Source organism: Podarcis erhardii (genome assembly GCF_964252035.2).
Source record: "Podarcis erhardii genome assembly, chromosome: 3".
Taxonomy (NCBI): domain Eukaryota; kingdom Metazoa; phylum Chordata; class Lepidosauria; order Squamata; family Lacertidae; genus Podarcis; species Podarcis erhardii.
Window position 1 is genome coordinate 59,573,938 of NC_138507.1, and position 118,993 is coordinate 59,692,930.

The window sequence follows — 118,993 nt, forward strand, 5'->3', positions numbered from 1 at the left end:
GGTACTCACAGGACATCAGAGAATGTTGCAGGAGAAGAGAAGAGAAGTTCAGGGCAGCTAGGAAAGGGTGACACATCACCAGAAGCAGAGGTGTCTCCATGGACATGCCAGGCTCTGAGGTGTCGGAAACAGCAGGAAGAGCACCCCAGGAGAATAAGGCAGGCAAGGGAAAACAGCCCAGCTCAGTAGTGGACCAGGTGGAGATCATGAGGCTCATTTGGTCAGAGAAGAATTTTGTGGTCACTCAGCTGGATGAGGCTCAGGGCAGGGGAAGATCACATGCTTCGTCAAGTGGAGAGACACAGCTGCTCAGCTGGAGCAAACTCAGGTGCAGCAATCAAGACTGGGAAGGGTAAAAAGGAAGCAAGTCAGAAGCTCTGTGTCTGCTTAGCTTTCTCTGGTGATGGGCCACAGTTTGGTTGCCTTGGGATGATCACTAGACTGGGACTTTGAGACTGACCCCCAGGTGTTCCAGCTCTAAATCATCTGCCAAGGCAGGAACCTGACCTTCAGGACTGACTTCAGACCTTGCTTGTTTTGGACCTGGACTGGCATTTGACCATTTGGATAGTCTGACTACTCTCTAGTGTTGTCCTTGGGACTGTGGACTATCAGGACTTACTTCCAGGTACACCAGAAGGATGGTGAACTATACTTCATATCTCCTACAAAGGCTGATGAAACAGATAAAAAGCAAACTCAGGTTTAGCATTAGCTATTTCTTTGGAGCATTTTTTTTTTTACCTCTGGTGTTCTGTCAGAAAAAAAGACTCCTGGTAATGAGACACTGCTTACTATCTGAAAGGCATGACACCAAAGGAAAAGGAGCAGGGAGGGAAGAGGAGTGAAGCAAACTCAAGCACTACTTCTTAGTTACAGGGTTCTTAAAACCATCAGCTGGAATGAAAAGTGTTCAAAAAAGAGAGGAACCAACAGTTGCTGGTCTCTGAGCTGGGCCATTAGAGAGTCTCCTGTAGTCCCCTTTCTCCCGCTAGCGTGGGGTGGATAACCTCTGGTCCAGAGGCCAAATGCGGGCCTCCTAAGGCTACACCCCACCCCCAGGCACCTCTAGCCCTGCTTCACATGCTGGAGCATCTTTGCCTCCTTGGAATGTGTCCTTGGATTCTGATGATTACGCTTGCTTGCCTGGAGGGTAATGAGGTTATGTGTTTAAGAATTTGCTGTGCAAAGGTGAACTGTATATTCACCGTTCACCCATTTTTGCTCCTGGCCCCACCCACCAGGGGCATATGCCCCAGAAGGTTGCTCAGAAGGGAATGCAAACCTCAGGCTGAACCAGGTGTTGTTTTGTACGGCATCCACAGGTCAGAACATATAGCTCAGATCCTTTGGCAGTTCTGTTTCCTTCCATTCCCAATTCAAAGTGCTGATTTTGGCCTTTAAAGCCTGAAATTACCAAAGGCTAGTTTACTTTAATGATTACCTACTGCCATATAAGTATGCCTGCTTTATTTACTATGTAATTTTAGAACTAGCCACTGACCCGTCTCACTGTGCTAATGTATTGTTTGTTTGTAGTGTTAAATTGCTTGTTGGTACTGAATTATTTTTCTGGTGCTGCTGTGTGCATTTACTACTGTATGCTAAGATAACAAACTGGCAGCGGGGAAGCTCCCATATGGACACAACCCTAGATAACAACAACAGACAACACTTGTCCTAAAAGTTATCAAAGCCCTAAACACAGCATGCTTTCTTAATGATTCTTTGAAAGTGAAGGGCAGTCATTTTTAGTTTCGACCAATTCGGAGTTGTTTATCGGATTTGGGGTGGATAAAATACTACACTATCCAAAAATAAAATCAATGTTATTGCCAAATCAGAAGGCCAAAGTAAACAGGAGAAATCTGTTTCATAGCACAGACTATCTGCACCAAGCAATGGAAGAATATCAGATCATCTGTTATATGGCTGACTCAAACACACCAGCTTTTCACACTAATGGGGTGCTGTATTTTGTTGATGACCCACATTCCTTTCCTGCCAACTGGTATCACTCTCTTGTTTACTCTGGCTCAGTCTCAGGAAGCCAATAATTGATTACCCCACACAGTTGTGGATTGAAATGTGGGGAGGTTTCATGCCTTACCCAAACTCCACTGCAAAATCTAAAATTATTCTGAGCCCTGCAAACACCATCATTTCTGCAAACACCTGCTTTTATCACACACATCTTAGAGAGGCCACTGAGGAAATGGTTGGATGCCCAGTTTTTCTTCCTTTCTTTTCTTTTTTTTTAAGCCTGAAATTTCCGAGTTGGCTAACAATGCACTCTGAACATGTGTAGAGGCACTCTGTATACGATTGTTCCACATCCATAGTTGAACCCTGGCTTTTGAGAGTGCTGAGTGCTGACTGAACATTATGCAGTGCCAGATCTAGGGGGGGGGTGTTTCCCCTGTACAGGGCACAGAGCTAAATGGGGCTTGTAGTAATGTCGGCCCCCAACCGCTTGCCCCTCCCTCGCCTGTATCTGCTCTCCGGCCAAAGTAGGTCTCCTAGGACAGGGTTGGCAGGCACATTACTTTTTACAAAACAGAACGAAATCGACCCGGTAGGGCTGCCACCACTCCCTCTATTCCAGGGGACCCAGAACCACAACCCAGGGAGAAGGCTGTGACCCATTATCACTGGCTATCCCCCACTCTACAAGTTGTTTCCACAGACTTGCAGACAGAAATTCTACGGTAGAGCGTAACCAAGCGTAAGGCTAAGACTTAGCTATTCCCCCGGGAAGGCACACAAACTAAAACAGTTTCTTTCTTAAAAGTTTATTTTAAAAATAGCATTGGTAAACATGCTAAAAGAAGCAGGCACATCTTTTGAAGTTTACAGATAAGGAAAATAAAGACGTTGTATAGTCTAACTAACTTACATACTCACAAAGTCAAACACAAATAGGATAGTTAGAGTCCTTTTCAAGAGTCCGCAAATTGAAGGCTTTCGTAGATCTCCATTTCAAAAGACGAAACGACGGCTATTAGATGGACCGTCAACAGCCTATTAGATGGACCGTCAACAGCCGGGCATCTTTGCGGATTGCAGTGAGCAAAGGCAGAGAGCAACTTCTCAGACAATCCCCTGATCTTTTATTCACAATTCGCACTTGGCGTTGTAACTCTCAAGCCAATCATAAGTCTTAATTAATTTTTTGAACTCACCAATGACCGGCTTGCTAGTCAATCAATCTACCCTTTGGCAGCTGGGTCAATTTAGAATCCAGAGCTCAAATCAAAGAGCTTCCTCCCTTCCGTGGAAACTTTGCAGATATACATTCCCAAGCAATTCAAGGACAGATAACATCATTGGGGGGGGGGGGGAATGTTCACACCCTTAGACCCAGGAGTCAACCCTTTCATTAAATCAAGGCTTCCTTTATCCCAATAAACCTTTCACACCAAGGAGCCTGCTAGTCTGGAGTTTAAAGAAACACAACCTCTTTCCCAGGGTCCTTGTGGCCGATGAGATTCCCACAAGGCTTCACTCCTTTCACTTGACCAAAGAATAATTTCTAAACAGTACCAACTTTACTACAGGGCTCATAATTATAATATTTATATGTGTGCCTGCTGAGAAGATTCATAAAAGCAACTGTATTAAAAGGAATTATTGTGAAAATAAGAATTTATGAGGGGAGGGGAGGGAATTTTGTCCTTGCTCAGGGAGCCATATTACCTAAGTCCACCGGTGCTTTATGTTCATGCAACTGAAATTCAGAGGGTTGCATCCAATGCTCTGTGTGTGTTCAGCTCCCCTGGCGCAATAGCACTTCTGTTTCCTCTTCTTCCCCTGCCCATCCCCTCATACTGCTCCAAAGGGTCCCTAATCCTCCAGAGTTGATTTTGGAAGCATTCACGGGGCTGGAAGGGGAGAAGCAGTTCTGTTGTGGGTGCAGAAGTCCATTGTGACAGCCAAGCTGCAGTGTTGGATACCACCCACAATATCCCAACTTTCTTATTAAAATCTCATAAAAAGGAAGGACAAATGCTTCCCCGCAGTTTGTTAATCTTTCCTGTTCACTGTTAGTATTGTTCCTTGCGCCCATGTTGTCATTTGATGACACTCATTTATTTTCTGGCCTTGTCTCCTCTGCCACCACCAACACCTTTGCTACATACTTCTGAGCATTGTTCACTCAGTCAAGGATGCAACAACAATGTTGTTGTTGTTGTTTAGTTGTTTAGTTGTGTCCGACTCTTCATGACCCCATGGAACAGAGCACGCCAGGCACTCCTGTCTTCCACTGTCTCCTGCAGTTTGGTCAGACTCATGTTTGTAGCTTCGAGGACACTGTCCAACCATCTCGTCCTCTGTCGTCCCCTTCTCCTTGTGCCCTCAATCTTTCCCAACATCAGGGTCTTTTCCAGGGAGTCTTCTCTTCTCATGAGGTGGCCAAAGTATTGGAGTCTCAGCTTCAGGATCTGTCCTTCCAGTGAGCACTCAGGGCTGATTTCCTTAAGAATGGATAGGTTTGATCTTCTTGCAGTCCATGGGACTCTCAAGAGTCTCCTCCAGCACCATAATTCAAAAACATCAATTCTTCGGCGATCAGCCTTCTTTATGGTCCAGCTCTCACTTCCATACATCACTACTGGAAAAACCATAGCTTTAACTATACGGACCGTTGTTGGCAAGGTGATGTCTCTGCTTTTTAAGATGCTGTCTAGGTTTGTCACTGCTTTTCTCCCAAGAAGCAGGTGTCTTTTAACCTCGTGGCTGCTGTCACCATCTGCAGTGATCATGGAGCCCAAGAAACAACAATAGAAGAAGCCAAATAGACTATTATCCACAGAGTACTTTACAGAGTAATTTAAGAAAGCAGGGTGCTGCTCACTCAGAAAGTGTAAGTTATACGTAGATCACTGTATATATATGTGCATATGTTTGTTCAGTCCTAGCCCTCTTTATTAATATTCCCTCTGCAGCTTCCAGTGCCACCTTCTGTGTTGTTCCAGGGCTTCCCCAACCTGCCAGAGATTTTTCTTTTTTGGGTGGGTGTGGGTTATTGCTTCTGTCTGCAGGTTTTCACAGCTGGATCAGAGCCATCTGCAGATGGAAGGAGCCCTTCTGTTAGCCAGAGGCAAAGTCTAGACAGAGTTGAGTGCGAGGGTAGGAAGAAAGAGACAAATGCAGCAGCAGCAGCAGCAGAGAGAGGGATAACAAGATGAACATGAGTAAATACAGTGGTGCATCCTCAGGCTTCATTTAGGTTGCAGGTGAGGCTTGAGTATCACAGAAAGCAGGTTTTGAGAAATGCTTTGAATAAAGGAGGATTCAGGAGTGTTCAGGAAAGGGGATTTTGTGTATAGAGGAGAAGCTTGCCAGCAACATTCATACACATGAGAATTCAGGTCCAGTGCATCAAATCTATCACTTCTAAGTCTTCTATACATTCATTTGTGTCATCAGGAAGGGCATTATTCCTGACATGGCCAGATTGTTTTGTATTCTACAGTTTGAGAATTGGCAAAGAATTGATCTCAGATTAGTAAGCAGGAGCAGGATTGATGTGATGATTTTTAATAGTTGCTCAGTGGAGAAAATGCACTTTACAAAATACAGACACCAGCTTGCATCATTTCTCATTGGCAAAGAGCCTTCAAGAAGGAGACTAGAGGAATTTAGTGGATGGGACACAAGAGATTTTATCCTGTTGTTGCTGGACTCCAACTCCCTAACCATTGGCTGGAGACCAGCACCAAACCTTAAACTCACATCCTTGATAATATTCTAGGGCTGCAAGATCCCCACACTTCTGGAACCATGGGAGAGACAGACATCAGTACTCTCCCCACTTTCCTGTGCATCATGCAAAGCAAATTTAACACAACGCAAGTGCGGAAGAATAAAACAGAAATGCCTGAAATGCTTTATATATCATCTCTTAGCCTCCTGGCATGCAGGTATTTCAAATAAACAGTTGACTAGAGAAATTATAAAAGGCCCTTTTATTCTCAGTTTAGCTGCAGTCAAGGCCGTTATGTGCCATTTCAATCTGCCCTTCTAAACTTTGCAGCCGAGTTAGCTCTGCTAACGTGGTGGCCCTCACATTAGAAATCACAGGTTTGTGCAAACAAAGCAAAGTCCACAAGGAAAAGAAGTTAATATGGGCCGAGCAAAGGCCATGCAGCAGGAGCAACAAAATACAGAGAACAAGGTACACAGCTACACAAAGCCTACTTGCGATGGGTCAGGCTGCGGTGTACACCCTGACAGCTTTTGTCAGGGAGCTGCCTGGATGGCTTCTCTTCATGGGAATTTTCCTGCCAGTGATTCTGCTCCTGCTCCTGCTCATTGCCTACCTGAGGGTTATGCTACGACAGGGTGAGTCAGCCACTACAGGGCTCTGAAAGGTGGGCAGGTAGGCAGAACTAATAATAAAGCAGAACGCTCTGAATAACCTATACAGTAATTAGAACTAGTTGTTCCTTCAAAACAACACCTAATCTCCTGCTGTACTGTACGAAACTGATATTATCCTCAGCGCACTTCCCCAGGCAAAGGCCAGTAAATATATTTGATTTCCTACTGATAATGTATGGCGTAGATTGCCAGTATTGAAAGGGTACTGGTGGGTGGGATACAGCACTGCTTCAGAACCAGTCCCCCCCCCCAAAAAAAAACCCCAAATAGAGGTTCTCTCAGCGCAAGATGGTCCTTCAGAGGGCCTTGGGGGTGGCAGTTGGGGGAGGGCCATTCTGGGAGCTGGATAGTGACAGTTTCTCCTTAGAGCACAGTGATCAAGGTCTTTGTCCTAGGCAGTGAATCCTGCGAGTTTGCAAAGTTGGGATTTATTTATGCCCTGATTTCTTATCACTTGACGCTTGCTTAGATTGAATTTCATTTGCCGTTTTAGTATCTAGTCGCCCAGCATGGAAAGTTCTCTTACAGGAGCTCCTTACCATTCATTCCCTTTTGTTTCTGCCATTCTGATAAATTGTGTGTCATCAGCAAGCTTGGTTACTTCACTGCTCACCCTTAACTCCAGGCCACTGATGAAGTTAAAAAGCAGCTTCTGTTGGTTGAAATGGCATCACTGCCGTTGGCTTACTGCAACACATTATACATGGGGTTGCCTCTGAAGACAGTTCAGAAACTTCAGCTGGTGTAGAATTTGGCAGCCTGGTTGCTCACCAGCCAAGACTGGGGGGCTCAAACCTACCATGGGGGTAGGCAGAATTGGGGGGGGGGGCAGAACCAATGTGACTGGTCAGTTGGTTAAGTATTTCTATTGTTTTACTGCCCCCCCCGGCTACATCCATGCATATAACACCAATCCTGGCCAAAGTGCACTGGCTGCCAATTAGTTTCCGGGCCCAATTCAAAGTGCTGGTGCTCAGGACCACAGTACATCAAGAACTAGCGTATTAACTGACCGAGACCCCTGCGGTTATTATCTCAGGCCCTTCTTTGTGTGCCTCCTCCATGAGAACGCCAGAGGGCGGGGTATAAATAAATCTATAATAGTATGAAATTTATTTTTCATTTGTGTATAAAAAAATGAACACAAGCATGAAGCTCTACTGCCGAGAGGAAAATTTTATCTTGCTGGTTGCCTTTCAGCAGCTGCTGCAAACTAACACAGTGTGCTTATCCTTTTCAGTGGACCAGGAGCTCTACATAATGCATAATCCCCCTGATGCTGCTGCCCTTGAAACCTATGCCAAATACTACAAATGGGGAAACGGTAAAAGGAAACCAAGATCATCCTAAGAAATTGGTAACTTCCAGATACATAGTTTAACATTGGCTATTTACTCCAGAAGTTTAATAGCTGTTTAATGTTATGCAAAAACTGGGGGTAGATGTGCGAGGGAAGTTGAAACAATTTGTTCTTTTAAAAAGGTATAAATTAATGGGCTTGTTATCTAAAAATTGGATTTTAACTTTATATTAGGAATCAAAATAATTAACAGCAGAAAATGTTTTCATGCAAAAATAATTGTGCACAAAATGGAAACTGGACTTTTCTTCCATTTCTCTACCACTTAAAAAAATCTCTCTGCAGTCACAAATGTTGGAAATACAGTGAAATGTTGTTCTTGTACAAGAGAGTATAATACTGCTTGTACCTGATGACATTATTTAGACCTAATGCATTTCTTAGGGCTTGTATAGGGTTTTGTGTTTGTTTTGGAAATTGCAGATTTGCAACACTTTCAACTAAAGCAAAGAGGTTTGGTAGGAACCTTGTACTCGAAATGAATTGAAATTTGCTGGCGAAAGACAGTTCTTCTTGCTACTGAGATTTTGTCTATGATGTGATTATGGCATTGCTGCATTGAAGAACACTTGCTAATGGCATTACAGTAGCAAGATTGTTCTACGATTCTCTGTTGGGGACGCTGTAGTAGTGGAGTTTCAGGGAGCAGTTGGGGAGTTGGGCAACTTGACCTCTAGGAGGACATTCAGTTAACAGCATGACTCTTCCCCACTGGGCTGGATAGGCAGGGGGAACAAAACCAGGGTGCCTCTTGCTATAGGAATGTTATTAGGTTACATAAAATCAAGTTTTGTTTTAACGACATCCCACCCTCCTGAAATGCTTTCAACCATGTTGAGAAAGAGGCTCAAAACTGATTTATTTATTTTTTGAGGTGTCAAAATACAAATGTGCGGAAACATTTAGAGAATAAACAAACTTTATTTTATAACAGTATTACAGAAAGCAAAATATCACTTAATACAACTTCAAGCTGCTATAAATTTAATATGGCATCTTAACTATACACAAGGTGAACAGTGAAGTATGTGGGAAAGAGACAGTTAGCAGGTTTTCATATAGACCTCCTCAGTGACTAGCAGCCTCACGCAGCAGTTGGTTCCCATACTACTTACAATGGGTCCTTGGCTGCCCCCCAGTCCCTCAATGTCCTGAAAACCTGTACAAGTACATCAGGCGAACTACTTAAAGACAACTGCTCAACAGACGTGTCAGTTATAACAGGTAGACAATGAGTTATGTAATGCAAGCATCCTGCACATGTATTCATATAATCAAAGTGTTTGACATTTAACATGTTAAGAGAAAAGCACTAAGGTTTTAAGCTGCCTGGATTATCTTTGCCAGAAGGGAAGAGAGCAAAGTCCTTCCTATCCTGTCTGGAATGTTGCAGACCAAAGTGTCCACGAAGAAATTGAACAATGGCACTGAAGTGCAGAGAAGTTACTAAAACAGTGCTCAGTCAGTAGAAACATCCTTATAACTATCTCTTCTATAGTATACCAGCACCAGTTCCCTTCAGAAAGTGGGAGATCCTCAGAACAGACTATAAGGAGTTTGTACAACATCCATACAAATCTTAATTTATTTTCCCCACCAGGTCATAGGAAAGCTTTGTGTTTTCTTTTAATACAAGATAATGTATTTCTTATATTATTTGATGTTTTATTTACCTGAATAATCTGAAAAAAGCTGTTATCCCATTAAGAGGCTTTATTTGGAAACATTTTGAAAAGATTTAGTGAAAGATTCTTTCCTTCCTGCACTTGCTAAAGTGAAAAGTGCTTACTAAATTATTTTTGTTCACTTTCATGCAATCAAGAAATCAGTTATATAAAATGTCAGGGAAACGTGGAAAAAATAATAAATCTCTAAACCTCATAAAAAGCCAAGAATGTTAAGAAGTGGTTATAAAAATAAAAGACATATATGGTAAAGGACCAGAGAAGATAAGTTTTGGTGTCGGCAGTTTGTTCTGGAAATGTCTGGTCATTGTCACCAGGCTTGGTGAAGTCAGTGAAGTAGCAGTGGGGACACCGACTTGAATGATCAAAGTTCTTCGGTCACAAATCAGTCTTCAGAATTCTAAAGAAAGGCAAGCAGTTTAATGTCATTCTTTACATTTAGTCACAGATTTTGAATACTATTAAAAACACTCTCAACCATATTACAGCTTTCTTTGAGTAATGTTCCTTTTTCAAGTCAGTCACATGCTACATTTTTCTTATTTTAAGTGGCATCAGACCTCCCTCTTCAGAAGAGCAGTTTTCCTTCATTTTTCAAGGAGGTAGCTAAGGAACACACACTCTCTCTCTCTCTCATAATGCAAATAGCTCCTAATGCATCACCATTAGCATTCAAAAGGCCTACAGTCTCAGCCATGCCTTTCTGCTTTCCCTTTGTGCTCTTCTTCCGAACAAAACTCCAAACTGGAAGGTCCAAAACATTATACCCTAGATCCGATTCCAGACAGAATCACAAAAGATGCATTTATTTGTGGTAAAGAACATTCAAATAGGGGTTCCAGGTGCTTGGTAGCAGCAGCCAGGGCAGTCTTACAATGGCTGTGCTCTTTCCTTTCAGGTCGGGGACAGAGGGTGGAGCTAGGGGAGGAATTGTCATCGCGGAACCCCTTGGGTCTGTGGAGTGCAACAGGGTACAATCCTCTCCCCGAAGCTTTTTAATATCTCTCTGTGCCCGCTTGCCCAACTTGTTCAGAGCTTCGGGCTGGGCTGTCATCAATACGCTGACGACACCCAACTTTATCTGCTGATGGATGGCCATTCTGACTCAGCCCCAGACACACTGACCAGATGTTTGGATGCAGTGGCTGGATGGCTGCGTTGGAGCCAGCTGAAGTTAAATCCTTCGAAGACAGAGGTCCTCTGGTTGGGTTGGGACGACATGGGGTTGGAGCGCCAACTCCCATCCCTTGCAGGGGCACAATTAGTACCAGTACCTTCAATCAAGAGTCTGGGCGTAATCTTCTCCATGGAGGCACAGGTCACAGCTACAGCAAAAGCGGCATTTTTCCATCTCCGCCGTGCCAAGCAGTTGGTCCCTTACCTTTCCTGCCCTGATCTTGCCACTGTGAGCCATGTGATGATTACCTCCAGGCTCAATTATTGTAATTCACTTTATGCAGGCTGGCCCAGAAACTCCAGCGGGTGCAGAATGCCACGGCGAGGCTCCTTACGGGGTCCTCGCCATGGGATCACATTCATCCAGTGCTACACCAGCTGTACTGGCTCCCGGTGGACTATAGGGCCAAGTTTAAGGTGCTGGTTTTAACCTTTAAAGCCCTATACGGCCTAGGACCCTCGTACCTACAGGACCGCCTCTCCTGGTATGTCCTGTGGAGGACCTTACGGTCCACAAATAACACCTTGGCAGTCCCAGGCCTCAAGGAGGTTAGGCTGGCCTCGACCAGGGCAAGGGCGTTTTCGGCCCTGCCCCAGTCTGGTGGAACGCTTTGCTGCAAGGTACCAGGGACCTGCGGGATTTGACATCTTTCTGCAGGGCCTGAAAGATGGAGCTGTTTCACGAGGTCGATACGATACGATATCTTTATTGTCATTGTCCCTTGCGGAACAATGAAATTGAAAGGTCTTTGGCCCAGATCCAGTCTGGGACCTTTTTTACAAGACCTTGCATGTAAAGGGCCCCTCTAACCCTTCTCACTGGCTCATATGATCAGCACAAATAGCTGGGCCTGGTGAACACTTAATGTTCCCAACCCCATAGTTATAGTTTTAATTTGTGGGTTGCCATCTGATTTTATTCAGATTGTAATCTGATTTTAAGCTGTATTTCAACCGATTGTTTGATCTTATGTTTTAATGTATTATATATTTGATGTTAGCCTCCCTGAGCCCAGTCTTGGCCGGGGAGGGTGGGATATAAATAAAATTTATTATTATTATTATTAACCTGGGAGGATAATAGTTTTGTATCAGGTCTTGTCTCAGGCTCTTACCTTTATTCTCCTCCTTCCGGAAGATCTGTTTCCTTATGCACCACAACCCTTGTTACAGACATGTCAGGATGCTGTTCTTTGGCTTCTTTAATGGCTTGTGCCAATGCCTACGTAAGCATTAAAAAGGACCCATTAAATAAAAATTATGAGGTAGTTTGGCCAGTAATGACTACACTTCCTGGACTGATTTTGTTCAGAAGTGACAACTGAACAGAGGAAGAATGCTGCTCCTCCATTACTGAGACAGCCAAATAAAAAGCCTAGAGAGGCTACTGGGTATTTTAAGTTATGAGCTGTAAACTATGTTTTGGTATCTTACATATTTATCTAAAGCATTTAGAGCCTCCTTTTCTGGCAAACCTCACAAAGCAGTTTTTCACCAAAACATTAAGAAAGCACTAATAAAAAAAAACTCCAGAAAAGGTAAGAAACAGAAAAACTTTTTAAAGCACACCACATCTTTATATTGATCCACATAGTGAGCTATTTGGATCAATATAATATCTAGACAGGAATGTTTTATTGCTGCAACGACATACAAGCATTAGGACGTAAGAGGAGTCCGTCTAGATCAGACCAAAAGACCATCTATTTCAGTATCCTGTTCTCACAGTAGCTAATCAGATGTCTATGGGAAGCCCATAAGCAGGACATTAGCGCAACAACGTTCTCCACCACAACAACTGGAATACTGCTTCCAATACTAGAGGAGGTATTCAACACCCATCTCACTTAGCTATGTCTTAACTTCGTTAGGTTCATTAATTTCAATGGATCTGTTATGAGTAAAACTTAGCTGAATACAACCCTGGAGAAGGTTCATAATCATCATGGCTAGTAGCCACTGACAAGTCTTCTCTAACCCTCTTTCAAAGCCATCCAAGTTGGTGGCCATTACTACATCCTGTGGTACTAACTGTGACAATTTAACAATGTGTCGTGTGTAGCACTTCCTTCTGTTCATCCCAAATCTCCCAACATTCAGCTTCATTAAATAACCCCAAGTTCTAATATTATGAGAAAGGAACAGGAACTTATCTCTATTCATCTTTTCTGCCCTATACATAATTTTATCCCCCTCTATCATGTTTTATTTTCAAACCCTTTCCTAATTCCCCTCCACATGGAATCTGACTTTTCTTCACAGCTGCCACACACTAGGCTGACATTTTCATCAAGCTGTCCACCACAACGCCAAGACCTCTTTCCTGGTGGGCTGCCACTGGTGCAGTCACAATCAGCGTAAGCGTGGAATTAGGTTTTGTGTGTGTGTGCAACACTTTACACATGCTTTTATTTTAGCCTTGTGTTGATGCAGTGACAGGAGGCTCATTTGTGGGCATAGGTCCTTTGATATTTGGCATATATCTTACACACTTAATGTTGGAAGATACCAACCAGCTGCAAGACACTGACCAGTATCAAACCTAATTGCCAAGAACAGTAGTTTATGTATTCACCGGTGACTCAGTACATAAGACCACAGCAACACTAATGTAGGGTGGAGAGGGTGAAATTTGCTGAGGGGAATCAGTGGGCAAAGAGGATGGTGCTTAATGTTTCCCTCATTCATCAATTCTGCTTTCAAATGCCCTAACTGGCTTTTAAAATCCCCTCCTTCCCACAGAAAACCAGCTGGACCCAGAAAAGAAACCCAAACCAAGCGAAAATGACCAAGGATGGAGAAAACAATCAGTGGGCACCAGATTTCCCATCAAGTCTCCTTGACAACTGATTCTCACCCCCACCACTACCACAGTTGCTATAGCAATTGTAGGATTGGGAATATATGTTTCGCAAGGTAATGGATAGTTCTGCTAGGAGGCACCTGTCAGCTTCCTTCCACACCTTGTTGATGTGGGATGTGGAAAGTGTAAGCACTGGGCAATTAACAACTTTTCCCTAAAGATCTTTTCAAAACACAGTTCAGAGGTAAACAAAATGAGTGGCGATTTTGCCTTGACAGATGCACACTGGAAACTCAAGACATAAACCAAAATAAATAGCGATCAGTTTTTAAATATATAACCTTCAGGGCTTAACAATAAATGGCTTAGTAAATGCATACACTATTTTGCTTTGCCTATACTTTATTTAGTACTTGAGCATGGAAGAGTTATTCTTCAGAATACAGAGAAATAAAATTGAAAACAAGACTGGATAGGCAAGAAAAAAATGGTTTTAAGGAATAATGCTTTCAAGGTTCCTAGATACGGTTTCAGCTTTGACAAATACTTTATTTCTAAGCTGTATTGAACATCATTTGGATTATATAATGAAGAATGACATATCAGGGTTGTTAAAATTGAAGAATTCAGGGGTTCAAATATGAAAAATAAAAGTATTTTATTCTTATCAAGTGTATTTTCCATTTTAAAGGGTTACTACAAATCCTAATTTTACTGAAATAATGCTGGAATTTACATCTGAATACAAGCACATGTTTTACATAAATTAAAAACTCAGACATTTACAAAGCTGAACAAGATCTTGTGTTACAAACAGAAGCATACAATCTATCTCTAAAAAGTTTACTTTAAGGCTTTATAATATTTATCCTAAGTGGAGTATAATGAGATATGAATTTTATTAAAGCAATTCTGTTGTCTGACCTTTCCAGATTCCCCAGCTGTATGTTTTTGTTTTTTGTGTGTGTGTGTTTTGTTTTAGCATGTGCTGGGACAGACATCCCTCATGCCTAATGCTAAACAGCTCTGTCATTTAATTTCAGGCTTCAAGGAGAGATTGAACTTGTCACAAGCCACTTGCTACAGGCACATCAAAATCTGAAATTAAATTTACTCAGAGTCCTTGGTACATTACAATTAAGAAATGAAAATTAAATCCCTGTTCTGTTAAATTGTGAACTTACCATCAATTAAGAATCAGTGCAGCACCACATAGTAAAAACGGCAGATTAGAAGTACAGTAATTCAGTGATGGTTAGCGATTTACATCATGAGGTGGTTGAGTTTTAAAAATATTGTTCATGTTCTTAAAATAGAACATTTTTGACAGGGGAAAAACCTCAACTGCCTCATGAGGGGCAAAATATTGGAAAGCAGAATATGATGTGTTCTGTCTCTCACCTGGTCGTGGTCAAGGTCCGCATCGCCAGTGATAACAATCCGCTTTTCAATTCTGGTTTCTGACACACCACCTTTTACTGTCTAAAGATTTCAAGAACAAGAAATGTTTTACTTAATCCTCCAATGTAAGTAGCAGCTTGTAACTGAACACAGGAAAGGCAGAAAACCTTTTTCTAGTTCTTCTAATGTTTACAGTTTAGTAACAATTCTTAAGATAAAAAAACACAGCACATTCAGGCCTTAAGACTTATTTCTATACTTTCATTATTCATATGTGTAACAGGAAAACCACACCTGCAGCACAAAACTCAACATTCTTCTTCACTATCTGGAAATTCCAGTACCACTCAATCAAATGTGGGTCACAATTTAAACTCAGTAAAATACAAATACGATCAACAATACTAAAAGAATATATGAAAGCCCCACCAGCACAAAATAATCAGCAGCATAAATCCATTATGCACTGCAACCTAGAGTAGTATCGAAAGACAAGGGGGGAGAGGGTTGAACAGATGGTACTAAATGGTAACGGTGTCCATGCCTTCATTTAGGATAGTCATAACTGCTCTAAACGTACTTAAAATAAATCATCCTAGGTTAAATATAATGAAAGTTTAAGGTTCCAGAAAATAAGAGAGTCACAAAATCTTGAATTCTGAATGTTTCATTAGTACATATATAATGTGCCCAGAAACTTGGAATAATATAACATTTCACAGCCGATTTTGATTAAGAGCAGTCTACTTCTGTCCTGTTTTGTTAAAACAGATGAGAACAGCAAACCTCACTGTTTTTCTTTTTACCTTTGTGATGTGTGTGGTTGTGGTTGTAGAAAGAGATTCTGAAGTGATCGTCTGTGCACTCAACAGCACACCAGCATCACCACTGCCATCAAACTGCACCATCAAGAAGAAAGAGCAATAGTCAATTTTGACAAAACAGGGAAGCCAAACTAGCAGCCTTCTTTTAAACAAAAGTTGCCTGTTTTAGAAATGAAGACATCAAGTGCAGTAGACAATTCTGGAACACACAATGTACTAAATGTCATTTAACATGATTCAGTCATTATTAACCCCTTCTCAGGCAGGTGAGGTCAAGATGGCATCTCAATGATGTTCTCAGATAAAGAAGTCCATTAGTTCATTGTCCTAGTATAAGCAGTGTATGTATATAGATATTATTTCCACAAGGAGATACGGCAAATTTTCCTCTCCCAACAAGCTTACAATATTGTATCCCAAAAAGGCATTCTAAATTATACAACACCTGTACCTGGGGAGATTCATATGTGATCGTTTTAGTTTCTGTCTGAACAATTGGTACTTCCTTGGTGGATATTTCAGTTCTCTGTGAAGCATCTGAAATGGTCACCATCTCAGTTTTAACCACTGGAGGCTAGTGTTTAGAAAGACACAGAAGAGTATGAATTTTGAAGTACATGGTATACAGCAGTCTATGAACTGGTTTCAGGCAACAAGATCCCAGATTCACTTTTTTTTAACATTCCTTAGTAGAACTTCTAAACCCAAGTCTGAAAATCATGAACACACAAGAAATGTTAAGTGTTCTGTCTACTAAATATAAGAAAGCACTTGAAAATCACCATAGTATATTTCCTATGCTAGATAGGAATATAAATTTAAATCAGTAGCATATATAAAAATGGTTAATAAATTAACATACAATCAGATTGGTAAGATTTAAAGCTTTTAAAATATCAGGGTATACAAGCGATCTATACAGTGGTGAGCCCATGGCCAATCACAGCTTTCCATTGTTTGAACCCATAGCTTACATCTGATTTAAAAGCTGGCTTTTTAAAACTTCATGCACATAATATATACTCACTGTAGGTGAGCCACAAATGGCCACAGCATTTATGTGTTTCTGTCTTGTACACCATGTTAACAAGATATGTAACTACTTCAAACTTTATGGTTTGAGCAAGTACATCATAAAATTCTTCTGAAACAGCCCTTACGAACAGTTTGAATCATTATTTATTAAGCTTGTCAATATATCTTCAATGATCTCGTTGGTATGACCTACCCTTATAGAGCCAATAGATGTCACCCCAAAACCAACTCCATACACTACTTCCTGAGTGTCACAAACTTGCTACAACTCCTTATATGGCAATGTTTAATAAAATGCATAAATGCATTTTGAGACAGTTTAAAACTTGACAAATCCTGCCAATGGGGACAGGATTGACCTAGATGGCCCTGACCATCATTACAAATCTTCTGTTTCCATATTTAATAACCTTGGGGGTGGAAATGCCCTCAGCCACTCCAGTATAACTATGGTGCTCCACACACATTTCTCTAGCTGGATGAGGAATTGCACATGCAAGTGGCTCTGGGAATCCTCCTCCAGTCCAGCTGCTATGTGCACCATTCTGGTCTTTTTGAAACACACACAACGGCGACAACAGCAGCAGCAGCACAGATCAGCTTTGGGGGGGATGGATGGATGGAGGCGGAATGGGTTTAGTCTTTCCCTCCAGAAATATCAGCTGATTAACACAGTTGCTGTGCTCCCAAGTTGCTGTTTGCCAGGACCACACACACACACACACACACACACACACACACTTGGATTGGAACCTTTAACCTGTGCTTCATTTACCATCTCTCAGGCTCTTCATTATGCTGCATGTTCTTAGAGAAAATAAATTTGATTTAGCATCTACTGAGTAAGTTCATGCCTCTCAAGGACTCCAAGTGGCTAGCATAAAATAATAACTGTATCTGCAAAGGACTTTGGTTAAGAGTAGTAAATATGGTATGTGTGTCTCATGGTGATTTATAGAATGCACCAACTGTGCGTTCCTACAAATTCTGGCTATTTGTGTTTTAGTATTTAGATAGGAGGTTTCATAAAATAGGTAGGGTTTTTCAATTAAAACAATACTTGGGTTTTAAGACTATTACATCAAATGCATAAAATGCGTTTTCATCTCATGCCCAAGAAAGGTAACATCACAATTCCAATTAAAACTTATTGAAGGATAATAAAAATCAAACTAGACAGGACAAGACTCAAACAAATTAACACATGCAAAACAAACAGAACATGAGAAAGTAAAAGATGGCATAATCCCAGGCAAGTTCGCTCTTCTGGGTAACCAAACTAGTAAAAAATTCAGAAGCCTTAACCAAAGGCAGAATTTGACTGCACATCCATTTTCCACTTTCCAGATCTGAATCTTTATGAAAACCTGAAGAGGACAGAGAAGAAGAAAGGCAGAGATATTGAACCCTAGGACGATGTGCCTGATAAAGGATCCCTTACTCTTCTACCATTTACCTCGGAGCAACAAATTATTTGCTGTGAAACATCAATGTCACTATGCGATGCCTCTCCATTTACTTTGAGCTGCTCTTCCACCCTCTCTTCTTTCAGGGCTTGCTTATCCAGTTTTGCCGGGTGTCCCTCTCCGGGTGTCTTGGTGGATACTTCATTCGCCTGGACCAATGTTTCTGTCACTGGTATGTGCGTAACTGTTACTTGAACTGGACTGGCTTCTTGTGAAATTTCTGCACACACTGTTGCCTGTGCATTGTGTTCTCCCTCCTCTATGATAACTTCATTTTCTTCCATTTCTTCTTTTATGGCACCCTGAGTCATCCGTTGGTGTGGCTGATATTCTCCTACTTCATCTTCACTCTCACTACTGCTGCTACTTGATGACAGTGATGAAGAATCCTTCTTTGATAGGTGCTCCATCTTCTGAGTTTGCCCACCACCAGAGACAAGTTGTGTTTTGCCTCTGTTGGTATCGGCAGTGACTACTGTCTCTTCTATCCCAACCTCTGCCTGCTTCTTCTCCACTACGTTCAGAGTCTCATGCGAACTCTGCACAAAACAAATGGATGAGGAAAAACAAAAAGTAGAAAACATGAATAAATAAAATAGTGAACATAAAACTATGTGATGGGTGCTTCAGGTCACATGAAGAACAAAGATGACTGTAATGGTTAAATGAAAAAAGGAAGGAAGGAAGAATGAAGATTCTGAAATGTCAAAGCTCAATGGACTATGGCAAAATAGTAGAACCTTAATCGTCCTGCTGGCTCCAATGGAAGGCTCTTCTGTTTGGGGAGTAAATTTCTGTGAAACAAGAAGCAACCAGAAGACAAACATAAATACAAGTTTCAACATCTCTTGACACAAACATCTGATTTTATCATTTCACAAACAGCACAGAGGGACTGATTGCACGCTCACACATGTACAGCACAATTTGTTAAATTAGCACAGATCAAGTGCACAGCAATAAGCACACTGAAAATATGCAATATTTTTTAGTCCAGAGTGCTGTAAAACTTTCTACTTATGAAAGCTCCAAAGTTGGCATTTGGTAAATCTGGATTCTTTAGGGGTTTTATTTCACTTGATTTATCTGAACAGGATACATCTCTATTTGAAACTTGCACTCTTTTGGCTTGGGACAGGTTAAACTCTGAAATAAATATTCTACTTTAATAACTATCATCATCATCATCATTATATTTGTAAAACAATGTTATGAAGTACCAAACAAGGCTAACATTAACTGGCCAGCTATGTACATGTACATGCAGATTTTTCTAACAAACCTAATGTATATCAGTGAATATTGACACCCTTGAAAGGGCTGCTTCAAGTTCTGCCAGATGTTCCTATTTCACAGATATTAAATATCTGAACTCACATACATTTCCTTGTTTTAGACCCTTGATTAGCTGGGCACCTTTGAGGATATATGAAATTTGCCTGTACATATGTAATATCTCAAATGGAGAAGTGTGTTTGGAATATAAGCATGTAAGGAACAGCATTTTAAAAGCCCATACTGTCATATGATCCTCAAGGAAATAGTACTGTGCCACTTGTTATGACATAGAGTCAGGACAAACTGAAGTATGTAGATCTTAAAAGCTAAGAGATGACACACATACACATACACACAAGGGACAGTACAAAAAAGTGAAAGGAAAAATGTAACAGTACCATTACTGTAATAATTAATCCTATGACAGCAGCTGTGATTTAATTTTGGTTTCAAATTAAAGTTTAAGACTAGATTTATCTATGGCTGCCAGATAATTTCAAATATAAATGGAACAGAAAAACAATATATAGTACTATTTATTTTGAAGATCTATGTCTACAAAACATTTAGAATGGGCAAGATAAGCTTTTAGCTTGCGATTGCCTTTCATTTTTTCATTCAAAATAATTTTACTTCTAACTTTTAAGCTTTTAGCTTGCGCTTGCCTTTCATTTTTTCATTCAAAATAATTTTACTTCTAACTTTTAAAAAAAGCGCAATGGTGCAATATGTAACTGTCCGTTCCCACTTCCTGCATGGAGTTGGCACTTCTACATGCAAGTCACTGGTAAAACCAATTCATGCAGGCGTTTTGCATACACACCAGCCATTTCAAATAGCTTTATTTTAGGCTCTGCATTTTTCTCTATCCTAATTTCATCTTACAATCTTTTAATCACTGGGACACAATTTCATCTGACATGAAACCCCACTGTCTTCATATATAGTTTTATGGTGGAAAAAGTAAATGTGGAAAAGCACCTCAGGCAGCTGAGAGAAGGGCGAGGCAGAAAGCTTTGCAGAAGGTACATTATCTTTCACAACAGTGCCCTCTGCTGTCCACAAGGTAGCTGAAGTGAAGGCAGATTTCATGCTAGTGGAAAAACCCTCTTTACTAAATAAAATTGATGCTATCTCCTCTTCTAGGCTCTAGACAAGTTAGAAAATGGAAAGTAACGAATTAAACAGCAGAAGACAAAACAGCAGTGACCTACAAAATAAAGGAAAGCATCAGGCAAGAAAAGAAAAAGGACAGGAAAGGAAAAAAAGCACACAAACACAAGAAAGAGTACATTCAAATGTGTTTCCCTACAAGGTACAGCTCCATCTATTTTCATAATATTCTTTTTTTAACCCATTACGGGTAGGATTTGAAGATGATCAAGGGGTTTCCCTGGCTTCCCACGCCCCCCCCCCCCCCGATACTGCAGATCATGGCATCTTCCTAAATCCATTCCTGACCCTCTCAAAATGTGTGTGATGAAGCAGGTGGGGTGGCTAGAGTAGGATAAGAAATTCGAGGATTTCAGCAGAGCTGCCTTGGATAATTGGAAGGGCTTTCTGGCTCACGCAAGACATCTCTGGATCTAACCCATCCATCGAGAAAATTGTGCAACTCTGTTCTCACAATCTTGCTCCTTCCTGAAACGTCCATTATTAAGTTGAAACCTACATGTACCCTCATGTGCAAACCTATTATGTATCATGGCCATTAAAACTAGCTTATATTTCAAACTTTTATTTTCAGGCTTTTGTGCAATCCATTTTTTTCTTCATTAATATTCCATTTTCCCTAGGACATTAATTATGAAAGGAAGGTTAGGCAAGATAGCACATTTAAAGCTGAACTATAAAATGTGTGCAATAAACCCAAATTATAACCCAAATGTGGGCTAAATGATTTTGTGAGCTTACTTGGAGGAATTGTTGATTGTCAAAGCACATGGCTGTGAAGGCAAACACTCATTTTATAATATAAATTTATGCTGAAGTGCAATTTGGCGCACAGGAATGTTGAAAAGAGGAGAAGTGCCCCCCACTTTTCAGTATCAACTGCTGCCTATAAAGCTACTTTTGTAGAAAACTCCCACCCACCCCAATCTATGTACATGAAGAGTTTCATACAGTCCAAAAGTCAGTAACATTTGATCCCACAAGGCACCATGATTTTCTTTTCTGGCTGTTAAAATCCAGCACCTTCCACTGAGTAATATTCACAATAGTTACTGATAATGGCTTGTATTTAAAGCAGTGCTAGTGAAGTCCTGCTGGTGCCATGGCACCTCTGTTTCCTTCCCTCGCACGCTCACAAAATCTTCTCTATAGGGTCCCTCTGCCCTCCAGAGCTGATTCTGAGGACACATGGGGGGCTGCAGGGGTGAGAATGGGAAAGTTCCATTCCACTAGTGCAAGTCTCTTGGATAGCGGCCAATATTTCCCCAGCCTAAATGTTTCATTTGTGTCCTACTACTCTGCCCCTGCAGCAGTGAAGAACTTAAGGAAACAATTTATTGTTACTACTATTATGCCAAAACATAGCACTATTCTTAAATAGGCTGCTAGCTCTAACATATTCAGAATGCGTACAAAAAATTGATGGGGAAAAGAAGGAAAAACGCAAGACAGTGATGCATACTTAAACCTGTAGCATAGTCCTGAATCTGAAGGAACTAATACAACCTTTCAAGAAATGACTAATTTCACTGATAAAATTTAAACTCTCTAGTACACAGGTATTATATAAATTGGCAAGGGCACTGCAACTATAATAACACTACTGTTATTCTCACTAATTTGAAGTGGATTATCAATTTCTTGCTCAGCTTGGCAAGTATTTTGCTTATACAGTTTCCAACTATTGGAAACTTAAAACTGTGGCGTATTTCTTATTCTATTAACTAGTTATTATTGACAAGATGTCCTTGGACAAAGACATGCAACACATTTAAAAATATGAAATTGGCTCCCTATGCTGTGCTAGGGAACAGTGGTATGAAAACTTAACTGAAGGTAACACCAAAGGAAGCACATCCCTCTTTGAGGCTGAATTTGGAGAAAAGTCAAGCTCCATTCAAAAAGCACAAATCTGCCACTGCATAGGGTATATGACAGATACACCTTGAACTGGCACCCGAGCTTATAATACTCGATATGCGTATCAGGCAGCATCATTTAAAGCCTCATTTCTTAATACACAAAAAAGAATACAGCCTTATCAACAGCTTAATACCCTTTGGAACAAGAGAAGGCTCTATTTAGGAGGATCCCATTCTTTGACATTACTGATCTGCAGAACAGTTTTAATTGATGTCAATATACATTCAGAGAAATATAGTTGAGTCTTCATTTTCAAATAGCTTGAGTGTGGCACATTCGCTAGCTAATCCATTTTGTATTTCACTTTATATTTTACTGGTGTTGGCTATGCTGAGCACATTTGATGAAAAGGCAGAATACAAATTTAATAAACTGCAGAAGAGATAACAGCCACAGTAAACAGCGAACACGACAGGCAGAATGCTAAAAGAAACAAATACATCCACGCAGTGCTTTTTATGCTAGGACAACTGGCATAAAAACAGGCAGAGAATTCCTGTGTCACTGGCATAATCAACAATGCTTTCTGCACAGACATCTGGTATACACTATCATGCATGGAGTACTCTCTGAATTATCTCTCCCCAAGTACACAGGATGGGAAATGCTACAGGTTCAGCTCTTCAGTTGGCCCATGTCTATGTACTGGGTATTATTTGTGCTAAACAGAGATTAAAAACCACACATATGGTTGGGTCATTAAATACTGAAAAGCCCAAAAGTTGTTTTATTTTTAAGGCAAAAGCATTTTATGATGGAGTCTAGTCATGTCAGTGAGGTACTCTGGAGACACTGATTTCAGAATCTGCCTCAATACAGATAAAAACCACAAATAAATGTTCTGAAGTAAATACCTGGCCTACTGGCTCATTCTGGATTACCGTAATTAATTTGTGTTGTTTGTATGGAAATGGTTCACAAAGCAACCTAAGAGGTAAACTTCAAAAGTGCTGAACAAAAAGTGCATTTCATTCCTGAAAGCATGCCATACATTGGCACATCTATGGCATTTGGTTTTCTTTTTTTAAAGGACACACACATTGAAAACTGTAAATAGAAGACTGGAGCTTACTGATACTGGAATTTAAATCCTATTAGCATTCTCAATACTATATAAATACATTTGAATGTCATTTTAGCATTATACATTTTATGATAATGGCCAAGTTGAATTTTCTCAATCTGCTTTTTAGTTGCCTGATAGAGGTTCACTCAAAATGCATTAGGCATAACACCACTAAATTGGAGTGCATTCAAGAATAACTTTTTCTGTAGTACCTTTTTTGGAGGGAGGGTTGTGAATTGTTTTTCCCTTACCCCTTTTCCTCCTGTTGAAGTACTTCCGCCTCCAAATTACTGTAAATGGTGAGGCAATGAAACGACTTAGGGACTTGGAGTGAATATACTTGGAGCTGCACTGTAAACTGACATTCCACACTCTTTATCTAAAACTCTTAAATTATATTATTAATAACTACTTCATTCTTGCTTTATCAACCTAAAAAGTAATGTAGTTACTTTGAAATTTTTGCAAACAGAAAGCAACAGATGCACACAATGTTAATGTGTTAGCAGCAAACAAATATCACATTAGCAACAAAAAAATACCCCATATCTTCCTTGTTAATACTGAAACACAATGTATAGTTTAACTATTTTCTTAATTTTGTGGCTATGCATGCTGACAAGGGTCTTCAGTGACATACCCCTTGTGTCTGTAGAGACAGAGGTGTGATACGCCGCTTTTCCCATTCATTAGGGCGTGGCTCAGGAGTGGATTCCATAAAATTGCGCTTGAGTTCACTAATGCTAGCCTGATGCTTCAGTAATTCATCCTGGGTCTTATCCAGGTCCTAAGCAATGTGTAATGTAAAAAAGGTAGGACAACATGTGACAAACATAAACCATTTTTTTAAAAAACACACCATGAAAAGTGCCTGGGATATCCAGATTGAGTAATTTACTTATTTAAAGTATTCTCTTTTCTTACTATGATATTATGTGCTTTTTCTTTTCTTAATCTTTACAGTATTATCAAATTGAGCTACAAGGCAGTTTCTGAGATGTAGAACACTTAGTCACAGAGCAAATGTTTATTTTTGTCACTATAAGGGCAAAATACCCATAATTATGACGCACTCCCTAAAAGTGAAGACCAGGCCACCCAGTCTCTAGATGAAAAGCAGGGTTTGCCTTCACCCCAATAATATCCAGGATAAACACGCCATCTTTTGCCCACAAAAGTACATGGCACTATTTACTGTGAGAGGATGGGGTTCAAGCATTCTATTAATGTACACTTAGCTTTGAGAGCATAGTTTGCCCCCTCCTCGCCACCATGGACACCAGTGACTCTCACGTGAGAAGATGGTAGGTAAAGAATTGTGTCTTCAGCTGTTTCTGTGTTGCAAAGTACAGCAACCATGAGCTTACCCACTCTGTAGGGGAAAGCAGTACAGCACACAGGAAATGCTGCGTGACCAGAAATAATTTAGGCATCTTGCTTTATAATTTATTTAAACAAACATTGTGAAAGCTTGCACTTCCCAATTCTCCAGCTACAATTCTCTGAAGTTCCTTTGAAGCAGTACGTCATTCTTAAGAGATGGGTGTGGATCTCCCCCCCCCTCTCTCTCTCTGTGTGTGTGTGTGTGTGTGTGTGTATGCTGGGGCTAGAATCCACGCTGCAACTAATTTTCAAACCACATCTGAGGGCACCATAAAATAATATGCCATTATGCCCAATGACATAATTCAATCATGCTGAAAGCTGGCTTTCAGATATAACCTTGTACTAGAGGGGCAATAAGATAGCATGCATATCAAGAAGAGGGAAGGAAGGAAAAGAGTGTCTGGAATATTGGGTTGGGAAGCAGGCACTGGCAGGGGGAGAGAGATAAGTGACAAGGTCAGCATGGAGGAAGGACATTTTTCCATAGTCTGTTGGGGGAGGAGGACAACTGGAGGATTTTCGTGTTGGCATTTAATTAGCCAAAATATTGCCCTCCAGACTTCCATGTGTATGGCACTATGAGCTCTGAAAGTGTAAAAGCAGCAAAAACTTCCAAGGGGTACAACTAGTACCTTTAGTAACAATCTAAGTAACAAACAAACAAAAAAAAAAAAACAACCAATTGGTAGAGATTTATCACAGTTTGAGTCAATAGAGTATTTTCAAAAAGAATGTTGGGTTGAGACCAGGCACATTTCTTGGATTTGTTCAATGCAACGTTATGCAGTACACTTTACAGTGTTTTAGTAAAATTATACAAAGTATGTATTTAGTTATCGGAAGCTGCCAAAAAGCAACATAACATATTAGTAAGGTTACTGTAAATCTGAAGATTTTAATGTAATGTTTTTGCATGTATACAAATAATTGACATCTAAATCTAACAGTGCAAATAGCCCAATTTGGATGACAAAGCTTGCACTTCTGGATCCAGAGTTTTGTTACTTTGAATGACTATTTGGATGTAATAGATAAACAATATTTACTCAATATGGCTGCCAAAAGAATCTACCATTCATAATTTCATTCCAAAGGCAATATAGTGCCTCCTGGTATCACAACAAATAAAGCACGAATTACTTCACGGTGTAAGTATTATTTTACTATAGAATTAGATTCTCTAGGATTCCAGGAAGAGAACAAACAACTTCCTGGTTCTAATTTTACTGTATTTTTTAATGGCATTCATTGCCTCACATTTCCAGTTATGCATAGGAAATGTAAAAGGAAACATGCATTTGAATTCTAGATGGTGCATCCTCAACCATTTTGGCAAGTCTTTAAAAAACGAATTTCCTCCAAATATTAACATCTAAACAGGGCTATAAGTTCTACTTGCCATTCCAATATGTATTAACAGCTGCATACTTAAATTCATTCATTTGCAATGACTAAGACTGGTTTTCAACATGCATGTCCAAGTCGAACACCCCCATGCATTTCATGCACTGTGCCTAGAACAGCCTGCAAGTGACCTCCAATCTCATGCAGCCTGGCAGCCCATGAGGACAGAAAAGTACTCCTTAGATTATACAAACCTCCAACATTAAATTGCTATGTCTGACATAAATATTTTCCCCATCTATTCTCAAGGAAAAGGTCTGTAAAATTAAAGCACACACAAAAGAAGACACGGAAAAACAACAACCCATGATCATCAACACAACAAAAAAGTGTTTAAAAGTTCAATAAACGGGGCTTTTAAAATAAAACAGGGGTAGCCACTATGCAAACATAATCGACAGCAGCCTCAAGCACTGATAACAGCAGGCAACAACCAGGTGTAATTGAAAATATCCACCTCCTTGCGAATTTCCTCCTCTTCTATCTCTGCCTATGTAGAGGAACCACCCAGAGGTCAGCAAAAGAAAACACTCATTAGTGCAGACACTGAAGTAGCACATGGTCTTTTGTTTAGAAATACTACAAACAATGTGCTCTATTTACAAACCTTTATTGTTTTTGCCTCGGATGCTGCTCAAGTTATTAAACCACTGCAGTCTTCCACCTACAACACTGTAGAAATGGCTGAAGTAATTTTTGGTATAGGTGAAATGGAAAATGGAAGATTTGTCTGTCTCTCTACAACCATCATGTTCGCTTATTTTTCTCCACAGTTAGAAATAATTTTTTAAAATCTGAAGGTGAAGAGATCAGCTTGAATTCTGAACACTGAAGAAGAGTGATTGCAATACCAACACAGAATATATCTGTAGTACATTCTTACTGTTAAAAACTATACAGGGGAAATTACATTTGTATTGTTAAATGCTGAAAGATACCAAGAGCTTTATTTGAATGGTTTGTTTTATGCTTTCGGGATATCACATAAAAATATATATTGCAGACTTCAGGTATAACATTAAACCATCGTTTTGGGCTCTGTGAATGAGCCAAATGCTTGTGCACTCCCTTCTCCTCCCCACACACTCCAGTTTAATAACTTGCTCTTTAGTTCAAACTAAAGTTTACTGTTACTTACAAACCATCAGGATTATAAATCACAGTTTGTAGCTGAATGCTAGTTCTTGTTTGGAGGGAAAGCACAAACCACAGTTCAGTGCTCTGGATGCAACAGAAAATTATGGTTTGCACTAAAGAGGAAGTAGCAAACCCAAGTGAAGCATAAGATGAGAAGAGGAAATGCAGTACATGAGCAGAAGCTTTGTTCATGTAGTATCGAATTATGGCTTGGTGTTATAGGTTAGCTAACTAAGAGTGACTTGCAAGAGGCATCTGAAATACAATTTTAATCAAAGTATTTATGTCCCCACAAAATAAAAATGAATCAATATATGAATTGCCAGATATTAAACCAACCTCTATTGGTTTAAGGTCATTGTTTTAATAACTATTTTACTTTTATCACACACATCTCTTACTAGTAACTATATGAAAGGGAAAGTATAGTGTGTACCAAATACATTATCAGGATATATTTATCCCAGTCACACCTTTATCTGAGGTTTGTGGAATTCTTGCTGCAATGTAGTATCAAAAGTGTTTAATCGATTAAATGAGCAAATAGTCACCATAATAAACCAATTGGCATATTAGATTACACTGAAATTAGGGATACAAGTATTGCACTGAACACAGCTGTATATAGCTGTCCTATGTAGAGTTGGACCACTGGTTTAACTGGCCCAGTCCTGTCTGTGTCTGGTTGGCAACAGGTCTCCAGGTTCTCAGTGCAGTTATGCACGCTATTTTGGGGTTTCAATAAATGTTTCCCATCTTGCTGTCTGACTTTCTTCAGAAACTATACAATCATTTCTGTCTGATATATATTTACAATTCTGGTATTATCAACCACAGGCAGCTAGCTCACCGCAAGGATTTCCCTGCTTGAGAGGCTACAATTTTCTGCTTTAAATCTTCATAGTATGCTTTTTTAAAATACTGCAATTGCATTTGCCCTATGGAATGCAGACAGTGTTACCCAGTCAAAGCATATGGACATAGTCAAGAGGTTTAACTTATCAACATTAACATTAAAGTATAGCTTTTTAAAAATCCATGCATATATAAATTGCATTCAAAGTAATCCTGACAATTTTAGCCAAGTAGGAGTATGCTAGACTAAGGTAGATTAAGATAATTTTGTACCTGACAATGTTAAAATTGTACTGGTTAAAATTCAACACCCTCGTTAAAAACTAAAACAAAAAAACTTCTCTCTCCACCCTCTCTACCTACTACCCAAAAAGCTAAACTGAATTTCAGAACTGACACATGGTCAAGTTCAGATGTGATGAGAAACAATGATTTTATTGAACGTATATAAGCCTTTGGTCTCCTATTCTCTCAATTAACCACAATTTATCATTATGCCCAAACCCTAAACTATTATTAACCCTAACTCAGACCTTGGAGCCGAAATTGCATGCCTGATGCTCTTTTCTATTGCAGATTTTATGCAGAACTGAACACACTAGTAAGCAACAGCCCCAAATTTCAATCAGTTAATTTTTTTCCAACTATATCATTTACAGGTTTCTTTCAGTACATGCATGCACTGAAAAGGTACCACAAAGAGTTTATTGATTGAGCTATGTACTTTTTTCACCCACAAATCTTAAAATATTGGGGCACTTTCCTCCCTTCCCATTAAAATCTGATCCGGTGATGCAGATAAAAGTACCCCCAAAGTTTCATTTTTAAAAAATAATCATTGGGGCAAAAAATGCTTTTTTTTGTTCCAGCTTATGTTAATACATTGGGGGGGGGGAATTAAATCTCATTTAAAGAGAAAAAAACTGACCCAGGGAAAGACATTTTTTTACATCAGAACTTTTGGCCATGGAATATTTTACTTCATTGGAATGTAGGCTGGAGTAGAAAAGGCACCACTGAAAACATTTTGTTAAGTTTTATTATACATCTGGGTTACTAGTTCATGGAAATAAGCCAGCAAACCATGGTTTTGAAGTTCATTTGCTTCTTTTCTACTATAGTTTACTAACTTGGTTTGGATGTACCACCACTTAATCGTAGCTACCAAAAAATGGAAATGAATGCTTCCAATATCTCTGTGGGTGTAGCAAATGACAAGCACACAAGTTCAAGGCTCACATACTTATTCTCAAAATGATAAACAGTTGCTGAACTTGTTCCTTGAACAAGGAATTTCAAGTACTTGTCAGTGCTAGAGAAGAACTAAAAAGTAGGAGAAGAATATGGATTATGGGAAGGCAATTAAGAAATCATTTTCTTCCCCTCAATAAATGCTAAGCTGTGCTGCAAAGTACTGTGTCTAACAGTTAGCTAATATTTTTGGCAGATCCCATGTGAGCGTACCTATCCAGGAGTGTACCTAAGGGTTAATGTTGGCCCATGCCAACCGTGTAGGCTGAGGCTTAGAATCTGCCTGCCCATCTGCATGCTCCCTGGGCCATTCCTCCACTGCTCTGGGCGGCCAAGCAAACACACAGGCTCCTCTGACAAGGGCACAAGGTACAGCAAGGTTGGGGTATACTTCTCCTTGCCATGGGGGGGAAAGGAGCCTGAGATTGCCTCTGATCATATCCAGAAATGTGTGGACTCAGTGGGTTCTGACAGACATTTTGTAAGGAACAGCACCTCCATATGAGGGATGTACACAGGGCTGTTGTGAGATCGCTGTATCCCTTTTTCAGAATAGCTGCAGTGAAACTGTACACAGCTCTTCGCAAAGATAGTACACTGGAACCTTGGTTCCCGAATGGCTTAGTTGCGGAACAAATCTGCTCCCAAATGCCACAAACCCAGAAATAACTGTTCTGGTTTGCGAACGTTTTTTGGAAGCCGAACATCCGATGCTGCTTCCGCTTGAGTGCAGGATTTTTGAACGGTTTCGGGAGTCAAATGGACTCCTGGAACAGATTAAGTTCAAGAACCTAGGTACCGCTATATACAGCGCCTAACTATGGTCTCTCAATACCACTGGGATATAAGCAGTATATGTATGAGAAGGTCCTTAAAAGGACCGTATGAAGTGAAAAAATTATGAATGCTTTTTAAAAACACTAGATTTTATGAAGATAGATGCGTAAATATCTGCAGAAGGAATTCTTTTTTTTAAAAAAAAATAGGGAGTCTGCAGCCTCATGCTGAAAGGATGAAGGTTGAACTTCTCTCTTAGTACACCCAAACAAATCTACAGGCATGTGGCAATTTAGACAACAAAGTTACACACCTCCTCTTCCTCAGCTTTGTCTTTTAGAGCAGTGTCATTAGAGGTGGTCAGAGAAATTGCCTTAGGCTCCAGGTAGCAGAGGGACAGAGCAACAGGAAGGGACAATGTGAGTGAGAAAGGAATAGAGTGGATGGTACAGAGAAGCAGCACAAAGATGAGGAAGAAGGAGGGAATGAATGAGGGAGAAGTAATGGGAATATAATGCTGAATATAAGGTGGGAGGAAGGAGATGCAAACTTCTGGAAGGCTAGGAAAGCTAATGTAACCATTCTCATCAAGCAGAGAAGGGAAATTGAAAGGAAAAGGTTTGTTTGCACTAACTGGAAAATGAGACACAGAATCTTCATGATCAGTATTCTTATGAGCAGCTCTCTCTATAGCAAGAGGGAGACAATGGTCAGCCACCAAAAGATCCGTAAGTTCCAAGTGATTAATTGGGAACTTCTGTTCATTTATACCATGAACTGGTGTTTCTTTCACAGGGCTGCAGACTATGGTATCTGAGGGTGTATACATGGGTTTACCAAGATGATCATCCTCTGAAATGTCTGAAAATATGTCCATTTCAGGGATAGCAGGTAGGTTTTGGGAAGAAAATGAATAAGAATGATTGGAAAATGAAAGCTGATGCATATATGTTGACTGGAGGAGGGGGAGAGTCCAGTCCCAGATGCAGATGAGAGACCATGATATAAATGCACATTTAAGGGGCAGAAGGAATGCACAAAAGAGGGAGGAGGGAAGAAACTTGTTAGTGAGAACATTTATTCAGAAGTAGGGACAGCACTACCATTACAATATGGATGCCACAAACATTCATTAGCCCCAATTGTATTCAAATACAACAACATATAATCCAAATACCTGGATTATATCAGCTCAAAAAGATTTTTATTTTTATTTTTGCCACCTTGTAAGGCTGTGAAGAATTCTGTAGTTTGGGACTGTAGTAGTGCAGTCACAATAGATGAAAGCAGACAGACATTCAAAGCTTCTACAGAAGGTGGGCAGGGGAGAGACATCAGCATGAGGACAATGTTTCCAACTACAGGTTTTCCTTTGAAAGTGCTAAATTTAAAAGTGTAACCGTCAAAATACAAATATTCCACAGATAATTCAGTGGATTACAGCCCCCCCCAAAAAAGATTGAATCAAATCCCAAAGTATTCTTAGTAAAGTGATTCCACACTGTGTGCGCGCCAGAAAAAGCTCAAATTAATGTATGTTTCTAACCTGTCAATATGGAAATGAAAATAAAGTTTAAATGTCCATATCTCACATTGATTCCCCTCACATTATAAAATAAATTTCCTAGTATTGTGCTTCAAGCACACAAATGATAAAAGCTAGTATAAAACATGTGTGTTACACTTAATTATGTTTTCTTCTGCAGAGTTATTCATAGAAGATGGCAGCTGTGGTTGCATAATGTAACTATAGGTAGCACAAGTATGAATAAATCATAAAATGAATTATATATGCAAATTGATTTCACTTTCACACAACTGAATGGAGTTAGTTGCAGGGAGTTCTGAAGCAAATATATTAGCTCTGCTCCAGAGCAGCTTATTACCAAATAAGATGCCCTTGGGCAAGATTGCAGGACTTTACCTGCTCTTTCCCCAACTAGGAAGTGATGAACACAGTCCCTCTCTTTTTGGTGCCAGGTACACTAATCTAGGGAAGAGTAACTGCCTTCTAGAAAAACTGTTCTTTAGCAACTTTCACCAGTTTATATGGGTGCCTTAAGACCTGCCCCTATATAGGTGGGTCATCCTGTGCAAAAAACCCAGCCACAAAATTATTAGCTGAAGTGTAGCTCCACTAGTGCAGCAGTTGGTTTTAATCCATTTCCAAAATCAATTATTTCCACAAAGCTGAAAAACATCAGCAATCTTACCTTTCCATCTCCTAATTGTGGCATTTTACTTATGCCTCCATCCTCATCTCTACCTTCCCCATCTTTTGATTTGAACTGTCCAGAAGCGTCAAAGATCCTATCACCAGCAGGCCCCACAGCTGTAGCAGAAAAGTCCTTAAGCAGGCTCTGGTCTGCAATACCCACTGGAGCTACAAAAAAATAGGTTTAGTTAATTCAACTATGTTTGAGAGAAATATTCCACAGTACCTTGCTCTTTATGAGGCAAGTATTGTCTATTTTTTAAGATTCCAGTGTATTCTGGTTTTAGTCAGAAAATCAACGGAAAAAGAAACTGGGTACATGATATGCCAGTAAATAGTTTGGGTGAAAAAACCTTTGGAACATTTAAAAATATAGTGACTAAATGTTGAAGAAAGTGATTTGTTTGTTTGTTTGTTTGTTTGTTTGTTTGTTATAGAAAGTTGTGAGGTGCTAAAGGTCAGCTATAAAGGTATACTGGCAAATGATAACATCAAACCAATATCACTGGACAATTTTCATACATTCAGGAATGAGAAGATAAATCAAAAGATCACGCATAATGTTAATGCTATATTGACAATATTTAGTGTCCACCAGGAGGAGGGGCTCTAAGACAAAGCAACTGTAGTATTGTAAAAATGAGACACATTCTAATAACTCAGGTCTATGAATGTATTTCGAAACAAAAATGTTTCAATATATTAAATTCCATCCTGGTACATAAACATAATGGTTTTATACCCTCTGTAAGTGCTGGCCCTAAATGCCTTACTAACCATTATACACCAAGTTCAAACAAGAAGTTTATCTGAATATTCAGTTTTAATTTCTCTGAAGAACCTATGAGTTTACTAGTTTTGGTTAGACTCTTACCACCATCAAGACTCCTGGAAACACGTTTGCTTGAGGTCCGTTCAAAGTACGGAGCAGGTCTGTCTATGAGAGTGCTAGCCTGCCGTGTCTGTGCTTGAGTACGCCCACTGTAACGGAACTTGGAACCTAGTGTCAGGAACTTGGCCTTGGCAGGCTGCTCTGGAGATACAAGTCTATAACCCCCAAAAGAAAAAGGAAACAAGTCACCATATTCAAAGGTATTTCAAAACTATAAAAAGATCCATATTCCAAAAGCATGTCAGATACCTGCTCAGGCATTGTTGCTCTTAGAGCATTGTGGGAGCAGGGCCAAATAAGCAGCCTTGCACCTTATATTGCATATGCAAAGTAGTCCTTTACTCAGTGTCCACACATGGGCTCATGAGCCAAACTGGACTGCCTGGCAGGCCAAGAATGGCTAGTGGGCCAGAGTTCCTCCACCCCTGTTTAATAAACATGGGGTTAAAACATGGAGGTGGCCTTCAAGAAGTGGTACCTACAGCCATGCACTCCTCTGAGGTTAACCTTCTTGCAGGCCCACATAGGGCTAGTGGGAATAGCCAATCCCAGTATATATAAAAAGGAGCAAAGTTGACCATGATTTTTGACTTTTGATCCTATTGAAGAGATTAATTAAGAACACTTTTCTGTTTTAAAAAAAATGGGTTGAAGAGCATTTTTAAAAATGTTTCTTTTAGTACTGCATGGCTACATGCCACATGCACAGTGGAAAAATGTGAATCATTTTTCATTTACAGATATAGCTGTCCTCTTGCTATAGAAATATTTTCTGTTTTTAATTCTCTACCCTGCTGAGATAAACTTTTAATCTCTTAATAAGAGAAAAACCTAATTACTTCCTTATTTGGGATATTTTCAAGGATGCTTTAATTTACCAATCTTGGTTATACAAAGAACTGAAAAGTATGGGTACAAACCTCCAAAATATTCTCCAAATTGCACAGAATATTAGGTATCTCAGACATTAAAAACAATCACCAAGAAGCACTATATAAAAGTAAATTAAAACTTTCATAAAAATCTTATAGTACAACCCTTACAGACCAGTAGTTTTAGAATACAAATGAAAGACTGCATGTTTCCCAAGTCACACTACTTCCTGCAAAGGGAGATAACATATAAGAAAGAACATTTGAACCTAGTCTTCTCTTCCTAACAAGCTCACTGAAAATCTGAAATGCAAGTTTTGCATTAGATCTATGTTACTGACACCCTGTCTTCAGATGGCAAGCAAAAGGAAATGGATATGTAATATATATTTAATCATCTCTATTTACCCTAAAAATAGTGTATGCATACAAGCATCCAGCACATTCCCCAAAACAAGAACAAAAAAGTTGGGTGCATACATACTAACCTCAAAATTCTGTGCTCCAACATCTGAAGCCAAACACAAGTACTAACCACAGGCCCAGCTTAAGCAGAAAAATGTAGCATCCGTCAGCTTTCCCCATCAACATGCTCTGTTAGACCCCATGCCTATTTTCTTCAGGTAAAGGAGGAAAACCACAGGGTTCTGTAGATTCCATGAAACAGTTCCACCCAAGATTTCCCAGGCTAGGCAATCTTAACTGACCCCATGAAGGTTAGTTAACTGCTACTACTAATAAGCTACTCCACTATGGGAACCTTCTGGTCTGAATCTCCTCCTACAATGGTAACAATGGCAGCTAAAACTGCTGCATTCTTTTGCCAATCAACTCCTTAGAGTCAGCTGGCAAAGCCATTAACTAGATGACTATGGGGAGATGACTAACGAAAAGCAATGGGAAGATAAGCCCCTGACAGTGATGCTACCGAGCATCCATTTATTCAAAAGGGATCTGCATGGAATCCCTGCACAGTATTTCCAGTGAACTGAATGGCAGTGATAGAACAGTGTTTGTCCTATCCCCATACCTCATCTAAGGGCGGGGGGGGGGGGGGGGGTTGTGTACGGGTGTAATAAATACGACCTTTCTAAAAAAACAGCTTTAACTATTAGAATTACACTTGCTGCAACAGTTATATTGCTCGTGTTTATGTGAATAGTCTTTCAAAGTCTTGCTGGCATAGCTTTTTTCTTGGAACACACAGAAGCCAGATTATTTTTAAATCAGGATGATTTAAATCTGCGGATTTTCTGCATGGTGACCATCAGTAGGAACAGGATTTGATACATGCAGTACATTCTCCCTCCTTACCCAAACAGCTATTTCTGATTGGAATAGAATCCAATTAAATTGTATTCTATGAAAATGTCACAGAATAAATCTGTAATTTGAAATGGTCTAAAAAGAGGCTGACCGGTCAGCAAATATTATTTTTTTCCTGTTTAGAGAGTGTTTTAAAAGTCAGATCATACTGTATTCATTTATTTAGAAGTAAAATGGAAATATATTCCTGAATAAATCTGTTTAGGATTACAGCAAAATCCATCGAAAGAATACAAAATCATCCTTCCCACTGCCAGCTATGAAAGGAGAACCACCACCTTGAAGGACTGCAGAGCCTCTTCTGCTACAGTCAGTAGCTGGAGGCTTTTGATTCATGACCAAAACATTAATCTAGCCTTTGGAAACCCAAAGAGCATTTCACCAACTTTGGTTGATGCACTAGCGGGACCCCTTCCTGAATAACAAGTAAGTCCTATTCTGAGCATATTCACTGAGATTACTAAAATGTGCTGCATGTGGGGCTGCCTTTTAAAAGCATCAGATACGTCAGTTCAAAATACTGCAGTGAGATTACCGAGTTGTTGCAAAACCAGAATCATACACATGTTTAAACTACAGTGGCTTCCAGTCTGTTTCTGGACAGCATTCATACTGCTGGCATAACCTAAAAAATCCTAAATGGCTTCTGATCAGGGCATCTGAAGAATAGTTTTCACCTGGATTAACCTGGCAGTTTATGGAGAACATAAGCCCAATAAGTCTGACTATTGGTGGTTGAGTGGATGACTACTGGAGACAGAGCTTCTTGTTGTGACATTTTAATATAGAATACTTTTCAAAGATGTGGGTTGGCAACTGTGTTGCTTTCCTTCATGGACCAGGTAAAAACCTGATCTATGTGTTTTCTATTCAGTTTGAGTTTTAATATACTGTTACTTTTATTGCTTCTACTGTATGAGCTTTAAATTATGTTAAAGTTTGCTGTTTTAATTACTCTTTTTAAATGAAGATAAGCAAATCAAGCAAATGAACAACCAAATTGCCATTATCAGTACAAAATGGCCTTTATCATCTATGCATTGCTCCTGGTCCACTCAACTTCCTGGACCTGCATTAAATGCATTATTTGTTTATTAATGAAGATACTTTCATCTTATTATGATATACATCCATAATCTGAGTGATGACCCTGCTGCAGAATCATTTTTATTTAAAACGTATATCCTGCCTTTAGTTCACAAAACACTTTCTTATGACTTCTTTCCCAACATCCCAATTTCCCCCCCTTAAGTATCACACTCGGAGGAAATCCATTACTCTTGTTTGCAGGTGAAGAGTTATGCACAACACTGATGATGACATGTACAAACTACATATAAAGATGTCATAGGTACATACAATTAATCTGAAATACTGTAGTTTCATATATGCCAGTTTGAGCTCTCTGAAAATACTACAGCAGTAACATGGTTCATGGTTAAAGAGATCATATAATCTCAACACTGTTGCAAGAAAACAAATATTCTAAGACAGAAGTGAGAAAAAAATACTCTAAAAGTTGTTGTGTTTTTTAGTAATAGTGGAAAATTTGCAGAGTTGATTTTACTCAGCAAAGATAGTTAGAAATTTGATGGTTCATGTATTAGGATGCAGGATATTACCAAGGCAAAATAAAACAGAATGTGGGACTTCCTAACATTTGTTTGCTTTTAACAGATTGCATATTTCATTGAAACAGTGGCAGGGGAAGGGTGTCCTCAACCCACAGGCCATTTTCAATCAAAACTGCCCTCTCAAAGCTGCTATTCTCCCCAGAGGATATGGTGACCCCATAACTAAGGAACATTTTAAAAATTACCTATAAAATGTATGATGCTCCACACAAACCTTCCATAATTTCTTCGCAGCCCGATGGTTTGGCAGCTTAAACCCAATAGTACTCTCAAACTGTTCCAACTATAAAGATTACAAACACCAAAATTAGCACAAATTCTAGAAATAACTGTTGTCTAGTCTTACAATTTAAGAGTGCAGTTATTTCAACTACAGCATATCTCCCTTCTCAAGATTAGAAACACTCCGGAGTTTTCATATTTCTAACATAACAGCACTGCTTGAATTGCATACAGTAATAACTACACTTTTCCCCCAAAAAGAGAATGAATACATTCACAAGCAACTCTATAGGTAGTAGCCATATTTTTCCAAGATCCAAAAAAGGCAAGCTCTTTCTAAACTAAAGCTTGCTTGCTGTACAGCAGAAATTGTTGCATGTGTGCTTTGGCTATGTCTCCGTACATATATAACATGCTAGCATCATGGTCTATTATAGTAAATTTCCATCAAAAACATGCGAATTGTTTTACTTGCAATATGAAATGCTGCTTACATAGGAATTAATGAAAAGCATGGCACTAGTACAAAGATTTAATTAAAAACCAGAGTAAATGAATGAACAGCAAGACTAGTTAAATATCAGACTAGATAGTAGGATTGTAATTTCCTTCAAGTATTGTCCAGAGTTTCTCAGTTTTGTACATAGTTCAAGCAGGCTCGAAATTACCATGCTATTTTTAAAACTAAATGTGTACACATTTCTCAATGTTAGTTCCAAAGGGAACTGACATTTGTTTTTGAAATCAGTAGCAGTTAACTCTCAGAAGCTGAACTGCATGTTATGGGAAAAACCTAGTCAAATGGTAGAGTGTTCTTAAACCACATCATGAGCTTCCCTAAATATAATTCAAACCACTCCAGTGAGACCAAGTCACATAAACTAAGAGCTGCATAATGGCATATGTGAGAACATGGCAACCTTCCATTACAGTAAGGAAATTTACAGGGCAGGAGTGTGTCCAATCATCAGAAAGCACACTGCGGACATACTGAAGCCTTAATTATCTATGCTACCAGGGATGAAACTATATTTGCTAAAACACTATACCAAATGGACATATTCCTACATTATTCAAAATGCAAATCGCTGTAAGATTGGACCTATTTTCAAAGAACTTCTGAGCTGAAAGTTATAACAACAGAGTGGCAAATTATGCCAGTCAAATGCTTACCTCAGTTGGTCGGACTTTAATATAGAAGTTACTGCGTTTGTAAGAAATCTTCAGTATTTTGGGCCAGGCAAAACGATTGATTCGGAGTCTGTCCTTGTAAATAAGAAGCCCATTGGCGCATACCCCTAACATGATGTCAACGCCTTCAGAATCCTATCAAGACAATTGCAAAAGTAATTTCTATTGGAATATTGAAGGAACATGGAAAGAAGAAGACAAAAGAGCAGGAAGGTATGCTAAGCTCATCCAAATAACACTTGGAAAATCAAGGAGCACTAAAAAAGACGATGTTGGTGATAAAGTGGATGTCTTTTCTTTTTATAATTTTATATTGGAAAATCAATTATATATATATGGAAAACCAAGGAGCACTGTATCATAGGCAGAAAAAAGTCTTAAATAAAGGCTTAAGAAAAAGAAGTTTAAAAACCAGAAAAGTATAATATTGAACTAATACATTTTGAGGTTATGAGCTGAAAAATAACTTATTTCTGGAAATATAGAGATAAATAACAATATTTTATGAGATACAAGAAAGTAATAAAAGCAGGTTTATCAAAGACTATTGTTGTTGTTGTTATATTTAAATACTGCCTTTAATCCAAAGATCACAGGGCAGTGATCTTTGACAGAGCCCTTAAGACTAATGGAGTAGCAAAGACAAAATGTAACCTTTTAAAGAGTCAGCAGGAAGTGATGAGAGATTGAAGCTAAGAAAAAAACAGTGAAAGAAAAATCTAAACTTTCTAAAGAATAAATCAGTGGTTTTCAACCAGTATGCCATGACACCATGGTGTGCCTTGAATGATGATAAGGGGTGCAGTGAGCAATACTGGCCTCTGTCCCTCTTTCCTTCCCTCCCTCCTCTGATGCCCTCTTGTGTGTCTGCCTCCCCAAGGCTTGCATGGCTGTTTGTTGCAGCCGCCCTGGCTACAAGCTTCTCAGGCAAATGGTGCCTCTGGGGCTGGCCAGGGGGTGCTTCCAGGCGCCTGTAGGGCAGTGTGAGAAGGAATCTTTCTTTGGGGCAGGAGGGGCAGCTCAAAGGCCAGGGTAGCAGCAGTGGCTGCCTAGAGGACTCCCAAGAAGAAGGGAGAAGAGGCTGAGGGAACACTACAAAAGCGAGGGTGTTCGAAAAGGGATAAAGGGCTGCCGGTTCTGCAGGCAAGGGGTGACATAATTGGGCCCCTGAGCCCCACAGGGGTGCCGCAGAAAAAATGTTGTTGCTCCAGGAAGCCGTGGACTCAGAAAGGTTGTAAAACTCTAGAATAAACAGAGGCTAGATGGATACTATCAGTATTAAATGCAAAAGAGAACAGAAACCTTAATAGTTCAACAGAAATCCCATTAAGGCATTGAGTTGTAGCACAACCCTATGTATATTTAATCAGAAGTTCTTGAGTGTCATGTTTTCCCTCCTGTGGCGTAGCCTGCCTTTAACACATTCTAGAATCAGTTCTGGTTCTGGCTTCACGCAAGTGCATCATTCTGGGCACTGTATGATTCACAGAAGGAAAGAGAGGAGATGTAGAGATTAGGTTTGTATGCAGACAACACAGAAATGACCAGGAGAAAGAAGGAGGCAAAAGTAAACTGTGCACATGCATGGCAGAAAAGAAGAGAGGATGCACAGAGACCAGGGGAGGGAAAAGAGTGATTGAGATGGGGATAGAAAAAGTAAAGAGATATAAACCGGCAGGAGTTTAAGCCCTATTTTCTAAAATACAAGCTGGGGAAAAGTCTGTATGGAGCATCTGTTTACTTAAGAGGATTTTTAAAAAGAAAAATTGAAAAGGGAAAGGCTTATTTTTAAAATGCAATTCAATTGGTTCAATGCAAATGATGATTTTGTGTGAGGCATGTGCAACAGAAAGAAAATGAATGGTTGAATATGGTACATGCTTGCATGTAGATGTATGAAAGGGCGTGAATAGGTGGAGTACGTGTGGATAGCTTGGTATAAATGGGATGTGTATGCTGCTTTGGTCCTGCACAATTTTGGCTTTGGTCCCATCAACTGATGGCATGTGACCTCAGAAAGTTATTCAGCCTGAATGCCACATTCCCTTGTGGATAAGGTTCCACACCCCTCTGTTCTAAATGAAATGTCATCTATAGAAATGCTGGCCAATACCTTAGCATGATGTAAATCCACTCCGTACATGGAAAGTCTCTTGGCATTTTCTAAGAACTGGGAATCTGCCTGTGCTGGAGTCAAGCCTCTGGAATGATTGATAGAAGAAAATTCACAGCAAAAATGAGTATCAAGAACAACATAAGCCTTCCTGCATCAGATCCATGTACCCACAACAGCCTGTTTCTAGCAGTAGCCTTTTGAGGGTTTAACTGTGATTGGTTATTCCATTTATCCCAAGCATCTGGCCCTCAACAGCATCTTGTTTCAGCTACACATTCAATCCTAGCAGTCACTGACCCTCGCATCTATAGAAAAGCACTGAAACTAAATGACAGGATACTAGTTAAATGGCATGGCAGATATTATTTAAACACCAACACCGCACCAAATCTCTCATAAACATTTTGGTTAAAAAATCAATGGCAGAAGCTCAAACTATGCAAGCCAAGGTCTTAGCGAGTCTGCCAAGTCTCCAAGTAAGTTAAGGAAGCAACAGAATCTGAATCTTCAAACAGTACTCTACCATATTTGGGTAAGTAATCAGGGAGTTATCCTCACCTGGCATCCATAAATCCGACATCAGGAACCACAAGACAGAAAAACCAGTAGGAGAACACTTCAATCTCCCAGGACATTCTATACAAGATCTCAAAGTAGCTGTTCTATTACAAAGGAATTTCAGAAATAGACTGGAAAGAGAAGCTGCTGAATTGCAACTTATCACCAAACTTAAAACTATGGAGAGACCTGGTTTGAACAAAGACATTGGATTCTTATCTCATTATACATGACAAAGCCATTTTTCACCTTCTCACCCCTTGCTTTTTCCTGTTAGACCTATTGCAGTCGTTAAGAGTCGTCAACAGGCTCATCGCAGCTATCTGCCAATCACCCATTCCCACCACCCTTCTGAGTAATACCCCTCCCCACCTTCTCACTATATAGAAAGGTCCGGTGACTTCTGTTTCAGTGTATCTGAAGAAGTGTGCATGCACACGAAAGCTCATACCTAGAACTAACTCAGTTGGTCTTTAAGGTGCTACTGGAAGGAATTTTTTTATATTATTATTTTTTTATTATTTTTTATTATTTTTTATTTTTTTATTTTTTTATTTTTTTATTTTGTTTTGACCATGGCAGACCAACACGGCTACCTATCTGTAACTGGCATCTATCTCCTATGGGAAAGGCTGCAAAGGTGTAACATGTTATAGCAAAAGAGATTTGCTTTGTTGGAGATTGCTTTTAGAACCATTTTTAGCGGGGGGAAACCAGGGATTTTCTTAACACAGGTGTCCTGTTCTGGAGAGAAGGGGGGCGGCATTTGGGAATCTTTGGGTTTCCCCCTCCCACCAGTATGTGACAGCAGCTCCATACTCTTTGGCCACAACCATCTCTAAAATTTACTAGCTGCTGTTGAACTACCTGAAAGGTACTGGTGGAGTGGTTGGGGCCAACATAATTTAGACCAGCATTTATCAACCTTAATCCCTAGACAACAACTCTCATCATTCCTATCCAGCATAGCTAGTAGTCAGAGATGATGGGAATTGTTGTTCAAGAATATCTGGGACCCAAGGTTGGAAAAGGCTGGTCTGGGCCAATGCAGTTCCTTCAACATATACTTCAAGCCCGACCACTATTCACCCCACAACGCTCCTGCCCACACTTCAGCAGAGACTTTCACAGACCCCACCTTCTACTAATGGAAGGCGTACACCTGAACGCTCACCCTCTTTACCAGGGAACGCCCTAAATGTGGGAAGAGATTTTTATTTTTTTAATTTGGCTTAGAATGAACCTTCTTGAAAGATTTGTCAAGCCTCCTTTCCAACATGAACCTTACAGAACAAAAGGGGCAACTTCTGTACACATGCGTATCTCAACTGCTTGCAGGAGCATTACACAATAAAGAAGAAAACAAATAAGAAATTCTTTGAAGAACAGAGTATCGGGAAATTTGATCTAAACTTGTTGCTATTGCAGTGATATCGTTGCCTCTGTCAACAAAGAAATCTAGGTCATAAGCATTTGCTTGTGACATTCTTAAATGTTAAGCCGACAGTAGGAAACTCTTGCCCCAACTGTCACAAATTAGCTGTTACTCTCCTTCTTTTAGAACAAAGGTATATTACCCATAAGCGCTAAGGCTGGAATACATCTAAGATCTGATATTTTTTATATTGCAATTTTAATGTTGTGAACCACCCTGAGATTTACAGGCATAGGACAGTATAATAATTTTGGCTACAACTGTTACACAGTAGTTCACTGTTGCCTAAAACAGTAGCATTTTGCCCAATCATGGCTTTTTCTATCTAGCAGTGCAAATGGCCAACTGGAGAGATTTAAATTTCCTTGCTGAGATTATAGATCGTATTGAAACGTATCTGTTTATGTTCTAATCACCATGGGTTTGTGGGTGGGGAGAGGAGCAAAACAACTTGAATGCAAATAAATCACAGAGCGGGGAAGTCTTTTTAAAACACATATACACAAGGTTCCAATTACTTGCAAAATGTATGAGTCTGACTAATTATATTTTGTAGATTCCTTCTGTGAAACCTTCCTCTTCCCTCACGTGATACAAAATGTCCAGTTCCTCACAAAGCTAACTACGTGAAGTACCCAATGAGTTCAGCAAAACACACACTTCGCTGGGGGCACAGTCAAGTTAAAACTGTGTGCTTTAGTCCTACTAATTTCAATGACAAGTGAAGCGTATGCTACCCATCACTAGTCAGAACATAAATTGCTTGGTTTTGGCTGGATGATGCCCGGTGTTCAACAACACAACCTTAAAATATGGATCACAAGAGTAAGCCTGTGCTGTTGCCACTGAGTGCAGTGGCGGGAGAGGATAAAGAAATTATCCCCTGTCACAACAGTATTATACCACATACTAGCAGTAATAAAAAGGAGAGATAACTGCAGAAGTTGCCTGCTCATGAATGGGGCCACACACCTGAGTGGCGCAGCTCTAGCATTATATAATCTCACAAAACATTTTTTCCTGGATTAGAAAAGTAATAAAAGTAATTTATGAGTGAAAAAATCTGATGATGTTTTTCTCTAGATGATTAAGCCTACACTGAAAACAATCTACCTCTCCCCACTACATCATTCTTGTACACAATCTCTGGGGAATATTGTGGATTTTTTAGTTCAAAAAATGTTACTATACTATTCAAATATACTTGGATATTAACTCCAGAACAAGGGAAAAACAAAAACAGAAGTAGCTCAGATATGAAGCGCTGTAGTCATAACTGCAAAAGTTCATGATGAGGACAGATGATCATCAACTGTGGTTTCAATTTACAAATGTAATTTCAATCTGATTTTTTCCATCAGAAGAGTTTGTTACTGTTTTTACTGGCTAAGTCAATGGACACACCTTTGGCTGATTTTCCAAATCTTTAAGAACAAAAAACTCTTAAGCTTGAGCTTGCTTGTGATATTCCACATTAAGGTTATAAAGAAATACAAAGGCATTCTAGGTATTAGGATTCTGCATGAAATCCAATACTACCCACTACTAGGAAAGGGAACAGAACTCAAAGGTTCAGAAATGACCCACCTGTGTGTTTTGTGCAACTCTACTACTTTCTCCTCCATTTCTTTTGTCTGGTTAGGTGCAAACTGAAATTCCCCTATGTAATCACTGTTGTGTTCCTCTGGATCATAGTCACCTAGTTCTGCTTGTAGAGTATATGAACCAAGGAGAGCATGGGTCACAAAAGAACATGGTAGGCGGCCAGAAGCAATATCCTGACGAAGCTGCAAACATAGGAAGTACCTGAACAGAGAAAATGTCATCAGACAAATATTTCTTATTCATTTTGACATGTTAAGAAAACTAAAAAGATAAATATCTTTATTAAAGCAAAGTTTTTGTTTTTGTTCTAAAAAAAAAAATGCCACAAAAATACCTTTTAAAGGACATAGGATTCCAAGTGCAACCTGTTCTTCATATTTATCCACCAATAAATGTATGTGTGTAAATTGATATCCATTAACAGATACACACTTGTGAAATCCTAGCACCAATATTCTGATTTCTAGTACAAATGGATTATAGTTAAAATTCACTGCAAAGATACTTTAGTTCACAATCAAAACATCCTTACTGAAACTTTATTTCGTATAAGAATTGGTTTACACCCAATTACTCGGGTGTTTGAATATTTCTTATTGATTCACTGCTAATTTTGTCCTGTCTCCTTGTCCCATATACCCTATAGCCCTCTCTCTACAACAGAAAGCTTCAGGTTATGTCAGTCCCTGCTCCCCAAAATTCATCTAAAGGAATCTATAAGCCATATACATTTTCACTTGTTATCTTAAATTTTACACTATCAGAGAAATATTTCAGAATCCGGATTCAGGATAAGTTGCTAGCAGCAAGCAGGTGCAAGGTGTCTCCAGACATTACCAAGCTCTGAGCCAGAAACTATTTGTTGTCTTTTCTATCTTGGTCATGTTCTCCTAAGCTTACACTTAAACTTTGCATAGCATTCCAAGGAAATATGAAAAACACAGGATTCAAAGTCAGATAGTAATGCTTCATGGCATACCTGGTGATGTCTTCTGTTAACTGTGAGGGATCCGGGGGATAAAACTTCACATTAAATGTAAATAGCCAGGGCAAATCTAAATCGGGAAATTCCAAAAGGCCAGGAAATGTATTGGTGGGAGGATAAGAAGACAAAAGCACATACACTGAAGTCTACTACATATACATTTGGGGAATAGTGTACGCTAAAAACTAGACCATGATACTTTCAAAGCACTTTTAAAAGTTGAACATATTTTACATCTTCTTCAGTTCTCTTGCACAGCTACTACTGTACAGTAGTACCTCGGGTTACATGCGCTTCAGGTTACATACGCTTCAGGTTACAGACTCCGCTAACCCAGAAATAGTGCTTCAGGTTTAGAATTTTGCTTCAAGATGAGAACAGAAATCGTGCTCCAGCAGCATGGCAGCAGCAGGAGGCCCCATTAGCTAAAGTGGTGCTTCACGTTAAGAACAGTTTCAGGTTAAGTACGGACCTCCGGAACGAATAAAATACTTAACCTGAGGTACCACTGTAACTCCTTCGGATCTTAACCATTTCTATTTTGTCCCTCGTGCTATTTAACATCTACATGAAACCACTGTGCAAAGTCAAGTCATCCAAAGATTTGAGGTGAGATGCCATCAACATATACATGAGGAACTGGTTGACCCTCCAGAAGATGTTGCACTACACTTCTGATATATGCATTCATGCAAACTTTTTTTATTGGAGAATGGCATCGCAGAACTCAGATAAGAGTGAATTTCAAAGGGTAACTGCATTTTGGAAGTGAGAATTAGGTAGGCTCACATCAAAATGTGAACCAAATTGAATTACTCTCCCATCCCGAAGCACAACTAAACCACTGCATTCAGCACAAAAGGGCAAGGCGGCAGGCAGTTGATATTAGGAACAGAACTCAGCGTCCTGGGAAATCTCAGCTCATTCTCTTCATCTCCTTTTTTATAAAGCTTACTTTTAGTCCCCTAGCTGTGAATATTGTCTTTAGCTTGTATGGACAATGAAATTAATAAAATATCAGAAGCCAAGGGTGGTGCGGCCAAGTAATATTCCTATTGGCCTATCTGCCCCTTTCATGATAAACAAGAATATATACACAACAAGTATATGCAAATTTGTACAACTATAGAATTTGGCTATTATGCTGACATAGAAGCCTGATTTAAAAAGAAAAAGAAATGCAAAACATGTTTATAAGTTACATGCATCTATTTTAAGAAATATGAGATTTAATCAACGTGCATAGAACCTTACCATTATAATTAGTGTTATTTAATTAAGCTTACTGTCTACATTTTAAAATTGAAACTATAAGTCCTACTTTTGTTTTTTTTTAATTATCAATTGAAACCATAAATAAGGTTGACTATTTCTTCATTTAATTCTATATTGCAGTGCAATCCCAGACATGTTAACTCCAAGTAAATTTCAGATTTCTTGTAAAAGAGAGATAATGTGTAAGTAACCCTGAACGTACAAATAGTTGAAACATTTGATGAGCTCTTGCAAAGTGTACTATTGTCAAGTAGGTAGAAAATAATCAACTAGATTTCTTGTATGACTGCAAAAATAAGTTTAGTTTTAGTTATGATCTGGAATCCAGCATTGTAGGCTGCACAGTAGCTTTTATAGGCATTCTTCATTCTATTCATGAATCAGTGTATGTATAGGCTGCAAATCTGACCTTTTACGACTGTAGGTTGCATGTCAAATGAATAATTGTTTAGTGTAAAGTGCAAATCTCTGCAATGTTGCACTTCAGACTCAAACGTTACTGTTCTTTGAAGGAATATTCTGGCTATCATGAACACAAGCCACCAATACATTTTCAGAAGCTAACATAATGCTACTGAATAAAATTCATAGAATCATAAAATTGTATGGTACTGATATTTGTGGTACCATACTGAAGCAAAGGACTTCACAAAATTTAGAATGTAGCCTGAGAATTTCCTCGTGTATCAAATTACTAAGAAGCTACTTCCCAATTTTAGTGAGCATGTCTCATCAGAAATACTTCATTGTCTCTCATCCACTGATCCTCCTCCCGCCCCACTTCCGTTTTTCTCTGTAAAAATGAAAAGGTGACACCCTATGAACACAATGAGGAAGTACTTGGTAGAACTCTTTTCCAGCTTCTATTTAAGCTAACTCACCAAGGCCCTTAACCATGTGTAGGGTAGAAAGAAAGAAAGAAAGAAAGAAAGAAAGAAAGAAAGAAAGAAAGAAGCATTTAATAGAGTATAGAGAAGAGGATTACCTATCTATCAAGGGTGTTATACAAAAACATGCCCTTTAAGGGCCATGAAAACTGTAATGATCCTTTCTGTAATGATTATATACTGTTTGGCCATACAAATGTACGAAGAGATGTGTTTTACCATACCTGACACTGTTCAAAATCTCTTGCTACTGATACTAAAGTCAAACAAAAAGAACAAGCATATGCCAAAGAAGGGAAGCAAAGCTACTTGATCTGCTATGCTCAAAAAACTAGCTGTCTTTGGTTCCCCATCTCTCTGAACTGTTTCCATCCCAGTTGGTTGTTATAATAACTTAGAAACTTTAAAACTACTGTCCAGGTTTCTCATTTTCCTCCTCTCATCCTATCCTTTTCCTTTTTGTATTGGGTATTTTAAATTGCAAGTTTTGTGAGGGCAGAAATCTAAGTGCATTTTGGGAAGCCTTTCCAGTAGAAAAATGGGATGGTGGTGCTTAAAATGAATAAAAGTTGACCACTGCTTGGTGGCAAAGGTTACTCTTAAAAACAGCAGTGTGTGAGAAAATTTCTGAAGTGGAAATACATAGTCTTAGACACTAAAGAGATAGTGCTGCCTGCAGTTGACAGGTATCCAACCTTCTTGGGTTTCAGTCTGATGCAGACAAATGCATTGCAATTAGTTTCTGAAAGACTAACTAAATGAAACTCAAGAACCAACAGAATGTGCTCAGTTGTGAAATAATTTTAAAACCTGCTTAATACTTACTGCGAATTTGCCTCTTTATTTCCTTTGAAGGATCAAGCCAATTCTAAAAAAGAGAAGAAAAAAGGAATAATAAGGAATTGCACAAGATTGATGCAGTTGGAAGAAAAACATGGAATACGTAAAGACACATTTTATATACAGCTCTGTGAAACTGTAAGTTATTGCTATTCTTTCAAAATCGGCCTGCAGTTTCTTTGACAGCAAGTCTACTTCAGAGATCAAGCTATAGTGATTTTCTTCCTTCTCTTTGCATATATTTGCACCTGACAGGAAGATGACAACTTTAGTAAAAATAGATAATAATAATAACAATAATATAATAAATGCTTTTGAAAAACTATCCCGGGCCATCTATCTCATTCACCTGCATTTAAAGAAGGCAAAGATCAGCATGGATTGCAATATCTCTCACTATATATTTACCTACCACTCAAGAAAAGGCTACTGGATATGCAAAATACCTTTGTCTTATTCCACACAAGAGACAGACTGTCTCTTCATTATATAGCAGTTGTAAATGATACCCCCCCCCAAAAAAAGGAATCTAATCACAAAGCTGAACATATTCTACATCATTCTACATCTTATCCTCAGTGTGATTTTGTTCACAAAATCTATGGACTGATGTTTCAAAACAGAGAGGACTAAACTGTCTACAAGGATATGTAAGGTGCTTCCCCACAAATATTTAGATGCTTTAATGTTGGAATCAGAGAAGCACTACTTGCCACAACTCATAATGCAATCAGAGTAGAATGGTGCAAATAAATCACTTGTGCATTTATGATAGCATGTAAACTTTTCAACAAAATATTTTTGTGCTGTCTGTAAATATCATTAAGTTGTCAAAAATCGTGTAGACTTATGCCACAGTTAACTACCTAGATTTCCTTTCCAAAGTACCTTGGAGCTTCATTAGGGACCACATCTAAATCTCTGCTGAGAAGAAAGAGCCTGGCATTCAGATTCTACATTCTGCAGCTGCAGTCTAGTACAACAGCTGGCTCATAAATGGGTGGCTATGATGAGTGTACAAGAATAAAAAAACACACATCATTCAGCATTTAGCATTTACTGGGCTGTAGGTCAGAAATTTTTGTGGCATTTTAATCTGAGGAGGCAATGGCCACAGTAGGAAAAAATGAATTAGGTTACGTGGGTGCCAAGATGAGAACTATTCCATCTTAAGCTTTTTAAATCTGAGGGACGGCAGAGGTAATAGTAGCAAAACTCAGTTGATAAAATCTGTGAGAGGCTTCAGTAATGTGTATTCCTTATTATAAGATTCAAAAAACAACATGGCAAGGTAAAGAGAAACAATATAAACAAATATGATTTCTGTGTCCACTTGTGTCACCATTACAAGCTGTCATTTTATATATTTATCATTTTCTTTGGTGAAATAGCTTTTTAAAACTGTTGTTGAATGTCTTGAGCATAATGTCAAAATTAAGTTCAATTATTGACATTTTGCCTCAGAGCCTAGCTGCTGATAAACAGCTACATAAAATATCCAGGAGTTCTCATGCCAACACCCTGGTTAGCAGAATTTTTCTTGATTTGATGTCATATTCCATGAGCTTGGTATGGCTTTGCTCTTTCCTATCTCTTTGTTTTTGTCTTTCATGTAAATGCAGACAAGACCCTCCTCAGAAAAAGAGAAAGACTGTGTCTTGTCAACAGATGATCCTTATCAGTGCCCAATGCAAAAATTATTCCTCTGTTTCTCTCCTTAGTAAACAGGAAAACAATAAAAGCGGGGTGATGAATGTTTGAGCTGAAACGCCAAATGCAGGAGAGGTCCTCACAGCTTTAAATCAAGTCTTGCTGCAGTGTTGTAGGCTATCATGGGGAAAACACCAATGGGTGTTGTATTTTTGGGTTATCATGACGGAGCCATCCCCTTGCTGTTGATGTTTTACCTGGCATTGTTGTAATTTTTCCTAGGTTTTGTAACTTTTTTTTTTTTTTGTAAATAATATTTATTGAGAGTTTAAAGATTACAAAAAGAAAGAAAAAGAATTAAACAGAACAATATAATACAATACAAAAACAAAAACACTACATAAAACATTGAATTAACAAAACAAAACAAGAACAATTAAAAACACATCCAATATTTTCAATCTTATCTTTCATTCACTTGTTTCGTCGACTTCCTCACGCCACCCTTTTTATATTCCGCTTCAATTAACTGTTTCAGCAATTCCTTTCCATCTTCCTCTGTTTTCTGTCCTGTAATTTATCTTAACATATTCTAACCTTGATTTTTCCCTTTAATACATTAACAATCTATCTGTACCTACAGTAGTGCCCCGCAAGACGAATGCCTCGCAAGACAAAAAACTCGCTAGACGAAAGGTTTTTTCGTCCGCGATTTGCCTCGCAAGACGAATTCCCCTATGGGCTTGCTTCGCAAAACGAAAACGTCTCGCGACTTTGTTTCCTTTGTGTAAAAGCCGTTAAAACCAAGGGTGCTTAGCTTGAGCAGCTGCAGTTGCGACTTGACTTCGAGGAGCAACTGTTAGCGCGTGGTTTGGTAGCCTTTTCTCAGACTTTGCTCACTTTTGAAGATTTTCCAAAACTTTTCCAGAACTTTTCCAGAACTTCTCTTTCATCCATTTGGTAAGTTAAACTTTTAAAACTTTTTTGGGGGGTTTTGGATTTTGGGTTGGGGTGTTTGGGATTCAAGGACTTGGTGTTGGGAAGGGGTTTGCGATAATCTGGGGGCTTGTGGGCCTTTTTTGGGAATTTTTATGATTTTCTGTGACCACTGGGCCAGGTTGGTTTTTTTTTGAAAATTTTTCTGAGTTTGGATTTCTGAGTGCTGGCTGGCTAGGGGAACAGTTGGGGAGGTTTCTGCAGAAATCTGGGACCATGTGGGGTTTTTTGGGGAATTTTTATGATTTTCTGTGACCACTAGGCATGGTTGTTTATTTTCATTTTTTTTTCTGAGTTTGAATTTCTGAGTGCTGGCTGGCTAGGGGAACAGTTGAGGAGGTTTCTGCAGAAATCTGGGACCATATGGGGTTTTTTGGGGAATTTTTATGATTTTCTGTGACCACTGGGCCAGGTTGGTTTTTTTTTGAAAATTTTTCTGAGTTTGAATTTCTGAGTGCTGGCTGGCTAGGGGAACAGTTGGGGAGGTTTCTGCAGAAATCTGGGACCATGTGGGGTTTTTGGGGGAATTTTTATGATTTTCTGTGACCACGAGGCATGGTTGTTTATTTTCAATTTTTTTTTCTGAGTTTGAATTTCTGAGTGCTGGCTGGCTAGGGGAACAGTTGGGGAGGTTTCTGCAGAAATCTGGGACCATGTGGGGTTTTTTGGGGAATTTTTATGATTTTCTGTGACCACGAGGCATGGTTGTTGTTTTTTGAAAAATTTTCTGAGTTTGAATTTCTGAGTGCTGGCCATGTTGTTATTTTTTGAAATTTTTTTTTGTCTGGGTGGGGAAGCAGTTGGGGAGGGGTTTGCAGCAGTTGGGGAGGGGCTGGGGGAGCAGTTGGGGAGGGGTTTGCAATTTCTGTGTTGTGGGTGGGTTGGTGCGTGTCTGTGGGAGCAGTTGAGGTTTTTGAAGACATTGGTGATTTTTGAAGCTTTTCCTAAACTTATTTTGCAGCCATTTGAGGTTTCTGAGGACTTCGGTGGTTGATTGTTGAAGCTTTTCCAGAACTTCTCTTTCATCCATTTGGTAAGCTAAACTTTTAAAACTTTTTTGGGGGTTTTTGGATTTTGGATTTGGGGTTGGGGTGCTTGGGATTCAAGGCCTTGGTTCTGGGTTTTAATTTCTGTGTGGTGGCTGGCTGGCTGCTTTTGTATTTTTTGGGTTTGAAGCACATCACTGATTTTTTTTTTTTTTCTGAGTTTACGAAGGTAGGAGCTGTGCTGCCATGGGACCCAAGAAGACTGCTGCTGCGGTGGCCGGCGAGAGGAAGAAGGAGAAGGTGACGCTGGAAATGAAGAAGGAGATCATCTGGAAGCACGACGGCGGAATGTGTGTGACGGACATCGCCAGGGAGTACGGCAGGAACCCATCGACCATCGGGACCATCCTGAAGATGAGGGAGAAGATCCTGGCGACTGATGCAGCCAAGGGAGTCACCAGGATCGTGAAGAACCGCCCAGCTGTCCTGGAGGAGGTCGAGAAGTTGCTGCTCATCTGGATAGAAGAGAAGCAGCGTGCAGGGGACACAGTGTCTGAGGCCGTCATTTGTGAGAAGGCCAAGGCCTTGCACGCTGACCTCATCCGGGAACAGCCAGGAACCTCAGCCGAGCCAGAAGTCTTCAAGGCTAGCAGAGGTTGGTTTGACCGGTTCAAGACAAGATCTGGCATCCACAGCGTGGTCAGGCATGGAGAGGCTGCCAGTTCTGATGTTCCTGCGGCTGAAGACTTTGCAGCGGAGTTCCTGGAGGTTGTGACGACGGAGGGCTACGTTCTGCAGCAGGTCTTCAACTGCGACGAGACCGGGCTGTTTTGGAAGAGGATGCCCAAAAGGACTTTCATCACTCAGGAGGAGTCCAGGCTGCCTGGCCACAAGCCCATGAAGGACCGCCTGACCCTGCTCTTCTGTGCCAACGCAAGCGGCGACCTGAAGATCAAGCCCCTGCTGGTGTACCACTCGGAGAACCCACGGGCCTTCAAGAGACACAAGATCGACAAGGAGCGGCTGAGTGTCATGTGGCGATCCAACAGCAAGGCTTGGGTCACACGTGTGCTGTTTGTGGACTGGGTCAATCTTGCTTTTGGCCCTGCTGTCAAGCAGTACCTGCTGGACAACGACCTGCCGCTGAAGGCTTTGCTTCTGATGGACAATGCTCCTGCCCATCCTAAAGGCCTTGAGGTGGACTTGTTGGAGGAGTTCAGCTTCATCAACATCATGTTCCTGCCGCCTAACACCACGCCACTGCTCCAGCCGATGGATCAGCAGGTCATCGCCAATTTCAAAAAACTCTACACCAAGGAGCTTTTCAGGCGATGCTTCGAGGTGACTGACTGCACCACCATCACCCTGCGGGAATTCTGGAAGGACCACTTCGACATCGTCACCTGCTTGAAGATGGTCAACACGGCCTGGAAAGGGATCAGCCAGAGAAATTTGAATTGCGCTTGGCGCAGCCTGTGGCCGGACTGTGTGGCACCAAGTGACTCTGATGCACCAGAGTCAACAGTGGTGCAGGACATTGTTGCCTTGGGGAGGACCATGGGCCTGGAGGTCACGGAGGAGGACGTCTGCGAGCTGGTGGAGGCGCACGACGACGAGCTGACCACCGTGGAGCTGGTCGAACTGCAGGCAGAGGCTGCGCAGGAGCAGGCCTCACTGGAAGAGGAGGAAGCAACTGAGGAACGGCTGTCCTCCGAAAGACTGAGGGACATTTGCCAGAAGTGGAAGGAGGTGCAGACTTTTGCAGATCTACACCACCATGAGAAGCACGTGGCACATGACGCTGGGAACTTTTATGATACGAGGGTCATGTCGTCTTTCAGGGAGCTACTGAAAAGGCGGATAAAGCAGCAGACTATGGACAGGTTCTTGACCAAGAAGCAAAGAGTGGAAGAGGAGCCTTCTTCGAGTGGTCCCCCAGAGTCTTAGAAAATGTACTGTACACTTTGTTGATTTTTAAATGTTTTTCTGTCATGTTTATAAAGTTAATTTATTTTCCCTTCAATTTTTGAACTGCTCTTTACAGTATGTGTGACTTTAAAGAGCAGTTAATAAACTGTTGTTGTACCAAATTTGGCTTTGTTTGGACTTTTTTTGACCATAGGAACGCATTAATTGATTTTCAATGCATTCCTATGGGATTTCGTGCTTCGCAAGACGAAAAATTCGCTAGACGACAAAAATTGCGGAACGAATTAATTTCATCTTGCGGGGCACCACTGTAGTTCCTTATAACATTTCTGCCAAAGCCATATAACTTCATTCCACCATTTTTCTAAAGCTCATTAATTTTGCAATATTTCTGTAAATAATCTTTAAATTTTTTCCAATCTTCTTCCACTGACTCTTCTCCCTGGTCTCGGATTCTGCCAGTCATTTCCGCCAATTCCATATAGTCCATCAACTTCATCTGCCATTCTTCCCGGGTGGGTAAATCTTGTGTCTTCCAATACTTCGTGATGAGTATTCTTGCTGCTGTTGTTGCATACATAAAGTTCTGTCCTTCTTTGGCACCAATTGGCCGACCATACCCAGGAGAAAGGCCTCTGGTTTCTTCAGAAAGGTATATTTAAATACCTTTTTCATTTCATTATAAATCATCTCCCAGGATGTCTTAATGCTTGGGCATGCCCACCAATGGTGAAAGAATGTGCCTTCAGTCTCATTACATTTCCAACATTTATTTTCGGGCAAATGGTAAATTTTTGCAAGCTTGACTGGTGTCATGTACCACCTGTAAATCATTTTCATTAAATTCTCTCTTAGGGCATTACATGCCGTAAATTTCATACCTGTGGTCCATAACTGTTCCCAGTCAGCCATCATAATGTTATGTCCAACATCTTGTGCCCATTTAATCATAGCAGATTTCACCGTTTCATCCTGGGTGTTCCATTTCAACAGCAAATTATACATTCTTGACAAATTCTTAATTTTGGGATCTAACAGTTCTGTTTCCAATTTTGATTTTTCCACCTGGAAGCCAACTTTTTTATCCAAGTTATATGCCTCCATTATTTGGTAACAATGGAGCCAATCTCGCACTTTGTTTTTTAATTTTTCAAAGCTCTGCAGTTTTACTCTGTCTCCATCTTGTTCCAAAATTTCCCAATATTTCGGCCATTTGGCCTCCATATTGAGTTTTTTCTGTGCCTTTGCTTCCATTGGTGACAACCATCTTGGGGTTTTATTTTCTAACAAATCCTTATATCTTATCCAAACATTAAACAGTGCTTCTCTAACAATATGGTTTTTAAATGCTTTATGTGCTTTTACCTCATCATACCACAAATATGCATGCCAACCAAATACATTGTTGAAAGGTTTTGTAACTTTTAAGCATTGTTGAGAAAATTGTTTTACATGCATATTTGTCCACTAGGAACAGAAGAGCAGGAAGGCCAAGAGTGAGCATGGCTTGTGTGCTGAATCTCACGACAGTGAGATTGGCCATAGAGAATCACCCTAACCATGACAGCAAGCCTCAGGCATGTGTGTTCCATCATACCTTTCTCACCTCCTTCACATTCAAGGGGAGATTATGATTTGCTGCTAAGTAACTTCTAATCTTCTCCCCTCACATGGAAGGACAATGAAGAAGAGAAGGACTGCACATGAATCTGAGGTTCCCCACTGCTCATTTCAAATCCTTCAGGAGAATTATCTGAATGAACCTAGGGAATGGAGCCAATGCTACTGGCACTGATATTCTTCCTTAATTTGAAATATGTTACTTGTTAAAAGTTTACCACCAAACTAGGACCAAACATGCTAGTCATAAGAGCTCTCTGAAGTTTGAGGCTCTGAAGTAGGATGGAAAAGATTGAAAACATTAAATAAATGTTATTAATGCAAAATTTAGTACTTGCCTTCTGATCAGCATGGTCTTGAAACAGTAAACCAAAGTAGTCCTTTTCCAATAAGTTAAGCTGTCCACACACCTTATCAAATAGCACATGGCCTTTAGCCTTTTTCTAAGGAGAAAGAACACTACTGTCAAGTAACAGGATAGACTATTAAAACATTTATTTCAAACTATAAAAATGTTAAAACTTTTTAAGGCATCTCACTTCAACATACTAACAAAGAAAAAATGTTCAATATTAGTTCCTCCTTATTTTCCTTTATTTATTAGAAGAAAGAACCCAACAGCTGTACTTGAGCCTGCAATTGGTAAATAGGAAACCCCTGTTAAGAAATGAGCCCCCCCCCCCCGGTATTTAAGTAATTGAAATATATTCTTAAACAGAACAAAAAGTTACATAAAATTCCTAATAGTAAGCTTGAAGTCTTTCAATAATAGCATTGTGTCACACAAAAACATCAAAGAGTAAGCAATGTAATTTAAGATTTGCATCCTTTAATTCAAGAACATATAGGTTTTAAAAGAGGAATCTGTTTGAATTTAGTAAGATGGTTCCACAACAGAAATGTCAATCTGGAACATAGATTCATTGGGTTGTGTCCATTACTAGTCCTACTCAGAGGAGACCCATTGAAATAAATTAACATGACAAATTTAATTCCATTAATTTTAGTGGGTCTACCCTGATTAGGACTAGCACTGAATGCAACCAGTCTTTGCAAGACAGTCACATGATACTTGGAATCACTGTTAGTCTTTTACCAAAATGCCAGGCCCAGGGGATGGGGACAAGTGACTCCAGCACTAACACATAGTAATGTTAAGGTCCAAAAAGTGTTTTATGAGTTCCACTTCACCAGAACCTAGGGAAGTTCCACTCCAGGTTTACAAAAGAAGTTGCAAGGCACACAACAACCATTACTGGCCCAAAGGAAATACATGGTCCACCATGTCAAAAAAGAAAATGAAAGAAATAATGCCTTTTCTCTTCCTTCTCTTCTCCTCCCCTTCCCTCAACCCTTAGCATAATTATGCTATTTTCTTAATTCTATTAGCTTTTAATGAGGGTGAACTGTTACAGGAAATGTGCTCCCCATTTTTTTGCCATCCCTATCTTCCCCATCAATTTAAAAACTAGTATAAGTAAAATAAATAAACAACACCCCCCTTTTTTATACAAACAAGAGACTCACAATGTGTCCAATGTAGCTCTCTCACATAAATAGTGGGTGGGGAGGGGATTAGAATTAAACAACAAAGCTGATCAGGGACGTTGGGCCCTAAGCTTTGCTTCTGCGTAGGTGTGGCCTTAAAGCAAACAGCTCTGAGCATGCTCAGAACAGATGTACTGGCTTCTGTGTCATTCAGAACTGCAGACCTGCAAATGTGGCTGGATTGCCAACATGCCAACAGAAAAGAGGGGCAAACTTACAACCAGGGCTAAAAGTACTGGAAGTTCCATTAATATACAAATTTACTATCACAATGTTTTTCGGTATGGAGACAGATGGGTAGGACCTCCTGGCCATAGCAATACTTTGGGACTGAGATTGGCTGTGTGGTGCAGAGAGCTGGTCAGAGAATGGAAGATTGACAGATCAGTCTCCCCAAGTTTCTCAAATGGATTGGGACTGTGGAAGGATGTATGGCTTTGAGATTTTAGGGAAATTTTTGCATTTTACTTGGTAGGGATAAGCACTGGATGGTCTAAAGGACCAGCCTCCGCTGACTTTAATCAGGAAGTAGGAGGAATGAAAAGCAGAAACAGCAACAGCTAATCACCATCATCAACAACAACATCAGCAATGGCAATCCATTGTTTGTAGTCGTTTCAAAAGCATCTTCTCAGATAACAATATATGCTAATAATTTGCGGGGCCCTCTGTCACATAGGGCCCTAATTCTGTGCATACTGTGCAGACCTATCAATTTGCCACTGACTACACTTGGTTCAGCTGAGGCCATTCTGCTGTGCTCCTCTCTCCCATCATGCAGATGAATTAATGCTCCATCCTGTTCCTTCTAGCACAGGTGGAGCCTCAAGGTAAATGCCCACACATGGTCTCCTCAGGAGTCACTGCCTGGCGGTAGAGACTGGAGCTCTTAAACTGCAAGGTGTTAGCAAAGGACCCAAAAGCCCCTGAGGCTCATCACACTGATATTTGGAAATTCTTTCAGAAACTGCAATTTCTCTTTGGCACAATTGGAGAGGATCAGCATGCTGCCTTATACTTCAAGCAAGTCCCACATCCTTACTCTGCTATTTATGGCATTTGGTAAAGCAGCCATAATATGACATTTTTGAGACCTGGCAGTTGAAAGGCATTTTTGCAATTGCTTATCCTGCAGATTTCACTAGACGCCACTGCAATTCCAAAGGAACTCCATCAACTGCCTATGTGTAGGCTCTTGCGACACTGAAGTTATTGTGCCTAGCAGCCAGAGATAGAAAGCTCAAAGCTGAACAAGCCTGCTATGCTCTGTGAGCTATGCACTACACAGTAGTTGTGAGCTATACTGTACAAATACAAAGGACAAGGGGGAAAAGGTATGCAGTGCAACTACCAAGCACAATAAATACATTGTTTGTTTGTTTCAAAAGGAATCAAAGCACATTCATACAGGACTGAACTGCTCAATTTAGATCCCAGTATTTACAGTTTTAGCTAGATCCTTCAATGCAGCATCTCATCCGTTGAAACACAAGGAACAATATGTAGTTAACGTATATCAACAAATACATCAGAGAATAAGCAAGATTATGGGAAAATATATATTCAGGTACAACACACACACACGCGCGCGCACACACACACACACACTTCCTAACTTGTGGCTGATATTATGGGAGGCCTTTACTAACTGCCTCCTGCCCAAGGTAGCTTAAAAAACAACTTTAAAAAACTTTTAACCAAAGAATAAAAAAATGCAGTTATAATAAGTCCCTTTTACAAACAGCCTGATTTAAAATGAAATTGAAATAAAATACAAACAATTTTCCATTTTATATAGTTAACATTTCTTTAGAATGAGTCATGACCATCTATCAAACAGACTGAGTTGAAGGAAGGTTATGTAAAAGAAAAGGACACATGAGGATAGGAATAGCTCATTTCAGTAGTTAAGTACTATAAAAGGACACAAATTGTGTATTGTACTTATTGTTGTGCTTTACTACTGGGCTTAAGGAGTAGTAAATTCTCAAAAGGAGTATAAACCCAGATGTTATTGAGCATTCTATCAGGTTCATCCATGACGTGACGTCCATGAATGAACCTCTATCTTCAGTGCTCAGATTATGAATAAGCAAGACTTTATTGATCAGATCTGATTGTTTACTAGTTTGCACAGTGATGTCTAATAAAACATTCCTGTCCAATCCTATTAATATTTACTCAGAAGTGCTAGTAGACTCTTGGTATAGTGGAGGGGGTCTGGGGAAGTTTTTAGGCTGTGATTTTATTTTATTATAAAACTAATGAAATAAAAATATTTACTCAAAAGTAAATCCCACTCTGTTCAGACTAACTCCCAAGTAAGCATGAACAGTATTCTAACCTTATTTCATTTATAAATTGCTTCCTATGGAGCACCTCTAAGCAATTCCACAATACAATAAAAACATATGTAAAAGAACTGCACATATAAAAATAATTTAAAATCCAATTCAGATAACAACTGCAGCCTTACTTTCAAGTAAGTAATCTCATTTAGCATGTTGGTCACAAAATCTGCCTCTTGTCTCTAAGCAGTCATTCTGTAGTATACATGGGCTACATGACCATTACTCCCATGCTGTATAAAAGCTTATACCAACTGATTATTTGTATTAGTATAATTTCTATACCAGTCTTCATTCAAAAATTACATAGTTTACAATATAAAAAGACAAAAGTACATACATACACATACAATGCATCCCCCAACACAGTACTATTGGTTGGCATGCACACCTGTATGGGAAGTATCAATCTTTGTTTTTAGTAATTTATATTATCTACTATATATCTTAGAAAGTTGTTTGTCTATTCACTATGCATTTGGACTTAAAATACTGTAACCTAATTTTGTGTGGCAATTCCTGAGATTAAGGAGCAGGTTTTTGTATATGTTTGGATTCAATCTGATGCCATTTTGAATCAAGATGATGAACTGAAACTTTCAAAAATTGCATTGATTTTAACTATTTCGAAAACAAACTGATTTTTTCGTTTCTAAGGTAACAGCCTGCTAATGATTTATAATCAAATATATCCCTCTACATCCATCCAGCATCATGGCCCAGATATAGTCATCCATATCTTTCCCTGTGGGGTGGGAAGGTGATTTTTAATTAAGAAATTGAAGGAAAGAATTATCAGCTTCGATAACATGCATGCCTTTTACTCACACCAAATCTCCAGAGCTACATTTTGTTAAAAAAGTAAAAGTGGGGGAAACTACAAGCAACTGGATGTCACATGTAGCTTGTGTCTTTATTTTGTTTTCTGCCCTTCTTTGGGAAAGGGTCCAGGGGCCCTCAGTCTAAACTAGACTAGTATAATAAGTTTTGCTTCTAAATCTAAGTGTCTGATCAGAAATCAATAGAATAAACATGCAGCTTAGGGAACAATTCTAAGCTCCCTGCGAGGATGGCTCATTAGCCATTGATCTTGCAGACTTCCCTTCCTGCCAGTTGAGAGGGAGGCCTGAAATCTTGGCCAGCTGCTTCCGGTTAGTGTAGACCAGGCACGTCTAACAGGTAGATCGTGATCTACCGGTAGATCACTGGGTGTCTGTGGTAGATTACTGGTAGATCACTGGCTCCCCCCAAAGAAGCTGAACAACTTTGGCTCCCCTAAAAGAAGCTCGACATTTTTGCCCTACACCCCCCAAAACAGGACTTTTCTTCCTTAAAAAAGCTCAATAACTTTGACCTGAAGCCCCAAAAGGGGGTAGATCACTGCCAGCTTTTAACTCTGTGAGTAGTCTCTTGGGAGCTGGCCACCCCTGGTGTAGACTATACTGTGCTAGATGGGCCAGTGGTCTGGCTCAGTGTAAATCAGCTTCCTATGAGGTCCACCACAAGATGCCTCCTCAGTGTGGTGGTGGAAAGTGCCATTGTTAGTGCTCTGACAGAGGTGGGAAAATAAATGGGGAGTCTTAGGGTTATTGTCAGGGTGGACTAGGGTCAGCATAACATTTGCAGGATCCAGTGCCTTTTGATTTTCCCAACATGGGAAAAACTTATGCTATTCTGGGAGCTGGTATAGTTCTCTTCCCGCCCTTTAAGCAAATGGGAGGGGGCAAAGTGAACAATGAAGAGGAGGAATGCATCCCACCACATTCCAGCCTAGCAAGCAAAAGTCCAGCAGGATGTAGCAAAGTGGTGATTTATTTATTTACATTTATATCTCATCTTTCTTCTATTAGGGAACCCAAGGCAGCATATACATGGAACACAGACTGTCATTCATCTAGGCACTGACCAGACCTGCTTAGGAAGCCTTCACATGCCTTCTGACCACACCCTGGGACTGCCGCAGGCTGTCCCCTACCCCCAAAGCATTAATCTTTGTTATTAATATAATTTTGGAGTGTTTCTTTGAAACAGATAGACAAGATGGACAATATGCACAGCTTTTGTTACAACAACTGATTTAAGTAAATATTGTTCATGGTTCAAAACACACTTTCCTACATTTTAGAAATATCATGAGTTCACTAATAAATCATAGGTCATGTGGTATTTGAAAGTTTAATTCCTCCTATGGTAGCAAGTGCACACATCTATTTCATCTAAGCAAACTGTACAAAACCATTAAAAACTTATGTCAGCTTCAATATGCTTCAGTTGTTCAGACGTGCATAAAATATGGTCATGCAGTCATCTTTTAAATGCCTTTTGTCATAAAAGTTTAATTAGAACAGCACCCTGCATAGAAAGCCTCCAATGTAATTCTCATTTGTGCTGTATGAAGAAGAAGTACTAAGCCAGCTTTTCATATCATTTGCATTATTTAGACAAGATAAGTATTCAAACAACAATTAAAGCTGTTAAAATTATTCACAATACAGCTTCTCTCTTTTTCTACACCAGAACTACATCAACTGAAACATATACTTAGACATTTTAATTAAAGTAGCAGAATGTGTACTTTATATGTGTGTAGTTCAACAAAATATTGTTACTCATTTGAGAGACTATGCCTAGTATTCCACTGAAATCCAAATGTGAGCAGTGAAACACTTTTTTATTCTCTTAACATAGTATTTACTCCCCCTTCCATGAGACTGGTGGGAAGACAGCTTTCAGGGGGTGGGGGTGGGAAAAGCTGTGGATAGAGGGCTCATTAGGCACAGCATAAGAAGTTAAGGCAAGACTGAGAAAGCACACCTGTGCAATCCCTTATCAGTAATGAGATCCTTGCCCATTTCTAATGCACCATCCTCTTATAGCTCTCAGGGGACCAGCAGGAGAGTACTTTAAGGTTCCCCTGGCATGAGGAAGAAGAGAAAGATAGTACTCACCTCAAACCCAATAAAACTTGGTAGACGGCAACGCTACACAAGATGGAAAACATAAAAAATGCTACCAAGATGAATTATTTCTTTGCTTTCAGTTACAGAATTTGAATGAGAAAAGACCTGTTTTGTTAGATAGCTGTTCAGTGACCATAAATTACCCCTCTTACACTTTTCAGCATTCACAGAAGATATCCTGAGTATCATATTCTAAAGGCATTTTAAGACGTTATATAACAGCAGTAGGTCAGACTTAAAACTATACATAACTACTTGATGCACTTTGCTATGTGAAGTTCTAATACCTGCATGCAAAGAAATAAATAAATAAAATCAAACTTTGGCACCACTGGCACTATGGCCAACAGAAACTGGTTTTGAAATGAAGCGATTTTAGCTGTTGCTATTGTCAAACAGCAAAATCTACGAGCCTACTGCAATTCATTGAGAGATCTACCAGTAGGTCCCAATCTGCCTTTGAGCTACATAATTTAGTAAAATGTTTCTGTTCATAAATGGATAAACTTTTGACCGTTCTATGCAAACAGAACAATGGCAAACAGGATTTAGGAAGCCAGCTTCAAAACATCAATATTTTAAGTAGAACGTTTAGAGTCTTAAAACAAATTCTAAAATAAGATTGTGTGCATACTGCAATCAAGCTACATTAACATAGTTACAACTGTTTAATAATTTATATCACTGCATCAAACTACTTTCTACTATTGCTATTTCTCCTGTTAATTTTCATGGGAAACAGTTATTTTTGCAAGCAAAGTCCTGTCATATACAGCACATCAAATTCTGTTCTCATAGTAGCTATTTTATATAAACACAGCCTCTGGCAAATTTGAGGTAAGATTACTTTTGACTCCATTGCTTTGTTTAATGAATACAGTGTGTAACATTGTACACTCTCAATGTAACAGCTACTGTTGAAGACCATCAAAATAGGTCACTTAACATATTTGGCAGCACATAGTAGCATATCTAGCACGAGCCTCATGATATGTATCCATCCAGCAAGTCCAGTCTCCATAAGATAATACAATCCATATTTCTTAGTTTGTTCAACTTTTAAACCACCCTTCATGCAGGATCCCGTGGCTATTTACAAAATACTAATTAAGATACCAACCATAAAAGCAAGTTAAACATGATAAAATATTAAAATAATTTAAAAAAATTTACCTTCCCGCAACAGCGGTACCTATTTATCTACTTGCACTGATATGCTTTCAAACTGCTAGGTTAGCAGAAACCGGGAAAGAGCAGTGGGAGCTCACCCCATGGCGCGGATTCAAACTGCTCCAATCAGAAAGCCCAAGAAGCTCAGTGGTTTAGACCACAGCGCCATGCAGCTAGTAGTTGTGTCTGAATCTAAAGACATCTTACCTTTAGATAGAAAGGTAATTGGGATGTGCTACTAATTCTCTGACACCATAAAATTTCCTCAGCCAACATGAGGTCGGCATTTGTACGATTCAGGAGACAATGGAGGAATGTGCCTTTGGGGTTGCGGTCAAACTGCTGGAAGGTTGCAGCACCTACTGTGGCTGTAGAGACCGATGCAGGAGTAACATGTTTTGTTGCAGTTGGGGCATATGAAGGCATCCAACATGAATTATATTCTTTGTAAGCAACAACTCAACTGCTAATACACAGCTTTACTTCAGACCTTGGGTTTCAAACTTCTACTCAGTGCTTATTATAAAGCATATGTTTTGACACCCAAACAGCACAATCCTATGCATGTATATTCAGAACCCCAAGGAACCATAACTTAAAGAACTATACTATGTTTGAGAACAGTGTATATTATAGTAATCAGAATAATTTATCTAACTACAAAGCTGAACAGAAAAAAATGTTGCGTAGTACAGAGTATTATTTTCTTCCATTCATTCATAAACCCACCTCCTCAGGCCTTTTTTTTCACACACCAACCATTCATTGATGAGCACTGGCTCAACCTAGAAACACTAAAAGCTTTTCTGACTGCAAAAGGGTATATATTGACAATAATGTCCCTGAGCTCTGGCAGAGAACAGTGCTAGTCCACCTAGTATTCAACCAGCACACACTCCAAATTCAGCCACTCTATTTTTGCAAAATTTTAAGCAGTATAGTTACAGTATGCCCTGTTCTAAAAAACAACAACACATAATTAAACCATTTAAAATCTATGTAATAAAAAAAAAAGGAGAGGAAGGAATTACAGCTGTTTTAATCCAGAGTACATCACTTCTAATCTCTTAGTCATAGTTAAGGGCTTGGGAGCCAGCTTAGAGCAACACAATCCCTTCATCTCCCAGTTTCCCCATTCCTCCTATGATCTTCCCACCAGTCTTATGTGTAATGTAAGTGTTGCATCAGCACCGTGGTTAACAATGGTTAGCATCAACTAGTCAGTGCAAATCATTATTGGGTGTGAATGAATTTCCCACTATTACAGATAACACTACTTTTTCTTCAAGTACAATGCTATTGGAGGATAATTTTGAAGAGGAACAGCTACAAGGGGACAACGTAGCAGTCTATTTACTTCTAAACATTAAGATTTCTGTTTTATTTGCAGAAAGCTGTCCCATCTATCTCTAGTAGGTACAATACTGGCAAAAAACATATCTAGAAAATGTGGGAGGTGTCAAGGATTAAAGCAGAGAAAATATAGAAAAAATGAAAAGATATGATCCACTCAAGTCAGTGAAAAAACTGGCCTAAAACTGCCATTTCCTAGCAGATGAGAGCTACCTTGGCATATGTCCTGAATTAGGAAAAATGTAAAAATCAGGCTGACCCTGGCTCTGTTATTTGATCACCAGATGGCATCTATGATCAAGAGTACTTCTTCCAGCTTTAGTTGGTTCACCAGCTGCCCAGTCTTTTCTAAAGATGATCTAGTGACAGGTGTACAAGTAGCTTCTAAGCTGGACTATTAAGGTCAGTGTGTGAAACTGACCTTGAGAACATTTTGAAACTTGTATTAACATTTTCTGAGCACAGCAGGGGTAGCTAACTGGCACTCTATAAGCAATATCTGCCCCCCAAAAATAGATCCCTCCAAAATGTGTGGGACCCATTTTGAGAGTCAATGTTTTTAGTGTTTTAAAAAGATTGACCCTCAAAATGGGTCCTACACTGTGATGCCGTGATGTCAAAATTTGAGCCACCCCGCAATCCATTTTAATATTTTAATTTTTTTTCCTGACTGCTCCCATAGATACTACACTATGATTTAGTAATAGCAAAGGATTTTTATTAGCCTCCTAAAAGTCTCCAAAATTTGTACTTAAACAAAAAACAAAAAAACTTAAACATCAGCCACACACACGTTTACTTTAACTATGCCTACTTTGACATGGATCCCCAGGAATGTGTGGGGCCCGTGATTACCCACCCTTACTAAAGTCTTGGGTCACTGAACAACTGTCTCCTCCCATACAAACAGCCCAGATGCCTAATGGCCATCAGGGAACTCTGCTCCAGATACCTGGTTCTGCAAAACTCTGCATCTTGTTTCTGAATTCCAAATAGTGATGACTAACAGGAAAATGGTATTCTCATGTGCCCAGCTTCCTAGAGACATTTCATTACATTCCTCCAGAAGCTCATGCTTTTCATGCATCAGTTTTGTCCTGCTCACAACCCTTTGATGTGTGAGGACTAGCCCATGGTCACCCAATAAGCTTCACCAGCATCTCCTCCCTCCTATCACTGTGCTGCCCCTCCTGGCTCCCATCACTCACTGCCCCCAACTTACCAAGCACAGGCAAGAAGAGTTTCCATTTCTATATTTTTGCTTAGAGGACAGCTGAGAGCACCACAAAGTAGAGCACCAGAGGAACTCTAGCCATCCACTATCTTAAATTTTCCATAATTTTCTCTGGGCAAATTCAGGTGACTTGGGTCTCACCAGCTTTGCAAGTGGTAGTGTCCCCAGCTTCCCTTAAAGCAGAGTTTTTAAAATGTTAAAAGATTTAGGAACCAGAATAAAAGACCTGGGACTTGGGACATTGGATCAGTTCCACACAATGCAGTTGTACTGCTACTGAGAGGGGCCTATATCAGACTAAGTGGAGAGGGTGCATTGTGAGACTCATGAAGCCATGCATAAAATAGCTCCAATAGTGAGCTTTATTTATGATCTGTAAACCAAGGGTTAAAACAGAAGATAATACATTTGCACTTGCAGTTTTGATAGTTGTAGTAAAGTTCACAGTACACTTTAGGGATGTGTTGTAATAAGCTAAAGGCATGGCTCATTACTACCCATTAGCCATAATGATGTGAATACCATAAAGAACACATTAGATTCATAAAAATGTGTTCATTAGCTTCCATTTCAATAAAAGCATACTGCACTCACTGCTTTCTTTCAACAGAAAAGGTCTTAAGGCTCACCGGCTTACCTCAAGGTCACAGCTGTATTCTGTCCCATCCAAAAGAACCACTTTACATTGGACAGTTCTGGTCCTCTTAGGGGTTTTTGGAAGAACTCTCTCAATTCTTATTTCACCTGTCTGCACCTCTTTGGACTCCCTTTGGCCTTCCTCTAAATCTTGTTTGTCTTCTTTTACTTCAAAAACAATTTCTTTACTGTTTTCTTTAGCAGGCTGGACAAGAAAGTTGAAAATGGATATTAATGAACATCAAGGCAATTTTAATGCAATGCAAAGTAATAAAATGTGATATATTACAATAAAGGATTATCATCACCTACCCCATAAATTTAGAAGAAAAACCAATATATTCTTATGAATCAATACCCATTTAAGGAATCTAGTAGAAAGCCACTTAGCCCTCTCATCAGATGTCAAGGAAATAAACAACTATCCAACTTTTAGAAGACATCTGAAGGCAGCCCTGTTTAGGGAAGTTTTTAATGACTGATGTTTTAATGTATTTTTAATATTTTGTTGGCAGCCACCCAGAGTGGCTGGGGAAACCCAGCCAGATGGGCAGGATGATATTATTATTATTATTATTATTATTATTATTATTATTATTATTATTATTATTATTTCTACTACTACAGGTCGGTAATTGATATCTTAAGATCCAGCTTATATTTTTGAGACTCTTTGGGTTGATGGCTAGGCCCTCTATGCACATCTGCTCATTACATGGATCATTATCAGCAGAGAAGAAGACCTGCCCATCAGTTATTGAAATTAATTTAATTAGGTGCTTTATATTAGTCTTAAAGTGACTTACAACAATAAAACTCATACAAATACAACTTTTAAAATCAGTAACACAGCAAAAGTGATAATCCACAAATAAAAATTAATAAACCAAGACACATTTCCCCCCATGTAACACAGTGAATTTTTTTAAAGTATTCATTTGGCTCCTTGAAGATGTCAGTGTTAGTTAGTGACAGCTACACTTCTCTGGGGAGAGCATTCAACTAATCGGGTGGAACTTGCACTAAAAAATCTAAGTTGCTCACTGCCACCTTCCCAGCTTCTCCTGAAGTGGGCACACAGAGAGGGACCTTTGATGACCAACTTAGGGTCTTTGTAGGCTTACACGGGGAAAGGTAACCTGTGTGGGCTTACACTGGGGTCCTTAGAAGTTAGAATCAGCACTTTGGGTTAGGCTTAACAATGGATGAATACAGAATGGAGGGGTAGCTTCTATGAATTCACAGTAAGTGGGCTTTTTCTAGACAAGAAAATGAATGGATATGAATATCAGACAAGCAAACATCTGTCACCTTCTTGTCTCTCCTCTCTTCTCTAAATTGCCCCCAGACAACTAGCAAAACTAACCTACAGCCTCCAATTTACTCTAGCAGGAGTATAGTCTTTAAAACAAATGAACTGCACATTATTTACTACAGGGCAAATCCTTGTACAGCATTTCCCAATAGCATCCTGCTTTATTTTACAAATGAGATTTTCCCATTTGTTTCTCTCACACTGTACTGGAAGCAAGAGTAGATCTGCTCTTAGCTGCTTTAATGTTGTTTACTTGCCAGAAGATTGAATCACTCACTGTGAAAGCCCTACATTAACTGCCCTTCTAAACGAAGAAGCTGCTGCTAGGAGGAAACTGGAATTTTGTGTACAGCTAATCCTAGAGTTTGAGCAGCCAGAGGGGGGGAATACCTTGCTGTGCTTCAGGTGCTAGTCTAGTAGTGTTTTTTTGTGAAAGAAAGGTTTTCTATGTAAATTGTAACATTTTGTGGATTATTGTTTTTTGGTAGGTGTAGCGGCCCTCCAGGTTTCACTGGGCTACAGTGGTCCCCATCCCTAACCAATGGTTGTACTGGTTGACAGTAGCTGTAGCCAAATAGCATCTGGAGGTCCACACATTTCCCATACACTGAAGAATTCTGCTGTAACAAAATGCAAACATATAAAAACAGCTTTTTATGAAAGCAGAAGATGATGTCTGAATGTGGAAAAAATATTAGGCTGGTCTCTGGAGGCATATTTCTTATAAACATATAAGAGCCCATTTAACACTTTGTTCTGTGCTGGGTATAGTGTTACGCAGCTAGGTAATTAACATGCATGGACTTTAAAGTGTTTCATTTTTCTTCCTTTCAAGAGCATACCTGTGTCTCAGCACTACTAACAGAATGTTTTTCCTCTCTGTCATCTGCTTTAGCTTCTTGCCGAATCTCAGCAATGTCCTCCAGCTTTCCCTTAGTCTGGGCTGTCTCCTCTGGAAGATGACATTCACCTTCCCCTGCTCCCATTTCTTCTTCTGCTGCTGCTGATGGCTGTTTTTTCTTTGTTTCATCTTTGGGTTCTTCCAAGCTGTATGATTTTTGTTTCTTAAGCCAGGGGGGGATGAAGCGAGAAATTCCCTTTCCTCCGGAGCGACTGGGGCTACTTTGACTAGCTGGCACCTGTGAAGTGGGAGAACTCTCTTTCATTTCAGATGTCTGCTCTTTTTGACTATCTGATGCATCCCCAGCATCTTCCTTTGCTGTATTTGATCCCAGGTTCTCTGATTCCTTTACTTCCGTGTCTGAACCAACTTCAGTCGTCATGGTCACAGGATGCACTAGAAATAAGATACATATATTTGCTTTTAGAATGTACTTTTTAGACTGCTTGTGGACCTACCTAACTCCTAGCACAAGGTCTTATGCTTTAGCAACCACTGAAGTTGAAACTATTTGGCTTACTAAACTTACACTGTAGACATATTATTCAAAGTGACCAACAACATTTTCAAATTCAAGCAGCCAACACAGCACAGAGCTAGAAAATATATCAAATTAATCAAATCTCTCTAAGTCTATGTGGTCATAGACTTTCTCAGGTGTAATTAAAAGAAGTAACTTCATCCTTTCAATTGGACATACTAGAATGACTTTCTAATTCCATCAGTACTGCAGTGAAGTCTGGAAGACAGACACTTATAAACCAATTTGCATTAACCATCTTGCTTTCAGGTCTGAGAGTTTGGGTGGCATAAAACTAGACTTCAGTGGTTGGTTTCTACTGAACAGGTATAATAAATTTATATAGCAATTTATATCTTACAATAATAATTACTGAATAGTGAATTCAACACCCTGTTTTGAGTCCAGAATAAGATTTTGGAATAGCATATAAAAATAATTTCGTAATTTATTAGGATACTGTCAGGGAACTGCCATCGGAGAGACAGGTGGTGGACAGGCTCCAGGAGAATAGGAGAGAATCTGCAGCAGAAGAGGGAACCAGCAGGGGGAGTGCAGGAGTCACAGCGGAGGGGAGGCTCTGGGATGCTTCCAGTGAGAGTAGTGGAGAGGTAACGGGACCCCCGTTGGGAACTCCCACCCTTCGCCGGAAACTGTCACGCAGAGAGTCACGAAGGCGCATGTCCATCAAACAGCTTTTATGTTGGCGTAAATTCCATAGACGCCCACTGTCAGATTCTACCAGCGACTGACGGAGTCATGCTTTGGGGGCTCCGTTAGTGCATCGGTTTGGATGACCAGCCAAACCCCAGAGGGATCAAGCTTTTACGCACAAGCAGCTCATTATCCCATCACAGATACGCTTCAATAATGTATCAAGTTCTATAAAACACTAACAAAAATATTTGCTTAATCTTAAAATAATTGGATGGTTTAAAGCAAATATTTAATTATTAAATTATGTTAGGTCAGCATTTAAGCTGCTACAAGTCAAGTCAAATTTTACTAATGATTCCTATTTTTGAAATAGGAAAGAATAATTTAAGGAGACTAAATCAGCCATTGTGGGATTCTTTCAAAAGTGGTGTTAGTGGAAGAGGTTTGTTCTCAAATTATAGCAATCCTGGAGTAGTCATTGCTCAAGCACATAACTTTCTTTGATGTTTACTGTTCAGTAAAATTTCTCTCCCAAAGAGGCAATCAGTCCCAAAGTATAGGTTTGTCTCCTCAGGAATGGGGGCTGCTGCAAAGACAGCTTTAACAGAAAGTCTAGCTATGCACACAATAACCTTACATGTAACGGAAATCACTTCTTTGTATAACAGTCTATATGAACTAAAGAATTAGAACTGAGTGCCTAGGAATCAACAGTGTAGCGTCAATATGACAAGCATTAATGCTTGTTTTGCTTGCCAGACTGAACAATCTCTCCTCCCCTCTGCCCCTCCATACAGTGTTCTGGAAGTTTGCCAAATTGCAGGTGAGGGCTCAGAGTGCAAATGGGGCGGGGGGGGGGGGGAGAGACGAGGAGAGAAACGCCTGTTGCACTGGCTCCCACTAGCACAACTATTTAGTTGTGTGAGTGGTAACTGTAGTACCCCTACTCCCAAAAAAATCAATGCTTAAATGTCAGGTTGTAAAGTTTTTGAGAGGGGTATTTCCATACAGATTACTCTCATGAAAAAAATACTCTTTAATCATGCATTCTGCTATTGCTCTTGGAAACCTATAATAGTAATACATCTGAATAGTTATGTCATCCCGAAATTTTCAAATTCCTGATAAATTATGTCAAAGGACACTATGCTTGATTCAGCATTTAAATCTGTAACCACAACAATGCTACTCTTTTCTTTCCGCCAACAGAAAATATACAGAACAAGTACATAGGCTACTTAGTAATTTAGCTATCTGATTTTGATCAGTAATAACATTTCTAAAACTCTATCATTCTTCAAAAGCAGAAATGCTACATTAACCAATACTCTTTAAGGTGTAGTACTTTTACAGCTCAGTCTTATGCAGAATTAGATGTACGCAAGCCTACTGAAATCAATGGATAAGATATAAATCATTCAGCACTGAATTGCAGCCTTAGTTTTGGAAAGTAATAAGTAGCAACACACTATCCAGATGGTGACAGTATTTTACAGAGCATTAGTATTCAACTAGTGAGTAACGCTCTAAGGAGAGTCACAACAGCAGCAACACCAACACCAACGAAATGTATAGTAAAAAAATAAGTATGTACCAAACTACTGTTACAAAAGGTACAAGACTAATACAGGATTAGATAGATAAAATGGCTATATGAACAATCTACATGTTTTCAGATACAATGTTCTGTCAAATGCACTCACCATTAACACCTGTAACTGGAGATTTTCCATTTTTATAAACACAAATCAAATATTTTCCACTACTAATATCTGTAGTATAAATTTTGTAACCCTATGGAAGAGGTGCAAAAGAACATACACTGCTTTACAATCCCTAAAAGTTTAAATACAGTTACAGAATAAAAGCACCACAAAAATTGTCTAACAGGTACAAAATAATACTCCTTGTTTAAAGGGAAATTAGATACCATTATTGGGATAAAAAAATATAGCCACAAAAGTGTTGCAGTGAAAAGATCCAGACAATCCCCTAAAAGCATTTCAACCAATACAACAAAATAGCAATGTCATCTACTTGAATGTTCGCAGCTACATACACCCACAAAATTGTCTAGTGTTATTCTTGCAGCATTAAAGTACAGAGCATCCAATTTCAGAGTTAAAAGTCCTTTTTATTGTCGCATTTACTGAACTACTTGCTTCAATATTCACTCACAGACCAACTAACGTGATTGTCATTTAGTACTTGGTGCCACTCATATACTGACACCAGATTGTGATCAAACTATCCACATATTTTTCTACACACACATGTACTTGTTTTTATTTTCTAATAAACCGAAATCAACTCACCCTTTTCACTTGCTTGTCTAAGGCAACTTGAATCTCATTTGCTTTTGCATATCATACTTTGCATATTGATGAGCAATTAAGGTCTACAACAGAAATTAAAAAGAAGTTAAAGGTAAAGGTAAAGGTAGCCCTGCCCGTACGGGCCAGTCGTGTCCGACTCTAGGGTTGTGCGCCCATCTCACTTAAGAGACCGGGGGCCAGTGCTGTCCGGAGACACTTCTGGGTCACGTGGCCAGCGTGACAAAGCTGCTCTGGCGAGCCAGCACCAGCGCAGCACACGGAAACGCCGTTTACCGTCCCGCTATAAAGCGGTACCTATTTATCTACTTGCACTTAGGGGTGCTTTTGAACTGCTAGGTGGGCAGGAGCTGAGACCGAAAGACGGGAGCTCACCCCGCCGCGGGGATTCGAACCACCAACCATACGATCGGCAAGTCCTAGGCACTGAGGTTATACCCACAGCGCCACCCGCGTCCCTAAAGAGAAGTTACACGCATATAATTTTTGTTATGCATATCAAACCAAAGCTATGCAGCCAGCTTATAAAAATCTAACAGGCTCTTTGTGCAGCTTAATGAATAAGTCTCGCCCCACCCAAGTCCCAACTCTGCTGGAGAAAGGCATGCCCAGTGGAAAAGTTGAACTTGGTTCCAACTCACTTCATTTTTGCAGCCAGAAAATGCAAATGAGTCAAAGAGACAGCTCTGTTTTCCTGTTATCGCTCCTACAAAGTAAGAGATGCATTGTAAAAGCTCTGCTAGGTTAGCATGAGACATCTGCCACTTTAGGATAGGGCTTTTATTTGAACTTATTGTTGAAGGTAGTATAATTTGTTCTGAGCAACTCAGAATATTAATACCACTTACATAGCTGGTTAGTCTTAGCTGAGGGTTCAGGGAGACCATATTTCACCATTAAAAGATAATGCTCATTTTATGGGAGATTGCTCTAACAGAACAGTTTCACCAAAACAAACAAAACAGATCAGTACAGCTGCAAAAAAATACAAAGGGGGAGGTGGTAAAAACTATATAGAAAAGGAATCTTAACATGGTTTGAGTAAAAAAGTTTTTAAGGGAAATTGCCTTTATAGACAATAAATGCTGTTAATCTCCTCAGCCTCTCAATGCTCATGGCTTAAAAAATGTTACTTTAAAATTTCTGGCACACCTTCCTGCCAAAGTGGTCTTAAGTGCTTTCACATTATTTCAAACACAAAGCAAAAATATCAAAACAAACAAGAACAAAATCCGTCATAAACACCTAACACTGCAGTAATAAATATCTATCAAAATGGAGAAGTGCATCCCTAGTTTCTTATAGAGCCTCCAGGAAACAAGGAAAAACATCTGGTACCTATATAATAGCATGCCCAAAGAGTATTTTCAACAGGTGGGCATCACAGCAGAGGTACCTGGAGCCAAGCCATATTTTACTCCCTCCGCGAATGGCCAGATTCATGTAGGATGAGGTCTCCTTCACATACCCTGGCCATTTAAAGCTTCATGGGTTAACACAGGACCACCAACAAGAGGTACAGGTGCCAGGCCTCATGCCAACAAGGGTCACACATTATTAGTCTTCATTTTTTTAAAAAAGTCTATTGGACATTTCTTAAGAAAGTCATAACAGAAATCTTGAAGACTAAGGCTTCAGCACTCAATGTGCAATGCTATTGCTAAGAAAGCTTAATCACTGTTGCTAACAAAGTCCGCTTTCTTTACAAAATAATGCACCATTAACTGGCTTTGGTATGGTACACCCAGAAGTAACTCCCTTGAAATCAAGGTAGTTTCCTTCCTACTGAGAAAAAATGTTGATACACCCAGGTCCCATTTAATGAACAAAATGCATTCCCTGGAAATCATTCGTTAGGCAAGCGTTCACATAATGAGTCCATGATTTCCATTATTTCCTAGTGAAATTTTTCTTATGTGGGATTTGTCCAATAACTCCCCCCTCTTTCTCCATGGTTTCTTCCTGGTCATGTCAAAATCATACACAACTGCAAGAAAGCAGAACAAGTAGGCTGAAACAGCATATTTCCTATGAATGCCAATAGAAGGGCACATGTGTATTGCATCCCCACTCTAAAATTCATCTGCATCCACTGCTTAGCCCTGAAAATGCAGCAGTAAATCTAAACCAAACTACATCAAGTAGTGTCTGACAGAAAAACTGAACACAGAGCAAATTGAAGAGAGTTCAAGGTCAGAAAGTGGGAAATGACTAACAAACTCCATTTGGTTTTGGTATTTCCCTCCTACTCAGTTCCACAAGGTTTTTTCATGAGACAAACCTAACCTTCCAAAGTACTATATGTTATTTCCAAATCAGTTTTGTCATGACAGACAAATGAGACTTAATTTTTAGATGTTCCTCAGTAAATGTTGTAATGGTGTCCAGAATTTACTACATTTGTTAACTGCCCTTTGAGGTAATTTGCATCTCATGCTTCTTTAACATACACACTCGCAGCTTTACATGCGTCTCCAAAAAATAATTTAAAATGACACAAAAATGGTGAACACAGGGGAAACGGGGGCAGGAAACCAGGAAAAAACCAGCCAGTAATCCCAGCAGCCTTCATGAGAGTGGGTGGAGAAGAGGCCGTTGGAAAGGGTGATCAGAGGCCAGAGAGACTTGCAGATGGTTTGAAGAGACAACAGCATTCTGTTGCAAAAATGCTGGAAGCAGGTACCCATCTCTGCTGTTCCTCCCCGCTATACTGCCATCTTTTTCTTTGTACCTTCAGAAAGAAGCTATGGGGCTGAAATTGGAAATATGTATGCCTTTGCTAAACTTCAATAACACAATGAAACTGGGAGCAGTGAGTGTACCTTTTTTCAACTGCAGATTGGCCTGTGTGTCTAAAAGGCAGAAAGAATAAGCTTTCTGCATTTTGGAAAGGAACGCACAGTGCTCTTTACAATAATGACTTAGTAGTTCCTCAGGATTTTTTAAAGGGTTATGAGTACACAATGCACAGTTTTATCCCTTTAACCAAGGTGAATTTTTCCTAGTTGCCTGGAAGCATTTCTTTCTTGCCACAGTTGGCAAGACAAGTAGTAGATTCTAATCCTTGTGGGAGGCTTTATGTAAAGTGGGGGATAGGGTATGGAAAAAACAATAAATAATCCACTATGACAGAAGGTACAGAAGCAAGCAAGAATGAAGTGAGCAAGATTTAATGGTGTTTTTCTTTTCTTTTAAGGATTTGCATGTTAAAAATGCAGATGACTTCCATAATATTGTTAAATTCTGAGTATTACTTTCCCAGCTGAATTTACTATAGCAACAAGTATGCTTTGTGTATTTAGTTGCTGCATCATCAATTGAAAATTGAGTTTTATGATACAAAACAAGAGGGTATACTGACTAAAATGGTGATGCTGAAAGACAGCTTCTCTGTATATTGTAATGGGTTCGAGATGTTTTTATGCATGGGTAGGCAAACTAAGGCCCGGGGGCAGGTTCCGACCCAATCACCTTCTAAATCCGGCCCATGGACGGCCCGGGAATCAGCATGTTTTTACATGAGTAAAATGTGTCCTTTTATTTAAAATGCATCTCTGAGTTATTTGTGGGGCATAGGAATTCATTCATTTTTTTCCCCAAAATATAGTCTGGCCCCCCACATGGTCTGAGGGACAGTGGACCAGCCCCCTGCTGAAAATGTTTGCTGACCCCTGGTTTTTTGCAATGTGTTCAGTACTGGACTTTTTATTTAGTATGCTCTCCACTTATCTTAAAGCATAAAAAATGTTAATAGCCATATATGAACAGCAATGGAGGTAGATCTAGTATGTCCATCATTTCTGCCTCCCTTACATGTTTACTGAATTCCTGAAAAGGACTACATTCAATTATATATCTAGGTTTCTTAAATGATGTAACAACCTGTGAACCGCCCTGAGACCCCCAGGTATAGGGTGGCATATAAATTCTATAAATAATAAATAATAATAACCCACATCACATATTTGTTCTGTTCAGATGCACCACTATCTCAGGGCTTCATGCTTCATGGACAAATCTCAGATCCATGAATTTCCTCCTTCTCTTATGAAATGCAATCTTATTTCTCCATCCCTGCTTTGTTATGTGAACTGGCAAATGACGAATTACATTTGCCCTGTAGATCAGTGCAGCAAATAATCCAAAATTTGCAGGGCAAGCCCAATGATACTTTGCCAGTTAGAGTATACTGCAATGACAAAATTGGAAAGAAGGGACCAAGTGCAGAAACTTAAAGCTCATTCTAGGTTCATTCATGTTGCATGAAACAAGTTTGATATTACAGCGATCACTGCCACAATAGTAGTGTGTCAATCATAGTCAGAACTATCAGAACTGTTTCAATCAAACTTATGTAAACTATAAATTCCTGCCTCCATAGAAAACAAGTTCTGTTATAACACAAGTGGAGGGGCAACAGGTTTTGTTTGGTCTTGGTAGCCAAAAAAAAAGTTTGTGGTCACCTGGATCCTACTATTCCCTTAAGTTAGAGTCCTGTCCCTGTGCTCCAAAGCTCAGTATAAAATCAAGGATAATCCCTGCTCCTTTACCCAGACTGGGTCTGGGAGGGGAGATATTGCTCACATACAGATTGCAAAGAAGAATTTATTTGTAGTTCTTCTGCCAAACAAGTCTTAGGAAGTCTGCCCTTAAATGAAAGATCAAGTCTGACCCACTAATTAAATTCATATGGACTTTAATCACAACGTGCAAGATTGTATATCAGTTCCCCATAAAAGCCACAGGAGTGCCTTTTGCAGCTCCCAACATCAAACTAAAAACTCAGTTTTTGAATCCTTCCAGATCCAATGTGCCACAATGCCCCATATTTCCTTTTCAGGGAATATCTGTGGATATAAAGCAGACTTCTACATTTTCATTCATCACAGCAAGTATAATCAGCACCTAGACTTCCTCACACCTTTAAATTGGCAGAGGTGGATGAAAATCATACCAACAGCTGCCCTGTGATCTCCAACTCTAGGGATGAGAGGAAGTCTAAGGATTGCTTATGTGCATGGGAACTGCCTCGGCCCAGTATACCTGAAGGAGTGTCTCCACCCCCATCGTTCTGCCCAGACACTGAGGTCCAGCTCCAAGGGTCTTCCGGTGGTTCCCTCACTGTGAGAAGTGAGGTTACAGGGAACCAGGCAGAGGGCCTTCTCGGTAGTGGTGCCCGCCCTGGGGAATGCCCTCCCATCAGATGTCAAGGAAATAAACAACTATCCGACTTTTAGAAGACATCTGAGCCCTGTTTAGAGAAGTTTTTAATGTTTGAAGTTTCACTCTGTTTTTAATGTTCTGTTGAAAGCCGCCCAGAGTGGCTGGAGAAACCCAGCCAGATGGGCGGGGTATAAATAAATTATTATTATTATTATTTCCTCCAAGCAGTCAAACTATTAAGCAATCTGGCTTCCTTCCTTTGAGTGGTGACCATGTAACTTCCTTGGTTGCTTGGAAGTGAGACACATTTAGGAAGACTACATCTTCTTGTTTTTGAGGTTGAAAGAATTTGAAGCTAATCTTGGGCATGACACTACTACCCAGATCCTCAGTTCTCTTGTATTATACACAATATAAAGGCAGCATGAATTAAGTCATATTATTAAACAGAAGATTAATTCCAGGACAGCTGTTACCTATGGTCACATTCTAAAATCCTAGGGTTACAGAACTCAAAAGAATAATCAGCATTGTAGCTTGATGGAATCTGAACAGATAATCCATTCTGAAAACACAGTAACAGAAAGAACAGACCAAATAAAAACCCACACTACAAAAATACTGGAGCAGCGGTTTATTCTTCTCTAACTGATCAGGAGCAAAGCAATAACTATTTAATTGCAACATTCAGAAAAAAAGAGATAAATAGATTTATAGATCTAGGTAAAAATAAACAAGTTGCTACTACCCAGCAAAACTTTGCTACTGTATTGATTGCCCTTTTCCATAGTCAAAGAGATGCAAGCTAACGCATGTCGTCTGGAAAAATTACAGAGGATGAAACAGTTTGGCTATTACTACTTAAAGATATCTGCAGAAATGAGGAATGCCATGACGTCTGATGGTACAACTAGAGGAGCATACAGCTGTGTTTCAGGTATCATTCAAAAGGTTGCATTCAGACACATTAAACCAGTTTAGTGCTACATAAATAAGCCTCAAGCCCTGACAAAACTACTTTTCTATTTGCCCTCCATCAATAGTTTTATTTAATTAATAATTTGTTACATTAGAGTGATACACTGAAGTTCACATTTATATACATTTACAATAACTTTACAATAACTACAGAGCGTCATATGATTGTACATGGACTTGACATTTGTTATTCCAAAATATTAGGAAAATAGTCAAATAGTTTTACGGAAAAGTTTTCTGATTATTTAGTAAACAGGAGTGGAAAATATTTGTACCCCGAAGAACAGCGAACAGACACATTTCCTCTTCTCTCCATATCCCCATCAGTACACAAGGATGAGGAGGTGAAGCTTCCCTTCCTAATTCTCCCCCTTCTTTCTTCTCCCCTCTTACTGGCACTAGGAACAGCTAAGAACGATTTGATTGTAAAAAGGTCAGGGAGTTGCTTTTCTACAGTACATATAAGCGAGACAACTTAGAATCCAATGACAAAGCAGCTCTCTTCCTACAGAGAATTTCAGAATAAGACCTTGTGACTAATGAGGAATCCAAGCAATTTACAGACTTGCTCTTTAATTTTAAATTTAGAAACTGCTGATATCTTGGTACATTATGTCAAGTCATAACCATCACATGAGGAATGGTTAGAAACTACACTTAAGATTCTGATTATTAATTATCTTTATTGTAAAGCTTTGCTTTCAAGATATTGAGGAAGGAGAGTAAGTCTTTAGAAAATGTCCCTCTCCTTCCACAATACCATGAAATCCAGAATCTAGATTGTCATTGATCAACAGTAATGCCTTGCTTGTGTGACAGGACAGGAATTCAAGCAAAAGCAGTAACATTTCTTTAAATCAGACAACCTAGAGTTGCAATGTGAACTGTTAATTTAAGAAGGCATAGCATTTTAGCTATGAAGTACTGAAGATTGAGCTAATATTTTTTTTAAAAAATATTAAATTATATCCCACCATTTTCCCCCCAAAAACACAGCATGGGACTCCTCAAAACTACCTGCTTATCCATACTTGCTTGCACAAAGCTTACATGAAGGTTAAACTATGGACAGTCTTTACTGAAAATTCATTGTGTTTTGTTTGGGGGCAGTTATATGACAATGAGCATTCATCCTAATTTGTATACAAGGTGCTTGTATATCACAGAATCATAGAGTTAGAAAGGACCCAAGGGTCATCTAGTCCAACCCCCTGCAATGCAGGAATCTCAGCTCAAGCAACCATGACAGATAGATGGATCTTTCCACTAATCATTTGTTTACCCTACACTTTTCAGTGCATTACCCTGTTACTTTCCTAATTGCAAGAAGTCAAAATTTAAAAGTGGATTGGTTGTGCGAGGATGATAGAAAAGAAAAATGTAGCTGGCTGCTGCAGGAGGACTGCAGCAGGAGGACAAAAGCTTGTAAAAAATTCTGCAGGCCAGTAATTTTTATAAACCTACCCACAAGGCCGTTTTACTGACTTGCAGTTTGGCTGCATCTTCCTAACGTTACCACTATCAACAGAAAAGCCTCAAATGAAGGCTGAGAGTCAGACTTTAGAGCCAAACAAATATATTTCTCAAAAACAGTGCTAAAGTAATGTGAAATCCAAACAAAAGGCTAGGAGACAAAATCCAACATAGGGAAACATGGGGAAACAGGCCGTAAATGAGAATTCTTCAAGTAGACTATTGATATAAAGCATATTACCTGCTTGGCTAGTATGGTGTGACAGATTTCATTTTAAGTTCTTAAGCTTCTTTGGGAGCTCTGTGAAGACAGCATGAGATTTTTGAAGTATATTTTGTACACAAGGCTAGCTTTCTACCGCTTACAAAATTTTAAATCAAGAACATAAGAACATACCAAAAACATAAGAGTTTAAGATGAGCCTGCTGAATCAGTCCAATGGTCTGTCCAGCATTCTGTTCTTACAGTGGCCAACAAGATGCTTGTAGAAAGACTGCAAGCTGCTCCACCGGCGATTCCCAGCAACTGGTATTTGAGACATGACACCTCAAACAGTGGATGCAGAATATAGCACTAATCAATAACCACTAGCCACAATGGCTAGGTCCAGGGGTCAGCAAACTTTTTCATCAGGGGTACGGTCCACTGTCCCTCAGACCTTGTGGGGCGGCCGGACTATATTTTGAAAAATTTAAATACCATGCAAGCCGGTCCAACAGTTGCCTCCGGACCTAGATGAGGAACACACTCTGCATGCACTCAGGAGCGCGTCTCGGCACCGCCCACTCACTGGCGTTGTTGACGAGCAGCAGCCGCTCCATTGGCCCGTCGCTACAGAGCTCCTAGGTGGCACACACCATGCGCTGCGGCCCATCATTCAAGGTCAGGTCGGCAGGCAGGCACACACACACACAGAGCGCTGGGCAGGCGGCGCACAGCTCGCCCTCCAACTGCTCTGGTGGCCGCCGAGCGCGCCACCAGCAGCAGCGCCAAGCCGGGCGCCAGGCTGAAGCCCCGCAACGCACCTGTCACAATGCCCATGGCGCGGCCCACACCCGCCGCCCGCCTGCCTCTCCATCTGTGGCCATGCCAGGTTTACCTCAGCACACGGGCGGCGAGGAACTTCCTGCAGCCAATCCGAAGTGGTGCCAGCGTCGCAAAAGTCAGTCTCCACACGGCGAGGCATCCACAGATTCTTTTCAAGGAACCGCTGTGCTGGTTCAGCTCAGCGCGGGGACTGACCGAGCGGGCGGCAGGGGCTGTGGGCCGGATTTACAAGCCTGGTGGGCCGCATCCGGCCCCCGGACCATAGTTTGTCGACCTCTGGCTAGGTCAAAAGTTTGAATTATGTTTCAATTGTAGCTTAAAATGAACTTAAGTATATTCCAGTATTTTCAGAAGCAGTATTAAGGGGTGATACGAGGTCGTTTGACCACATGTCCATGTTTTCATACATCTTCCCCGAGTAAAGTTCCAGTCCTTGGATTTTGCCGTGTTGAGCTGCTGTTTTTTAATAGCTCTTTGTCCGATATCTATCCAAGGCAGCACTGAACAGCCTTTGGCCTTTCAGATCATATTGTTGGATTCCAACTCTCATTAGCCCCTATTAGCATGGCCACTGATCAATGACATAGCACAGCTACATGTGGAGGGCCACATATTTCCTACCCTTGATCCAAGGGAAGCAAAAGTGACCATAGTGTTAGCAATTCCATCAACAAAATACGAACATGTTCCCATGAGTTCTGAAAGGAGTGAAGTTGTTTTAAGTAAAAATGGTTAACTCCTGATTTAACTCCAGCATTTTGCCTTTATGGCGGAAGAGGCTCAGCACACCATACAGATTAACATCCATAGTATTTTCAACACTGGGCTCCCACAAAATGAAACCATACATTGGTAGTTACTCTAAAGCTCTCATATATAATACAATATCTAGGCATTTTCAAGACTTTTCCATGTATTTTATAATATATTACACCTTTGAAATGAGATGAACCAAAACTGTTTCCATCTAAGAATCAAGCATTTTTCTCCTCAAATATTTAGAACACAATCTCTTGCAAACCTATGAGAAAATATATCACTCCTGCAATTCAAATCTTGCAATGTATCCTTATTTTTGCATATCAAAATGCAAATTGATCAGTAAGTTGTTTCTTTAGATGCTCTCAGACTTGCACATACACTGTCCAACATGCATTCTTACTTCCAACACTTACTGAACAGTAAAAATAAATAAAAAATAATCATGATGCATTAACAACATTTCTCAAGTGTTTGAGAAAAAACTACTTACGCAAGTAAAAGGAAACGAAAAAACTATTGACAGGAAACAAGAGAACAGTATACTGATCATACAGCACTATGCTGACAACTGTCTGATGCTGCAGTTTAGATAACACATGAAGAGTCAAAAGGTTGAATTGCAAACCCAGTGCTTTGTTTCCTGAAGCAACATGCTTTATCCTTGCATTCAGAGTCTATCTGCTTCACAGCCATGGGGAGGGATTAAAATTACACTCTCCATTTATCACAATGGTACATACAGAATGGAAAAGGATCATGCAAAAACTTGTAGTATAGCATATATACCTACTAGATTTGGAGTTGAGAGACCAAAGTTCAGGTTTCCTACACAAACATGAAACACACTGGGTGACATTAGTCTACTCACTCTCAACCAGGTGGTGGTTGTTTTTTTTAAGCTACCTAAAACAGTGTTCAGTGGAACTTGCTCCAGAATAAGTCTGAATAGGGCTGCAGCCTAAGTTACAACAAGTACACTCTTAGCAGAACCCCCACTTTCTGAAGAGAACACATGTTAAATAAAATTACTGTACTAAGGTGATTTAAATGTTATCATATCTACTGAAACTATGTAGGAAAATCCTATTTTATTACATTTACATCACATTTACTCTGCTACAAACAACTTCAACAAAGCACAGAACCTGAATACCAATATTCATTACTACTTGCTATTTTAGAAATCTAAAAAAAAAAACCCACCAAAAACTTCTAAACTGCCACTTGACAACTGCAAAAGACAAGGAGTGATGAGAAAGTAAGGGTTGGGTGAGAATTCATTTAATAATGATTTTTCTTTCAAGCTGCTTCTCATACATATCAGGAGGTACACACAAATCTCTTATAGCATTCATTCACTACTAATTTATAAAGAAAATATTAAAGCAATTCCAAACAGTTATATATAAAACTGCTACATATATAACTTTACATGGTATGTAAGTTGCAGGACAATTTTATATATACCCCAATTTCCAGCAAAACCACCTAATGCCTGCACCACTAGGAGGTCTGATCCAGCTAAGCAACTTGAAGTCTTAAAGTGAGGACCATTTAGTACAGATTAACTAAAATTGATTGCAATCGGTGGGCATCTACCCCCAAAGTAGATCCTGAAAAACTGAAATCAGTCTGCTAGTGTGAGGCACTCTAAAAGTATTGACTTTACTAATGCTGCATTAGCCAAAACACAAAGAAAAAAGGCTACCCCCGCATAAACAGCAAAGTGATTTTAATACTGCTCCCTAAGCATAAAGCTTTCAAATAGGAAGATAGCAGCATTGAAGTCTACAAAACATAAACCACTTTAAACATTACCTGGAGCACATGAAAACATAAAGGTAAAAAATCACAAGCACAGAAGCTTTTTTCTCTTCCCAAAGCTCATGAGAAATATCCAGAGAGACGATAATAACACCAAGTCATGCAAAAATATGAAGTGGCTTTTATTAAAAGAATTTATTTAAGGGTAAAACAACCTATTGTGACTAAATTTCCACAGTAGCAAAACAGAAAACAATGGGTGTGCCACATTTTTTAACTATAAGAGAAGCATTTTTTAATATTCCATATGCACACTTTGAGACTTCCTAACAAACTTATATACTCAGATTGTATATTCATCAGTCATTTTAACCAATTTAAATCAGTTTTACTATTTTTTTTCTCAAAGCAGCAAAACAGAAAAAATGCCAAAGTATCCTTTCATTCTACTCAGTATCTAACGCAAAATATCTGCAGAGAAAAAATAACTCATTTCTATTAAATAACGTATTTTCAACACTGAAACATGAGTTTTTCCCAATTAAATAGCAAAGCAGCATTTTCATTTGAAACAGTAATCCAAATGGTAGAGATTCATCGAATCATAGAGTTGGAATGAACCCAATGCAATGCAAGAATAACAGCTAAACAATCCCCAAGAGATGACCATCCAGCTGTTTAAAAACTTCCCGCTTCCAAGGCAGTATGTTCCACTGTCAAACAGCTCTTACTGTCAGAAGTTTCCTAATGTTTAGTAAGAAACTCCTTTCTTGTAATTTGAATCCATTGGTTTGGGTGCTACCCTCTGGAGCAGCAGAAAACAAGCCTGCTCCATTTTACATGTGAAAGCACTTCAGATATTTGAAGACTGATAACCTAGCAGTTCGAAAGCACGTCAAAGTGCAAGTAGATAAATAGGTACCGCTCCAGTGAGAAGGTAAACGGCGTTTCCGTGTGCTGCTCTGGTTTTGCCAGAATCAGCTTAGTCATGCTGACCACATGACCTGGAAAAACTGTCTGCAGACAAACGCTGGCTCCCTCGGCCAGTAAAGCGAGATGAAAACCACAACCCCAGAGTCGTTCGCGACTGGACCTAACTGTCAGGGGTCCTTTACATTTAACATATCACCTCTACCTTCTCTTCCCCAAGCTAAGCCCACCCAGCTCCCTCAACTGTTCCTCATAAAGCTTGGTTTCCAGACCCTTAATCATCTTGGTTGCCCTCTTCTGCACACATTCTAGCTTGTCGATATCCTTTTTAAGCTGTGGTGCTCAGAGTACTCCAGGTGGGGTCCAACCAAGGCAGATTAGATTGGTACTGTTACTTTCCTGGATATGGGCACTGCGCTTTTGCTGCTGCATCCTAGAATTGAATTAGCCTCTTTTCTTTTTCTTTTTTCTTTTTTTTTTTGCTGCTGCATAACACTGTAGGCTTATGGTCTACTAAGAGCCTAAGATCCTTTTCACATGTACTGTGTTAAGCCAGGTGTCTCCTATCCTATATTTGTGCATCTGATTATTCCTGCCTAAGTGCAGTACTGTACGTTTGTCCCAGGAGATATGATTAAGTATTCACTTTAAACAAACTGAAGTACACCAAAGCTACTTAACTGAAAAAAAAAATATTTATTACAATGCGGGCCTCAAGTAGAAAGATATTTCATGTCTCTTTGTTTTTTAAGGAGTGGGGAAAACTACATCGCACTGCAGTCTAAATCATTGTCGTTCTGATATTTCTGTGTTCAAATACCATCTGAGCATGTAATGCACAAGAAGTTAATGTTTTAGGCTTCAAAGAAATCACAGCCTAAATTACAGCTAGAAATTTAGTGCCTCTGAAACTGAGCCACTAGGTCACATTCAATTGGTCACATTCCAGAAGCACTACACTGCCACGTATGCAGCATGTCTTATGTTCAATAACTCTTATTGTAAACAGAGTCAGCAGCTGGATAATTTTATAGTAAATTAGATGCTTCATGGCACTTGTTGCCTAGGTAATGTGCTTAAATATAAAGACTGTAAATAGATTTATTTTATTATGCATGGAAACCATGGGTATGTCAGAATTAGACATACTAATAAATGGCTTTTTAAAAAAAAAAACACCTCAATGACCCATAATCCATTAAATACATTGAAACTGTTTCACTTTTAGTAAATGTAGTTGGGGGTGTTTGAATTTGCAAAAGGGCACCGGAACAACTTCAAAAAAGAGAAACAAAAATTGTGCTATGAAAAAAAATGACAAAACTTCCTAGTTTTTCCTGGGATGTGCTGGCTTTAAAATCTGTTTTTGCTCATGGTTTTGCTAAACAAAAGAACAATCTTAATAATTCAGTGACTGACACAGAAATTTACAGAAGCTAAATCTCAAAGTATAGTGAGTGACTCTGGACTCCCCTCTTTCAGGTTATCCACGTGTGAATGTGCACACTCTCCCTACTTTGAGGCAATGTCTTTTTTGCTAAAAAAAAAAAGTGTTTAGGGGTACAGTGGTACCTCGAGTTAAGTACTTAATTCGTTCCAGAGGTGCGTTCTTAACCTGAAACTGTTCTTAACCTGAAGCACGACTTTAGCTAATGGGGCCTCCTGCTGCCGCAGCGCCACTGGAGCACGACTTCTGTTCTCATCCTGAAGCAAAGTCTTAACCTGAAGCACTATTTCTGGGTTAGCGGAGTCTGTTACCTGAAGAGCATGTTACCTGAAGACTATGTTACCCAAGGTACCATTGTACTCTCATTTTCCTACTCATATTGAAATGCTGCCCTTTAATGAGGCCAAACTTAGATTCACAAAATGTTTAGGGGTATGCGGACCCCTAGAAAAAAGCAATGCTTTGAGGTATGTGCAAAACACAGAACTTGGGGAAAGGGGGAGTAGTAACGTTTATGGTGGTTCATTTGTGACCTAGCAGTCCCATTTGTTTATTTACGTACTTCTTGGCCCACATTTTTACATTAAACATCTTTGAAGATGTTTACCATAGAACTCTAATACCATAGAAGTTAGTTCAAAGTCACAATCAGAAACTCAATTTCCTTTCTATGATATATATTAACACACAATTTATCATTAGCACATGGGCGCACACACACATGTACTACTCTTATGAATGCAGTCAATAACTTTTAAAATAATTAGGGACATAATTGTAAAACTGTCATTCTCTGAACTACACATCCCTTTTTCTGTTCCACATATTCTCTGGTCACACTAGTTTTGCAGGTTTCTACAGTGCTCCAAGATATACCTGAAAAAAGGGGAAACAGCTCCTAGCAATGTGAACAGCAATGCTGCAATGCATGTGTACATTTTGGTACGACTGTCATGACCATCCACTGAATAATGCCCCTGACAATTAACAACTTTTCCAGACCCACCCAAAGCAATTTTGGAAATATTTATGCTAAGACTTCGACCTTTTTTCCAGTGCATACCAATTCATTCCAGAAGATATTACCTACACTGATCAAACTCAAAAACTGCAAAGTGAAAACACACAGATGAACAAGACCAAGCAAAGGCAAATATAGTTTATTCTGTACTTTTTTAATGTGTGAGCAATAAGAACATGGACACAAAACAACTACTATTACCCAGAAATGCATGGTGACTAATGATCAATAGATCTAGGCCAGGCCAATGCCTGGATGGATGACCAGATGGGAAAAACATGTAAGGTGCCTTGCGTTCCATAACAGAAGGGAGGTGGTATACAAGTGTAAATGAAATGAAATGAAAAAAACTAAAATAATATAATATGGCACAGTAACTGAAGTGTGGTACTGCTGACACAAGGAAGCTAGGGAAACAGGCTATCTCCTATCAAACCTTATCTATATTGATTTATAAGAGAACTTAATTTTTCAAGATCAGAAAATGTAGCTTAATTTCTGGCAGGGAAAGGCAATGTGGTATCTTCAGGTTTGTGCCTTACAACACCCTTCATCCATGAGCATGGGAATGCTGGCTGGGAATGGTGGAAGTTGTAGTACAAAATTATTTGGAGAGCCTGATTTATGGTATCCACCTTTAAACACATAATGCCTATATACAGAGATATTCACCCAAAAACCATTCTACTAGGCACCCACAACAGAAACTTCAGGCACTTATAAGCAAGAGTGACTATTCCACAGAGAATGAACCAGCAGATAAATGTGGGGTAGAAAACTGTGATGGAAAGGGGGTGGGACACTAGTTCTGTCCATGGTTCTCAGAAGCCCACCTTCTGAAATGAAATACCATTCGCTCCTCCTGGGCAAAAGCTTCACCTCTTAACTGCAGTGCACTTTGCCCACAGAAATTCTTTAAGATCATCTTTTCTACAGTCCCCTCTCACAGCCCGCCCAACTCCTTCCATGGAGTTGACCGGAATAGCAGACTTCATATGCCTGTCAAATATCTAAAGCACCAGCATTGTGATGTCTGGCAGTCATCTCTATCCCACTTCTCACCTTCTAGAGGGAAATGAGTGTTAGTCACCTCCAGCATCCTTGTCTAAGTCCCTCCTTCCTTAGTCTAGCTGTTAATCATTATCACCACAATCAAATTGCATAAAAAGTGATATTATGCCCACATACTTTCTTCCTTGCCTTCCCACCAACTTCAGAGGTTACCCAGGGCAAAGATGACCATAAGATTAAGTTTTGCTATGTTAAGTTTTCCTAATGCAGTATAGGATTAAATACAAAAATATTTAGTGTTTTCCTTTTGATTTCACCTACTTACGGTTCCTCCTCCAGCTTTTAATAAACACACTGCTCAATTTGATTTCTGTACTGCTTCCCAAACACACCCAAAAGCTGTTAGTTACACACACACACACCATTACTTGAACCACTTGAGCTACACTACTGGGCTAAACTGCATGAGAAACTAGGAGAGGGATCAAATAGAAATGTCAAGCAGCAGACTTTAACTAGCAGTCTCCTACTCCCAGTAGACTTCATAAGTCAGTGGGAATCACTCAGCTTCTGATCTAGGTAATAAGCAGGTGATGGCAAGAAAGAGAAGTAACAGTGCACTCCTTGCCAGTAGGTTACATTCATTTTCCCACCATCCTCTCTAGAAGGTGGCACTAGCCTCTTTAGAACTGCCTCACTTTCGTTGTCAAGCTCCAAACAAAGCTTCTTACTTACAGATCATACTATCCAGATCACCAGCAAAGCTACAAGTTTAACAAATCCACATGCAACTCTTATCTCAAACTCTTTATCCAAAATTACCCCTCACATGTTGCAGCATCCTAGCCTCAAAGACCTAACAAAACAAAACACAATGTCAAAATCACATCCATATTTTTTAGCTTATCATGACCAATATTTTTTAAAAAGAGAATATGGCTATGCTATGCTAGGCAGACACTTAAGACAAGTGGAAATGAATTCTTTCCATAGTTGCCAAATCATATTCTAAAAAGCACATGGGCACTTGAGTTATGGTGAGCAGAAGTTAATAGTATTTTATAAACAGCCTTTTAGCATTTCCAATTTGTGGGAGATGAAGTGGACTTCTTCCTCAAATGTACAACAGAGAAAACTTTACCACTCCACCTCTAGAATTAGATTGCTGAATGGAATGGTACTGTTTACATGAACAAGTATTGTCACAGCCCTATTGTAAAAGCCCTATTACAGCTTTTGGATTTGTCATAATGGGCCAACACAATATGTGTATGTGTATATTGAGGAATACCAAATTTAGCCATCCAGCAATCTTAAAACTGAAGGTGTGAGGAGTGTTTCTACCATATAAAGATAATACTTGAGGGGGACATACAGCCTAACTCCACCCTATTTTGCTTCAAGTGATCAATGAACATACTCAGCACACCTTAAAATTAGAGCATGCTGTCTTTAGAACAGCTTTGAGTAACCATGACGTTTGTGGTGTTTTCAAAAGGGAATAGGGGTAAACGGGCTTCAATGCAAGCATGTCAAAAGATCGTTTTGGGGGGCCTAATCTGGCCCGCGGGTCGGTTTAATCCAGCCCCTGTGGCAGTTTATTTCCTGGGGTAAAAAACTCAACAACTTCAACCCTAATAAAAGCTCAACAACTTGGTTGGCCCTCACTTCATCAAATCTGGCCCTCTTTGAAAAAAGTTTGGACACCACTGCTTTAATGCAACCCATTTGCAACCTACCACATTCTAATCTAATTAAGCCTGCATAATACCTCCTGCGTCCATTTTAAGCTTTTTCATCATGTCCACTTTCCCCACCCCACTCGCTACTTCGCTTCGCATCCCATTTGCTCTGAATAACCTTTCTCGGTATACCAAAATCAGTACGCTGTGACTTTTTAGTTGGTGCCGATAAAGCTATCACCCACCGGCATGAGCTTTAGTTCTTCCCACTAAATGGGCCAGGGCTCCCCGCCCACCAATCACGGCAAACACGGGAGACGAGCCTCCACATAAACACATCGCGTTACGACGCAGGTCACAGCAGTCCCGGCGGCCTGCAGGGGGCTTCCAGGACAGCGAATACGTCGGGACTCTCGGCCAGGAATCGGCATCCCAGAGCCTGGCGCTCATTCCCCCCCCCCACGCGGATCACATTCCCGCGTCGTGGCGCGCGCGTGGGAGGGGATGTAAACGAGGGAAATTTGAACAAAAGGTGGAGAGTGACGGCTTCCCGGGGGAGGGGGGCGGCTCAGCTGAACCCTCGGCAGGAAGGAGGAGAAAGCCGCTGCTGGGATTAAAAACCTGCGGAGGGAAAGAGGGCTTACCTCTCCCGCCCCGCACACATCCAAACCCCGCTAGGCAGGATGCCACACGCTGCACACACCCCACGCTTTGGAGAGGGGCAGGAACACGCGGTGCAGCGCCGTTTCCCCGCTTTGCTTTTGCATCCTCCTCCCTCCTCAGCGCCACAGTGCCGTCCCTTCCCCTCGCGCTGAGGGAGGGCAGCGGATTTCCCGAGGAGGAAGGCGGCGGCGGCGGCGGCGGCAGCCCCAGCGGACGTGCATCTTCGCCTCAGAGCTGCTCTCCCCCCCCCCACCCGCGCTATCGTCGTCGTCTTCGCCGCCGCCGCCTCTCCTCCCTACCGGGGCTGCAGGCAGAGGAGGCTTGAAACCCCCCCAAAAAAAAATCCCCCCCCCACTCCAACCGCGAGGCGACTCCAGCTGGAGCCCCACATCACCAGGGGCTGAGAGGAGGCGGCGGAGCGGGAAGAGCAGGAACCCGCGCCGTCGTAGCCGCCTCCCTGCCGGCCGCCCCTCGGGGAGCAACTCCGCCGGAACTGAAAGCCAAACGGCGGCCGAGAGAAGGGCGGCTCGGGGTGGGGGGCAGAGCAAAAGCCAGGCCGCCTGTCTATGAGGAGAAAACGGGGGAAGGGGGACCCGGCTCCGTCAAGAGAGCGGCTGCTGCGCTTCGCCTACTTCCCCCTCAGGCTCACTCCGCGTCCCTTTCGCTCGCTCGCAGCCGGCCGGCTCCCCAGCGCCGCCTCACTCACTCTCGGTTACGACAGCGAAGCCCGCCAAAAACAAGCCAGCGCTGCTCCGTCCCGCACCAACTTTGCCGGCGGCGCCTGTAGGGCTTTCCTACCTCCTCGGCGGGCTTCCTCCTCCTCCTGCCTCTCGCTTCCCCGTCTGGCCGCTGCGCCACCGCCTCCCTCAGCCTCCTTCGAAATTGAAATTCCCTGGCCAAGGCCGTCAGCGCGGCTCCAGCCCCCTCCCCGCGTCCCGGCCTCCGCCAGCAGCCCCGCCCCCGGTTTTGACCCTCGGCCAATCGCAGGCTCCAGAACGACGGCCAGCCCCACCTATTCCCTCTTGGGTGTTGTGTTTCTCCTCCCCTCTCGCGCTCTGCCCATCAATCGGCAGCCTCTGTTTCTCTTGCTCAGCCACCCTCCCTTCGTCCCGCTCTTTCTAGCCACGCCCACAATGGTCTTCAGGCGGCTTGTAGTTCCGAGCTGGCCCGCCTTCGCGCTCCTTCGCTGTTGCATAGACGAGGCTGGCCCAGGAAGAGAAATGAAAAGAAAAGAAAAACAACTGTGCGCGCTGATATGGGCAGGGATTGGTTTGGTGCATGTGAAATCAGTGTGTTTTTAGCGGCGCTAGAAATACGTTTCGTATTAAAGAAAAGCCGCAGACGGAGATTTGGATGGAAGTAAAAGGCTTCTTGTGTCGTTTATGTGATCCATCATGTTACAGGTTAAGGATTTCTTGCTTGCCTGGCATTTTGAAGGAGCTGCCGTTTGTTGACCTGCAGTTTTTATTGTTTTATGATCGCTACTGTTCACTCTTTGGTTCTGGTGTTTTGCTTTTATTGTGGTTATTGTACATCTCTCTGAGGTCTGTTTGCTGGACTTACTTTTATGTAAGCCTGCTATCTTATACATATTTAAGGCTAATTAAATTTAGTAGAGCTGCTGAGTGAACAGCAGTGCCTAGAATTTCAGGCTGGAATCCAGTCCTAGATGAGGACAAACAATCAGCGGTGCTGTGGGATGTTGAAGATTCTATTTTAATAGAGTGTTGTTTTATATAACATTAGCAGCCCAAACATTCAGTGGTGCCACATGTTAAAACAAATTCATCATGCAAGTCATCACATATTCACATCAATCCAAAAGATGGAGGGATAGCTTCATTGGTGACCTCCAGAATCCAAACCAGGAGGTCAGGGAATAATGAAATACAATTTAATATTAACTGTTTTTAAGCACTACATTCTATACAAAGGTGATGATATTTCAGACAGCCCCAGCCTTCCAATTCACAGTCTAAATCAGATGAGTGTTATGGGAAAGGGAAGGGAGATTAAAAACAGGATGTGATATGCTGAGTCCAAAAGAGCAGATATGAGAAAAGTTCTATCTAGGAAGCAGGAATGCAGCTTTTAACAATTCTTGGTCCTCTGGACTCGCTATCACTAGGTTGCTTTCCCTTCACTTTTGCAGTCACAGAGCACTTTATAGCTGTAGAATTCACACTGCAGACAGTGGAAGCTCCAAGAACAGTTTATCCTCTGGCTGATAATCAGGAACAGGTTATCTTTCCCCATGTTTCTGTGTAATTTCAAGAGAATTGACCCTCATGGAAACTTGCTTGTATTTCACTTTGTCTTTACCCAGTCCATGAAATATAACCATACTTTACCCTGACCGTTAAGTCCAGTCGCGGACGACTCTGGGGTTGTGGCCCTCATCTCGCTTTACTGGCCGTGGGAGCCAGCGCTTGTCCGCAGACAGTTTTGCCAGGTCATGTGGCCAGCATGACTAAGTCGCTTCTGGCGAAACCAGAGCAGCGCACGGAAACGCCGTTTACCTTTCCGCCGGAGCAGTACCTATTTATCTACTTGCACTTTGATGTGCTTTCAAACTTCTTGTCAGCAAAGACCTTTGCTGAACCGAGTTAATGTTTTAGTAGTAACTATAGATTAGGGCATACTGCTTAATGCCAATTTACTTCTCTGATATTATAACCTCAGCAAAACATGAAAACTGAGCTTATCTTTTTCACCTGAGGCAATATTTTGTTCTGTCATCATTTCACTAATGGGCAGGCTGATCCTAGGAAAAAGACGGCTGGGCTAATAGGATGCTCATGCTATTGGTTCCTGAAGGGGACCGTCAGTAGCCTAAAGGAACTGTTCGAGCAGCACTGTCCCTTTTAAGGAAGATTCAGAAGATAAAGTATTTATTCACGTAGCGCATAGTTAAACTATGAAACCTGCTCCCACAGGAGGCAGTGATGGCCACCAACTTGGATGGCTTTAAAAAAGAGGATTGGAAAAATGAATGGAGGATAAGGCTATCAATGGTTGCTAGCCATGCTGGATATGCTATGCCTTCATGGCTGGAGGCAGGCGCATTCCAAGGAACAGCCCATATTATTGCCCAATGAGTGTAGGGTCTCCAGTGGCCAAGGAGATCAACAAATGATGCCTATAGATACAAACTCTGGAGCATCACCCAGACAGGGGCTCCAGTCTTCTGAGAAATAAAGCAGAAGAAACCTATTAGCAGCCCCTGTTTGCCAGGGAAATGTCAGATCCAGAATGGGAAGAAAGGACTGCAGTTCTACTCGCAAGAAGTGCCAAAAGAACATAAGAAGAGCCCTAGTGGATCTGACTACATGCACATGTGGTGACCAGCCATGAGAAGCCCACAAGCAGAGCCCTGAGTGCAACAACCTTCTGTTTCATCTTACCCATGGCTGATGGGATATCATGGTGTACCCTCCAAAGCTATATGTCATTTCTCACAGTTGGCCTTGAAACTGAATTAAGTGCTGTGCTCTGCACATTAATCCTACTTTGAGCACAACTGTGTCTTTTGAATTGAAGAAGAGTCAAGTGATTGCTTCTGAATGGGCCGCCTACAGTAATACTTGGCACAGTTTGCGCTTGTAGTTGTGTCAACACAGCCTATGTGTTTTGTTTCCACATTTCTGTTTTCCCCAGAGCTTGAAGAAGCTCGGGGAAAATGGCAGGAATGTTCTACAGCTCTGGCCCTGATTGTCTCCAGAAGCAGCAGAAGCAGCTCTTTCTCCTTCAGCGATCATGAACTTTTGAAGGTATGAAAGGAGAAAAGTCCCACCCTGATCTTTTCCTCTTATAGCTGCTTTGCTGCGCTGCGCTGCTGCAGCTGCTGATGTTTTTAACAGCATCAGCCTGAGCAAGTTTAATTGGCGTAGGGTTATAAACAACTGGAGCTGGGGGACCCTTCTTTCAATTAAATCTCCCAAGCATAGTGACAAAAGCAAGATGTTTTTCCTGGATTAGGCAAGGCCAGAAAGAAAAGAAAGCATCTTTATAATTCTCTTCCCTCTCTTTCCTCAACCAACTGTCCTCCTTAACAGTGTGCAAAGAGTCTTGGGCTTCAGCTGTGCCTTCTACATCCAATAGCCGATTTTTACTCCCTTTCTGTGTGTTTTTTAGGCTGTTTGGCTAGGCTGCGACTGTGACCCCTGGCTTATGTAAAGGGAAAAAAGAACCACAGCAGAAAAGTAAACAGTCTAGCTGTCAGCGTTGTTGGTTTAAATGACAATGCTGTCTCCATTCTCTTCCACGGGTCTCATTTATGCTTCAAAAATGAGGAATTTATGAGCTGTAAAGGGAGTTTCTGGTGAATGCTCTTTCCTCACAACACACACCACAAGAAAACATTTAAGCTGTAGCTCTATGAAATTGTTATCTGGACACATTTTGTTTGAATCCAGTGTGACTTTGTTCTTGAGTTTTCAGGGTGGACAAAATGGGAATAATAATTCCAAATGTCCTTGAGCTATGAAATTCTATTATTTTTTGAAACTATTGGGTTTTTAATGGATTTTTAAAAAAATCTAACAGTGATATTCAACTAAATGGAGGATAGACCCACTGAAATTAATGAATATCACTAACTTAGATTCATTAATTTCAACAGGTATACTATGAGTAAAACTTTGTTGAATACAGCTCTATATTTATACCTCTGGGTTTTGTTTTAAATGTTCTTAAGCAGCTGGATTGTATGCTGTGCTTTATCCTTCGCTAACCTAGTACCCTCCCAACGTTTTGGACTACCAATTCCCGTCAGCTTCCATCCAGCAACAACCTATTTAATGGTTCCGAAAATTGGTAGGGCAAGCTGTCTGCTTACACAGCGAAAGGTGTGCTTTCCTTTCATAAGATCCAAATCCTTATTTTGTTTCTTATACTAGGTCAAGCAACCTCTGCCTGGGCTTAGATAGGCATTGGCATCAGAGAACCGATGCCCTCCATTAACCAACCATACAGGCTGGAGATATGAAGGGTGAGCAGACAAGTACTATTTTACCAGACGAATGCAAGAGCCTCAATGTGTCTTTTCCCAGCTCCGCCAGTTGTTCTGTGGCTTTCCCCCTGTGGGGTTCACCAGGAATTGGGGTGAAGTTCCCTCCAGTTCCAGTGGGAGTTTTATTTCTTTTTCAGCCCAATAGCTGGGTGAGGGGGATGGGATTTTCTTCTGGATCATAATCCCTCTCTGTGTGCTGGCAATCCACACCCACTCTTAAATAAATAAATGCAGCCGCAGTTGCATGCTACACGTTTAGCATTACACACATTTTGGCCCTCCGTCTCCTTTTGAGCGTCCACTTCTCTTGCTAGGCCATGGTGACCTGTACTCTTGCTCCCTGGGCTTCACCAGCTTGGGGCTGACAGCCCATCAACTATAGCTGAGCAAGGCGAATTACTTCTTGATATGGAGTCCAGCCCAGCCGTTCCCATGGCTCCCAGCTACAATTTGCCTCTGTTGTCATATACAGTTCTACCTCAGTCATGCAACCTACTCTTCCGTTTTTCTCTCAGGCCTCGGAAAACTTTTGGGCAACCCTGGGTCAAATGTAACTGTCTTTATGGGACTCCTTCCCGTTTCCACACAGCTAATTATTATTAATAGCTGTACTTATATTATGACAGCAACAAATGAGCATTTGCAGCTATTAAGCGTTGCTCATGGCAGGGTTGGATGCTAGTAAATTGTGCACGAGAAGTTCAAGGTGCTGTTTTGACTTGTAAAGCCTGTGTAAGTGGTTTTTAAAACGGGTCATATGATACAGTGCTTTCTCCCAGCAAAGCTTAAAAGAGCCGATTTGTGGAGAGAGGGTTTTTTCTTAAAAGAGAAACAGATGGCAGGGTATCTTGATGTTAGAAATTCCATCCTATTCTTACCCATGTATTGAAGTCCAAGTTGCTAACCGTCATAATATTCCACAGGATTTGAGGGAGTGTATGGAAATCAAAGGCATTTTAAAAGGGGGGAAAGTTTCCATTTTTGTCCTGTTTTACGAGTTTGCTTTTTTTCTTTTACAGACACCTAGAATAGTCACCAAATCAAATTGCAATAAAATGGTGGACCACAACTTAAAGCAGTTCTGTCAACAAGGCTCATAAAACAATACCACAAAATAAAAATTAACAATGAAATACTGTAGTTTTCCTTGTATTGGATGAAGTTTTTTGAAACAAAAATCATGTCAAAAAACTGGAGTCGTCCAATACACGGATAGTGGCATGGGGGGTGGGGAAGATGCTGTTGCGCGCAGGGAGCGATCTGCGGGAAGCACTCCCTGGATCATTACCCATGCACAGCGGTATGGGGGGAGAGGTTCAACAACTTTGGGCCATCTCCCCTCATTTTCTTAAAATTGAGTCCCCCAAAATGGGGGGGGTGTCTAATAGACGGAAAAGTACAGTACTTTACACTATTTGCAGCACCACATTGCCAACCCTGTAGCTCCCTGCTGCCAACATTTTGAAGAGCTTCCAGCTACCATATTAGCTTAACTACTCTTTAAAATCTTCAATAGATGTTGATTTCTCTCCCCCTCTCCACCTGCTGCAAGGTTAGATAAAACAAAGATGGTTTCCCCAAAACCTGCACATTTTGGAGTCGTTTCCCAGAAGTCAATTGTTTGATGCCTGCTTTGTTAAGTTTTAGGCATCACATAAAACCAGTCCTATTTTCCTGAGTTATTGTTATTGCTAGTTAATGTTTGTATGGATATTACTGCTATTACTCATTGCCTTCCGTTAAGAGTTTTGGTGTAATCCTTGACGCCTCCCTTTCCATGGAGGCGCAAGTTACAGCAACAGCCAAGGCGACATTTTTCCACCTTCGCCACATCAAGCAGTTGGTCCCTTACCTTTCCCGGCCCGACCTGGCCACAGTGATCCATGTGACGGTCATCTCCAGGCTTGACTACTGTAATTCGCTCTATGCGGGGCTGCCCTTGAAGCTGTCCCAGAAACTCCAGCGGATGCAGAATGCTGCAGCAAGACTCCTCACGGGGTCCCTGCCATGGGAGCATATTCACCCAGTGCTTTTCAAGCTGCACTGGCTTCCGGTGGAGTACAGGATCAGATTTAAGGTGCTGCTTTTGACATTTAAAGCCCTTCACGGCCTAGGACCCTCGTACCTACGGGACCGCCTCTCCCGGTATGCCCCACGGAGAGCCTCAAGGTCCATAAATAGCAACACCCTTGTGGTCCCGGGCCCTAAAGAAGTTAGATTGGCTTCAACCAGAGCCAGGGCCTTTTCAACTCTGGCTCCGGTCTGGTGGAACGCTCTGCCTCACGAGACCAGGGCCCTGCAGGATCTGATTTCTTTCGGCAGGGCCTGTAAGACAGAGTTGTTCAGCCTGGCCTTTGGCTTGGAGCCAATTTGATTCCCTCCCTCTCTTTCTTTTTTCTTTTCCTTCTCCTTCTGCGATGAGGCTACATTTTAATATTTTAATGTTTCAGTATTTAATGTTGTATTTTTTAATTTTGTTTTTAAGTTGTAATCATTTAACTTGTTTTTATTATTGCCTGTAAGCCGCTCTGAGCCCAGCCTTGGCTGGGGAGGGCGGGGTATAAATAAAAATTATTATTATTATTATTATTACTCCTTTTATTCTTGTTGGTTCTTTATTGCTGCTTTACGGCAGCAAGGTTTTGTTATCTAATTTGATAGCTTTTAATGTTAAAAGCTTTTATTGAAAGGGTGTATTCTGAAAGTTGGGGTTTAGGTCTGAAGTTTCAATATTTTCGTACCCAGGACTCAAATTGACCCCAAACATGCATCTGGGGACCCGTTTCTTAATTTCTTACCATATATTTATCTGTGGTTGTCCCACTTGAAGACCCAATGCTTTAGGGTTGCTGCTTTACAAAAACAAATACCTTTTACCATGCTTTCTTACCTTTTTTACAGCAAATGATTTGAAATTGTTGTGTGAAATACACCACAGTCCTGCAAGTATTTTTTCCCCTAACATAACAGCTGTATGTACTTATTATATGTACTTATAACACTCAACAAGATAGCTCAGTTGGTAGAGCATGAGACTCTTAAACTGAAGTTCATGAGTTTGAGCCCCATGTTGGGCAAAAGGATTCCTGCTTTGTAAGGGGTTGACCGTCTAACTCCATTATTCTATGACTATGATCCCTTCTAACTCTTATTATTCTAAGACTATATAATATATAATTATATACAGCGGTACCTCGGATTTTGAATGTCTCCATTGACAAACATTTCGGAACTCAAAAGCCGAAAATTCAGAAGTAAATGCTTCCGTTTTTGTACCTCAGAACACATAGCTGTCAAGTGTCCCTTATTTGAAGGGAAAGTCCCTTATTCCAGCACCATGTCCCGCTGCTGTCCCTTATTGATGGATGTCCCTTAAATGATGTCCCTTAAATTTCAAATGAAGCAGCTCCTTTCCCTCCCTCCCTGCCAGCCAGGGAGGAGGGAGGCTCCAACTGTGTTGCTAGGCTGTGTTGCTCACCCAGTAAGAAGTCTAAGAACGACTGGGGGGGTGGAGCTTGAATGCCTTGTGTGTGACTAGTTAATGCAAGCTGAGGGGTTTTTTGAATGCTGGACGCCATTTTTTTGCACGTGCTGCTGCAAACTTTGCAGTGCAAAGCCAGGCCGGGGAACCATCTTAAGTTGAGGCTGCATAGGCCTTGTGGTGCATGTGATTCAGATTCTATTCAGTTGAACCTCTGGTTACAAAGTTGGTTGGACAGTGTTCTCGAAGCTACCAGCATGAGTTTGACCAGACTGCAGGAGGACAGGAAGACTGGAGTGCCTGGAACAGGCAAGGCTGCAGGTCCCTTATTTTGGCTGCTGGTCCCTTATTTTCAAGGCTGCTGGTCCCTTATTTTCAAATCTGTAAGTTGACAGCTATGCAGAACAGCTTCCACTGAGTGTTTCTCAATTTTTTCAATTAAATATGCAGGCCACCCTTTGTGCCTCGGTTTTCAAACATTTCAGAACTCAAACCGTCTTCAGGAACGGATTCGGTTCAAAAACCGAGGTACCACTGTATACCATAACTAATAATAATAATAATAATAATAATAATAATAATAATAATAATAATAATATCTTTATTGTCATTGCCCCCTCTCGGGGACAATGAAATTACTTGGCTGCTCCATCCACCCAGGTAGGGCACTCCACTCAAAATCAGAACAACTATAAAAACACTAATTAAAACAATACAGTATAATACAGCAAGGAAGATTAGATGACTTTCAAAGTCCAGGTTTCCCATTCAGGGCCGAGATCGCTCTGGAGAAGAAGCTGTTCTTGAGACAGCTCGTTCTTGTCTTCATCGTCCTGTATCTCTGTCCCGACGGCAGGAGCTCGAAGAGACAGTGACTAATGCAGAATCAAAGGTATGTGACACTTCAAGTGCTCTGAGTAAATAGTTACTCATTATAAGCATGGTGAATGGTTGTGCATGACTTCATATGTACTTCATAATAAGTCATAAGGAGATCAGTATGATTTACTCTCAGGTAAGTGTGTAAAGGACTGCAGCCATTTGCTGACAGCCATTTTTCAGCTACCGTAATAGTTCAGAATCCAGATCGGCCATTTTTTCCACCGTCCTACAACACACACAAACACTGGTTGTTTTGAAAAGGGTTGTTTATTTGGAAAACCTCTCATTTTCTTTTTTTTTTTTTAATTTCCCCTTCCATTTTGAGCCCCATTATTATTGGATGGAAGCAAAGTATAGGCTATTGTTGAAAACAGTCTCTGTCCCTGACTGTGGAGGGAAAATGGAGGACTCTTGGATTTACACATACACATGGGGGGGGGGGAATCCAACACCGAAGCATCATCACATCACATCATATCCAGACTTTTTTTTTAGGGGAAATACTTTGCAGCATTTGAATGTTCATTTCTCCCCTGCATGTACACAGGTCAGGAAGGCTAAGAGTAGTAACATTAACATCATGATTCTATATATGTCTACTCAGATGTGAACCCATTTGAGTTCAATGGGACTTACTCTCAGGTAAGCAAAGAAAGGATTACCTCCTAAGAGTGTGTGTGTGTGTGTGTGTGTGTGTGTGTGTGTGTACCTAACACATAAAGAGGTTTCCTGATTCTGTAACTGCACATATTACTCTGAGCAGCTTGTATGACGGGAAGTACAGCACAGGCTTAGAAGCCGCTTGTCCTTCGGTGCCTGCATTAACACCATTATCTGCTTCCCAATCGATGTTGCGCACATTAGCTTGGCTTAGGGGTCTGCTTACACTGCTACATATTTAAATAACTTCACTAAATCAGCCTGGAATGACTGGGTCAGTTGCTGTGAAGAACGATGGCTGATATTTTATATGTAAGGCAGCTCGCCTCGCTTTAAGATGAGAAGTGCAAAACCGGGAGCATATGTCAAACCAGGGGGCTCACAGCTGCTTTTTCTTCAGAGTTAAAGAGGCCCGTTTAAGCACGCATTTTTGAAAGCAGGAATTACGTAACATGTAGCTTGGCCCTAAGAACGGGTGAGTGAGCCAAGCGATGATGGCTTCAACATAACATTCAGGAAGAGAGGGAAGTTGAGCTTGCAGTTCACAAAAGGCTGCCTTGCAGTTCCAGCTGTGGCATGCCATAGAGACAGAGAGGATGCATGCCACCCCAAAGGCTATATAACCACTACGAACCGACATGCTGGCTACTTAGGCCAAAGCATTCACAATCATCCTATCCGGCGCTTTGGATTTGCAGATTTTCTAGGAGTTGTTTCTTGGCAGCTGCTCTGGGCAGTCGCAGCAGCATTACTAGACTCTAGATATGTCTCAGGTTTTCAGGGACAGGGCAGAGAAGAATAGTGTACCAAGCCTAACAGGTTTGCTGGCTGCATCCTCTTAGAGGGGGATGGGAAAGGGCAAACATCATTTGACGAAATCCATTATTCTTGCCCTATTTTGGATTGTAGTCTTGTTTTGCACAATGCTTTTGCACACTCTTCCATCTAGTTTGGTGCCTGAGGAAAATTCTAGCATTCACCATAAAATGGTTACCTGAATACAGTTCCATTGACTCCAGTGTGGTTTTTATTCAAGTTTTCAGGTATGGCGTTTTGCTATGCAAGTTAGTAAGATGTCATAATAAATAGCGTTATGGAGTCTCAGAGTAAAAAGCCTCCTCGTTTGATTGTATTTTTAATGCTGTTTGTCTGACATCCTTTACACATTGCAAGCGATGTTGCAGCCCTACTGAGGCAGTGTCATGCCTGACCTCACCTGCACTAGCCAGGATCTTGCATCCTAATCCCCAAAACGTCACTTAATCCTCACAAGGGATTCCCTGCATTACTATGGATTAGCCTGCAAAGTTTTACTATACATGTGTTACAAATCTGGCAGGCTTGATAACTGGGGACTGTTGACAAAAGGATGTTTAATGTTTCTGGCTGTAAACTTTATGACAATAGCTGCCTTTAGCACAATAAACGGAAACATAATGGGGGCGTTGTGGACTCCAGTAAACATTTCCTTGGGCAGAAATTTGGTTTGAGCCATGCTCAGGATCCAACTGATCTTTGTATGATGTCATTAATTTGGTTTGGTTGTCAGTTGTTTTGGATTGCCTTGAGCAAGATAAAGTGACTAACAAATTTAATAAATTATAATAATTAATTTTCCTGAATGTATTATGATCAAACCTGCAAACATGAAAACTAGTTATCTGCATAAAATAAGAGGAGAGACTAAAGTGGTATCTTGGTTCTCAAACTTAATCTGTTCTGGAAGTCCGTTCCAAAACCAAAGCGTTCCGAAACCAAGGCGCGCTTTCCCATAAAAAGTAATGCAAAACGGATTAATCCATTCCAGACTTTTAAAAACAACTCCTAAAACAGCAATGTAACATGAATTTTACTATCTAACAAGACCATTGATCCATAAAATGAAAGCAATAAGCAATGTACACAATCAGTCAGTAGCTGAAATGGGTTCCACACAGTCACAAAAACAAAAGAGCAGCAAAAGAGAAGCAAAAATGCAAACAAATAGCAAAAACAGACAGACCTCAGTGTAACACTCAAAACAGAAGTGTGTCACTCAAAACGGAGCACGTTCGGCTTCCAAAAAAGGTTTGCAAACCGAAACACTTCGGGGTTGCAGTGTTTGGGTTTCAAGTTGTTTGAGTACCAAGGTGTTTGAGAACCAATTACCACTGTATATTAAGTAAAATGAGCACGTCAGTTTGGCTCTCTTGTTTTTTCCCTTTCTCTCTAATGAACTAGTTGGAATCATGTCCTAATTGCCTGCATTCATTGATTCTTTTATTGCTCTGTTCAAGAAAGCACAGCTGTCTTTGTCCGGTATCTTTATTATGTATGCTCATGCCACTGGCAAAGCTTGGCCCGTTTGTCTTTGATGTCTCTAGTGCAACCCCTTAAAATATTTAATATGCAACTATCACCAGTCTTGTTAATTTAACTTTGCCACTAACCTCATACTTTGAAGTGAGCAGCACGGAAGAGCACAAAGGATGTTCTCATTGATCTGTACCAAATCACTTTGATCCTATGTCTGCTCATATTTAACCTGTGTGTCCCATTCTTTCACTGGGTGCTCCCTTGGTTTCCGTATTTCAGAAGAAGCAGTTGCTCTTCATCTTCAGTATGAAAAGAATATAGTATACTGGAAAGCGAACATCATATCCATTTAGAAAATTATGGGAATTGTATGAGTAGTAAGTGGTTCAACAGAGCAGGGGGGGGGTTTCTTAGGCTGCAATCCTACTTCTAATTACCTGGGGGGTAAGTCCCACTGAACTCATGGAAACTTCATTCTAAGTAGACCTTACTAGGATGGCACACTTACTCAAATAGCCCAGAAACACACTGAAATCTGTTTTCTCATGAGTGTTCTTCAAACTTACTTCTCACAACTTCCTTAAAATTAGGGACTTAGACTAATGACACATCAGTTGTATTTCACTCCTTATTTGAAAGTAGATTAATATTAATTGTTCCCAAAGTATGCATCATGTGAGGTCTACTATACTCATGTGAGATCAAAATTGTGTAACCACACTAAAATATGTTTCGCTAAGTCAGGGAAACTTGCTGTATGTTTAACAAATTAAAATGGGAGAAATGATATTTTCCATACTCTGTTCTGACTCTCCTATATAATTTCACCTGCTTGCTTTTTTGTTTTTAAAAATAAGATGAAGTCCTATATATCTCAAAGCTTGACCACAATGCTACATAGTTTGGGACAATTTACAGTATTATTTTACTATTGCTGTGATTTTTATTAAATGTTGTTTATTTTCTGTGGTATAAGGATTAAAATCTTACACAATGGATTCCACTTCTCATTACTTTAATTACTTCAAATTGTGCTCCTGATTTTGTGCAGTCCCCTGGAAATGTAAAGAAGGAAACCCAGCCAGATGAGCGATGATGATGATGATGATGATTATTATTATTATTATTTCTGGCTCATGAACAGTACATACTGGTTGAAAACCCTTCTCCATCTTTCTGAGAACCTGCCCCAAAGCTGTGCCACAACTTGAAGTTAAATACTTATCATGAGGATTCTTCCTGGACTTTAGTGTCAGTCTAGAGAGCAGACACAGTTGAGCAGTGTTCAGTTACAAGTGTAAAAGTCCCTAATTGACTGGGCTAGAATCTCACAATTAGAAACACTGGTTACTATAGCGACAGGATTGCAGAAAATAAACTGCGTCCCTACTTGCAATTTGTATAATTGGATAAAATAATTTGAAACGGGTCAGTTTTGATGTATGGATGCTGAGCCTTTTATATTTTTACATAATATATAAATAATTTAACCGAGCCCTCTGCCACTAAGAAAGCATGTGCAGAGGCATTGTTTGCCCATCTGTTTCAAATGTAAAGCAGTCCACAATAGTTTAATTACAGATTATTGCTGAATCAAAGGCCACACTCATAGGACTCATTAGCATGTTTAGCCTGCTTAACATATCTAAGTACCCATTAGTGCTGTATTTGTCACTTCAATTACATGGCAGGGCTGGTGTGCAATAAAAGAACTCTTTACAGACCTCCAGCATTGGTGGGGTGGGGTGGGGGTGGATGTATGGTTAAATATATTCTCCATGAATATTGAATATTGTTTTGGTTGGACATAAAAATATCCCTGACTGCATGAGGTAAAGTAGTTAAAATGAGAGACAGTGGGGGTCAAATCTGCCTAGAAGCTGCACCCTGGAAATATTGCTCCTTCTCCCACATGTACACCTGTACTTCTGATCACTAAACAATGAAGGAATGACACTCCACACATACATGCATTTTTAGAATTGGTTACCACAGCTTAGGCCCAGTATACCAGAAGGAGCGTCTACAGCCCCATCGTTCAGCCCAGACACTGAGGTCCAGCTCCAAGGGCCTTCTGGCGGTTCCCTCACTGTGAGAAGTGAAGTTACAGGGAACCAGGCAGAGGGCCTTCTCGGTAGTGGTGCCTGCCCTGTGGAATGTCCTCCCATCAGATGTCAAGGAAATAAACAACTATCTGACATTTAGAAGACATCTGAAGGCAGCTCTGCATCAGGAAGCTTTTAATGTCTGATGTTTTGGTGTGTTCTTTACACTTTGTTGGAAGCCGCCCAGAGTGACTGGGGCAACCCAGTCAGATGGGCAGGAATTAATAATAATATGTAATTACATTTATTAACCCTTACAGGGGGTGGCCCCAATTGCTCAGAGGTCATTTTGGAGAGAGATCCAGTTATTCACTCTTGCATTTGCAGAGTCTTGTTATGTTCTCTCCTAAATATGTATGCTGAGGTATGCAGGAAACTAGCATTTACAAACTCAGGTTTAGTTTTAATTGTGTTCCCTTGTTGTTTTTGTTCCATTGAATTACTACATTTACCTTTGTATCTCAGAAAAGTGAAAAAATAATCTTTTTTTTAAAAAAAGGAAAGATTAAATGTTGAACCCTGGCATGGTTTACAGGTTCATGAACTAAGCCCTAATCAGCCTAGGCTGTTTCGTTGTGACATTAGCCTTCTTATGAAATCTGTTGAGGAGAGTGAACGACTGTTGTTGAGAAATTCACAATGCCAAACTTAAATGCCAACCCAATGATGTCTTCTGCACATGGGGTCAGGACTTAAGCGTACAGCAGGCTCTTTATTTCAGCTCCTAGGAACATCTGGCAGTACAGTATACCGCTATCAAGCTCCAACCAGGAAACATAAGGAAAGAACTCAATCAATAGGTAAAGTTTATTCATAGCAATGTGCCAGAGAAGGTCTTGGTATGCCTGACCCCTATAAAATATTCCAGGCTAGGTTGATTTAGCAAGAAGAGGACGGAGTTCCCTGTGGGAGACTACCTTTACCTTCCATTCACCATTCAACGCAACGAGGTGGATGTGAACAAATAAAGGCGGTGCTTTCTTGTCCTGAATTGCTTTCCAGTTAACTTCATTGGGGAGAGGCAAATCACTCATACAGCAGGAATACATACGTGGACCAGCTTTTCTAGTGAAATGCATGAAGATGACAACACACAAATGCACGAGGCCAGAGAACAGATGGTATTCAGGAGTGGGGTGGATGCATGCAGTCCACCGGGCTCCATTTACAGTGCAGCAGCCTTCATGTCAACAGCCTTCATGTATATATGCTTTCCTAAGTCACAAACACCCATTAGCATAGCTGACTAATCTGATTAAGTGGGGAAAGCGCTGAAAAGACACTGAGAATTAAAAACCAACCACTCAACAAAACATCAAGACGGTAATTTTGCTCCAGAGGTCCCCTTCTTTGTACTGCTGTTTAATTATGCACATGTCTCTCCCTAGGCACTTTCTTTGTAAATCTGTCAACATTGCTGTCACACTGAAAAATCATCACAATTCTCTCTGTACTAATAGCAGTCTCAGTTCTCCCTGAGTGCCAGTCCTGCTGTAGCCAAAATAAAGTTAGAGAAGGGAAACCTTCTCAAGGGCCTGGTGGAAACCCCCAAGTGATATAATAAAGGCTGAGTGTGTCCGATGGAGATGGAACGCTGACTTGTGAGAGGGGGTGGGCCTTTCATTTGGAAATGGAGAAACTCCTGGACCTCATCACAGAAAGACTCTACTGGCCTGCTTTCTTCTTTGTGGTTTAAATCAACCTGTCCTGTAAGCCAGGTTGACAAGGTAACATAAAGCGGGGGGGGGGGGGCGGAATCCAAAGTGTCATTAAAAACAAATCAGGAAGAGCAAGGGGGCTCAGGAATGGAGTATCCTGAACAGGAGGATGCCACATGATAGCATGTTGGTGCCAGTTTCACTCATTTCCATTATCTCTGCTGTTCAGGTAGAGAGTGCTGTTGCTTTTGTAGCCAAGCACCAGCCACACACAAGAGGGTTAGGGGAATTGAAATATATTCGGAGTCAAGTGTGAATTTCATGCTCTTTATTCACACGAGTGGTGCTGTGGGTTAAACCACAGAGCCTAGGACTTGCCGATCAGAAGGTCGGAGGTTCGGATCCCCACGATGGGGTGAGCTCCCGCTGCTTGCTCGGTCCCTGCTCCTGCCAACCTAGCAGTTCAAAAGCATGGCAAAGTGCAAGTAGATAAATTGGTACCGCTCCGGCGGGAAGGTAAATGGCGTTTCTGTGTGCTGCTCTGGTTTCACCAGAAGCGGCTTAGTCATGCTGCCCACATGACCCGGAAGCTGTACGCCAGCTCCCTCGGCCAATAAAGCAAGATGAGCGCCGCAACCCCAGAGTCAGCCACGATGGACCTAATGGTCTGGGGTCCCTTTACCTTTAACTTTATTCAGCTCATAGTAGCAATGAAAGAAACTTTCCCCAAAACCTCTAGCTATATATACATTATTTGCACAACGACTAATTCCATTGTGAATGGCTAATTCCGGGCTGCTCCTGCAGGCCAATCAGGTCGCTGATTCACTTCCACCTGGAGCTGGATTGGGTGACTCCTGCGGACCAATTGGACTGCTGCATTCTGGATCCTATTGTTCTAGGATTCACCTCAGTACATAACAGGAATGCTGAGGTTTGCAGGGGTTGTTGTTGTTTCAGAAGCATAACCTTCATAGGGGGAGGCAACCCGCTGAACAACACATTCAGCATGCGCAGTGGTTACAGAATCAGACTGATGGAGGACCCGGAGGATGGATGGGAGGAAGCTGGAATGGAGTAGCTGCTGAATCCTGAACTGGGAGCAGTGTGCCACGCTTCAGGTTCAACTTGTTTGATTGTATCCAGGACAACAATTGCATCATAGTAATGAACTCCTGCACATTTAGACTTTCTTCCTGGTCAAAACAGAAGGGGAATCCCCTCTTCCTTTCAAGAGTTGTCTAGTTTGGGAAGGAAGGGGAGAGAATTTTAGCTAATGTGTACATATGGAAATATATTCCAGTGGCATTTGCAGTGTGTGTGTGCTGTGTGTGTCTTCAAATCTCAAAGCACTACTGCAGAGAGTTTCTAAGTGATTAGTGCAGAGCATTACTGCTCCCCACCATCTGGCTGACTGATACAGAAACAACATTAAAGAAATCAAATGAGCTATAGACATCTCTGTGTGGTAGACAGGGCACCCTGTCGTGCAGTTACAAAATGAAAGCGAAGCCAGGCCACCTCACAATGTGAAATATTTTGAAATGTAGCTTGCAAGCAAATGTTCTTTCTCCCCATTTCCAGTTTAATGACTTGAACGCTTATTAGTGCCATATACATCACTCTTGATACATCTCAGTATTCGAAGGCAGCCTGCATATTCAGCATACTAGGAGACCAAAGTGTTAACTCTGCTTTTAACCAGGGCTGCTCCGTGTCTGACCTCACTGCAGCTAGTTCATGTCTCTAGTGGATTTCTGAACACGGAGCTATCCTTGTTTTGAAGCCTTTTTTTTCAATTTTCAGATGAAAGCGAAATGAAAGAAGCGTCACAAATGCAAAATATGACAGCTTTGCATTCTGCTCCATCCATTCACTTGCAAATGGTATGCTGTATATATCCTTGTGAGTAAAATATCCCTTTATAAGCAAGAACAAAAGATATGCTTCTCCGCTCTAGTAATGTGACCCAGAATAAAGAGCCTCAGAAAGCCTCCAGACCACAGAATACAAGCTTGTGTTGGCAGAGAAGAGTGAAAGTCTATCCACTTTCCTCCATATGTCTCGTGCGGATGCCGTGCCAGGGAAGGCAATCAGGAGTTACACTCAAATATCTGCACAAGGGAAAGCAAAAGTGTGCTGAAGATAGCAGTCTCCTTTTGCCCAGAGTGAGCTTGACCAACTTGAAAGAAAGGAGAAGAGCTCTGTGATGTGTTGCTCCTGCCAAGATTCCTTGTCACTGCAAGTAGGAAACTGAAACAATGAAGCCTTGGGTATCATTATCATATTTTATTTTTAAAACGCAATATTGCGTCTAGACCAGGGGTCTGCAACCCGCGGCTCCGGAGCCACATGTGGCTCTTTTACACCTTTGCCGCGGCTCCGGGGCGGATACTAGCGAGGGGAGGAGGCGCATTGTGCGCCCCGACACTCCCCACTGTGGCGGGCGCTGTACTGGCTGTGACGTCGCATGGGGGCGGTGCGTGCGTTTGTCACGCACCGTCCCGACGTCACCTTCCCGCCCGCCTGCCCGCTACATTGTAAGGGGCATGTACGCTGGTCACTGCATTGAAAGGGGGCATGTACGCTGGTCACTGTTTTGAAGGGAGGTGAAGAACACACACCAAAAAAAGGTAACTTGTTAATTTAACGTTTATTTCTATGAGGAGGAGTAATTCTGAGGAGTCAAACAAAGAAATAATAAAAAAGTAACAAAAAAGTTATTTTTATAATGACGAGTTTTGTGGCTCCCAGGTTTTTTTTTCTTCGGAAACGGGTCCAAGTGGCTCTTTTTGTCTTAAAGGTTGCAGACCCCTGGTCTAGACCATTGGTTTTTCCCTCAGAAGCCTCTGAGATGACTCACAGCAATGCAAAATGGTGTATTGTGCCACTGCAGCTTCAAGTCACATCGTATCACTGGGAAGGGCACAGAACCGTGGAGTTCTGCTCTCTCACAATTTCCGTCCTGACTAAATGACTTAGTAAGGACTCTCAAAACAATGCCTAAAACTCCTTACTATGAAAATCCACAGGGCGGAGGTGTCATATTGGATTAGTCATGTTCTGTATCATGCTGTTAAATGTTAACGCTCGGTTCAGTTTGTGCCTGTATGGGCCTGTTAGTAAGGGGCCTGATGGCATATTGCTACTTTTTGCTGTTAATTGTTGTCCACAGATAACAGGCATTTGTCCAATGCTCCCAGTTATGCCAACTGCCGCCGTTGAATTTCTCCCTCCCACTTAAGCCCCTTGTTCCTCAGCACAAGATTTTCCAGTTTCCCAACCCCTTTACTAAAAGTTTATTGGGGCAGAGTAGGAAGGAGGGGGGTTGACGCTAGGATGGGGAACCTGTGGCTCTCCAGATGCTGTTTGGCTTCCACTCCTGTCAATCTCAGTCAGTGTGGCCAATGGGCAGGGGTGATGGAAACTTTAGTCCAACAACATCTTGAGGGCCACTTGTTCTTCACCTCTGCTTTCCAGCAATAGCTGCTTCATAGTCTGAGAACTCTGGTCCTACTCAAAACTCAGGTCTGTGGGGAATTCTGGGGGCCTTTTGGCAGGTTAACACTTAAAATATACATAGCCTCCAAGTGATTCAAATGCACTTGTGGCTAGGATTGATTCAAATATCATTTGCTTAATAGGCATTGGTTACTGAAGTTGTGGTGAATTTCAACCAACATGTAGGATTATTCCCAGGCCAATTTAGCCTCAAATATCACACGGCTCAGCAATGCAAAGGATGAAAGATGTATACTGTAAGATGTCAGAGGACACCACAATGGCTCCCACCTACAATTTGATTGTTGTTTATGTGCTCCAAGGCATTTGCTTTAGTTTTCTGTGCCTACTTTTTGTCGTTGTCATCCATTTGTCTTGAGAGATAACGGAGTGCGCCTTCAGGTGTGAAACCAAACCAGTGCATTAGCAGTACCCAAGTGACCTCCTCGAGGCACAAGCCTGGGCAGCGTGCATGGAGGTCCTGGGTTGCCCAGATGACAAGACCCTCTTCCTCAGCCTCGCTGATATGGTCCAAAGGAAAGCAGAGCAATACATTTGGCACCAGCTTGGCTGCAGGAGTTGCCGGAAGGAGGTGTACAAGGTGCCGTCCAACCATCTTAGGGACTCCACTCCAAATTTGTGTAGGGTTTTATTCTCCCGAAGATGTCCCGCAAGGCAGCAGAGGTTTAGGATCAGAGTTTTTCTTCTCCTAGATGGGCTACCTTCCTGGGTTGATGAGCCCCATCTTCCCCTCACTTTGGCATGTGCAGAAATTGCCATCTTGCCTGTTGGACCCACAATTGGTCTCATCCACTCAATCTGTCCATCGGAGCCTGTCTTTGCATGCAGGAGAAGTCCCTAACTCTCTAAGGGTTTGAGAACCATAGGCTACCCTCACCTGGTTTAACCATCCAGTTGGAGTCATTCCCAGGGTGCGGCCACTGTTGCATGCTGACAGCTTCTAGAAGCCACTGAGTGCAGAATGGGGAGCAAAGTTGGACAAACCACCCCAGAAGGAGCATGGCATGTCCCCCACCTGAGGCACTACCCCTCTCCTAGCACCCCATACAGCCCTGTGCCCACTATTTATACAATTACATCATGTCTTTATAGCCCACTTCCCAATGCCTATCCAGTATTCCTGTACTATACAGGGCCTTTTTCCTGAACACTGAAGCAACAGTGCTGATGGCCAGTCTACACTGCTCAGATCATTCTCATCAACCAGACAGGACTTTACTGGTCCAAGTAATAAAAAGGATGTCAGAGTCCGATTCTGTCCAGCTTTGCCCAATTTATTCATGGCTCTGGCTCTTGAGATACTTGCCAAAGTCAAGGAACATTCATATACCTTTCAGTCTCCTGATGTAGCAGGTGACTAAAGCAGCCACAATATCTGACCATTATGACAATCTGCACAAACACAACTCAGCCCATGAATGGGTATTTCTTCTGTCATATGGTAGTGTCTGGATGCTAGCCTTCATTGTACCAGGTGTGCAAAGATTATTTGGAGCAAGACTGCAAAATGATTTTGCAGGCCTTGTTTACCTTCTGTCAAGAAAGAGGCCTTTCTTTGGCCGTTCCTCTGGGAAAGTAGCTTTATAGAAATAATAAAATGTTGAAAAACAAGTGGGCACTAAAACATTGGGAATTCATGCACAGTTAGACACAGTCAGCGCCAGTTTCAGAATTCTTGGGCAGCAGAGAACAACAACATGTTCCTTGTTCTTTCTGACTAGGTTTCCCGTGGGCATTAAGCCCAAAGGTTACAACAGGTGCAGATATCTAAATCAGAACCTGTTCCAAGCTTCTAGGGCAGGAGTCAGCTAGGTTCAAGGATTTCCTAGAGTAGTCCTAAATCTCTAGAATCATGACATTCCAGGCAGCAAAGCACTAGTACTTTCAAGGGCTCAGCTGGCCCTGTCCATACTAGTAGAGAACTAGTTGTCAATCTGAAATTCTGTGCCACTGCAAACCTTCTCAATGTGCAGGCCACACAAAGACTCAGTCATGCATCCATCACTGAAGGATCAAGATGCTAAGGCCAGGCACATAATAAACGAACAGAACCTCAGGAGGAAGGTCAGCCGATGGTTTAATAATAACAGATGATCCATGATTTCATGTATCATTGCCCATCATGAGCCCTTGGGAAGGGCCAGGTAATAAATAAATACATTTTGTTTTGGCTTCAGGGGAGACTATAACTTCTGCCAATGTGGTTAGGGTGGATTAGATGTTCATCTACCATGCCAACAATATATGCGCTAGGTTACTGTAACTACTGTAGTGTGAAACTCACATTATCCTGGAGCAAATAAAGGACAGCATCTGCTCCATGTGCCTTTCCACTGTTGCTCAGTCCTCTTCCGTTCTTGCTCTGTCAAAAGCTATTTTCTGTTTAGAACATCTCTTGAATTGCCACCAGGTGTATAGCGCCTGCCATGTGCAGAGTGGTTTATATGCTTTACCTTATTTGTCATCACAATGCATTCAGGTAGTCTAATTTTATAGGTGCAGTTGGCAGGGAGATGATGGCCTTCCTAAAGCCAGCTAATGGGGTCTTGACTAAGCAAGATATTTCAAGTCTCACAGTTTCCAACATGCTAACCCCTGCAAGACCAAATCCAGAATATCAAACGCAATCTCAATTTAATGCGTGCAACCTGGATATTGAGCTGTAGCAGCAACAGTACTGGACAAGCTGCTTATAGTTCTTACACCAAGAGTTGCTCTCAGTCATTGAGGCAGTTGTGTGATCTACGCACAAGGCAGGTGTCCGCATTACATATAGGGAACTGAGAGGCAAAAATTGTTTTTACACTATTTAGTTTCCATAAACTAACAAATGTCATGTATGAAGAGGCTCTCATTCAAGCATTTATTATGCACCTGGAAGAACAAATTCATACAGCATGTACTGCAGAACCTTTTTAAAAAAATCACTGATGAATGATATGAGAACTAGGGGAAACAGCTGGGACCTGAAACAAAATGTACAGTTGTAAAATGCTATTGTTCCTGGTTCCAGCAAGTCATCCATGCCATCTTGCAGGATACTCCATTCCATTACCTGCTCCCTGATTTTCCTTAAAACAAACAAACAAACAAACAAACAAACAAACAAACAAACAAACAAAACAAACAAAACAAAAGCTCAACAACCAATTGGCATCCTGTGCTCACTCTTCCCTTGGGGTTGTTTTATTTTTAAGAACATAAAACAAGTCTAGTTGGATCAGCTCATCCATCACTGTTCTTCTTGCAGTGACAAACCAGATGCCTGTTGGAAACTAATAAGCAGGGCAGGAATGCAACATTACTCTCCACACTTGCTTTCCTCAGCAACTGGTATTCAGCTATACTCTGTCATCTCTGACACTCAAGATAGTACATAGCCATTCTGAGTAATAGCCGTATCCTCCATGAATACACACACACATGCAAAACTTGGGGATCCCTCAAACCAGCTCATAACTCCCTCTTGTGTAAAAATGGTGCCCTCTTGGCTATATAGAAATCCATCCTTGGATAATAAGTTTGCAGTTAGTGTGCAAGCTGTGTAAATAACACAGCAGGAATGATGCAAGTACAATGTCTGCTCCACAGTTCAGTCTTTTGGATAGGAGGATGGAAAGAGAAGAGGGGATAAGAAGGAAGAAAACAAACTCAGACAAAGGATGATAAAAATGCAAAGGCAAAAAGAACAGAGGAAAGGCCAAAAGCAGAGTTTTCGAAGAAGAAGAAGAAGAAGAAGAAGAAGAAGAAGAAGAGGAGGAGGAGGAGGAGGAGGAGGAGGAAGAAGAAGTAGTAGTAGTTATGGCAGCTGGTTTTGAAATTAGGGTCTGAATCTAGCACTTCAGTCTCGAAACAATGGTTTTACTAGTCTGTATATATGCATTTCTTCCATCTGGAACAGCGTAAAATTTGGATCCAATTCTGCATTCCTCACTTGCATAAAAATCCTAGTGAAGTCAATTAAACTTGGGTTTCTGGCTTTGTTTCATGAAGGGGGTGGATGTGCTCAAGCCTGCACAAAAATTCAAAAACTGGTCTTTTCTTTGGAAAGGAAATGGATGCAGCGTTGTTTGTTTATTGCTAATGTTGCTTTTAACTACTTGTTTGACATGTTTTCCCAACATATCATTGCAGCCTGAAGATCAGTTTCAACATACTCAAGACTTTGGATCACTTCCCTCAAAATGACTTTTCACCACTCTGGCTTTAAAAACCCACTGATTTTTATATGCTGCTGGAAGAGGAAGGCTTTTTTCTTCTTCCATGCCACTGCCTCTCAAAATGCATGAGAGTTTCGAGCCCCAGCAAGGCGTTCCATGACATCCTGCTTTGGTGAACAGCTTCCGATAACGTCCCTCTCAAACTTGCATCCTTTTACTTAGAGATCCGTTTTCTTTGGCAAGGCGAAGAGACAAAAATGCAGCACCAGACATCCCATTTCAGCGGTTTCCTGCTCTGTGCTGGCTTCATACAGCAAGGCAATGTGGCACCCTGGAAGAGTGTCAGAACATTGAATTTTGAAAGTATAGTAAGTTATGTGCATTGAGCCTGGAGGTGTAATAAAATTTAACAAGTTCTGCTGACATTCTTCTTGAAACTTAGGAAGGCCTAGCCTGGCAGTGCACTTTGTGTCTTGCATCTTAAGCACACGGAGCCCTGTGTAAATGATCAATTGCACTGAACAAACAGAAATTCTCCAGCTCCGGTGTGATTACATATCTGAAAAGTCACATGTTGCAGCGGCAGAGTTAAATGCATCACCACTCCTCATATCCAAACAAAGATAAGATTCCTCGCCCTGAAAAATAAGACAATAGAACCATTGTCCCCATGTCTTATAGGATGTGATATTTGCCCGCAACAGTAGGGTGTCTTGGGTAAACATGCGGACAGATTGTAGAAAGGGAAAGAAAGTGTGTATGTGTGGTGTATAGATTTTTATATAAGACCCAGATGAGTACATTCTTACAAGCTTCACCCTTATATAAAGCTTACGCATCATTTCTGTGATGTTTTACTTTCCTGTAAAGCCAAATTTCAATTTGTCCCAGAACAAATCTGTGTATGGTGCCACAAGAAGGGCACCATCTGCTTTCCTGGATCAATTTTTACTTGAAAACCCCCCACGGGACATTTCTTCTACTACAACACTTTGGCTAGGACCTAAAAGCACCTCTGTGGCAAAAATCAATAGTTTGCTTTTGGATATTTTATGCCCCAGATGCTTGTTTGTTTCACCGCTTACCATTTAAATAGTAATTGATTGAAATTTGGTAGCACCGTTTATTACTCTGCAGGTGATAATTTACCACAAGAATTAGCTTGAAGGTCTGTTTGTGTGTAAATTCTGCAGAGAAAAGTGTACTTGGGGTAGGATTTTGTCCTGTAATGAAGAATAATGTAGCATCTTACATTTTGCTCTGAAAATTTTGTGAGGTCTATTCCTGTGAGAAAGTTCCAAAAGGGCAAATTATTTTGTAAAATGATCTGTATATTGTGCATAAACACACACATATTCTTATCTTATACTTCACAGAAATTATATATTTTTTTGTATCATTGACAGACCTTTCAGTCAAGCAGGCTCATTTTTCTAAACCACTTGTTTAGTTTCATTAGATTAGATAAATTTATTGTCATTGTCCGTATATACACAGTATACACAACAACGAAAATCAAACACCCAAGACCGGATTCACATACACATTTGCACGTATCTCCAACACTCTCATTCTATTCAGACATAATCTATTAAAACATACATAATCCAGAATAATAATAATAATAATAATAATAATAATAATAATAATAATAATAATTTATTATTTATACCCCGCCCATCTGGCTGAGTTTCCCCAGCCACTCTGGGCGGCTCCCAATCAGTATTAAAAACAATACAGCATTACATATTAAAAACATCCCTGAACAGGGCTGCCTTAAGATGTCTTCTGAACGTCAGGTAATTCTTTATCTCTTTGACATCTGATGGGAGGGCGTTCCACAGGGCGGGCGCCACTACCGAGAAGGCCCTCTGTCTGGTTCCCTGTAGCCTCACTTCTCGCAATGAGGGAACCGCCAGAAGGCCCTCGGCGCTGGATCTCAGTGTCCGGGCTGAACGATGGGGGTGGAGACGCTCCTTCAGGTATACAGGACCGAGGCCGTTTAGGGCTTTAAAGGTCAGCACCAACACTTTGAATCGTGCTCGGAAACGTACTGGGAGCCAATGCAGATCTCTCAGAACCGGTGTTATGTGGTCCCGACGGCCACTCCCAGTCACCAGTCTAGCTGCCGCATTCTGGATTAATTGCAGTTTCCGGGTCACCTTCAAAGGTAGCCCCACGTAGAGCGCATTGCAGTAGTCCAAGCGTGAGATAACTAGAGCATGCACCACTCTGGCGAGACAGTCCGCGGGGAGGTAGGGTCTTAGCCTGCGTACCAGGTGGAGCTGGTAGACAGCTGCCCTGGACACAGAGTTAATCTGCGCCTCCATGGACAGCTGTGAGTCCAAAATGACTCCCAGGCTGCGCACCTGGTCCTTCAGGGGTACAGTTACCCCATTCAGGACCAGGGAATCCTCCACACCTGCCCGCCTCCTGTCCCCCAAAAACAGTACTTCTGTCTTGTCAGGATTCAACCTCAATCTGTTAGCCGCCATCCAACCTCCAACCGCCTCCAGGCACTCACACAGGACCTTCACCGCCTTCACTGGTTCTGATTTAAAGGAGAGGTAGAGCTGGGTGTCATCTGCATACTGATGAACACCCAGTCCAAACCCCCTGATGATCTCTCCCAGCGGCTTCATATAGATATTAAAAAGCATGGGGGAGAGGACAGAACCCTGAGGCACCCCACAAGAGAGAGCCCAGGGGTCTGAACACTCACCCCCCACCACCACCTTCTGGACACGGCCCAGGAGGAAGGAGCGGAACCACTGTATAACAGTGCCCCCAGCTCCCAGCCCCTCTAGACGGTCCAGAAGGATGTTATGGTCGATGGTGTCAAAGGCCGCTGAGAGATCCAGCAGAACTAGGAAACAGCTCTCACCTTTGTCCCTAGCCCGCCGGAGATCGTCAACCAGCGCGACCAAGGCAGTTTCAGTCCCATGGTGAGGCCTGAATCCCGATTGGAAGGGATCCAAATGGTCCGTTTCCTCCAGGCGTGCTTGGAGTTGTTCAGCAACCACCCGCTCAATCACCTTGCCCAAGAATGGCAGATTTGAGACTGGGCGATAGTTGGCCAAATTGGCCGGGTCTAAAGATGTTTTTTTAAGAAGCGGTTTAATGACCGCCTCTTTCAGCGGGTCTGGGAAGGCTCCCTCACAGAGGGAAGCATTCACCACCCCGCAGATCCCATCGCCCAGCCCTTCCCGGCTCGCTTTTATCAGCCAGGATGGGCAAGGATCAAGGAGACAGGTGGTCGGTTTCACTCGTCCAAGCAGCCTGTCCACATCCTCGGAGGTAACAGATTGGAATTGATCCCATGTAACAGGACCAGACAGAAATCTAGCACTCTCCCGCCCTGGCCCTGCTCCCACGGTGGAGTCTACCTCCTTCTGAATCTGAGCGATTTTATCTGCAAAAAACTTTGCAAAAGCATTGCAGGAGATCTTGGGGTCCGTACCAGGCCCCGGTGGTACAGGTGGTTCTGATAGATTGCGAACCACCTGAAAAAGTCTCCTGCTGCTGTTTTCTGCAGATGCAATGGAGGCGGTGAAGAAGGCCCTCTTCGCCGTCGCCATTGCCACTTGGTAGGCTCGACGTTGAGCTCTAACCCGTGTCCGGTCTGATTCAGAATGAGTTTTCCGCCACCGGCGCTCTAGCCGTCTCAACGATTGTTTCATCACCCTCAGCTCCGGGGAAAACCACGGGGCTGTCCGGGCTCCATGCAATCGGAGAGGGCGCTTCGGAGCCAGACAGTCAATAGCCCTGGTTAACTCCGCATTCCAGCGGGCCACCAGGGAATCAGCTGAAAGGCCATCAACTTGGGATAAAGCATCCCCTACCACTCTCTGGAAGCCAATTGGATCCATTAAGTGGCGGGGGCGGACCATCCGAATCGGTCCCACCTCCCTGCGGAGGATATAACACAACCTATTAAAAGCATAGCATAACCTAAAACCTATCTCATTCCTTACTACTCACTGCTTGCTATTTCTTACAACTGGCCCTGAGATCATTATTTAGTGCAATCAGAGCTCTTGGATAGAAACTATTCAGAAGGCGTGTGGTTCGTGTTTTCATTGTCCTGTATCTTCTGCCCGAAGGCAACAGTTCAAAGAGGTTGTGAGCAGGATGCGTGGGATCTCTCAGGATATTGTGTGACTTCTTCAAGCTGCGGGACGTGAAGATCTCATCCAGGGTTGGTAGTTGGAGCCCAATAACATTCTGGGCAATTTTAATTATTCTCTGTAAAGCTTTTTTATCCATTCCAGAGCTGCTCCCATACCACGATAATATACTATAGGTTAAGACACTCTCAATGGTACTGTGATAATAGGACAGAAGTAGGTGCTGAGATAGATTCAATCCTCTGAGCATTCTCAGGAAATACAACCTCCCCTGCACCTTCCTCACAACCATATTAATATTTGCAGTCCATGAGAGGTCCTCAGAGATGTAAGTGCCCAGGTATTTAAGACTACCAACCCTCTCCACCTCCTCGCCATTTATGTGCAATGGTAAAAATACGCTTTTCTTTCTCCTAAAATCAATTATGAGTTCTTTGGTTTTTTTGGTGTTAAGCATAAGATTATTTTCTTTACACCATTGAATTAACCCCTGTACTTCTTTCCTATAAGCAGCCTCATCATTCTCACTAATGAGCCCCACCACTGTTGTATCATCC

General features: G+C 40.9%; 2 protein-coding genes and 3 long non-coding RNA genes across 15 annotated transcripts; 2 read left to right on the forward strand and 3 right to left on the reverse strand.

Annotated features, from left to right (window-relative positions):
* Positions 1-6,142: 6,142 nt before the first annotated feature.
* Positions 6,143-18,152, forward strand: LOC309338285. 3 transcript variants are annotated; one of them, XR_014154832.1, is made up of 5 exons: positions 6,143-6,345; positions 7,625-7,741; positions 13,348-13,521; positions 14,739-14,934; positions 18,016-18,124. It is a non-coding gene; the product is annotated as an uncharacterized lncRNA (long non-coding RNA). The 3 variants fall into 3 exon arrangements; XR_014154833.1 differs by lacking the exon at positions 14,739-14,934 and having other exon boundaries at positions 6,152-6,345; positions 18,016-18,152; XR_014154834.1 differs by lacking the exons at positions 14,739-14,934; positions 18,016-18,124 and having other exon boundaries at positions 6,156-6,345; positions 13,348-14,335.
* On the reverse strand, positions 8,646-91,467 carry EPB41L2 (erythrocyte membrane protein band 4.1 like 2). 9 transcript variants are annotated; one of them, XM_081855265.1, is made up of 22 exons: positions 91,334-91,442; positions 72,576-72,658; positions 69,025-69,479; positions 66,869-67,072; positions 55,957-56,061; positions 48,423-48,465; positions 45,430-45,505; positions 44,433-44,651; positions 40,850-40,937; positions 38,719-38,871; positions 37,509-37,606; positions 33,474-33,646; positions 32,598-32,767; positions 26,559-26,621; positions 24,215-24,361; positions 18,875-18,928; positions 18,125-18,673; positions 16,085-16,207; positions 15,616-15,708; positions 14,810-14,890; positions 11,723-11,827; positions 8,646-9,830 (listed from the first exon to the last, which is right to left on the reverse strand). In XM_081855265.1, the coding sequence occupies exons 3-21, from the start codon at positions 69,463-69,465 to the stop codon at positions 11,723-11,725; spliced, it is 2,985 nt and encodes a 994-aa protein (XP_081711391.1). In that variant the 5' UTR covers positions 69,466-69,479; positions 72,576-72,658; positions 91,334-91,442; the 3' UTR covers positions 8,646-9,830. The 9 variants fall into 9 exon arrangements, with proteins under 9 accessions (XP_081711391.1, XP_081711390.1, XP_081711389.1 ...); XM_081855264.1 differs by lacking the exon at positions 72,576-72,658 and having other exon boundaries at positions 91,334-91,467; XM_081855263.1 differs by lacking the exons at positions 72,576-72,658; positions 91,334-91,442 and adding an exon at positions 91,238-91,258.
* Positions 19,620-24,205, reverse strand: LOC309338289. The gene is made up of 2 exons (XR_014154841.1): positions 20,115-24,205; positions 19,620-20,051 (listed from the first exon to the last, which is right to left on the reverse strand). It is a non-coding gene; the product is annotated as an uncharacterized lncRNA (long non-coding RNA).
* LOC309338269 (uncharacterized protein) lies at positions 27,142-32,591 on the reverse strand. Its single transcript, XM_081855377.1, has one exon. The coding sequence runs from the start codon at positions 31,328-31,330 to the stop codon at positions 30,677-30,679; it is 654 nt and encodes a 217-aa protein (XP_081711503.1). The 5' UTR covers positions 31,331-32,591; the 3' UTR covers positions 27,142-30,676.
* Positions 91,468-91,553: 86 nt separating the features above from the next.
* LOC309338296 lies at positions 91,554-96,652 on the forward strand. The gene is made up of 4 exons (XR_014154848.1): positions 91,554-92,406; positions 94,193-94,305; positions 95,434-95,525; positions 96,566-96,652. It is a non-coding gene; the product is annotated as an uncharacterized lncRNA (long non-coding RNA).
* Positions 96,653-118,993: the final 22,341 nt, after the last annotated feature.

Excerpts from the sequence above, each read along its gene's own strand:
- LOC309338269 (XM_081855377.1), bottom strand. The coding sequence starts at position 31,330 with ATGCATCAGCTTTCATTTTCCAATCATTCTTATTCATTTTCTTCCCAA.
- EPB41L2 (XM_081855263.1), bottom strand. Across the intron at positions 56,062-66,868 it reads AATACAGCTGTGACCTTGAG|AAAAAGGCTAAAGGCCATGT; the intron begins GTAAGCCGGTGA and ends CTTTCTCCTTAG. Across the intron at positions 11,828-14,809 it reads CGGACCTTGACCACGACCAG|GCATTGGCACAAGCCATTAA; the intron begins GTGAGAGACAGA and ends ATGCTTACGTAG.